This window comes from Gordionus sp. m RMFG-2023, chromosome 1 (assembly GCF_954871325.1).
Source record: "Gordionus sp. m RMFG-2023 chromosome 1, tfGorSpeb1-WG-v2, whole genome shotgun sequence".
In the NCBI taxonomy this organism is placed as follows: Eukaryota; Metazoa; Nematomorpha; class Gordioida; order Chordodea; family Parachordodidae; genus Gordionus; species Gordionus sp. m RMFG-2023.
The window spans coordinates 91,038,348-91,177,659 of NC_088775.1; the positions used below are offsets into that span (position 1 = coordinate 91,038,348).

The following is a 139,312-nucleotide window of genomic DNA, read 5'->3' on the forward strand; positions in this document are numbered from 1 at the left end:
TTAATCTAATCTAATAATTAAATAGTATTCATTTAAGTAATTATTGACTTAAAATTATAAATTTAAATTAAAATTATAAATAAAATTATTCAGTGGGCAATCAATTTATTTTTATTTCAAGAGGATATTAAAGAGCCATCATAAAAACATTTTTTGCTTTAGGGGGTTATTTAAAATTTTTAGGGGGCTCGAGCCCCCGCGTCCTCCCCCCCTAGCGAGCCACTGTATAAAATAATTTAAATAATAAAAATCAATTACTCTTCAACTGTTAGTGCTAAAGTAATATTTAGACATTATGAGGGATATTGATATTTCATTTTTAACACAGAATTTGAATGCAAGCTAACATAGTGAAAATATAACATATATGTATTAATCTAATCTAATAAATTAAATACCACTCATTTTAAAAATCTTGAATGCCTAATGTTATATTATAGGAATTAATAAATTAAAATATTATATATTTTGGTTATTGAATAGTAATATGTTTTAATTCATGTAACGCACATTCATTTAATTCTGTTTATTCAAATTATATTTTCATTTTAGTTTTACCTTTTATTTTTATATGTTAACCTTTTTAATATTATATTCTAATTTTAGTTTATAAATATATATAAATGTTATGATCGTTTTGAAAAAGGAGAGATATATTAAATAAAATAAATTATTTATTTTAGGCTCCTCATAGGCCCGCCACATTCTCTTCACCTAATTAATTTTTAAATAATAAAATCAAATCTATATATATAATACTTAGTAAAATTATAAAAGAAATAGTTCAGGGGGTAACAAAAAATTTATAGTTAGTTCAGCGGATATTAGGAAGCCAAAAAAATTTTTTCTCTTTAGGGGTCTATTCAAATTTTTCAAGGGGCTATAAACCCTTCGCCCCCCCCTCCTTCTTTAGTGTCGCTGCTGCACTATTCTTTGTTTCTGGTAAAAGCGTACATTTTGTATTTATGTCTTCGATGTAATGCGATGTCCTAGATTCTTTAAAAAGGCTAAGGCGTGAGTGCCAAAATAAGTTAATGTTGTATCAATTATTAGTAAGAATAATGGTGAAAAATAAAACAGGGGAATATTTGGCAGCTTTATTTTATTCCTGCATCATGAACATCAGCATCCTGGTTTAGATTGGAGGATATGAGTGGGTCTACCTACACAGATAAGATCCCAGGTTAAAAACTTATCATTTTTCGATAGGATCTTCGATAAACCATCAGAATGTTTACCCTGCGTGACAAAGTCCAGTTGATTCAAGAGTTAAAGGAATTCCAGGAGATTTCAAGAATTTTAGAACGCTCCAAAGTAAAGATGACTATTTTTTCAATCAATATTTTGATCTCTTGTAGATAATGGCAAATAAGTGATAATCGTAGGTGTAAATAAATGTTCAGAATTGTAAGGTAATCCTTGGAGGAAAAGTGGTAAAATTTTGCATAATTTTAATTAGAATTACTAACATAATATTAATTAACTGTTTAAAAACTTTTAAAAAAATAGAACAAAGTATGATAATTAAGAAAAACCTGATCGAATCTTAAAATAGGGTAGGAATGCTAGATAAAGGGTGATCTTTGGATACGGGGGAATATTTATTCAAGCTTTTATAGTTGCGCAACCCTTGGCAAAGTTTTCTAGTCACACCAGTGTGTCAACAATTAATATTTATCTTTATTAATACATTCGAATTTTATTTAAAATTTTATTAACCTACGGACTATATTGTTTCTTTAACTTAATATAATATTAATCTAATAGTTACATTGATTTTATTTACTTTTGAAAAGTATATATATATATATTTTCTTGGGTTAATAGTCAGTTAGTTATATTTTATTATAAATAAATTTAAAATAAAGTAATTTCACACCATATTAGCATAATGGCAGCGGGGATCCGACACTACTTATATTTAGGAACCAAATAATAAATACAAAGATAGATGTAAAATATTAAATCTAAATTTACTTCGTAAAAAAATTTTAAATCCAATAAATCAGTCTGAATATCCTATCTAAAAAATATATAAAACATATATTTATAATGTCATGGCTATCGGGATATCTTTTTTTAATCGTCATAGGTCATGTTAAAAAAAAGAGAATAATATATAATACAGATATATAAAAATAAAATATATTTCGCATGTATTAACATTCCCCCTTCTGTTCTTTCTTCAATCTTTCTGTGTTCTCGCAATCTTCGTGGAACCTGCTTCCAATCATTTGTAGTTTTTTGATGTTCTCCTGTCTTTTATGTCATCTTCTTCAATCTTTCTGTGTTCTCACAATCTTCATGGAACTTGCTTCCAATCATTTGTAGTTTTTTGATGTTCTCCTGTTTCTTTTATTCTCTTTCTCAATCTTTTTGTGTTCTTACAGTCTTCGTGGAACTTGCTTCCAATCATTTGTAGTTTTATGATGTTCTCCTGTCTCTTTTATTCTCTTTCTTCAATCTTTCTGTGTTCTTGCAGTCTTCGTGGAACTTTCCAATCATTTGTAGTTTTTTGATGTTCTCCTGTCTCTTTTATCCTCTTCTTCAATCTTTCTGTGCACAGTCTTTGTGGAACTTGCTTCCAATCATTTGTAGTTTTTTGATGTTCTCCTATCTCTTTTATCCTCTTCTTCAATCTTTCTGTGTTTTCACAATCTTATCTTCGTGGAACTTTCTACCAATCATTTGTAGTTTTTTGATGTTCTCCTGTCTCTTTTATTCTCTTTCTTCAATCTTTCTGTGTTCTTGCAGTCTTCGTGGAACTTGCTTTTAATCATTTGTAGTTTTTTGATGTTCTCCTGTCTCTTTTATACTCTTCTTCAATCTTTCTGTGCACAGTCTTCGTGGAACTTGCTTCCAATCATTTGTAGTTTTTTGATGTTCTCCTGTCTCTTTTATTCTCTTTCTTCAATCTTTCTGTGTTTTTACATTCTTCGTAGAACTTGCTTCCAATCATTTGTAGTTTTTTGATGTTCTCCTGTCTCTTTTATCCTCTTCTTTAATCTTTCTGTGCACAGTCTTCGTTGAACTTGCTTCCAATCATTTGTAGTTTTTTGATGTTCTCCTATCTCTTTTATCCTCTTCTTCAATCTTTCTGTGTTCTCACAATCTTCGTGGAACTTGCTTTCAATCATTTGTAGTTTTTTGATGTTCTCCTGTCTCTTTTATTCTCTTTCTTCAATCTTTCTGTGTTCTTGCAGTCTTCGTGGAACTTGCTTCCAATCATTTGTAGTTTTTTGATGTCCTGTCTCTTTTATCCTCATCTTTGTGTTTTCACAATCTTCGTGGTACTTGCTTCCAATCATTTGTAGTTATTTGATATTCTCCTGTCTCTTTTATTCTCTTTCTTCAATCTTTCTGTGTTTTTGCAGTCTTCGTGGAACTTGCTTCGAATCATTTGTAGTTTTTTTATGTTCTCCTATCACTTTTATCCTCTTCTTCAATCTTTCTGTGTTCTCACAATCTTCGTGGAACTTGCTTCCAATCATTTGTAGTTTTTTGATGTTCTCCTGTCTCTTTATATCTCTTTCTTCAATCATTCTGTGTTCTTGCTGTCGTGGAACTTGCTTCCAATCATTTGTAGTTTTTTGATGTTCTCCTGTCTCTTTTATCCTCTTCTTTGTGTTCTCAATCTTCATGGAACTTGTTTCCAATCATTTGTAGTTATTTGATATTCTCCTGTCTCTTTTATCCTCTTCTTCAAACTTTCTATGTTCTCGCAGTCTTCGTGGATCTTGCTTCCAATCATTTGTAGTTTTTTGATGTTCTCCTGTCTCTTTTATACTCTTCTTCAATCTTTCTGTGCACAGTCTTCGTGAACTTGCTTCCAATCATTTGTAGTTTTTCGATGTTCTCTACTCTCTCTTTTATTCTCTTTCTTCAATCTTTCTGTGTTCTCGCAGTCTTCATGGAACTCTTGCTTCCAATCATTTGTAGTTTTTTGATGTTCTCCTTCCAGGGCGCATATTTTCTATTATCTCTTGGATAATAAGAGTGTTTTCCATTATATGCCTATGATGTATATCTTTCACTTATGGAAGAATCTTTTTTTCTTACTTCCTTTTATTATGAATAATGTATTCCTTAGGAGGATCTCCATTTATTTCCGGGAATGTGTCGTGTCTTAATTTATCGCTTTGATTTTTCATTTGTTGTTTTGTATTTATTTTTATATTCCAATATTTGTGTATTCTTTTTGGTCTTTGAATTCTCGACCGAGATTATTGAAAAAATTAGTATTGTTTATTGGATAATAAAGATTCTATATTACAATGTTGTGATGATTTAATGAAACATATTGAGGATTAAATTGAAACCCATCCATATAACTCTTTGCAAAAAATAATTAAAATATAAACAAAGCATTATTGAAAATTCTTTTATTACAGTGTTGTGATGATTTAATGAAACATATTGGAAAATTTAATTGGATTAATCGTTAATATGTTTCATTAAATCATCACAACACTGTATATTTTAACATGACGATTAATCCAATTAATTGCTTGTCCGAATTTAATTATAATATGTATTAAATTAAAATAATAACTTATTTTGTTTCCCCCCCCCTCACCCACCAATTATTGTATATTTAATAATGACACTAGTTTTCACTGTATTTAACATGATTATATTATTATTAACTTTTTTTCACCTTTAAATCGAAAATGTCAAAGGAGTGAAGTCACTAGTATTTATAAAATTATTTGAATTTGGTATATGGTGTACCAAAAAAAAATGTTATAACGAATTGAAATAAATTACGAATGAAACTTGGAAAATTATTTTATAAGAAATCAGCTGTGCCCTCGACTTAGTTTTGATACGCTGAGGTTAAACAACTTTTGAACTAAGGTTACCCTATTTAAGGTTTATTTTAAAGTATTTGGTGGCATTTTTTGTTTTTATTGCTTTTTTTTGTTTTTGCTTTTTTGAGGTATGTTTCGAACCAAGGATACATTCTAAATGCTAAACCTAACCTAACCTAACCCTAACTTAAAAAAATTTGTCTAAAGGAAGAAATACAAATACTTTGAGGTAATATCACCACTAGAGAAGGGGTAGCAGGGGCTAGAGTCATCAGAAAATTTGAAGAGTCCACTGAAACTTTTATATATTTTAGAAAATACTTTATAAAAAGAGGTAATACTGTAAAAAAACAAATTTTTTTTTAAAGTTCAGTTTTAGGAGATTAAATTTTAAATTAATAAAATTATTTTTTAACAACAAAAAAAAATTGCTTATACCAAACTTATCAAAATTATAATTAATTTATTAATTAAATTTTTTTCTTTTAACAGAAATGCTTTCTAACCAGCTTATCAAAATTTTAATTAATTAATTTTCAAGGGAATACTAAGATTTTAAATTCGTTTTAACTATGATACCTAGTTTCAAAAATAATTATAACCTTATTTTTTCACTTTTTTTGTTAAATAAATTATATTTTTTGGGGGGAAAATATTTATCTTTTTGAAAAATATGAATAATTATATTTTAGCGGTTTTATCATCCACGATTATATGTTTCTATAGTATTAAAAGTAATTTTTTTTTAAATATAACAGATATATTTTTTTTGTAAAACATTTTACCAAAAAATCTATTATTTTAATTTATTATACCAGTTGTTAAATCTTCAAGTATTTACTACCTATTATTATATTATCTTCCCCTAAAAAGAGTTACTACAATTTAAAAAAAATACTTAGCCTCAATATCCTCCAAAGTTTCTAAGTCTTGACTTTGGCTGTATTTTGTATCTGATAGAACAAGTAATGTTGTTAAACTACATAGCTTTAGTCAAAACTACATAACCTTGTTTTTAACCAAATATATTCCAAATCATTCTTCAAGTTGAGACTCAACTTAGAGACTTAATTCAATTTTTTAGGCTAAAAGCTTGAGTAAGCCATAATTGAGATGGTCGAAATTAGGTAATTAAACAACACTAAGAATAAGTATAATGATAAAATAAGACATTTCGATTAGAATTTTTGCTTATTATTTCTTAGGGATTTGACATATAAACGTATCAGTAAACCCACAAATATGCAAAATAAATTGCATTTTAATATTTTTTATAACTGGAATTTGCAGTCAGAGAGATGTTGATCGAGAAAAAGTTTGATATAAAATAAAAGCTATCTAAGATTTAATCATTTGTAGTTATGGAGTCGTGAAATAAATATGGACTTTTATTGTAGATCTTTCAAAAGAATTTTCTCAAATAATAAGAAATAATTTTGTGATCCTTTGGCTTAACTTTTCAATCAACATGTTTTCTAAATAATCATAAAAAACATTGTTTAGACAACTGGATCATTTGCAGGCCTGTTCCGAGTAAAGCTAATATTTGTTAAAATAGACAAAATAAAATTAATTATTTAAAAGTTAATATAACTTGCGTAAAAGAAAGTAAAAAAATATTTTTCTATTAAATATAATTTTTCTATTAAATATAATTTTTCTATTAAACATAATTTTTCATTGCTATCTATAATATTTTCTTTCATAGATGGTAGTATTGTTTATACGATAACGGGTTGCATTTTGATTTTTATATATAAAAAAATTAGCTTAATTTTAAATAAAATTTTTTTTTATAATATTGACAGAATATGTGGAATATGTTATTAACGGTAAGCTCTTTACCTATATATTATATATATTAGTTTACCTATTATAAAAAATCTGTCGTTAGGCTACATAAATGACCCAAACTATTACATCGAATCTATAGGTATATACTATATGCAAATTATTCCCCACTTCCCTTATTCATCCATTCCTATTGAATTAAATTTCTATGTTCGATAAATATATAACATGAAGATTCAAATCTGTGGATGGGTCTAAGTAAATTAATACACATTTTTATCAATATTGTCGTATAGGGGGTTAAATCAAATATAAACCTTTAGCAAATCTATAAAACTAAGATCATTTATAACACGGGTTTCTAGGATAATATGTTGTAAATATCTGTCAATATTATTATAAATTTTATGAAAAGATAATCAAATTTATTAATTTAGAATAGAATAGAATAGAATAGAATAGAATAGAATAGAATAGAATAGAATAGAATAGAATAGAATAGAATAGAATAGAATAGAGAGGTCTGTAATTGGCGTGTTTTTCGCGACCCGCTCACGCCAACCCATACATCTTGCCGGATGGTGGATTTTTAAATATTTTTAATATTGCACGGGTAGCGGTCGGGTTAAAAAAATTTTAAAACGAGGCTTTCTGGCTAAAACCCGTCTATTGCAGACCTCTTCTCTATACGTGATGAAATACAATTCTGGGAAAACGCTAGCTTATAGGTGATTTAAATTCATAACATTTGCTAAAAACGGAACTATAGCCATAGTCTCAAATTATCTGAATTCTTTATAACATATACTATATTATACTATACAAATAACAAATGATGCTAATATAATGTATATAATTTGAATGGTAAAAGATTTGACATCTGAAAGCCTCACAGTTAAGCTAGGTAACATGAATATCTTAGGGAGTTTATAAAAACAATTTAATATACAATAAATAGTACAAAGAAATAGACCACAGGGTAAAAAAAATATATATAGTCAATTTTTTATTTTCATATATTATTTATTATTATCATTAAAATGAATTATATATAATTATTACAATATATTATTGTTAAATCTTAGTCATGTTATAAAAAGTTCAAAACCATTATTAATTTTAAAGAAAATGTGTATATAATCTAAAGAATAGAATAGAATAGAATAGAATAGAATAGAATAGAATAGAATAGAATAGAATAGAATAGAATAGAATAGAATAGAATAGAATAGAATAGAATAGAATAGAATAGAATAGAATAGAATAGAATAGAATAGAATAGAATAGAATAGAATAGAATAGAATAGAATAGAATAGAATAGAATAGAATAGAATAGAATAGAATAGAATAGAATAGAATAGAATAGAATAGAATAGAATAGAAGATTAATAATTTATATTCATTTGAAAAGGATTTTTCTTCCTTATTTATTTTTATTGTTTTAATTTTTATATAGGATATAATCCATTTTTTGAGAATCAAACCTAATTATTTTTAAAGAGGGATGTTTTTTTTATTTTGAATTGGAAAACCATGTACATTGTTAATGATTTGACATTTCATAAACATATCGCGTAATAATATTATGCCTTAATTTTATTTTAAAAAAACATAAAAAAACAGTTTCTATTAGTTTAGCAAGCTTGGATATAGGTAAATATTAAAATTTTTAAAAAGTATATTAAATTAAATTTATAAATGCGTCATAAAAGACAGAAGATCACAAGGTATAAGAATTTTTTTTAACGAAAAATTATTCTTTTAATAAAGAAAGAAAGAAAAAGAAAAAGAAAAAGAAAAAGAAAAAGAAAAAGAAAAAGAAAAAGAAAAAGAAAAAGAAAAAGAAAAAGAAAAAGAAAAAGAAAAAGAAAAAGAAAAAGAAAAAGAAAAAGAAAAAGAAAAAGAAAAAGAAAAAGAAAAAGAAAAAGAAAAAGAAAAAGAAAAAGAAAAAGAAAAAGAAAAAGAAAAAGAAAAAGAAAAAGAAAAAGAAAAAAAGAAAGAAAGAAAGAAAGAAAAAGAAAAGAAAAAGAAAAAGAAAAGAAAAAGAAAAGAAAAGAAAAGAAAAAGAAAAAGAAAGAAAGAAAGAAAGAAAGAAAAGAAAAAGAAAAAGAAAGAAAGAAAGAAAAAGAAAAGAAAGAGAAAAAGAAAAAGAAAAAGAAAGAAAGAAAGAAAGAAAGAAAGAAAGAAAGAAAGAAAGAAAGAAAGAAAGAAAGAAAGAAAGAAAGAAAGAAAGAAAGAAAGAAAGAAAGAAAGAAAGAAAGAAAACTGTAATTTAAAAATTAGATATTTTATGCATTCAACTAAAACTTTATATTTTTATCTTTGTTAAATGACATGAGAACTAATTATACATGGAAGGCCGTTTTTCTGGATGTATAGTGGATATTTAATAATATTCAGTGAAATAAATTATTCATAATTCACAATATATCATTTAAACCCGAAGCAGCATCTGAGTCATAAATCACCTTTAAAAAATTAATGTAAATTTATTTTTTTTCCGGAAAATTTTGAAACTAATTGTCATCGTTATAATTGTACGAATTGCACATTAACATCATTTAATCGACGCGTATAAACCGCAAAATGGCTTTAACAGGCTTACTCCTAACATTCGATTATTTTTTTATAATTATGTATAACAATTTAGTAATTATAAATAATGATTAACTTATAAATTTCAGTATTAAATGACCAAAAAAAATGGGGTATATAAGTGATTTAAATTAAATAAATAAACTGCCATTCAATATAAATTAGGAATTATCCAATGACATATATAATATCTAGACTGACGATTCATTGATTAAAAGTGTACATCAGTGCAAAATCAGCTGGAGACGCCATCTTGGTTACAATAATCATCATTAAAATTTTAAACGGAAGCTTAATTTGATCCTATATCTGATGCAAACTTTATTAAAGAATTACCGGATCATCGAGATAATAAGGAAGCAAGTTATCAATTTAATAGTAGTTTTTAACATGAGAATAATTACTATATGTGTTGCCAAAATGGCGGGTCCAGCTGATTTGCTTTTAACGACGCTTAAAATTGCATTTTAATGAATGAATCGTCAGTCTAGGTATTATATATCTCATTAAAACTATCAAATATATTAAGATTTCACCCCACACCCCATGTTCATTATTCCGGTTATTCGATGTTGAACTTATCATTGTTTTTAGAGATAATGGATTATAGAAGCAAACCTCTAGGGACTAATATTTGCTTCCTTTTCCCCAGAGTACCCAATAATATCTACGAATCAGGCCAGTGAAAGTAGGGTTATCAAAGACCGCTTACCTATTATTATAAGTTTGCTGAAACATGACTTCCGTCTCAAGTTAGACATTCAATAAATAGTGTTATGAAAATTTAATGAAACATATTTGACGATTAAATTAAAACCCAAGCATAGTTATTTTAATTATTTTTTCACAACAAAAATACTTTTATGTGGATGGGTTTTTAATTTAATCGTCAATATGCTTCATAAAATCATCGCAACACTGTATTTATACGAGCCTTTAAAAAAAAGTCTTTTCTTCACTCTCTAATATATACTTATCATCATATAAAATTATCATAATAAATAATATTTGATTATTATTTTTTAAAAAAAAATTGTTATTTGAAAATTTTTAGTACAACAAAGACTAAGTAACATTAAAATTATATAATCTAATTTAACATTAAACCAGTTTTGGATTGTTATTTTGTTTTATATATGTTTTGCTATAGTCTCAATAGAGGATTTTTTTACGAGTTTAATATTAAATTTAGCAAAAAAAAATATTTGTATTTAGAAATAATAAAATATTAATCTAACCATAAACTATCTAATAATATAGATTATTACTCAAATCAAAAATATTTATTAAATCACTTAAAAATTAAAAAATATATATAAATAATAGGTTGAAATTTAAAAAGAATTATGTTATCAATCTATGGTTCAATTTAGTTTTGTTATTATGTAAAACTGTAGATTATGCCAGTGACGAAGCGTCCATAGAAGCAAGGCCTCCCTTGAAATTTTTCTTACAAAATTTTTAAATAAACTTAATATAATCTTTGTACTATGCTAAATAAACTAAACTGACAAAGATTAATATAATTTTTATAACGTTAAAAAGATTAATATAATTTTTATAACGTTAAAAAGATTAATATTATTTTTATAACGTTAAAAAGATTAATATTATTTTTATAACGTTAAAAAGATTAATATAATTTTTATAACGTTAAAAAATTAATATTTTTTTACTAGATTAAGAAATACTATTATTTTTACTACGTTAAAAAAAAATATCATGAGTGAGCAAATTTAATATTGCTTATTTTTTTTAATAAATAAAGAGAAAATCCTGACTTGGTATTGTGTAATTTTACCAAAAAAATAAACATAGGGGACGCAAATAAAAAAATGGTTTTTTTTTAATAAATAAAAGAGAAAGAAATTTTTTTATATAATATATTTTTTCCTTACTTTTTTAAAATAAAAATTTTTTCGTTTTTTAAAATCCTTAATTAATGTTTAATTGTAATTGTCTTATTGAAAATTTATTAACATTATCATTTAGCTTAAGAAATTTTGATGCGAAAAAATTTATTATTGAAAAAGTAAGTCCAAAATCAATTTTACAAAACTTATAAAAGGAAATCAAAACTTGCATTTGTAATTTTTCTATCGATAAATATGAAAAATATGAATGGCTCACTGGATGTGAATTTTCTAATTCTCTATATTGTTGGTCATGCCTATTATTTCCAGAGGAAAATATGTTTGGAATGATAAAGGATTTTTGGATATGAATAATTTTTCAAAGGCAGTTAAACGGCAAAGAATCGACCGCTCGTTTGCAGATGATTCAATTAAAAACATTTGTCCAAAATCTTATTGAAAATATGATAGATTCGATGGGCAAAATATCAATCGAACAGCATAATTCTAAAGTCAAATCAAATAGAAAAATATTGATCAACTCTATATGTTTACTTCGAATTCAGGAGCTCATATTCAGTGATGATGATGATTCTTCTAATTCAATAAATAGAGGAAATTATATTGAATTAATTTATTTGCTCGCGGAAGAAAATTTACTATTGAAAAATCATTAAGAAATAGTGCTTTTTCAAGCAATATTCAAAATGATTTGATTAATTCTATTTCATAAGTCTTACACCAAAAAATATTAAATTCGTCGAATTGTTAGATATTAGTAAATGCCAAATAATCAAAATTTCATAAAATATTTATTAGATAATTTAAACGACATTTATTCTCTATTTTTCGACTTGCACAAGCTGGAAACCGAATTAAAGGTAATATTTCGGGGAATTTAGAAAGAAAAAGAATGTTAATAAAATACTTGAATATTTAATATGTACCTATTTGATAAAAAGTTTTAAAGAGTTTTTTAAATTATGCAAATTCATCTTAACTTTGGCTTCAACAACAGCAAGTGCACGAAATTTTTCCATCCTTAAAAAGAATCAAATCTTATTGCAGAAACAGGATGAGCTAAAATCGATTATCGAATCTATCTTTGATTTCGATTGAAAAAAATTTATTTAAAAATTTAAAATCTAGCGATAACTTTTATTATGCAGTACTTGATCATTTACTCAAAAACAAAGATAAACCATTTATTTATAAATCTTAATGTTTTTATAGTTTGATTTGACTAAAATAAAAATAAAAAATTTTTTTCATTGCTTCCCTAGTAGTAAACTTGACGCTTCGTCACTGGATTATGCGCATATATAATATAACTCTTAAGACTTATATATTACGTTTATTAACACTAAGTTAAATCATCCATTGGTATTCTAACTTTTGTGACATCTATTGTCATATAGATATTATAATTAAATTATATATTTTTGTGTTATAAATCGATATATAATAGTGGGCGTAAATGGTACCTTAATAATATCTATAGGTAATATTATTAATGTTCAAAAAATTATTTATGAACATTTATTTTATAAATTATATTCAAATTTATAGGTTAGAATAATCAAATAAATATCTTAAATTAACATAAGCTCTTCATATTATCATATTATAATATAAATTTTTGATAATATATTAGAAGATTTAGAGTAAACTTCACATCCACGTTTTCAGATATGTTGTATTTCCCTATTTAATTTTTTTTATAAATCATGTAAGTTAAATTTCAACTGGTACATAATCTGGAGAAAGAAACATTTACCTCCTGACTTCAATACTCGTTAAGTATTTATTTCTCATTCACGCCTACACTAGCTGAAATGATGTGATATATACCTTACCATATCTTTCAATTTTTCGTCATTCTTTGCTAGTCTTTATATTACCTCTATTTACCAATCCTTTACCATTTTTCCCAATATAGCTATTCAATATATACTCTAGTTTGTTTTTGCTTGCAACCTTATTAAATTTGAGAAGATTATATATGAAGGACATATTAAATGTCTCATAGCTTATATAATAAATTTTCTTTTATTCTTAGCAAGTAGAACATGGAGTATACCAGGTTTTCTTAAAATATTCTTTTAATCAATTAGTTTTATAAAAATATTTTTAGTCTTCGAGGAGGTCACGATTACATCTTATAGAAGTTTATTAAAATATCATTCTATTTCGTTTTTATTTTATTATAACATCGTTAAACTTAGATGGACGACCATACACCCTACAATACAATGGTATATATTACAATACAGACAATGATTTCATTTTTTATATTAAATTAAAAACAATAATATATATATATAATAACGCTTTTTAAGAGAGATAAAAATTAAAATTTCCAGGAGATATAGATGTGGTTTTAAGTAGTGTTGTTAACGGCAACTCAATATTAGTCATAAAAATATTGCTTAAGTTTCCAGATTTTGAATGTCCAGACCTTTGTTCCTTCTATGAGTAAAATCTTTAGACTTGCGTTATATTTTTTCTGGATAAAATATTGAGTTGTTAGCTCTTTTTAAAATATCGGCTCAAAACTAGCCGTTTAACAACACTAGTTTTGATAAAATTTAATTAAAATATCTTATACCATGTTATTTTACTATATTTTTTATATATGTATTAAAATGTTGTAAAATGACAGATTCAAGAATATTTTATAGTTGGGACATAAGTGGGAATTACAAAATACTTTTTCAATAGCCTTTTTGGATGTGAAATTGATATTTTGATATAAAAACAATAATTTTTTTATATTATTATAAAATTATAAACTTTGGGTTATTTCATTTTCTATTTTTGATCATATTTTTTTTATTATCAATAGATGATATTTTCGCTATTAAATAAATTTCACATTTAATATTTTATTTGTTTTTGCGTTCATTTTTTTTAATCACATATTTATTATATTTTATCAATAAAGGATATTTTATTCCAAATTACAATTCTTATATGGTCATTTAAGATTTTATGTATCTGCCAACTGCAATTTTCTTTCTTTCTTTCTTTCTTTCTTTCTTTCTTTCTTTCTTTCTTTCTTTCTTTCTTTCTTTCTTTCTTTCTTTCTTTCTTTCTTTCTATAACGTAAAAAAGTAATAAAATTTCTTCTAAACAACCTTTTAATTTGTTTTTTTTTATTAATTCATCAAAATCACATAAGAATGTAATAGTGTTGTTAAACCTCTCACTTTTAGCGGATTAATAAAAATGGGTAACTCCATATTTTATTCACAGCAGGAGAAGTAATAATCTTAAATTGCATAGTCTCACAAAAATAATAGATGCTGGTAAATTTTCACTCATAGCCATGGCATTCATCATGATGTAGACCGATATCAGTATTTATTATGCTAGATAAATTTATAAAATAAAATACTAAAAATATTTAGAAGAAATAATTATGCAAATATATTGAATCCATAAGTTATTTATATACGGTAAGGATGCCATGTTAGAAATATATTTGGTAACTAGAAAAGCAATTAAGATTTTTATACATTATTGTCGCACCACCTCTAGTTGGTATATTATAGCCTAAAATAATGGTAGTTTGTAATAATATCAAAAATATACCAGTATTAAAAATTTAATTTAAAGCTGTATTTCGAAGGAGAATTAAAAAAGCTAATGCGTAAAATAAAGAGAAGGAAAAAAAAGAAAATAAGATTACATCCATTGTGGTGGGGTAAATATTAGGATGTTTAATTTTTAATATATAGATGACGTTAAAGAATTGAATGCAAATTGTTACTTATTTTATTTATTATCGAATGCATTTATTAGTAAAGATTATTAAAATATTTATTGTAATATATTCTATAACTGTCTAATATGAATGTAAAAGTGACATTTTACCTAATATTTTATAACTAATTTTATATAATAGAGGTCAACAAAAATCATATATTTATTTAGACTTTAAATATATTTTTAATAAGATCAATAATTAAGTTGATCAGTAATTTTGAACTCGGCTAATTACAATATTAAATTTGTTAATTTTCAAATAATAAATGATTATATTTATTTAATTAGGGTTACAAAATAATTTTAATAATAAAAATCAATTAAGCTTCAACTGTTAATGCTAAAGTAATATTTAGACATTATGAGGGATATTGATATTTTATTTTTAACACAGAATTTGAATGCAAGCTAACATAGTGAATATATAATTTATATATATTAATCTAATCTAATTAAATACCACTCATCTCATTTATTAAAAATCTTGAATGCCTAATGTTATATTATAGGAATTAATAAATTAAAATATTATATATTTTGGTTATTGAATAGTAATATGTTTTAATTTATGTAACGCACATTCATTTAATTCTGTTTATTTAAATTATATTTTCATTTTAGTTTTACCTTTTATTTTTATATGTTAACCTTTTTAATATTATATTCTAATTTTAGTTTGTAAAAATATATATAAATGTTATGATCGTTTTGAAAAAGGAGAGATATATTAAATAAAGTAAATTATTTATTTTAGGCTCCTCATAGGCTCGCCACATTTTCTTCACCTAATTAATTTTTAAATAATAAAATCAAATCTATATGTATAATACTTAGTAAAATTATAAAAGAAATAGTTCAGGGGGTAACAAAAAATTTATAGTTAGTTCAGCGGATATTAGGAAGCCAGAAAAAATTTTTTTTTCTCTTTAGGGGCCTATTCAAATTTTTCAAGGGGCTATAAACCCTTCGCCCCCCCTTCCTTCTTTAGTGTCGCTGCTGCACTATTCTTTGTTTCTGGTAAAAGCGCACATTTTGTATTTATGTCTTCGATGTAATGCGATGTCCTAGATTCTTTAAAAAGGCTAAGGCGTGAGTGCCAAAAGAAGTTAGTGTTGTATCAATTATTAGTAAGAATAATGGTGGAAAATAAAGAATATTTGGCAGCTTTATTTCATTCCTGCATCATGAACATCAGCATCCTGGTTTAGGTTGGAGGATATGAGTGGGTCTACCTACACAGATAAGATCCCAGGTTAAGAACTTATCATTCTTCTATAGGATCTTCGATAAACCATCAGAATGTTTACTTTGCGTGACAAAGTCCAGTTGATTCAAGAGTTAAAGGAATTCCAGGAGATTTCAAGAGTTTTAAAACGCTCCAAACTAAAGATGACTATTTTTTCAATCAATATTTTGATCTCTTGTAGATAATGGCAAATATGTGATAATCGTAGGTGTAAAAAAATGTTCAAAATTGTAAGGTAATCCTTGGAGGAAAAGTGGTTAAAATTTTGCATAATTTTAATTAGAATTACTAACATAATATTGATTAACTGTTTAAAAACTATTAAAAAAATAGAACAAAGTATGATAATTAAGAAAATCCTGATCGAATCTTAAAATAGGGTAGGAATGCTAGATAAAGGGTAATCTTTGGATACGGGGGAATATTTACTCAGGCTTTTATAGTTGTGCCACCCTTGGCAAAGTTTCCTAGTCACACCAATGTGTCAAAAATTAATATTTATCTAATACATTCGAATTTTATTTAAAATTATATTAACCTAAGGACTTGTTATATTGTTTATTTCACTTAATATTATATTAATCTAATAGTTACATTGATTGTTATTTACTTTTGAAAAGTATATATATATATATTTTCTTGGGTTAATAGTCAGTTAGTTATATTTGATAATAAATAAAAGGATAAAAAATTTATAAAATAAAAGATTTAGATAAAACTAATGAGATAATAAAAACTGTATGATGTGAGGCAGAAGACATGATACTAATATTACTTTTGATAAAGTTATTACGAAACTAGATACTTAAGATTTGGAAGATAAACTAAAAGATGAGTTAGAGATAAAAAAAAAATGTATTATAATACATTAATATAAAAAAAAAGAACAAAATAACTTATAAAGATCAAAATTAGAACTGTATGATCCAATAATTTTCGATCTAAAACTCATTTATAGTTACAAAATTATCATAATAAAACTCATAAATCTTGCAATAAAATTAGTGAGACAAATAAGTTAGACGATTAAAAACATAGTAATACCACATTTATTTGAGTCTGATTTTGATTCAGATTATCATCAAAATTGAAAAGACGTTAATAGGTCTTAACAGGAAAAAATTTTTTTTGTAAAATTAAAAATAAAAATATAAGGGACATATTTCGTACTAAAATATTTAAAAAAGTGTAACTAAAAATTTTAATGTAATTTCTTTACATTATATGAAGAATTGTATAAAGTCTTATAAAATTACAATGTAAAAAATACTAATATAATAAAAAATGGGTGATTCAATTAATATACAAAATGATTAAAAAAATTTGTGAAGAATAAAAATAATAAAAGGAGAATAGAAAATAACAAGACTATAATTATTTAAATTACAAAAAAAAACCATGTATAGAGATCATTTACTAAATATTTAAGATTAGAATTATTTTCAAGAAAAATTTTTATATTAAGACGCATTTTTAAATTAAAAAAACAAAAGGTGTTTAATTTAAACTTTAAAATAAAAAAGAGAGGGAAGTGTGCAAAATTAAAAATTAACTATAAATTATTATGCGCGAAAATTTTTAAAATTAATACACTAGATTTATTATTCATTTAAAAAAGTGAAGATCCAAAATTATTTTTATCTTACCATATGTTTTAACGATATGATTTTTTAACAAATTATAGATCAAATGAAATAGTTGCTAATTATTTTATTTTTCAATTTTTTATAATTTCTAAATATAAAAAATTTTTCAAAAATACATTTGCACATTTTAACCCTCGTGGAAATCATTTATTAATATATATATATATATATATAAATCGTTATACGGTACGTAAAAATTATATAAAAAACGCAAAATATAAAAAAATAAAATTAAACGCCAAACTAAAATGCGAATCACATATCAAATATTCTTTTGAATTTTATTTTCTATTTTTCCAATTTTTATCATTCTTATTCAATAATTCCTATTCAATTTAATATTCTACTAAATGCATTTTCCAATTCCATTATTCATATTTGACATTCGACAAATTATTCTATACTATACGATGAATTAATGATAAAGATTTGAACAAAACGGGAACGATGATAAAAGAGATAGGAGAACGTACAAAAAACAACAAAGGATTGGAAGCGTGTTCCGCGAGTTCCACGACGACTGCGAGGAACACAGAAAGATTGAAGAAAGAACAGAAGGGGGAATGATATATTTGAATTATATTAACTTAAATTTTACCTTACGGACTTGTTACATTATTTCTATCACTTAACATAATATTAATTTGATACTTACATTTATTGTTATTTACTTTTGAAAAGAATATATATAAAATTTATTAGGTTAATAGTCAGTTGTTTATATTTTATAATAAATGAATTCAAAATAAAGTAATTTTGTATCAACATCATTTTAATTTAACACCATATTAAAATTAGTTGAACAAATATTCAAATTTCAAAAAAAAATAGCGGGTTGATAGCAATTTGACCTTTTTGAAATATAAATATAAGTTTTTAATTATTTTTAGAGAGTAGTAGTTTGCAGTTTAAACAATATTAATAATAGTTCCCTTTATGGATACAATTCTATTTGAGAATCAAAAAAAAATTCAAAACATTTGATATTATCTTACATAGAGGTCTGCAAATGACAGAATTTTAAGGCCCAGTCCTGGGAATTTAGCTTGTGCCCGGCCCGACTCAGTTTCATTTTTTTTTACTAAGGTTTTCTAATGAGAAATTTATGTTGTTGAACACCCAAAATAACAATTATTTATAATATTTGGAAGTGGCTAAATTAAAAAATATTATACTTTACGGATTCAATGAAATATCAGAATCATCAAATATTTATGAAAAATATTTTATCCCCCAGTCCAACTGGCCTAAATAATTTTCAGGGGCTGGGATTAGGCACATAACTTTACAGACCTTTATAGCACCACAATTTTAATCTCATTTAAGGTATATAAAAAAAATTATTCAAATAAATAATTAAATTATAGATAAATTTTACATAAATTATAAAAAAAAACTAACATATACTATGAAATAAAATTCATATCTCTTTATAATTATTTATTTACCAAAAAAAATGATATTTTTAACCTTGACAACTGTAGATAAATTTATTATTGAAAAAGATTGAAATGTAAAAAATTTAAATTAAATTTAAAATTAATTCAAATTTTTTAAACAAAAAATTACTAAAGTTAGATAAAATTGTATTCAATCCGTTTTACCAATTATTAAAGCTAGTGTATAAAATATAGTTAAAACTTCCTTGAATCGCTTAGAATATTAAATCCATAACTAACTTAAATTGCTGAAAAGAAGATTGTCTTATATGAATACATTTTCTTTGCCATTTTTGTCAGCTTTGATGATAGCATTTGGTTGTAATATAGAAAGTAATTTTTTTTTTGTTTAAAACAACATTTTTATATATATATTTTTTTTAATTAATAATTATAAAATCTACTCCTATTATTATGTTAATAAGTTGTGGAATCTTCAAGTAAATTACCAATATTATATATTATACTTTAAATACTATAATTATAATCATCGCTGGATATTTGGGTGAATTACATAAATTTTATTTTGCATATTTTTTTTTGTCATTGAAGTTCGTGAAAAAATACAACACAAACTATATTTTAAAAAACAATTTAAATTATATTTAGCCAATTGAAAAATAAACATCTATCTCATATTACCACCCCAAAATATGCCAAACTTTAAAAATTGTTCATCTTCATAAAATTTACCCAAATATTATAAATTTCGCCCCTTTGGCTTACAAATGACAGAATAAAACTTTTTATTTATTGATAAATTTATTTTTTAAATATAAAATCAATAACTTAACAGGTAAAAAAAAAAAAAAATTAATCAATATGTTCCTTCTAATAATAATAAAAACCTTGTTTAGACAATTGGATCATTTGCAGGCCATTCCCGAGTAAGCTAGCTTTAAAGAATAGACAAAATAAAAAATTATTTTAAATTTAAAAGCTAATATGACTTGCGTAAAAGAAAGTAATTTTTTTTTTAAATATAACTTTTCATTGCTATCTATAACATTCTTTCATAGATGGTGCTATTGTTTATACGATAACGGGTTAGGTTTTGTTTAATTTTTTTAAAGAAAAATAATAGCTTTATTTTTTGATTAAAATGATGATAAATAATATATAATAATGGCAGAATATGTGGAAGATGTTATTAGAGGTAGGCTTTCTATATGCCTATATATATTATATATTATGAGTTTACCTATTCAAAAAAAAAATAATCTTTATATAATTACTTATCTTTCATTAGGCTACGTAAATGACATAAACTTTTACATCGAATCTATAGGTAGTAGATACTATAAGTAAATTATTCCCCACTTCCTTTATTTACCCATTCCTATTGGAATTTAATTTCGCATAATATTCGTTTATGTTGGATAAATATTATATATAACCTTCAAGATTCAAATTTTTGGATGGGTCTAAGTAAATCATTACACATTTTTATCGATATTATCCGTAAAAGGGTTAAAAGCAAATCTAAGATTGTTAGCAAATCTTTAAAACTAAAATCATTTATAGCTTCGGTTTATAGGATCGTATGTAGAATACCTTGTGTAAATATCAGTCAATATTAATATAAATTTTGAGAAAGATAATTAAATATATTTATAAAACGAAATTGTCCTAAATTCACGAAGGTACTCGAGATCCGCAATGGGTGAGTTTTTAGCCGCCGGCTCTTGCATTGGACTGGGTTTTCTAAAATATTTTTGACACTGGACGGGTAGCGGGCAGGTTATAAAAATTTAATTTTTTGGAGTAGATGGGCCGGTTAAATTTTTGGTATTTTTTTTTTAGGGCGAAGTGACCATAACAGAACTTCGATTTATTTTAAAATGATTATTTTTTTATTTCAGAATTATTGCGTATTACATATGTTTAATTAAAAATATACATTGAAGTAAAAATAAATAAATAATTTTTAAAACATTAGCGGGCTTTTTGGCTAAAACCTGCCCATTGCAGACCTCCACTCTATACGCGATGAAATACAATTTGGGGGAAAACGCGTGCTTATACCCGATTTAGATTTATAAAAATTTGCTTGAAAAGAAACGGGCCCTAGAGCCATAGATTTTTGCTGAAAAAACTCAATTGTATATGAGATGAGTATGTATATATTCCCTATAAAGGGCCGGGTTAAATCGAGGCTGATAAACACTAAATATTTCCAAAAACTAATTGCTAACATTATACTTTAATGCAAAAGAATTGATATCTGAAAGACTTACAATCAACTTGGGTATATAGTAATTTCAACACAACAATTTAAAATAATAATAATTATAATAATTACTGTAAAATTTTTGTTTTAAAATTATAATAAAGTATAAAATGTGAGACCAACTGGTAAAAAAAATGTATATACATTATTTTATATAAGGCCACGTACAAAGTTCATTTTACTATTATATAAACCTGAAAATTTGTTTTAATTATCATATCAAGATATCTTATATATGCATCTAACTTTCATTAATGTAAAATAGTATCTTTTAGTTGGTTCAATATGGATTTAAGTATGAATTAATTTTTTTAAAAAACTATATAGATACTAATTTATTCTAAACAATTTTTTTTTTTTATCCTTGGCGTTAAGGAAGACGATTAAAATGTACGAATGCGATTTTCAAAAACAAATTTAAATATATATTAAATAGTTTAATTTGTATTTATTTTAAATGATAAAAATATAGGTATTTATATATTTTTAAAAAAATTGAAACATTCAATTATTTTTATACGATGTACACATACCATTTCATAATTATAAATAATGTAATGATTAACTAATAAATTTCGTAGTTAAATGACAACTAGGGGCTAAATAAATGACTTAAAAAAATATTTAAAAAAAAATGAACTTCCCTTCAATTCAATCATGTATATAACAAAATATTTACTTTAAGCATCAAATTATAATAATATATATATAACTTTTATACAAAGAGAGGAGTTGATTTTTCGACCCATCACTTTCATCTCTAACCATAGTGATTGACAATCTCTTATTGTCTTACACGCATATCATATAATATTGTCATAAGATATTGTGTATAATTAACTATATAATCTACTAATCTACATTATTTGATTGAAATTGGACATTATATAATGTTATATATATATACAATGTAAAAATACACAATTACAATATAATATTGTCATAAAATATTATGTATAATTAACTATATAATCTACTAATCCACATTATTCGATTGAAATTGGATATTATATAATGTTATATATATATAATGTAAAAATACACAATTAAAAACACTTTCAAATAACTAAAAATTAAAAATAAATTTCCATTCTCCTTGGCATTTCCAGTGATGACCAGGAATGTAGGCCAGCGACTATCATTATAAATATATGGACCATGACTTCCGTCTCAAGTAGACAAACAATGATATTATCCAAGCCTTTAAAAAAAAAGTCTTTTTCTCCACTCTCTAATCAATAGTAGATTCGAGATTATTAGCTTTAAATGACCAAACATCTTGAATAGTCTGATCTATAGGATTGCCTAACCCTGAGACTCCCTATATTTCGATAACATCGTCAATAAAATATTTTCCTTTAGAGCAAAGGATCTAGATCCCATTTCCTCCTTATAATTCTTTCATTTTTAAATTTATTTAGATGTTTTTTTTAAAAAATTATTCATTTAGCCTTTGGTTAGTATTATTTTTTACTCATAAACCTTTTACATATAAGATTGCTTTTTATAATTAAAATACATCGTTATAATTTTATTGCTATTCAAATACCTATATTATATAAAATTATCATTATAATAAAATAATATTTGATTATATAAAAAAAAATTTGTTATTTGAAAAATTTTTAGTACAAAAAAGACTTAGTAAATAATTAAAAAAATATATCAATTTAATTTAACATTAACAACACTAGTTAAATCATATTCTCGTTCCAAACCCATTGGTATTCCAACTTATGGGTTTCTACTGTCTTATAAATATAATAATTATTAATATTTATTGTTGTTATAATCGCTATATATAGTGGATGTAAATGGTACCTTAATAATATCTATAGGTTTAATATTAATGCTTTATATATCATTATAAACATTTATTTTATAAATATATAATCGTAATAAATCAGTTAGATAATCAAATAAATATCTTAAATTAATATAAGCTCTTCATATTACAATCCTACTTATCAGAAGATTTCGAATAAACGTCTTTTTTTAAAACCAAAGACACACACATTATTTCAGATAATTTGTATTTTCCCTACTTAATTTTTTATAAATCAATGAATGTAAATATTTAACTAATACATAATCAGGAGAAGGATTATTTTTCCACCTGATTCCATATTCAATAAGTATCTATTTTTTTTCCTCATGCCACGCCTAGTCTGGCCTAAATAATGTGATATATTCTCTTCTTTTTTTACCACACCACATCTTTCAATATTTCATCATTCTCGCTCTTCCTCATTCTTACCTCTTTTACCAATTCTTTATCATTTTAAGCAATATAGCTATTTCTATCTACTCTAATTTCAGTTTCAATTTATTAATTCTGACCACCTAAAATCCATACATCTGCGATTCATAAATTTAACAGATTCTATCCTTCCTAATTTGCAACTTCTTAGATATTGGAGCAAATGTTGTAGCATTATTCTCATTTGTCACCCCCTTTCACCATTTTTTTAGTGCTTCTTAATAGCTTAACCATTTGATTAATAATGCATGTATGTCTTAAATAATTATTTTTATTCTCCATTTATAGTCTTTAATCAAACAAAAATAAACCTCCCTCTATTTATGACCTCGATATTCATTCTTAATCATCATTTATCCCTTCCTCGTTTTTAAAACCATTATTTTCTATTATAATTTCGCTTTCTTATAGATTCAATATTACCATCTTTTGATTCTTTGATTTTTTTTATTTATTTTGACTTAGATTATTTTCGCCAAAGAATATATTATCCAATTACAATTTTAACTATATTTATCATAACTCCAAATCTCATAAAACAACATGTAATGATTGCACCTTCCAACTTTTCTTTCCTGCACCAATGATAATATCTGAAAACAAAGTTTTTCTCAGATGTCAGCCATAAAAATAGTAATAAACTTAGTCTGTATATCTCTTATAATTCATATCTTTTGCGATTTTTTCACAAGATACATAGCAAAGTTAGAAGATTATTTTTATGATGCTGTAGCAAATGTCATAGCAAATATAATATATTTTTCTTAGGAAGCAGAATATGGAATATACCAGGTTTCATGAAATATTCTTAATTAATTAATTTTTAAAAATAATAATACTTTTAGTCATAGAGGAGGTCACGATTACATCGTATAGAGGTTTTAAATATCATTCTTTTTAGTTTTATTTTATTTAAACATCGTAAACTTAGGTGAAGAACCATTCACCCTACAATACAATGGTATATATAACTACAATACAAATTGATTTCATTTTTTATATTTGTATAATATAATATATAATAACGCTTTTAAGAGAGGTGAGATATAGATTCTTAAGAGATTTAGATGATGTTATTAATCCCTAAAAACTGATTGGTTATTTAATGATATATTGTAAATGATAAAAGGTTCAAGAATATTTTCTTCCTGGTTGATAAATGGAGATTACGAGATTCACTTTCAATAGTTATTTTTGTATAATTGGTTATAAACGAAAAAGAAAGAAAAAAATTTTGTGAAATTGAAATTTTGGTATAACAAAACATAATTTTTTTCTTGACGATAATTTCTTATTATAAATTTTACATTTAACTTTGGGTTATTTTGCATTCATTTTTTAATCATATTTTCTTAATCATCAATGGAAAATAAGTTATTATAACTTTTACATTAATAATGGGGTTGTTTCTCATTTTCAATAATATTTTGTTTTTTAATCAATAAAGAATATTTTAGGTTATTTCAAAATTTACAATTCTTATAGCGTCATTTGAGATTTTTATATGTGGCCACCACTGCAATCGTAAAAAAGAAATGAAAAATTTTCCTAAACTACCTTTTACTTCCTTCACATTTTAATTAGATATCATAAATATATTTTTTATGTCCGATTTAAATTTTTTCTTAAAAAAATCGCTTTAAATATAATTTGTTTTATTCAAACCGTTTTAACAGTTTGTAGCCGTTTAAATGAAGTGGCTAAACTCAGTTTTTAGTCAAATACTATTACCTTAGTCTCATTTATTTAAAAAAATTTATAGCATAACTTTTGAAAATAGCTTAAATACCTCAATGCTAAGTGGAATTTATTTGGCATGTGTAGATTGGGCTCTATTATAAGCCGAATTTAACAAATTGGTAATTATTAATTCTTATATTACAATCAAAAAATAATTCAATTACCTTTTATTGGGGATTTAATAATAAATCAAAAGCCTTTTTAAAAACTGGTTCCAAAATTTATTATACTGTGAATTCAACGAATGTTTATGGATTTTTTAGCGCAATATTATAATCAGCTCGGTGATGTATAATTAGCATCCCAATGACGGAAGGAGGAAGGTTTATAAATATATTAGATGGTGGGAAGAAGAAAAAGGAAAGAAAAACTTATACTATTTAGAAAATTGGTAATATTTATAAGTGCGCAGAAATTAGATCTGTTAGAGCCGCGTCCCCAAGACCCGATCATGTAAAAAGATACAAAATTATTTTTTTTCCGGCTAGACTAAAAAACACTGACTAAAATTTCCACCAGCCGGCTCAGGCCAATCACTAATGCGAATAGAATAGAATAGAATGGGTATTGATTGGGCCTGCGCCTATAATTTATTTCAAAAAACTTCATTTCTTATCATTTCAAACGGTAAGATATTTATAAAACTATATAATATCACATTTGAATAATAATAATTAATGCTCGATGTATATTAACGTGTTATCAAAATTCAATATTGATCTCCTTCAATTTTATAGGTAAATACATGGCCATTAAAAAGTTGTCCTTTATGCTGGCTAAATTTTCGATTTCCGCCTTTTTGCCTAGATTTTTCAGATATTCGACCTAAGAGGGTAAAACGTGTATGATAAAAAAAAAATTATTTTCGATATGCATATAATTTGATTGCTAGTGAAGAACCTCATAAAGATAATCCTTATTTGCTTCCTGTGCCATATATGGACGCTTTAGAAGCTCGGCGCATTTCGAGGTATCATATCTGTTGAAAGGTATCAACGTCGAGGGTAAATTAAATCTGAAAAAACAAAATTTTCTATATAGTATTCTTAAAACGAATCGGTGATTATAGACAAAGTAATATAATGTAAGCTTCTAGATTTTTCTGCCACCTACGAACAATCTCCAGGCTTTAATGTTATTTTGTCCCTTTTAAGATCAAAACTTGAGGATTTTAATTGTTCCAAATGATCCTTAAATAAAAACAGGGAACGTGTTTGGCATATACCATAGACATTTATATTGCCAACTCTAAATCAGAGGCATGGTTTGGTCGTGTCCAGGGCCATAAATAGGATTAAAAACTGAGCTACAAGCCGGGCCGGGCTTCATTTTAAATTTTTGCATGCTTATTCTTTCTTTCTTTCTTTCTTTCTTTCTTTCTTTGTAGGTTAGTAACAATTTAATTAATCTGGGATAAAAAGAATTAATTTTTTTCAGAAACCCCAAACTAAAATTCTTTAACCTTTCTATATCGGTTGGCAGGAGTCCTAACCAGTGGACCTTTGAACATACTAAGTTTTGAGATTCACGAAATAGTTCCTTAAATTTATATAATATTGTTAAGTAGTTGTAATTTATAATTTTCCTTTTAAACTACTTGTTTTGTTTTGGTAACGACATACAAAATTTAAACTGATTTTCTCTTTTTTTGTTTGAACTACACTAATCCTAATTGTGAATGACATTATAATTAGTTAGAAATTTTATTTACAAATAGATGAAATTTTGATTTTATATTTTTTAGTATAAAAATTAAATTAGATTCGTAATATTTCCAATTTTTCGGAAATACCAATTTTCAGAAGTCAACAATTATAAAAAATAATAATAAGTTCGTGTGAATCATTTTAAACATTTTCCCAACCGCGTCGCCGCTATATTATAAATTGAGGTGGCAGGCCTGTTAACGCGGCTCAACCAAAGCGGTAGCCTTTTCACCGCAGAAAAAAATTGCAAGGAGGAAGGGAAGGGAGAGATAATGACTTAACATAAATTTGTTATAAATATTTAGATTTTTTCTAGTTTTTTTGATAAATTAAATTCAAGTATATTATATTTCACGCGAGATGGCGTGCTATAAAAACGTTTTTTTAAAATAAATTTAAGTATATACATCTTATCATTTTTTTCTTCCCATCTTTTGTAAAACTAAAAACTAATATGATGATCACGTGATTCAAAGTCTTGCCGGAAACTTCTCGGGATGAATAAATAAAAAATTCCGTCGGAATCGGGCGGGGCTCGGAATGATATTTTGGGAAAAATTTCGGGCCGGGTTCAAACTATTATGTCCGATGACGTCACTCCTCCCATTCATTGTGATTAAAAAAATGATCTAATTATAAAATGGATGCCACCCCCCCCCATCATTCTACCTCCTTCACCCCCCCCCTCCACCCATAAAGTACTCCTTTCCTCTAAGATTTTAACAACGCCAATTAAGGGCTCTGTTAAAGATTGGATCAAATCTCGATCTTCTCTAAGTTCGTTTGTTATGGTAACCTAAAAAAATTACTTAATAAAAATAGCGTCATTACCTTGGATCCAAACTTGTATATCGTCATTATATCGAATCCTTTTTTTTTTTAAAACAGATGAAATATATATAGAAAAATATTTTAATATTTTAGGAAAAGAAAAAAAAATCGTGTCAAAGAAAACAAACTGTTTTAATGCAAAAATGTAAGGTTATGTCTTAGCATAAGATTTGCTCTACGACAAGTTAAGTTTATTATAAAATATTATACGAATATTTCGAAATGTATTGTAGTGTTGTTTAATTGGCTCGATTTTTTAAAACCGGCTAACCGAATATTTTAGCCAAAAAAAATGTCATATGCAAGCCTCGAGATTTCTTAAATAGAGATGCCCAAAACCTTTCCGCCATCTGTGAGCAAAGATTTCCAAGCCTTTATAATATTTTATAGCTAAAAATAATTGGGTTATAGCCGCTTTTAGAAATCCAAGAAACGCTTTCTAAATGTAAGGTTTTTGTCGTTCACGCGACTTAGCAATACGGTGTTAAAACGCGCGGCAAAAAAAGGAGGAATCTTTCGCTAACGACATAACCTCAAAAAGAATTATTTAAATATACTATATACCATGAGGATCAGAATCCGTCAAAACTAATATAGGAATGTTTCGATAAAGGTTACTAAACGAAACCAATAAGCTTCTAGTGTTAATGTCGGGATAACCTTTACCCTTTATATACATGTTTATTATAATTTAGATCGGCTTTTTAGGAGTATAAACTTTTTAGGTTCTCACTGTTAAAGAGTATATTTCTTAATCTCAAGACTCCTCCCCAAATATAAGTAAATATATATATAAGTACAAAAAAAATAGATGTTTTACTGTCATGAGAATGATAGGATAAAATTTGGCCAACAATCCATCGTCTAACAAATTCTGGAAACAGGAATCCTTCTCTACGACCAATATAAATTTTGGCGGATTTTTATCTTCTTTGATAACTTCGAGTGCAAAATAAGTGACAAAAAAAATATTAAATGATGATCTCCAAGCAGCAAAAATAGCTGATCCCTATGGCGCTAGCAGAGTTGTTAAACGCTATTTTTAAAAGTAGCGCGCTACCGCTATAGCTATTTTTCAAAAAAAGTAGCTTTAGCTACTTTTGAAACAAATTTTTTTATTTTTGCTTATAATGTAAATGTATAATAAATAATAATATAAAAATCAACATTTATAAATATAAAAATATAGTTAGTTTAGATTATAAAAAATTAAGCAATATAAATAAATATTTATTTTAATTTGTTGCATTTTAATAATAATATCATTTCAATATTATTATCCCCAAGTCTAGAGCGACGATCAGAAAGTATAAGCTTTGCTTTGCTAAATAATCTCTCGACACTAGCACTTGAGGGCAAGGAAGCTCTAAAAATATTTAATCAGATCAATTTATAAATATAAATAAGTTTTTACCTTCTGTGTCCAACTATCTGCCGGTGTACATACATAAGATATATCTGATAACTCTACTATTAGAACATCTTTAATCACTTTGAAGTTGTCGGCTATTTTATTCATAAGTGTCTGGCGACATAAAACTGTTGTGCCAGGGGATAAAGTTTTAATCATCATAGTAAATGATGGATTATCAACCAACAATGGCTGAAATGTGTCAATAATAAAATCAACAATTACTTTATCAGCCAATTTTTGTGAAATATTGGCATGTTTATTATCAGTTAATTTGGTTTGGATAGTATTTGTCTTTTTGAATGAAGATTCTCTTATACCAAAATTTTTTATATGTTTTTCTATTTCCTTTTAGCAATTGGCGTGAACAGTCTAATAAAATAAATAATATTATAATGTAAAAATAACAATTTACCTTTAGGTATTTCTTCAGGTTATAGCTAGGGATGTAAGACAGGGGAAATTTCCCATATTTCCCCTATAGTTTCCCCAATTTTTATAATAGGTTTTTTTTGCCTAAATCAACATGATTTTTATAATATTAACAGTTTCCCAATTTTGAAAATGATCTTATGATAATATAAATACGATTTTTATTAGATTTTATAAAATCATTTTTTCCTCGTGGTTCATATCATAAATTATAATTGTGTTTTGTTTTTGAATTATGTCAATTTCCCTATTTACATTTGAAAAATTTTATAAGATACTTGTTAAAATTAAATAGCTAGTCTGAAAAGTATAATTATATTATAAATAAATACCAATGAAATTTATAAATAATATATGAAATTTTAAGTTATGTTAATAGAGAATATTTATAGTAATTTATTTCACAGTTTTTAAATTTAGTTGAAAATTTTTAGTATTAATTAATGTATTTACAGTCATCTTGACAGTGAGTTTAAGAGGATTGAACATATAATCAATGAAAAATTAAGCAAAGGTAAAAATTTGACTCTAATTAGTGATGGATGGACAAATATAAGAGGGGAATCCATTATCAACTTTATTCTAGCAACCCCCTGTCCCATTTTTTATAAATCGATTCACACAGGATCTAACATGCACACCGGTGAATATATATCAAACAAATTTATTAAAGTAATTGAAGAAGTAGGAATTTTAAAAATCAACACCATAATAACTGACAATGCAAGTAATATGAAAAAAGCATGGGCCCTTGTAAAACTGAAATACCCAACTATTGAATGCATTGGATGTGCCGCTCATGGATTAAATCTACTTGGAAAGGACATAGCAAATAAGATATTATCCATTCAAATTTTAGTCACTAAAGCTAAAAATATTTAAAATCTAACAATATTCTTTTATCAACGTTAAAAGAAAAACAACTCCTAAGAAATAATAATAAAATTGTTTCCCTAAAGTCAACTCGTTGGGCAGGTATAGTTTTGATGATAAATAGCTTGTTAAAAAATAAAGATATTTTACAGGAAATGGCTATTCTTGATATATTTACTGATCGAGATAAGAGACTTACTCTTCTTGATAACGATGGGTTTTTAAATGATCTAATGCAACTATATAATTTTATTAAAGTCATATTTAAGCAAATAGAGATAGTGGAAGGAGATAAAGCCAATTTATCTGAAGTCCCTCAAGCGTTTATTCATATTAGGGAGACATTTAACGCTTATAAAACAATATCAAATATATTGTCGCAGAGCGAGATTTTAGAAATAGAGCAGTTTATCAAAAGCCGAAAAATTTTTTGTTGTCGGGACATTCATTATGTTGCTCATATATTTGACCCAAGGTTTTGTGGATTTAATTTAAGAGACAATGAAATTGCAAAGGGGTTGGATATTATTAACCGATTTTCTGGATATCTAGATTTAGATATTGCAAGAGTAATAGTAACCTATACAAATATCGTGCAAGGGAAGATTTTTTTAATATAGCAAGTCTTTGGCAAGGCGCATCATTTACAGATCCAGTGAGTTGGTGGAAAGGTTAAATACTTTTATATTTCTGTAAACAATAACTTAACTCTTTTTCTAATCTTAAAATTGTGTTATTCAATATTTTATTAGGTCTATGTTGCAATCAATACATATCGACCCTAGCCATACAAATTTTATCAATACCATCAACAAGTGCAGCATCTGAAAGAATATGGTCCTCCTTTGGAAATATTCATTCTAAATCTAGAAATGGATTAAAAAATGACAAAGTTCGCAAATTAGTTTATATAAGAGCCAGTCTACATTTTATGGAAAAGGAAATTTCAGAAAATGACAAATTGCTGGACAGAAATTCAAGCTCTGATCTGGAATCATTTTCATAAACGAAGATAATTAACTATTCAAAATTAATTGTTTAAATATTAATTAGTCTATATATAATATTTCAAATAAAACATGTAAAGTAATTGCAAATTAGTTGAAAATAATTTATATTTGTTTAAATATAATGTTTATAATCTATATATTTTCAATAAAACATAAAAAAAAATCAATATTGACCTGTAAAGTATTATAAAAAAGATAGTTTCCCATTTTTTCCCGTTATTTCCCTATTTTCTCATTATTTCCCGTTTTTTCCCCAAATTTCCCGGGAAATTTCCCCGAAATATAGTTTCCCGGGAAATTTACATCCCTAGTTATAGCTACTCGATTGATTTTATGATATATTTTTTTTAAATTTTAAGCACAGGAATTTGCAGATTTTGTTTTAATATTTATTTAAAAAATTTTTCAAATCTAGGGAATGGGAAATCGTTATTAGAGCTATTAAGTACATTTTCTTCCATTGAATCTTCCATGTCTGAATCACTTTCAAGGATTTGGATATCCATGGGCGATGCCATTTTAGATTATTAACACAGATTGAAAATATAAATTAAAAATTGAAAATATATTTAAATTTCAAAATTAAATAATAAATTATAAAAATTATAATTAATTATGATATTATATTTAAATTTTCATGTTTATACTTACATTCATTATATTTTTTAAAAGTAGCGAAGTAGCGCGCTACTTAGCTACTTTTAAAAAAAGTAGCGCGCTAAAAAATTAAATAATTTTAAAAAAAGTAGCGGCTATTAGCTATAGCTACCAAAAAAGATAGCGCGCTACTTTAACAACTCTGGGCGCTAGATAATTTTTTTCCCCTTCTAAGCTTAACTTATGAACAAAGAACGGATAGTTTAAAAATCTGCTCAATACACCCATTCCCTCCCCCATCCCCCTGAAGACTAAAATATAGATCCAATTACAAAATGGATGCTGACTATGTAAGTTGACTAAGGGATTATCCTTGTTGTACCACCCCCCCCCCTCCTTACCTGATTTCAATGAAACATTAAATTATATCCCCTCTGCTTCCTTCCCCCGTTAGAAGTCCCCTCAATAAATGCCAGTCAAAAAGAGAGATCTCACTAAATCCTTTCTAATTTAAATACGATTACGCAAATAAAATGGTGGTAAGAAAATGGACATTATAAAATATCGTAAACGAATATGTTTTTTAAAAATTATGCGAGAATTGTTGTCGTAGCCTTGCAATAATTTTCAATAGATAAAATTATATGGCAACCGTCAATCAAAAATACTGGATATCGTTGATTGGCAGGAATTAAATTAATAATAAAATGATGCTTACTACTAGTGTTGTTAAAGGGCTCGTTTTGAGCCGATTTTTAAAAACGGCTAACTCGATACTTCGTCCAGAAAAATATTACCCAAGCTCTGAAGATTTTGCTCATAGAAGGAACAAAGGTCTAGACATATATTATAGAAATCTCTAGACTTAGGCACTATTATTCTGGCTAAAATATTGAGTTAGCCGTTTTAAAAAATAGGCTCAAGATGAGCCGTTTAACTACACTACTTACTACCAAGGGCAATATCGAGCAAATCGTGATTTAACTTGATACATACCGCCAAATACCAGAATTTATCAAAATGTGATAAGACCTTATTTAACATCATCATATTATGGAATCACTTAGTGTTATATACAGGTATACAGAAGTAAAATAAATTGTAATATGAAATGTTAGTAAAACCCATAGTCGTCGAATAGATTAAACCTAAAGTAAAATTTTTTTTTTTTTAAAAAAACCACCCAGCCTTGCCAGTGTAGTGTTGTTAAAAAGCCCGATTCGAGTTAACTAAAATAACGTTATGTATAAAGCCTAAATATTTTGCTCATATAGCTTGGCCAGAAATGCTTAAGAACATTTGCCCAAAATCTTTCGATGCTGGATAAAAACGGCTAGATTATGATTATAAGAATAAGTCCTAAATATTTTGCTCATATAGCTTGGCCAGAAATGCTTAAGAACATTTGCCCAAAATCTTTCGATGCTGGATAAAAACGGCTAGATTATGATTATAAGAATAAGTCCTAAAGATTTTGCTCATATAGCTTGGCAGAAATGCTTAGGAACATTTGCCCAAAATCTTTCGATGCTGGATAAAAACGGCTAGATTATGATTATAAGAATAAGTCCTAAAGATTTTGCTCATATAGCTTGGCAGAAATGCTTAGGAATATCTACTTGCCAAATATCCGATGCTCGAGGCTAGATTAAGATTATAACCAAAATAACATTATGTATAGGCCTTAAGACTCTGCTCATATAGCTTGGCTAGAAGTGCTTTGGAACATCTATTTGCCAAATCTGAAATTTGCAGAGTTCTTAAAGTATCTAGATATAAAAATGTGGTATCTTATCTGTATCTAGATAGATTTTTGATTAAAATATCTGTATCTAGATATTATTTTAGACGATGTATCTGTATCTAGATCCATTTAAAAAGTATCTTTTAACAACTCTGGAAATTTGTATCCTTAATCGCATAAGGCGTATTTTGCCGTTCATCTTCTAAGAAATTTATAATTTTTTTAAAAAAAAAAAAGTAAACGAGATTATCAAATAGTATCGAGAAAAAGGGGGAAAAAAAATCTAGTTTGGCAAAAAATAAAAATTATTCTACCATTAGTGCATGCGATACAGGGTTGATCTGGCAGTTTTGAAAAATCGACCCAAATTGAGGCTTTTTAAACAACACTACTTGCCAATTATAACTTCATTATAGCCCTAACTTAATTTTTAGATTAAAACGATAATAAAATAGGACAAGCTTACCAAAAATGGAATTCAAGAATAAAATAGTATCACCCTAACCCTAACCTAACCCTAAACTGAAGGTAGGGTTAAAAAAAAATTAAAAAAATTAGCCGCTGCTCTTTACTTTTGAAGCGTTCGTTGCTTTCGGGTATCGCGATCGCCTAATCATATTAACAAAAAAAATTAATAATTAAGTGTTGCGTCAAAAATGCTGAGGAAAAAAAAATGATAAATACATTTAAGAACGAGTTAAGACTTAAGAATGCACCCAAAACCACGATTTTTTTTATTTGAGGAATTCGCGATTCTCGAGTAAAATTAAATGCGGGAAGGGGTGTCACGTGTTAATCGCATTTTAATAAACATATGGTTTACTCTAAAATGTGTTACGAGGGCTTAAAATTTTATTTCCTGGTTATGGGCTGCAAAAATCAATTAGTCAATCTTATTGATTAAAAATTTGAATTCTCATGAGCATTTTTTTTTCTTTCTTCCATTTAAATATGGATTAAAATCTGAAGATATTTTGCGATTTCTTTGGGAGGTAATTTTTGCCAAAATTAATTAATTTTTTTTTTTTGATAAAATTAATAAGTGATTTAGTTCTATACAATAAACTCTTGAACTATTACTTACTTCTGCACCTTGAGCGCAACTAATGTATATCCCTGACTTGTTGACATAACTAAATTGACCGGCTATCAATCCTTTAGAAGTTGTCACCTTAAATATAAATAGTGTATATTTGGGGAGAGTTATAACTGGAGTCTTTAAAATTTAAAATTCTATTTCCTGAATTTTAAGAATTTCTTAATTTTAAATCATTTATTGGGAGATATTTTTTTTTAAAAAAAAATCTGACTTTTACCGGAAATGCATTTTTAGAATGTGTAGAAGTGCTCTCCTTCTCTCTCTGACTACTCCTTGTGTATATTTTTTTTCATCTACAAAAGTTTATGGCGAATTCCTAAGGTAGGTAACTCGAAAGTAATATGATTTTTTTTTTAAATCGAATATTCCGGTAAAACCAATGACGTGTATAATACCTAGACTGACGATTCGTTCATTAAAAAGTGTAACATCAATGCAAATCAGCTGGAAACGCCATCTTGGTTACAATCATTATTAAAATGATTAAAACGAGGAGCCTAATTTATTCCTATATCTGATGCCAAACTTTATTACAGAATTACCGGATCATCGAGACGATAAGGAATCAAGTTATCAATTTAATAGTAGTTTTTAACATGAGAATAATTACTATATGTGTTACCAAAATGGCGGGTCCAGCTGATTTGCTAGACGCTTAAAAAAAATGCATTTTAATGAAATGTCATTGGTTAAAACATACGATATTATATTTAGAAAAATGATTGACAACGTTTCGCGAAGACGCATTTACCCATTTATAGGCCAAGCCGTGATTTTAAATATTTTTGTCATTTTAGGACATGTTCAGCTGATTAATAGGCTGAATTTTTTTTAAATTGTTTAATTGGATATAATTTAAATGGTCCGGTTAGCCCCAGCCTCTTAAATAAATTTTTTTTAATTTTTGTATATGTTAGAGTCAATGAGCACTTTTTTTGAAAATTATTAATATCTGATTTTACCGGAAATGTATTTCTTCATAAGTTTAGATACCTAAACCATGAATTTCAGACAAATTTGCTAGGAATCTTTGAAACTTAATATAAATTTAAATTAATTTTTCCATAGAATTTTTTGTATAAATTTAAAATGACTCAGAAGGTTAAAGGGAAAAAAATTGTCTAGAATTTATAAAGTAGGAATTCTAAACATGTCAAAATATATTTCCGGTATAAAATCTGATTTTTTTAAATTTAAAATAACGCTCTTAAAAAATGATTTAAAGTTAAAAAAAATCACACGTTTCCTGGAAAAAAATACATCGGGCCCGGCCCGGATTTTCTTCAAATATTTTCTACGGCCCGGCCCGGGTTTCATATTTTTATGACCCGGCGAATGCTAAGTAATTTGTTAAAAAATTAAAAAAACTAAATTTTTTCAAAAAAAAGTATCTACAATGTTAATTGAGTTTCTTGGGATCTTCAGGCTTTTGATGATATCGTTAACGGTCCTGTTCAATGTATCTTGAGATTTGTACAAGTTTTTGAAACGGTAATATATTTCTCTGCGAAAGAATACGAAGAATATGAAAATTTAATTAATAGCGCGGACAAAATTGAGCGTTCGCGTTTTTTTTTGCAAATGCCCGCCCTTATGCCGGGTAAGCAGTGTTGCTGAACGGCCCGATTTTAGCAGATTTTTAAAAACCGGCAAACTCAATATTTTTAACCGGAAGAATATTGTCCAAGCCTCGAGATTTCGTTTGATAGATGTTCAAACTTTTGTGCCATCTGTGAGCAAAATTGTAAGGCTTGCATAATATTTTTTTTCCTTATGGAGCATGCGTATTTGATTCCATGGTAAGGCGATAGTTTGATTGGTATTTGTTTTATTTTATTTTTTTTGTTATTTTTTTGCATTTTAATTCATTATTTGAAACCCTTGCAATCCAAAAGGTATATAATACCTACCCTTTAAATTTATGACAGATTTATAATGAACTTTTGAAGAAATTTTAATAAATTGTATCTGTATCAAGATAACTTTTTAGAAGCTGTATCTGTATCTAGATAAATTTTTAAAGGTCGGTATTCTAACATATATTGGAATGCATTCCCTTCTAAATAAGATCTTTAAATTTAAATGAAGCGCGTTCAATTAATGATTTCAAAATATTAAAAAAAACCTACTGCGCATGTGCCTGGAAAACCTATCAAACTATCGCATAACCTATTATCTTTTTTCTAAATGTATAGTTATTTTTGTTATTTTAAGAATACTTCACAAAATTAGTAGCATTTTATTTTATTTTTTTACTTTTATTTGCGTTTCATTTAAATTATTGTATTTCAAATGGATGGTGCAAATATGGTTCATAGATAATTTCCTTCTTAAATTTATATAATGTTTCTGACAATTATTATTCATATCAGTTAAAGTGGAAGAAATTTTAAAATCGCGGGAGATTTTTCAATTGCGTGCTGAGAAAAATATTGCGGAAGTCTCCCGCTGATGTGCAGAGACCTGGCAACCCTGTTTCTAAGGGCCCAAAGAAATTATTTTTACCAATTTGCACTATATCAATTGAAGAAGAGAATGATAAGTTTAAGATGAAAATCCTATGAGGTTAAGAAATAGGGATTTTAGGGGTTTCTGCAGTATTTGTCGAGGGGGACAGTTTGCAAAGACAGTTTGAAACGCTCAATTTGTTAAGCGCTATAATTTAGATATTTAAAATGAATAGAAATTACCTTTTAGTGTATACGGATTGAGTTAAAATCATTTTGTGAATCAGGGCAAATAGATTAAGAAATCTGGCTATTTTTAAAAAAAATATATAATGCGGGGTAAAGAAATATGAAAATGAGTTTTAAAAGGCATCCATTTTGTTTTATTTTTACTGAATTTGTAAATCGAACGACAAGATCCTAAGGTAATCGTACTCAGAGAATTATCACCATCTTCTTTCGTGCTAATTGTTTTCCGAAATATTTTTAAAAATTACATATATATTTTTTAAAAAACAACTATTCACCTGTCAATTAGTGGAATCAATAAATATGGCGCTCTTCCGCTAATAATTTGGGTTAGAATATTGTAAATTTCTTTTTCGATAGCGTTTATAGTTAAGCTTTAACATTTGAATCTATACAAAACAATAAAATTGTTACTTTATTACTTGATATCGGATAAATTGCTCATATTAAAAAATTCGTCTGCTATTTTTTTAAAAAAAAAATAAAATATATCTATATATCCACGAGATAAAATTATAACCTAAACTTATTAATGGATTATAAGTTAATATATTTTTCGATGTTGTAATCTTTCAGGTGTTTCTTTTGTTTCCCGCTGGACCTAAAAGTGACAATTAAAGGGCTGCTTAACAGATAAATATTTAAAAAATGGCATTTCTAATTAGTATCAGATAAATAAATAATCGTATTTGTTTAGAATTTCATAAATTTCAATGATTTTCGTATTCACTTTTTGAGTGATAGTAATCTGGTAATAGTTAAGAGTTTAATTTCATTTAAAAATTAATCTTATTTTCATGTGGTAGATGTTTGTTTAGAAACATCGCCGGGGTTGCCAAGTGGGTTAGTGATGTGTGCTTGAATCAGAAGGTCCCAGGTTCAATCCTGGTAAGGAACGTAAAATTTTCAGGTTTTTCTTCGATGATTGATGTGTAAAGCAATATGATAGGATAATTTTCTGAGGTGAAAAATGGCACCCCAGTCACCGACAGGCTTGGACAGCCGGGTGCTAAGGATACTTATCCAATAAACCATGAATGAAAGATGGTCAGCTGACCTCATGGGCCATTCAAGGATGATAGGGTGGGATACCTATCTGATACTTCGGCATGAGGAATACTCCGGTAAGATATCTGTCGATAAGATACATTGGCCTCGATAGCGATACTCTTGTGGGAGATCCAAATGAAATCGATATTCCGGTGGAAAAAAATATAAATTTGATAAAATGAGATAGTATGAATAATAAAGTGGAAAGAGATTTGAAGGAACTTACCGCCCGAAAAGGTGAAAGCTAAAAAGAAAAAAGAAAGAAAAGATGTTGTGTTCAGAAACACGTAATTTAGTAGGCTATAGATCTCCTGAACCAGGATTCTCATTTAATGTCTTTCTTTAATTTTTATCTCTCAGTATGCCAATATAAATTTACTTCTTTTTAAGCAATATTTTAACATTTTTATATGGGTCGAACTAAAGTTCTGCCAAAGCGGGTGGGGAGGGGGGAAATCATCTACTCCATTGTTTTATTTTGATATGACACTTTATCAAGGATGCGCTGAAACCATATACCGAAATCACCCCAGGCAGCCATTTTATCAAAATTGTTGACAAGCGGGGATGCTATAGCTTGACCTGTACGTTAGAATTTATAGGAATTAGACTGAATTATAGTATTAATAATTAAATGTAAATATAAGATTTTAAAACGATTCTTAATCATAAAAAAATTTAACTGGTGATAAATATTACACCTTTTTTTTTATATACAAGGTAAATCCATTATCTAAAAACATGTAAAAATCACGTTTATCCAATTTACAACATATAATATATTATTATACAATATAATAATATATCGTTACTAAAAAAAAACGATCGCCTAAAACCTTCTATAATAAAAAAAAGTATATTAAAATATAAAGTTACAAACATGTAACAAAAATAATTTTTTATAATTTGCCATATAAAAAAAAAATGACTTTCAATTTTAAATGGCGCTTGCACTTGTAATTTATTTTCTTGTATCTGAATTCCTCGTGATAGTTACTTCTCAAATAAACCTTTTGATAGAAAAGATAAAATACTTGACCATAAGGTTTCCAAATACCAAACTTCCAGTAAACTTATTTTATATTTTTATTAATAAAATAATTTTTTTAAAACATCCGATATCAGCGATACCAGTTTATCCGAGATTTCAAAGATCTTAAAAATTGTATCGAAAATTAGAATTCTACATCGTAGCGAATTTTTGATTTTGGACAATTTAGAACAGAGCATGGTAGAAATGCGCAGGGGAAGATTCAAGTTGAAGATAATGGGCAAACATCCAGTTATTATATAGTAGCTAAAATATAACTCGTTAACCTTTCCAAGCAATGATTATAACAACATTAGCCATATATAGCAAGAATGACATATTTTGCTCAATCAGCATATACCAGAAGAGGGTGCACTTACTTTTTGGGGAAAAAAGCGACTGGAATTTCCTAGGCTTGCTAATTTAGCTAAGAAGATTCTTTGTATACCTGCAACCTACACCCAGATGAAGAATTTTTTTTCTATCTCTGGATTAATATACTCAATGCAAAAAAGACTTTGTTATGTCCCACGAATCTTAATAAAATACTATTTATTTATGACAATTTGAATTTTACTAAATCTGGTTTCTAATTTACTATATTCCTTATATTTTGCTCGCATTCCAAATTGGTATTTTAATTTTGTTTTAATAATATATAAAAAATCAATAGATTTATTACTTCATTAATAACTAATAAATATAAACAACATAACATTATAAATGAGAATACGATTATTTTAGAAAGAGCCTAGGAAAGCTTAACTTTGAAGCTGATGTAAATACGCTATAAGGATAGCTATAACCAACTTATCACTAAAATGTGTTGTTTATGAGTGATTCTGATCTGAGTTTAAAATGCAATTCCTTAGTTCTGTTTCTGAGAAAGTAAAATACATAAATCTAAAATAGGAGTGAGACAGAAAATAATTTAAGGCATGAATCAAACACTTTTTTTTAAAAAATATTCTTACACCTTTCTCATTTTAATAACCCACGCCATTTTAACATACAATTTTTCAAAATAAAAATATACATATTTTGATTAGTGTTGTTAAAAAGCCAAGATTATTAATCAAAATAACATTTAATGTAAGCCTAAAGATTTTGCACATAACTAGCAGAAATTCTCGGACATCTATTCGCCAAATCGCTTACACAATATAATTTTAGTTACGCCCGGCTTGTACCCGAACGGGTTTCGGGCCGGGCCTATTTTTTTAAAAAACCGGTTTCGCTGGGTCTGGGCTAATACTTTTTAAAAAATTCGGGCCGGGCCGGGTCGGGCTTTTAAATCGGGCCGTTTTGAAAAATCGACCCAAATCGAACTTTTTTTAACAACAGATAATTTTTAATTATTTTTTTTTAAAAAAAAAGAAGAAATTTATTAAAAATAATTTTTATTCGAATAAACAAAAGATATAATTAAAAGATATAAAAAAAATTAAATTTTTAAAAAAATACTGTCCTAAAAAAAATGGCTTATAGATTTGATGATCACATGCAATATACAAGTAATGCATTAAATGTCTTTAAAAAAAAGTAATACGAATTATTTTTAAATGCGTTGGTTTATCTCAATTCGCGACATTTTAATGTATAAAAATAAATAAATACTTTGGGGGCGTGACATTCATTACACGAAAGAATATTAGGAATTTAATATATTAATTCATTTTTTAAAAAATAAATAAGATAAGCTTAAAAATAAAATAAGAGAAATAACATGCACGTTTAAATTTTGAGAGTAACTTTGAAAAAAAAAAATATGGTAATGCAGGATTTTTTGGAATAGGAATTGGATCGATAGCCAATTCCTAGAAAGTATCGCCCCGATTTCTTAGTCGTTTAATGGACAGTTGCGCGCATCAATATGAGAGGGCCAATCAAAAAGTATAGTTGATAAAGGGGCAATAATTTAAGTTTTTTTTAAAAGTTGTCTGTGATGTGGCATAAATAATAGGTTATCGATGAGAAATATCATATCAAATTCTGAAATCGGGGCGCATCCCTAATTTTTCCCGTGGTTCGCGAACAGCTAAGCATCTTTAAGGCAGTTATTTTTAAGTAAAAGCGCGAAAAAAAATAGATTAATATATTATTAATGAGGTTTAAATCTTCGTTTTGTTTTCTTCTTCATAATTTGTACGATTTATAAATATTTTTGCTAGCGTTTCGTATGAGAGCGTAAGGAAAACAGGCGTCTAGTAAGTCGTGCGACAAGTCGGGACATTCGAAAACGATCTAAAAATTTATCAAAAAAGCATTTTAATTTTAAAAAAAAAATGATTTCGTGAAGAAGATGGCGAATGCGCTAGTTAACCAATCAAAAAGCGGGAACAATAAATCCTATGATCGGCATTATTGTAAGTTGAGTGTGTGTTGTATTCCCCAACCCCAAATCCTACCTTCGCCCTAATCGCGGTGGATGGTGAGCGAGTAGCAACGTTTTTGGCGGCTAATGGAGGTAAAAGGTTCCCTGTGGTTGGTCTGGGTCTAAAATAGGGTGACCGTCTCCTCGACGGGATGTAAAAACCACTTAAATGGGGGTTGATGTCAGGAAGGGCACCCGAACGTTAAAAACCTTCCTAACAAAATTTCCTGATGATGAAAAAAGGCCGTTTAGTTAATGAAGGGTTCATATTGGGCCCCAATATATCTTTAATTTTTGGAAGGTAATTACGCCAGGCCCTAAAGGAGGTGGATGCCAGAAAGGGACATACTGGAAATCGCCATTGAACGGAGAAGAAGAGGCGGCGTGTGTTGTATTTAGAAAAATAAAAATGTGATATAGATTTAAAACCTTTTCCAAGAGGAGGCACATGGAATCCCGGTACATATGAATATTTTCCTTTTCGGTTTCTTGGCAGGCTTTCAACAAGCAATAAGATGTCAACTATTTATTTTTTTTTTAAAAAAACAAAAGGATAATGGTGTATCTGTCAATTTGTAATTGACATTTATGGACGTTCTCTCAATATTTTTTTTCTAGAAGATGATTATCGATTTTAATTTTCATCGTTTTTAACTTTTAAATCACGCGATATAGGGTATATTAAGAGAATAAGGTAATATTGGGTAATGATACACACACACATATATATATGTCGTATGGGGATTCGGAATCTCTTGATTTTAAATCCTTTAAAACTCCCATTTACCCGGAAATGCATTCTAGCACGTGTAGAGTATTTACCCTATAAATCTCAGCCAATTTCAGCCAAAGACATTATAGTGTTTTTTTTTTAAATTTATATTAAAAATCCATAATATAAAAATTAACATAAATTAGAAGTAGTTCTAAAGTCCACGGCAAGATTGGCTGAAATTTACAGGGTATATACTCTACACGTGCTAAAATACATTTCCAATTCGGTTTTTAAAACTGTTTAAATGGGCTTCGGTAAAGGATTTAAAATCAAGAGATTCCGATAGATATATACGTGAAAATTACGAGGAAATTGAGGTTAAAATGGATTTTTTTCTGTAAAAATAAAATAAGAAATAATATTTTTTTTTAAAAATTTATTATATTTTTACCGCCAAAAACTCTTTCATCCTGTCTTTGTTATCATTTTTCGCGTGAATATGGAAGAGCGTTGAAAAGAGCGTATTAAGTCCCTTGGCTATGGTGTGCGAATTATTCGCCATGCCTATTATCAATTCATGTCATTGAATTTTAATATCGTATATAGTTTAATCTTTCTTTCTTTCATACTGTAATTTTAAGTGGTAATAGTATAATAGTGAATTTATATTAATTAGATTTTTTTTAAATCGATTGGTCTTAATTCATCATAATAGTATAAATTTAACAATTTTTTTTGTTTTAAAACCGTCAGAAAATGGTCTAAACATATTGGCGGAGGTGGCTTGGCTTTCGCCGCCTGACCCGGTTTGTCCTGGAGGGTGGTTAAAACTGGTGACACCGGACGAGTTGGTCGTCAGGTGAGAAATGTCCAGGCTATTCAGCTGATCGCATTTAGAGAGCAGTTTGGGGATGCACAAGGAAAGCAGGACCATGAGTAAACAAGAATTTTCGTATTCTTCGTCAGATTTGTAATCTTTTAAATATTTTTTTTAAAAAAAGCTTAATTTTTAAATTAAAAATTCATTAAATATTTCTTTTTAATTAGAAATTATTTAATATCTCTCAGAGAAATTTGGCCATTTTATATAAATTTTTAGCCGTGTTTAATAAACTCTTTAAATAAGGAAACGGAAAACCCCTAATTTTTGTAGGGACCTGCCTCTCCCCGCTAAAGGTTATTCATGTGTCGCAGTCATATTTTCTAAGACTTTTTGTCGCTGAATCGGCACACATTGAATGAATTTTTTTTTCTATTTTTACCAAGTTAATCTTGTCATAAAGCCATTCTACAAGTGGATACCTAACCGTTAAAACCAAGTTATTTTATGGATGAGAGGAATTTCTATCAATATAAGATTTACAATATGGCGTGTATTTTTTTTTAAAAAGTATTAATCATGGCGAACTCCATGTTTCAAGACATCTGATCTCTTTCTTTCTTTTTAAATAAATCATAATTACAGAGACGAGTGTACGTATGGAAAAAAAATTTGAATTCGAAATTAAACCAAAAAGGTGATTTGGTGTAAAAGAAATGAAGGTGTCCAATCAAATGGATGCTGGGTAAATCTAAGAAGCGGGCAGGCAAGGAGTGAAGTTATAAGGAAAACTTTAATGATTCACTCCAATTCAGGCTAAGATGAAGGGAACAAGCAAGTAAAGGTTATGTTGATTTAATTATTTAAGAAAGAAGATGGAGACCGGATATATTGGAAAAAAAGAATAGAATTAGAAGTTGGAAGGCAAACCTAGAAGGATGTGATTGGTCAAAAAATTTACGGATTTTAGATCTTACGGAGGCGTGCAGGGACTGGAATTAAGGGGTACCGGAAAGAAATCTAACCGTTTCAATAACGAATGTTATTATTATAAATATTCAACAAAAAAAAAGAAATCACTACCCAAATTCTGTTTGAAGGCGAACATCAGGTAAGGATTGACAGAATGTTGAATGCCGGCTACGATTGACATCTCATTAACGACCTTAAAAAAAGTATTTAAAAAAATGAAATTTTAAACAAAGTTAATCCTGGCAAAAAAAAATGGGATCGTTTCTTAACCCGAATCCACGCTTAACGCGATTCGCGGCCAAGTTTACAAATAATTAACAGTATTCATTTGCGTATTTCGCCGCGTTTACTCGTTTAACCATGATCGCGGGGTTTTTAAACGTCAGTCAATTTCGAGTTTAGAAGAAAAATAAATAATAATACTGTTCGGCATATGGCATATAATAATTCAACAAAAATAAAATTTATATATTTAATTGTTGTAGCATATAAGTTAGGGTCCGAATTTGAGTTGATGATATTTTGGAAATCGGAATGATAAACATAGGATGGAAAATCCTACGATTGGGAAATAGGGATTTCAGGATTTCTATCTGCCAGTATTTGTCGAGGGAAGACATCCTGAGATCCTCGACAAATACTGGCAGATAGAAAAACCCCTATGAGGTTAGGAAATAGGGAACCGTGATCGCAGAGTTTTTAGCGCCAGTCAATTTAGAATACTTCTTAGCATAGTGTTCAAAAAAAATTATAAATTTAATTGTTGCCCTATATTACGTTAGAGTCGGCGTTTGAGTTGATGATATTCTGGAAATCGGATATGGAGGATAAGAGGAAGGGGGTTCTTTTACGTAGAACCTGTTGTTAAAAAAAAACAAAATATTTAAAAAAAAAACAAATAAAACAGTTCAAAAAAACAATCTAAGAAAAATATAAAATTTAAAAAATAAATAACGAAAGAGGGAGGGGGGAGTTATGGTTCGTAATACGCGTGCGTTACGTGCGAGATAACGTTAATGTTTAAAAAAAAAATTTAAAACGGTTGCGCTATCGTTTTGGCGATGAATTATAAACATCGCTTGAGTGACAGTTCGCTGTCACTATTTATATGCTAATTAATGGTAATTTTAAGGCCATATTAATCTTGTTAAATTCGGGTTCATTTGTTATAAGAATGCCTGCCGCTAACATGCCCCTATTCAACCGAACTTGGACAAACATTTTCTAGGATAGGGGGGCATCCCAGAATCCTGACCCGTAGGGGTGAAAAGATTTTTTGGGCGGACCTGTGGATCGCTAAATATTTTTTTTTAAAAAGCTTAAGAATCAAGAAAACTTGTATCATTCAAACAAACAAAAAAATTATCAAAAGACCGGGGCCAAAAAACCCAAAATAAATTTTGAATCTCCTCGCTAAAAGTTTTCAAAATGTTTCGACCTAAGCCAAAAAAAATTCTGACATTCAGACGGTGGGATCAGCTGTTTAAAATTTGGTCCAAATGAATCGTTTGACATCACCATATCATAAAAAATTATTCGAAGAGTTCTCTTTTCAAATCATCTTTTTTTCCCCAAATAATGTCAATATATCGTCGGCCTAGAATTGGACTGCTCTACTTGCGCAAATGTTTTAAAAATGAGAAAATCAACATTACCATTTTAAAAAATCAAAATATAGGAATAACTTATCGATCAATTTTGACAGAGCTATTATAATTTTGGCAAAAAAAATCGATATTTTTTTTTTAAAATCTAGTTTTTATTTTTATTATTATAATAGTGATTGGGAATATAGAAGTTTATTTGTCCACCTTCAACTCAAAATTTTTGAAAAAATGTTGAGTGGAGCCAGTGGCGTAGCTACCGGGGGTAGTTTTCGGGTTTGGACCCCTCCCAGAGCAAAAATTTATTTTTAGATAAATATCGCCAGGATATTTCGCCAGGATAAAGAAAGAAATTACAGACATAAAAATATTGTTTAAACAAAAAAATATGGGAATCATGTTTTGCGTAGTGATATAAAAAATATATATATAATTTTGCCCAGGATATTTTGTTAAGGGGGGGGGGGCGTGTTGTAGTAATTATGTATATTTAAATTATTATTACAATAATGTCAAGGATATATTGTATTTTTATATGGAAAAGAAATGATGTGAAGGTTGTAATTTATTTTTATTTGAAAAAGAAACAAATGTTTTTAGTTAATTTTTTTTTTGCGTAAAAAAAGAGGAATTTATATATAAATAAATTTTTATTATAAAGTACATATTATAAAAATAACATTATCAGTAGTGTATCGTTTAGTTAACAGAATCGACAAAAAGTACCAAGAGTTAAAGTTAGGAGAACCACAAAAAGTGGTGCCGTGACCATGGTGACAGGAGTGGGATGAGTATCTATGAAATATTCGTCGGATGAGTTCACCATACATCTCTAATCTTTGGTATTTGTCAAGGCTGGGAGTCTTTAGCTCTTCTAAGTAGCAATATCTTTCGTGTAAATTTACCCAGTCTTAGTCAACATCAGCCAAGTTCTCGTTCATTGAATCATAGAACATCGAATTCAACCCACATATGTACACGTACGAGGCGTCACAGAACTCAATATTAGCTTTTATTGTTTTTCGGTTGAACTCTCGCTCTAAGACTCTACTTGTGAATTTCGCATAAACTGCAACATCCAATAAACATATGATAGCATGAGCAGTTTGATTGCTATAAGTTGGTGTTTCAAAAACTCTAGCCATAGCAGGTGTAAATAATTAATTATTATATTTTCTTTGATAATAACTTTTCTATTTTCACGTGTTAACGAAGTTCAGGAGGAGGTGCACAGGTTCTTCATAAAACAATACTGAGAGGATTATCAAGATCTGATTGAGTGTATGAAGTGATAAAGAAGAAATACAGACATAAAAATATTGTTATAGTAACGGTTGGGTTAGGGGCCTGTAATATAGGCGACAATGTGCTCAGTAAGGACTCTCCAATCTTCACTACGCATGGCTTACAGAATAAAACTCTTCGCAATGCCCACGCAGTTGCTGAGGCTTGGGAAAAGATGAGGGTATCAGAACCATGGTCAGCTGATGCAATCACTCGGGAATTGTTAACAGAATACGATTTCAGTCTAATACCGATAGCACGATTATATGAGAGAGTAACCTCAAGAAGATCTGCAAATGATCACCAGGATATTCGACAGGATAAATAAGTATACAGTAGGTGACAGTTATGGTGTGATTTGTTCATAGACACATCTGGCTGGAGCCCTAGTGCACCGAGGCACCATTGGGCAAAGCACCATGATTACAATCTCAAGCTCACCAGCAGGGGAAAATGGTTAGGCCTGGAACTCATCTTGAAAGACATTCAAGCATGCAATGCAAAAAGGGGCGTTCTGGCACATGCACTCCTCAAAGATGGCTTGTTCCAAGGTTGGACTGGCACAGCTGATTCTATTTTTAATGTCCATATTAGCACATACTGTGTCAGGGTAGGTAAACAAGCTGGTTATCTTCCTGGTCACGCGAGAGCAGACACAGCTGGGTTAATAGACGATGCCGTACAAGGAATAAAGTTCCCCCTCGGAACATCTAAAGAATACGCACAACGAGCAGCCAATGTGCATTACGTAACTACTAAACGTGTGTGGGGAGAGCTAGGTGCAGAACTGAATGAGGCAAAGACAATATATTCCTCTATAAAGTTCATATATCTCAACAGGTTCTTTAGCTAAGACAGTGAAGTACTATCTGACATGAAGACCTTCTCAAAAATTGATGGCACCTACACTAGACTGTTATCAACTCTCACACAGCAGATAGACACGGTATTTGGGGCTGCGAGAGCATCGTCCGAGCGAGGAAGCTATTATTATGCCACCTTTCGATCTGTTGACTTAATCACTCAGACGTCTGCTTGGGGTCGAGACCTGGGTTATCTTGAATTAGTGGCTCTGTACTTTGCCCCACGCAGCCTCTGCGGCTATGGCTTTCCCCACTTTGAAGTTGGATACCATCACCATGTACTTAGGGATCATTCACAAGACGAAGAACCTGTGCACCTCCTCCTGAACTTCGTTAAAACGTGAAAATAGAAAAGTTATTATCAAAGAAAATATAATAATTAATTATTTATACCTGCTATGGCTATTTTAAAACACCAACTTATAGCAATCAAACTGCTCGTGCTATCATATGTTTAATGGATGTTGCAGTTTATGCGAAATTCACAAGTAGAGACTTAGAGCGAGAGTTCAACCGAAAAAGAATAAAAGCTAATATTGAGTTCTGTGACGCCTCGTAAGTGTACATATGTGGGTTGAATTCGATGTTCTATGATTCAATGGACGAGAACTTGGCTGATGTTGACGAAAACTGGGTAGATTTACACGAAAGATATTGTTACTTAGAAGGGCTAAAGACTGGCAGCTTTGACAAATACAAAATATTAGGGATGTATGGTGAACTCATCCGACGAATATTTCATAGGTACTCATCCCACTCCTGACACCATGGTCACGGCACCACACTTTAACTCTTGGTACTTGGTTAATTAAACGATACACTACTGATAATTTTACTTCTATAATATATTCTTTATAACAAAAATTATTTTATATATAAAAATTCAACTTTTTTACGCAAAAAAAAAGGAAAATTCTTAGCTACGCCACTGAGTGGAGCACTCCAATTCTATACTGACGATTATATATATATATATAATGACCAATTTAAGGATTTAAAGAAGAGAGTAGATTTTAAATAAAGAAGAGGAAAAAAAGAAAGGAAAACAAACGGATAATGAATCAACTATGGAATCAATCATTTACGGTATATATGTCGTATGGGGATTCGGAATCTCTAGATTTTAGATCCTTCACCGTGGATGATTTAAAAAAAAATTTAAAATCCCATTTAATCGGAAATGTATTCTTCTAGCATATGTGGACTATTTGCCATATAGATTTCAGCCAATTTTCACATTTTTACACGAAATTTAGAAAACTAATTTTGATTTATATTAATTTTTTATACCGATTTTTCATATAGCTGAAATTCCCTAAAGTAAAATACTGGTGTTGTTAAACGGCTCGTTTTCGATTTTTTAAAAACGGCTAACTCGATATTTTAGCCAGAGAAATATTGCCCAAGTCTTAAGATTTCGCTAATAGATGCCCAAACCTTTGTTCCTGTCTACAAACAAAATCTTCAGGCTTGCTTATTAATATTCTAGATGAAATATTGAGTTAGCCATTTTTAAAAATCGGCTCAAAACGAGCCGTTTAAATACTCTACAGATGCTAGAATACATTTTCGGTCAAATCGGATTTTAAAATTTTTTTTAAATCGCCCTCGGTAACGAATTTTAAAATTTTTTAAATCACCCTCGGTGAGGGATTTAAAATCAAGAGATTCAGAATCTCTACGGATTCCGAATCCCCATACGACTCGTATATCATAATGGATTTCGAAAAAAAAAAAATATTTAAAGAAAACTTTTAAAAAGGTTTATATGAAGAAGAAAAAAATATATAATAACATTTTTTGTTTTCTTTCCTGAAAAATTAAATTATTTATACGTCGTTTAGGGCTTCCATGCACAACCCGTTGAAATTTACCAAACAACCAATCACGATGAGTCTTTGCAACACATGATCAAACGCTTTAAAACATATGTTGTTGTTTTTTTTTAAAAAAAAAAATAAATAAATATAAAATTATAAATAGTCGGCGGAACAAGGTTTTAATAAAAGGAGTGAGTAATCTTATGATTTAGTCTATTCCTAAAAACAACAAAGAATTTGTGATTTCAAATCACATAAGTTACGCATAAAAATCACAAAACATTTATATATATATATATATAAATAGACAAAAGATTTATATATATATATAAATAGATTTTTTTACGCATAAAAATCACAAAAGATTTATATATATATATATAAATAGATTTTTTTACGCATAAAAATCACAAAAGATTTATATATATATATATATAAATAGATTTTTTTACGCATAAAAATCACAAAAGATTTATATATATATATATAAATAGATTTTTTTACGCATAAAAATCACAAAAGATTTATATATATATATAAATAGATTTTTTTACGCATAAAAATCACAAAAGATTTCTATATATATATATAAATAGATTTTTTTACGCATAAAAATCACAAAAGATTTATATATATATATATAAATAGATTTTTTTACGCATAAAAATCACAAAAGATTTATATATATATATATATATATATATAAATAGATTTTTTTACGCATAAAAATCACAAAAGATTTATATATATATATATATATAAATAGATTTTTTTACGCATAAAAATCACAAAAGATTTATATATATATAAATGGATTTTTTTTGTGAATAAAAATAATAAAATATTTTTTTATGCATAATAATCACAAAAGATTTATATATATAAATCGATTGATTTATGAATAAAAATCGCAAAAGAAGCATAAAAATCACAAAAGATTTATATATATATTAAAAGATTTTTTCCCCTCAAAAATATTTGAATTTTAGGCAAAAAAATTTGAACATTACGAAAAAAAATTTTTTTTTTTTTGTATTTTGGAGAAAATTTTGGCTTATTTTGAGCCGATTCTTTAAAAACGGCTAACTCAGCATTTTTATCCTTAGAAATATTGCGCAAGTCCTGAAGAATTTGCTCACAGATGGTATAAAAGTCTAGACATTTATCAGCGAAATCTGGAGGGCTAAGTAATCTGTTTCTGGCTTAAATATAGAATAATATTTTCGCCGGAAAATTTTGCTAATAGATATCAAAACCTTTGTTCCTTCAAGAAACAAAATCTTCAGGCTTCCTGTAATATTATTCTGGATGAAATATTGAGTGAGCCTCTTTTTATAAAAGCGGTTCAAAACGAGCCGTTTAACAACACTGCAATTATTTAAGCTTCTCGTTCAAAAATGTTGCGCGATTTCATTTTTTGGGGAAAAGTATATTAAATGGCCGTCAAAGTCCGATTTGGGTCTAATAACTGCCCGATTAAGATTCTAGTCCAAAATGATTTTAGCGTAGAAATTACTATCTTTGGGAGGGGGTACTATAAAATTTTATTTTGATCATTTTTTTTGTACAAAAAAAGGTAATAGTAAATTCGGGTGATATTTAATTTTTATAAATGTTTAGTTATAAAATACCGGAGTTGTTAAAGTATCTAGATACAAAAATGTGGTATCTGTATCTAGATATTATTTTAGACGATGTATCTGTATCTAGATCCATTTGAAAAGTATCTTTTAACAACTCCGTAAAAATACCTATCGTAAATTATTTTTTTTTACTACATTTTTTTTACCGGTATTAATTATAAATTTTTATCTTCTTATAACTTTTTTTATTTATTTTTTTAAAAAAAAACACAAAATTTTGTAGCAAAAGGGAGAAGAGAAGAGAAGAGAAGAGAAGAGAAGAGAAGAGAAGAGAAGAGAAGAGAAGAGAAGAGAAGAGAAGAGAAGAGAAGAGAAGAGAAGAGAAGAGAAGAGAAGAGAAGAGAAGAGAAGAGAAAGCAAATTTCTTTTGAGGCAACTCAGAGATAATCATGAAGTCCTATTGGTGATAGTGTTGTTAAACGACTCAAAATATTACGCAAGTCCGAAGATTTTGCTCATAGAAGGAACAAAGGTCTAGACATTATACTGACAAAATGTCGAGTCTTAGACAATGTTTTTCTGGCTAAAATATTGAGTTAGCCGTTTCAAAAAATGGACTCAAAAACGAGCCTAACAATTCTAATTGGTTGATTCGATTTTAAATCATTTGTTTTGTTATAACGGGATTATTATTAATTTAAATATCTATTTCAAAAACATTACAATACGGAATAAGTCAGTTTTACTATCCATTTGATTATATATATAAAAAATATATATAATGCATGTTTAAGTGTGGCGAATATCGCCAAAGAATATTATAGGTGGCGGGGGGGGGGGGGGGGGTGTTGATATGGATACTAGGTTCGGATAACCGAACCTTAAAACAAATCATATAAATAAACTTAACTGCTATTCATCTTTTTGTTGAAATCTTTAAGTTTGGCCTTGTCATCGAAATTGGTCCTGAGAGTCACCAACCTGTCCTTATTGGCCAACACGATTTTCTAAAATTATTTATGGGTAGGAAAATATTTTTATTTTCTTTCTTTCTTTTCTTCTCATCTATTTTTTATTTCTTTTTTCCCCCCCTTTTTTTAGTGTTTCTAAATGATAGAAGAAATAACTTAAATAATCGAATACCCTGAGTTCCATGGTTTGATTAGCCACGTGTCTCATCAGCTGTTCGCTCAAATGTTTCATACCGTAAGGGGTCAGGAGTTCGGCTAAACATCTCAGTTCTTTCGCGATGATATATTTGATTATCAAATTATTTTATTTATTTTTTTAAAAAAAAGAAGGGATATTATAAGATTGGTTCTCTTTATTTCTTCCTGTCATCAAACCAATCAATCAACAATCAATTTATAATCAATAGATATTTATCGAAAAATAACCTCTAATATCGATGTATTCGTCGGTGGAAAAATGGATATTTTCGTTGCATTTCTTGGAACTCTTATTGGCAAGAGTGCATTTGTAAAAATCGGAATAAAAGAAAGGAGCAACTGTCATTTTCTTGAGAAATACTTCCAAATACCTGTCACATATCATTATTTTTTAAAAAAGAGAAATAAAAAATAATAAAATAACGATTATAGAATGGTGATTTAAATATTAAAAACCAAATAATTTATGGATCAAATGGGGAGGGAAGACATTAAGCTCTAAAAAAGATATATAATATAAGACGTCACTAGATGGCGTTAAACGGTTGCGAGTTGAATTTCTAGTAAAAAAATTGACTCCGGCTTTAGGCGGCTTAATAAGCCGTACAAGCCGAACCTCCTTAGTAGATTTTCGTATACAAAATTTATATTTAGTAGAATTAGATAGAAAAATTAATGTCCATCATTCTCATCTAACAGTAATCATCAGAGTTGTTAAAAGATACTTTTTAAATGGATCTAGATACAGATACATCGTCTAAAATAATATCTAGATACCGATATCTTAATCAAAAATCTATCTAGATACAGATACCATATTTTTATATCTAGATACAGGATCTAGATACTTTAACAACTCTGGTAATCATAGTGGAATATTCATCCCAACAATATTATTAATACCGATATTTTATGCCACATTTTTGTGAAAAGGTGAAAGCGCTACAATACCCGGAAGTTGAAATCTAACTCGCGAACTAAATACGTTAACTGAACATTCGCCCGACTGAACGCGATCTCTTCACCCCCCCCCGTCACTGCCATCCTCCCCTTAAACTACGAGTGTATTATCATCAAAACAAAAGTAGTTATTATATTTTTACAAATAATAATTTTATGATAAAATGTTGCATTTGAAATAGTATATTTGTAAACGATAAATTTTTGGACCTTCGAAAATTTTATTATCTCTTCAATTTTGCTGGACAATTTAAATTAAAGATTTTTTTTTCCTACCTGGACGGCCGAAATTTTTTAGGCATGGGCCTGATATTCAAAAAAATTAAACTTAAATATTTTTTTTAATTTTCGTTAAAATTGATTTTAATATATTTTTCAAGGAGTAAAAAGGTTCTGACATCTATAGGCGAAATGTCATAGTTTAGGCAATACCTTTCTGGCTATATTGAGTTAGCCGTTTTCAACACTACTCCAATCCTATGCCGACATATATATTCCCACATATTATCACAAATAGTTAACAAGTTTGACGTCCCACGATTTAAATATAGCCTCTTCATTGCAGAGTCGCCGACGATATCCTATTTCTTTTTATTCCACAGCTCTTGGAAAAAATACTCGCCCGTTGGCCACCGATGTCGTTTGTTGTGACAGACATAAAATCCTTAGGCCAGGTCAGAGAGCCTTTGGAAAACGGTCAGCAAAGCGAGACCACCCATCCCAAAACATTTTTTGGGTGGTCTACGCCAACTGAGTCTCAACGAATAATCCTCTAATTTACCCTATAACAGGATTTATGCATTCGTGGACATTGGTAAAAACAAATATATGATTTGTATATCAAGTTTATGTAATAATATACCTTCGCAATTCGTTTTGATATATTTATTGATATCAGGGGTTGTGATTCATTTTTATTCATTGATAAATATTGATACAATTCCGAATTATCATCCCTATATTCGAGATGTAAAAATTTTTTGAACCTTTCAATAATACTTTCGAAACGTATTTCAAATACACGGTAAATATGTTTTGCCTGATCCGAGTATCAAGTTATGCCGCGTACGTAATTCGAAAAAAAAGAGGCCATGTTAATAATTTAACTATGACACACTTTTTCTAGCATTTTTTTTTGCTCCACTATACAAATATTTGTATTAAAACCGACAGAGTCTAAGTTTGTCTGTATTTTGTTCACGTATAACATAGCCGTACGTACTAAAATTACCATGGTTCTCATTGTGGATACAATGAAGGGAGAAAAAAAATAACAGGAAATAGGATGTCGTCGTCGACTCTAAAACGGGCGAAATTTGTTTGGGGGTGTTAAACCTTTCCGCGCCCGGAATATTTCCCATGAACAAAAAAAATACTTGTACTTTTGGTATAATAAAATAATGATTTTGACGGGTTAACGATAAAATACGAAATAATAAATATTGTTTTTATAAATTAATATCTCTAAGTACCAACCATTAGTTTCTTTAACTGATTAAAAATATTTTGATGACAAATGATCTCGTTGGGCGCGAAAGGGTTTTAATCTATTAACAACTATTTTGTGATAATATGTGGGGAATAAATATATATGTATTATACACCTTTTTACGTGTTAATAATCATTATTTTTTACATTATTTTATATAAATCGAAAAATATGTTTATATTAATAGATTTTATTGCGTCAATCGATGCATCATACAATTCAGTAATCTTGCAGGATTTGTGGAAGGTACAATCCGAGATAACAGGAATTATTTTATAAAAAAATTTAAAATATTATTTTCCCCAAAAAAACATGAACTAATTTGAAATTTGATATAAGGGAAATAATAATAACATGATTTGAGTAAAATTAAAAATATCGTTTTGATTAGAATATCTCGAAACGATATTATCTTCGAGAGACATGGCGGGGTAAATTGGACAAGGGGGGAAACTTGACTCTCCCTATCCGCTTATATTTTTTTAAAAAAAATTTTTTGGCATTACCACATAGTATAAATGGAAGTAATCGTTTTATCTCCCTGATTGTCCACCGGTTGGGTTTGCTGCAAAAGAATAATTTTCACTAATTTGGCCATATCCATATTCACTAAATAAAAGGAAATAAATAATTTTAAATATTATGTGGTAAGCAAAAGCCTATTTCATCTCTTAGAACGCGACATGTGACGCTAAGGATGCTATCCTTAAAGACAAGATGTGCCCCTGAGTGATGCTTATATCACGGGGTGGGATGCGTTCCAGATTTGAAATTCTTTCGGTCGCTCAGCTGATTTTCCTACCCATCCATCAATTTTATTTTAGTGGGCAAACAAACATAGTGATATTTGATAAGAAAAAGATTTTTAATAAAAAATGTGTAATATCGAACCAAAATTTTCTATGGTATGGAATAAAAGGGAAATGCAGGTTCTAACTCTAACCAAGACTTCGCTCGGTCTTGCGACATCGGTGTTGGATTCCACGTTGTACATTGCCATGGCTACGATGGACCTATAATTAATATAAGTTATGGATGAGGAGTGGGGGAAGCATTAACCCATAGTTTTGACTGCAAATTTTATTATGGTGGATAGAACACCCACCCTATCTCGCCTCAATTTCATTTTGATCATAAAAGAAATAGCGGTGTACCTATGTCATTTTAATTTCTCTAAATGTATGGCCACTTAAGTAGCGTTGGAGTTGCGGCGAAATATATAATACGTCTATCCCTATATGGCAAAGCGTAATTTTTCTTTCTTATTTACATAATCGCATACTTGAAATAACGTTATTACTAATCTCTTATTATTTTTAATCATCCACAAAAAAAAATACTTGTTAAAATACAACTCCAGCTGTTGCGTAACGTATTCCCTGGGAGTAAACGCGTGATTGCATATCTTAAGGGTACCGTAATGGTTGATGGTGGTGCACAGTTCCGTAAGGGCAGTGTATTGTATGTCCAACCTTTACGATTAATAATAAATATATTTTAATTCTTAAGCAAATAATGATTGATTCGTGATGAAATGATTACCGAAAAAAAATCTAAATATTGAAAAAAAATTTATCGGTAATCCATTTCCCGTTACTTTAAAGATACAAATCTTTCTTTATTCTATAATTTATATTACACGTTCAACTCCTCCCTATATCTCCGATAACTTTCGAAGCCCGGCATATTTAAGCCATTGTTGGCTTCGCCCAAAACGTTGGCGTTTACGTTGTTAGCGCCATCTATCGCGCCTTCGTTCGTCGATTTCGTGCTCTTACTTTTGTTCTTGCGGCCATGGGTAGACGAATTGACAGACGGGTTTCCTCTTTTGACGTTTAGGGCAGAGTTGTAAAGGTGTATGGCGTGTTTGGGAAGCGTCTACATTTTGTTATTTTATATTTATTTAAAAAAAAAAATTGAAGACAACGTTTAGAAAATATTTGAAATCATCTATCCATTAATTTAATTTTTTCAACGAAAATAAAAAAATTAAATCTCAAATGCAAAAATAATCAAAATTAACAAAATGTTTTGTTGTATTAAAATAATAAGAAAAATGAGAAAATCAAAATCAAATCAAATTATTTTTAAAAAAAAAAGAAACGAAAATAAAATAGAATAGAATAACGAAAAAAAAGAATGTAAAATGAAAAGATAAAGAATAAAAAAAATTATACATATAATGTTTAAGAAAAAAACTTGATCGTTCATTAGGCAGTAATCTTCGCAAACGTAGGCCACTATGGTCCTAATTTCCTTGGCTATGTCCTCCAAAAAGCTATTGGCCATCATTAGACTTCGATCGCCTATCAAGGGTTTCTGCAAATTAAATAATGCGTTATTCATCATTATTTCCTTCCTTCCTTCCTTCCTTCCTTCCTTCCTTCTAATAAAAGAAAAAAAATTAATATCTTTTTTAAACCTATTTATATATCCTTATCTATTAAAAAATAATTTAAATCTGCACAAACACTGTATTTAATATAGTACACATTAATTTGATAGCTAGCGCTTATAAAGATACCGCCAATGATATCAGATCTCCTCTAAATATGAATCATAATAAATAAAAAATTTAATAAATAAATAAACTAGCATAGATAGAACTATTTAGGATATCGGTAAAGTATAAGATAGTAGGGAATAAACCGACTCCAATATGGGAGTAACTAACAGGAGGAAATTCATAATTTTATATTATACCTCTTCAGGGCACATGTCGTGGCAAGCGTAAATGAAGTGCGAGCATATGCGAGGGAAAGCGATTATGAACCTCATTTGGGGCGGAAATTCTAACCCCGATTTGAAGTAGTCTTCCAAGACTCCTGGATAAAAACTTTTTATTTTAAATATATATACATATATTTATTGATAATTTAGATATAAGAAATGTTTCTTTCTTTCAAAAGAAACAAAAGGTAAGAAAAGAAAGTCAGGGGGAAATTTTTTACCCTTCGTTACTTACCCCATTAGGGAACTTTCGGGGAAGAAACGATTCCATAATTTAAAAATTTTTTAGGTAAGAAGAAGCTAAAACAAACAATCACCGGAGATCCAAAAAGAAAATTTACACTTTTAGACAAGTAATATCTTTCGATAAAATATCTCCATCTTCAGCTCTATGGCCGACAATATATCTTTATAAACCCCCCACCCCTCTCACCCATTGTTTTTTTAATATTTTAGTTTATATAATTTTTAATATATATTTTGTTTCTTCCTATATTATAGGTTTTATTTTAACCTACCCACCACCATCACCACCCCCATTCCTTTTCCTGTGTTTTTAATATTTTAATTTATATATATTTTTATTTTTACTTTCTATAATATAATTTTTAAATATATTTCCTTAAAATATTTGAAATTTTAAAAAAAAAATTAAGATAAAAATATTACTCTTATAAATGATTATTTTTTTACAAATAATTGGAGTAGTGATTCCTTTTCCTGTGTTTTTAATATTTTAATTTATATATATTTTTATTTTTACTTTCTATAATATAATTTTTAAATATATTTCCTTAAAATATTTGAAATTTTAAAAAAAAAATTAAGATAAAAATATTACTCTTATAATGATTATTTTTTTACAAATAATTGGAGTAGTGATTCCTTTTCCTGTGTTTTTAATATTTTAATTTATATATATTTTTATTTTTACTTTCTATAATATAATTTTTAAATATATTTCCTTAAAATATTTGAAATTTTAAAAAAAAAATTAAGATAAAAATATTACTCTTATAAATGATTATTTTTTTACAAATAATTGGAGTAGTGATTCCTTTTCCTGTGTTTTTAATATTTTAATTTATATATATTTTTTATTTTTACTTTCTATAATATAATTTTTAAATATATTTCCTTAAAATATTTGAAAATTTTAAAAAAAAATTAAGATAAAAATATTACTCTTTATAATGATTATTTTTTTTACAAATAATTGGAGTAGTGTTGTTAAACGGCTCAATTTGAGTCGATTTTTTAAAAACAGCTGACTCGACATTATAGCCAGGAAAATATTGATTAAGCATCAAGATTTCGCCAACAGATGTTCAAGCCTATGTGTCATTTATGAGCAAAATCCGTAGGCTTGCATAATATTTTTTTTCTGGATAAGATATTGAGTTAGCCGTTTTTAAAAATCGGCTAAAATTGAGCCGAGTTTTTAGAAACAGCTGACTCGACATTATAGCCAGGAAAATATTGATTAAGCATCAAGATTTCGCCAACAGATGTTCAAGCCTATGTGTCATTTATGAGCAAAATCCGTAGGCTTGCATAATATTTTTTTTTCTGGATAAAATATTGAGTTAGCCGTTTTTAAAAATCGGCTAAAATTGAGCCGATTTTTTAAAAACAGCTGACTCGACATTATAGCCAGGAAAATATTGATTAAGCATCAAGATTTCGCCAACAGATGTTCAAGCCTATGTGTCATTTATGAGCAAAATCCGTAGGCTTGCATAATATTTTTTTTTCTGGATAAAATATTGAGTTAGCCGTTTTTAAAAATCGGCTAAAATTGAGCCGTTTAACAACACTAAATTGGAGAATTAATGATTACTATAACGAATCAATTTCGTGAATTTATTTTTTTAAACTTGAACATTAGAAATAGAAAATAAAATAAAGATGAACGAAAAAAAAAATGATTGAAATAAAAGAAAGAAATGAAAATATAAAAAAAATTATGACCCACCAAAACAACGACATTTCAGAGCATTGCAACAGTAAAGGCATCTCAAAATTCTTAAAGTTGCTGGGGCGGCCATTACTACCGCCAGATGGTCCGTTGACCGTGTTGTTTGAGCTATTGGAAGCCGCTTTCGAAGGACAAGTGTTGGAATGGTAGAAGGCGTGAAAATCGAACAAATCGTCTACCAGCTTGGAATGAAACGTTATGGTGTTTAGGTGCTTGGCGAGTGACGGGTGATCCGCGAGGGTGAAGGAGGAGACCTTGTTTACCATTCCGCCGTACGCCTAAATAAATAATAAAAAAACTTTGGTAAAGTGAGGCAAGCTAAAGATTGACTTTTTAAAATGCTATGTGGGTTAGCCCCCTTGGCATTTAAAATAATAATGAGGGATATTAAATAATAAGACTTGCAGTCTCATCCAATCCAATCTGAGTGCCCTGAGCTGAGGGTAGCACCCATCCGTGATTCCCGCTTTGTCCAAAAGTTCCGCGCCACTCTGTTGAGACCCGGTTTGCGTGAGGTCTTCGCTATCCGGCGAGGCAGATTGAAGGGTTTGGTCGGCGTTTAAATTGAGCAGCGTGTCGTGAAAACTGGTCAATATGAGCGACTCCTCTTCTTGACAGAAGGAGAGGTTCTTACATAATTTTATAAAATAATTCATTTAACCGGTTAAAAGATGAATTAGATTCATTAATAGAATATCGACTTGCTATAGAGCAAATGAGAATTGTGCCGAACCTGGGTTAGGTGCTTGAATTCGATGGCGTCGTAGCCCGACAAGTACTGGATGTAATACCTTCGCAGAACTAACCGATATTTGATGACGAGTCCTGTAAGTTTTTTTTTTAAATTTAAAATATACCCGCCAATTTTAAAAAATCGAATCGAATAGTGACAGATAACGAATAGGGCCGTTATTTTCGAATAACTCGATCCGATCCGGTCTAAAATTCAAAAAAAAAACTCAGCTCAAACAAATTGTCGTTTGCATTGTCCGGTAAATAACGATCAACTTAGAAAGACATTTTTTGTTTAATTGCAAAAATAGTGAGATATATTTTTGCGAAACTCCTGTTTTCAAAACACTATTGTTGCAAAAACAAAGGCGTTAAATGAATATCTGTCGATTTGCAATTGACATTTATGGACATTTTTAGATATATTTTGTTCTAAAAGAAAAGGAAAAACTTTTAATTTTTGTATCATTTTGTAACATGTGATACAGGTTATATAAAGAAAAAAGATAGAAAATATATATGTTGTAATATTGGTGCTTCGTAAGAAGTTTATTTTTTTTGACGAACGTTGAACGTAAACGCGTTTCATTTTCTTTTTAAATTCGTTCAATTTTAAAAAAAAATCTTAGATAAACGTATTTTAAATGAAATTTTTTAATTGGCCGTTTTATTTTAATCACGTGTGTAATATTATGTTTTAACTGGCCAATATTTATCGTTCTATAGAATAGTTTGTTAATTGCGAATAATATTATTTTACAGATTAGCATAAGTGTTAGAAAATTTTTTCTGGCCAAAAAACCTTTCAATTCTTCCATATAAAATAGCAGTTCCGGCACTGTCCTATCCTCGAATTCTTCCTTGCAGAGCCTTTTGTTGAGGTTATTGAGAGAGGAATTGGTCGAATTGGAGTTGCCGCTGCAACCGTGGTGAACGTTGGAAGAGCAAAAGAGGGCGATATTGGAGCAGTGGCCCACGTTATAACTTTGAGAGGAGTTGAAGAATTTCCCCGCGAAGTCTTGGTGCCTCACCAAATAACGCAGCTCGTCCCTGGTGAACGACAGAGCCATGTAAACGTACAGAGCCTCATTTTATATATATAGTAATAAAAAGTGACAGGTATCGCTCAATTTTCGCTCCACGATCATAAAGCATATGTACCTAGTCAATATTCATGACAAATTTAAACGATTTTTAATTTGCGAATGATTATGAGATTGTTATATATTTTATGATATTTTAAAAGGTTAAATAATATTCATATACGTTATTTGAATAATTATATTTGTCATGCAATAATATAAACGTATCTACAAAAGGCAATGACATACATAATACCTAGACTGACGATTCGTTCGTTCATTTAAAATGCATTTTTTTAAGCGTCGTTAAAAGCAAATCAGCTGGACCCGCCATTTTGGTAACACGTGTAAGTAATTATTCTCGTGTTAAAAACTACTATTAAATTGATAACTTCCCTTATTATCTCGATGATCCGGTAATTCTTTGATAGTTTGCATTCAGATATAAGAATAAATTGGCCCCTCAAATAATGATATGGGTAATAAAAATGGCGTCTCCAGCTGATTCGCATCGATGTACACTTGTAATGAATGAATCGTCAGTCTAGGTATTATATATGTCATTGATAAAAGGGTCAGTTAAATTGAATACTTATAGAAGCTGAATTGAATAATTATAGAATAGTGTGTATATATGTTAGCGTCTAATTTTTTCGGCAATATGATGTAGTTGTAGGCAGGATGAATGTGAGATTTCGGCAATGTATACATTGCCTGGTTAAATTAGGCAATGCATTCTATTTTACAAATTAATACATTTATTATTTATTTGAGATTAATTTTTTTTTAAATATATTTTTTGATATAATATTTTAATTTGTTATATTATTTTTTTAAATATATTTTTTGATTGATATTTTTTTTAATATAATGATTTTTAATGAATTTATTTTTCACGTAAATTTTTTCTTGATATATTTTTTGATAGCTAAATTTATTTTTATTTTTTGTGTTATATTATTTTTTTAAATATATTTTTTGATTGATATTTTTTTAAATATTTTTTAGATTGTATTTTAATTTGTTATATTGTTTTATGAAATATATTTTTTGATTGATATTTTTTTTTAATATAATGATTTTTATGTATTTATTTTTCACGTAAATTTTTTCTTGATATATGTTTTGATAGTTAAATTTTTTTTTATTTGTGTTATTATTATTTATTTAAATATATTTTTTGATTGATATTTTTTGATTGATATTTTTTTTTAGAGATAATATATTTTAATTTGTCATAATTTTTTTAAATATATTTTTTGATTGATATTTTTTTAAAATGATTTTTATATAATTTATTTTTAACGTAATTTTTTCTATTTTATATCTTTTTAGGTAAAAGTGACAAATGGTATAATCGTAGTTTTTGAACTTTTTTAAGTTTTTAAGTAAATTTAAGTGAAGATGTACTATAGAAAAGTTACAATTGTCATAATCGTTATTTTTTTTTGAGTTTTTTTAAAGTAACAAAGTAAATATATGTTTAGTAAACGTGTTAAATTAATATTTCAGTGAAGATGTACTATGGAAAAGTGACAATTGTCATAATCGTTATTTTTGAACTTTTTCAAAGTAAATAGATAAAAATATGTTTAGTAAACGTGTAAATTAATATTTCAATGAAGATGTACTATGGAAAAGTGACAATTGTCATAATCGTTAATATTGAACTTTTTTAAAGTAAATAGTTAAAAATATGTTTAGTAAACGTGTAAAATTAAAATTTCAGTTTAGATATGTTTTATATTTTTTAGGCACTAACAGGAATATTAACAATAAAATTCTTAAATTCGCTATTATTTATATATTGAAAATTAAAGATGAATTATTTTCCTGTAAATCGTCAATGCCTTGATATGATTAATCTCGAGATTTTAGCATGAATACATTAATGACCTCAAATGATAAATAATTTTACTATTATGATTACACCTTAATCTTCATAGCAGCCGGAAATGTTTTTTAACATAATTTATAATAGTAGACCGATGTATAAATAAAATATTTTTAGGATTAATCTATTTTTTTGTAATATATTAACTGTGAAATATTTAAATATAGAATCCTGCATCGGTTATTTGTATATCAACTAACTATAATATCTTTGACTTATTTATTTCAATTCTGTGAGTAAATATATTTTAAATATTTATTCACTTAAGTGAACTATCTAAAATTACAAGTTAGAGCTATTGAAATGTATATCTATCACTAAATACATTTTCATGTATATATTTATAAACAAAATAAATTTTAGCATTTAACTATGTTGCAATATAGCGTACATTAAATACTATTAGCCCTTATATTTATTACTAAGATTATGCGTCAAACATTATAAGTTCATCTAAGATTTTTTCGAGAAATAAAGGCCTTTGAGTAACTTCTTTTAAACTACATTTTATTGATAAATGCTAGGCTCTCTGTTTGAAGGCCTTTGGCCAGTTATTGTTTTAAATTTTCTTTAGGTTTATACTCTTTTTTTTAAAAAAAATTTTTCACAAATTTTATAAGGTCGTTATTTTTAATATTTTTGTGACATAGTGGTATATTCTTAATTATTTTTAAATAATATTTACCAAATCAGACATATCTGGTAAAATGGGTGGGAATTTTTTTACTTCCCCCTGCCCCCAACTTTATACGCAACTTAATATTATGTTAAAATACATTTTTACGCCATATTATTAATGGATATATGGTAGCAAGCCAGAAAAGATTTTATATCTTCATAATAGAAAAAACAATATTTACAATACACATTTTTTATTACTATATAATTCTATATAAATATAAATGAATCATTTATTTTGGCATAAATTATTTTTTGTATGACAATGTGAATTGCAGGACACATTAGATGCCTTGCATTTGCATCTATTGGTCCTACAATTTTGTTTGCAATGGCAACGTTTAAAACCTTGCCCAGAGCCTATTGAAGACATGCCAACCATTGTGCTAAAGGTATGACAACTTGGTGGCACATCTCCAACGTTAATAAAGTTTTTTTTTGCTAGCTCAAATTGTGACCTAGCATAATGACCAGATAAATGACCACGACTTGTTCCTAATTTATAAAATCCATCCGTGGATTTATCCGTAATTACTCCCAATAGCATTTTATGATCCAGTCTCCCCTGATCGACTGGTGGAATTGGCAATAATACGGAATCACCAATTTCTCCAGGTTTGAGTTTTTTGTCGCTACCTCTTTTCATCTTTGTAGCTTGTACTAATAAACCCTCTTTCGATATTTTCCTAATTTTCTTGATCGTATTAATATAGTTACGAATGGTATCGTCTTCGGTACCTATAAAAAATATTTGAATAATTTTACAAGATAAAAACATCACTTTATACCGGGTATAAAAATATGATTATGTAAATAATTAGATGGCTAAAATTGAATCGTAATGTAGGATTTTAAAGAAATATATTTTTTTTCAAAGAGAAAATATTTAAATATTTTATAATCACTTAAAATAATTTGTCATTAAGATTTATATTATAATTTAAAAAAATATTTCTTATAAAAATATATATCAAGATCAGGGAGAGGGGCAATATTCTTGCTGAGAGTTCGGATTATTTTCAAATTCCGCTGTAAAGTGTTATAAGATAAAAGAGGCGACAAAAAACTCAAACCTGGAGAAATTGGTGATTCCGTATTATTGCCAATTCCACCAGTCGATCAGGGGAGACTGGATCATAAAATGATATTGGGAGTAATTACGGATAAATCCACGGATGGATTTTATAAATTAGGAACAAGTCGTGGCCATTTATCTGGTCATTATGCTAGGTCACAATTTGACCTAGCAAAAAAAACTTTATTAACGTTGGAGATGTGCCACCAAGTTGTCATACCTTTAGCACAATGGTTGGCATGTCTTCAATAGGCTCTGGGCAAGGTTTTAAACGTTGCCATTGCAAACAAAATTGTAGGACCAATAGATGCAAATGCAAGGCATCTAATGTGTCCTGCAATTCACATTGTCATACAAAAAATAATTTATGCCAAAATAAATGATTCATTTATATTTATATAGAATTATATAGTAATAAAAAATGTGTATTGTAAATATTGTTTTTTCTATTATGAAGATATAAAATCTTTTCTTATAGGGAAGGCTTGCTACCATATATCCATTAATAATATGGAGTAAAAATGTATTTTAACATAATATTAAGTTGCGTATAAAGTTGGGGGAGGGGGGAAGTAAAAAATTCCCACCCATGATACCAAATGTGTCTGATTTGGTAAATATTATTTAAAAATAATAAAGAATATACCACTATTAAAAAACTAAAAGTGACTATATGATGTTACAAAAATATTAAAAATAACGACCTTATAAAATTTGTGAGAAATTTTTTTTAAAAAAAAGAGTATAAACCTAAAGAAAATTTAAAACATAAACTGGCCAAAGGCCTTCAAACAGAGAGCCTAGCATTTTTTAATCAATAAGATATAGTTATTATAATGTTTGACGCATAATCTTAGTAATAAATATAAGGGCTAATAGTATTTAATGTACGCTATATTGCAACATAGTAAAATGCTAAAATTTATTTCGTTTATAAATATATTCATGAAAATGTATTTAGTGATAGATATACATTTCAATAGCCCTAACTTCTAATTTTAGATAGTTCACTAAAGTGAATAAATATTTAAAATATATTTACTCACAGAATTGAAATAAATAAGTCAAAGATATTATAGTTAGTTGATATACAAATAACCGATGCAGGATTCTATATTTAAATATTTCACAGTTAATATTTTAGAAAAAAATAAATTAATCTTAAAAATTTTTATTTATACAACGGTCTACTATTATAAATTATGTTAAAAAACATTTCCGGCGGCTATGAAGATTAAGGTTTAATCATAATAGTGGAATTTTTTATCATTTGAGGTCATTAATGTATTCATGATAAAATCTCGAGATTAATCAAATCAAGGCATTGACGATTTACAGGAAAATAATTCATCTTTAATTTTCAATATATAAATAATAGTGAATTTAGGAATTTTATTGTTAATATTCCTGTTAGTGTCTATAAAATATAAAATATATCTAAACTAAAATTTTAATTTAACACGTTTACTAAACATATTTTTACCTATTTACTTTAAAAAAACTAAAAAATGTTCAAAAATAACATCATGACAATTGTCACTTTTCCATAGTACATCTTCACTGAAATATTAATTTAACACGTCTAAACATATATTTACTTTGTTACTTTAAAAAAACTCAAAAAAGAATAACGATTATGACAATTGTAACTTTTCTATAGTACATCTTCACTTAAATTTACTTAAAAAACTTAAAAAAGTTCAAAAATTACGATTATACCATTTGTCACTTTTACCTAAAAAATTAGCAATCAAAAGATATAAAATAGATAAAATTACGTTAAAAATAAATTATATAAAAATCATTTTAAAAAAATATCAATCAAAAAATATATTTAAAAAAATTATGACAAATTAAAATATATTATGTCAAAAAAAAATATCAATCAAAAAATATATTTAAATAAATAATATAACACAAATAAAAAAAAATTTAGCTATCAAAATATATATCAAGAAAAAATTTACGTGAAAAATAAATACATAAAAAATAAATACATAAAAATCATTATATTAAAAAAAAATATCAATCAAAAATTATATTTCATAAAACAATATAACAAATTAAAATACAATCTAAAAAATATTTAAAAAAAATATCAATCAAAAAATATATTTAAAAAAATAATATAACACAAAAAATAAAAATAAATTTAGCTATCAAAAAATATATCAAGAAAAAATTTACGTGAAAAATAAATTCATAAAAAATTATTATATTAAAAAAAATATCAATCAAAAAATATATTTCATAAAATAATATAACAAATTAAAATATAATCTAAAAAATATTTAAAAAAATATTTAAAAAAATATTTAAAAAAATATCAATCAAAAAATATATTTAAAAAATAATATAACAAAAATTATATCAAGAAAAAATTTACGTGAAAAATAAATATAAAAATCATTATATTAAAAAAAAATATCAATCAAAAAATATATTTCATAAAATAATATAACAAATTAAAATATAATCTAAAAATATTTTTAAAAAAAATATCGATCAAAATATATTTAAAAAAATAATTAAAATATATTACCTCTAAAATTTATTTAAAAATTTATATAACACAAAAAATAAAAAAAAATTTAGCTATCAAATGATATATCAAGAAAAAATCTGCGTAAAAAATAAATATATAAAAAATTATCATATTAAAAAAAATATCAATCAAAAAATATATAAAAAAATTAATATAACAAATTTTAATATATTTAAATATATTATTTCAATATATTTAAAAAAAAATATCAATCAAAAATTATATTTAAAAAAATAAAGAAAAATTAAAATATCAGAAAAAAAATACATAAAAAATAAATATACAAAAAATGATCCTATAAAAATATTATATTTTAAAAATATTATATTTTAAAAATATTATATTTTAAAAATATTATATTAAAAAAAACATATTATATCTAAAAAATAATGTTGTAAATTATAAAGAAAAATATTAATCTTAAAAAATTTTAATAATAAAGACAAAATTATTAATAATATAATATTACAAAAATAACACATTGCCTAATTTAACCAGGCAATGTTCACATTGCCGAAATCTCAAATTCATCCTGCCTACAACTACATCATATTGCCGAAAAAATTACGGCAATGTATACATTGCCGGAAAATTCACATTGACGCTAAGATATATATATATATATATCAGAGACCTGCAGGCCCGGCCCTAAGCCCGGCCCGTATTTTAAAATTTTTAAATATACCCAGGCCGGGCCTAAAAAAATTTTTTTTAATATATCTGGGCCGGGCCTAAAAATTTTTTTTTAAAATATATCCGGGCCAGGCCTAAGATTGTTAAACCCGGGCCGGGCCTTAATATTTTTTATAAAAATTTTTACATTATGAGTTAATGGTCATAAGGTTATATTACATTATAGTTATGATTAATATAATATTGGGTGATGGTTAACACACCACCCACAGATCGATCTAATTATTAATTTCCTGCATATACAAAGTATTAAAATATTTTTTTATAATTCATATCTAAATTTTTACAACATATTTTACCAAAACAATCAAATAAAGGAATATCTTAAATAAGCCCCAATATTCAAGTATTAATAATATATATTTTTTATAATTCATATCTAAATTTTTTGAATATTTACCAAAACAATCAAATAAAGGAATATCATGGCACAAAATACTAATGATATAATTAATAAAATTAAAAATAATATTTATTCTTTTAGAAATACAAATAATAATTTAAAATCTGAAATATGGGCTAAATTTAACATCATCATAGATGAAAATAAAAAAAACATTGGCTACGTACAATGTAAGAATTGTTCAAGTATATTATCTTATAATTATAAACATGGTACATCACATCTAAAAAGACATAAATGTGATGGTAAATCCATGAAAATTAATAAATTTTTTTACACCTGAAAAACCAACCTATAAATGTAATATAAAATATTTAAAAATTATAAAATATATTATATTAATATTGTGCAATTAGATTATATTTTCAAAATACTATTTATTATACATGCATTTAATAGCGATTTATTTTATTTTATAAATTAAATAGTAAATTAAATAGTAAATTAAATAGTAAATTAAATAGTAAATTAAATACAATATATTATATTCTCAAAATATTTTCCATTTTTATAAATTAATTATTAGTTTTATTTTTTTTAAATGCAAAATAAAATATAGTATATGCTCAAAATATTATTACCATTTTTATGAATATTAGTTTTATTTTTATAAATGCAATATAAAATATAGTATATGCTCAAAATATCCATTTTTATAAATAACAGTTTTATAATTTTTATAAATTCAATATAATATTCTCAAAATATTAGTTTTTTTCATGTATTTTTTAAATAATAAGCGATAATATTCGCTGAAAAATATGGTAAAATACCTCATGGGTGAATTTTTGTATATACCAGGTCGAATATAATTTTAAGAAATTCTGAGCTGGGCCTGAATTTTTTTTTAAATATCCGGGCCGGGCCTTAAATCTTTAAATCCGGGCCGGGCCGTGCAAATGGTGCCTCTGCAGGTCTCTGATATATATATAAAAGAATTGGAAATATAGAACTAATCGACCACATATTTTATTAGTGTTGTTATAAACGGCTTATTTTAACTCAATATTTTAGCCAGAATAATAGTGCCTAAGTCTAGAGATTTCTGTAATATATGTCTAGAACCTTTGTTCCTTCTACGAGCGAAATCTTCAGGGCTGGCGTAATATTTATCTGGATGAAATATTGAGTTGGCCACAACACTACTTGAAACCTATTCTCAAATAATACGTCTTCAATAAGAGACATGGTCGATATTTATCCTGAAATAATTATTTCAACCCTGAAGGGTAACAAAATCCTGTGCTGAGAAACATCCTAATTTTTGGCGAGATTTCTATAATATATGTCTAGAACCTTTGTTCCTTCTACGAGCGAAATCTTCAGGGCTGGCGTAATATTTTTCGGATGAAATATTGAGTTAGCCGTTTTTAAAAAATCGGCTCAAAACGAGCCGTTTAACAACACTATATTTTATGAAGTTTTCTTTAAAGATATAAAATGAAATAATATTCAAAATAAAATATTTTAAATTATTTATGTTCAGGAGTGTGAGTTTGAGGGAACAATAAAATTACCTTATAAATTATTTCTTATAAAAATTTTTAAACGAATACTTTAGGTCCTAACAGGCCATGCTGATCGTTGAATACCGATATGAGTTCCTTCAATGCGACCCTAAGATATTTCCTCCGTTCTCTCCTAATTTTGACGCTTGAAAATAAATATACATATTAAATAAATGCACTTAATTCTTCTATTTCCTTTCTTTCCTTTCCATTCTTTCTTTCTTTTCCTTCTTTCCTTTATATTTTGGCAAAATAAAATCAAAAAAATAAAGTAAATTTACGTTTCTTGTATGGTTACTATGTAGCATTCCTTAATTTCCGCTATCCGTTTAGCGTATCTGTTAAAAATAAATACAAATAAACAAAAAAAAATAATGATAATTACCCTTTAATGGTCTCGAAGTAATTCAAAACCGCGGCGTATATATTGATCGATTCGTCCCTGAAGATGGTCACGACGACGTTATTTCTGAGGGCCGCCTTCCACACCTCCCAAGCGTCGTTGAAGCTAGGGTTCGAATTGGTTTCGCCTTCCTTCCCCGCCAACAACGATGCCATCCCGTTCGCGTTGCTACCGACGCTGGAATCGGCACCGGTTTCCCCGGAGAAATTAGAAAAAGTTACGAGAGTAGGGTGGCACACCAATCCTATAAGCACTATCCACCGTTCCATCTTTTCGAGGGATAGGTATTCGCAGTGCATCTTAAAATGTTGTATGCGTGCGTGTTTTTTTTAAACAAATTTTTATATCGCTCGTCATAGTGGCCTGCGTTTCCGCACACGTAAACGATCACGTAAAATAAAAAATAATAATAATGTTGTCGGAGAAATGGGGGATTAATATTGGAAATAACTCGGTTGGTTTATAAGTTAATTGCTTTCTCTTTATTTCTTTTCTTCTCTTTTAATTTATTATAAAAGGAAAAAGTTTGTTATTTTATTTATCGGAATATTTATTTTCATTTAATTTATTATAAAGGAAAAATAGTATGTTATTTTGTTTATCGGAATATTTATTTTAATTTATTATTTATTATGGAAAATGATATGGCGTAATTTTAATATATAAATATAATTTTTATTGTAAATTATATGTTTTTTTTTTGTTTTTCTTTTTCAAATTTTTTGGAAATTATTCTTGGCTAAAATCAATAAAATAAAAGAAAGGAAAAGAAAGTAAAAATAATATAGAAATTTGTTTCAGTAGTAACAATAGGGTTCAGTGATAATAATAAGCCATTTATTAAAGTGAGCCATTTGTTAAAATGTTATTCGATATGATGCATTTATAGTGAATTCAGACGTTTTTGATTCCGATTCTTTAAGGTCCTAGCGTATTTTTCGCTGCGTATACAAATGGCAGCCAAAAAATCCGAATGTAAATTTTTTAGAGATCAGCTGATAAAGAATCAATTATCAAATATGTAAGTTCCCTTGAATGCCCTTAAAAGTCATGTGAGTTATGAAAAGAACTTATGAGGAAAAGATAAAATATGGGGGGAGAAATAGGAAATCAGCTTAATATATAAAAGGGATCATTTTGTACGTGAACATTATAAAGGTATGCGACAAATAAGAGCGGCCCAGCTGCTAAGCCGACATGAATGCGTCCTTATTATGTCTCAATACTATTTTTAACAGATAGTGTTTAAATCAAGAGAGCAATGGTCCACACTAGATGAGTCTAACGCCCCAAATTCTAGGAATACAAATATGGGTAGAAGATATTATCTTAAATGAGAAAATGGAATACTATAAATAAAAAATATAACTCCTTAAGATATGGCCCATCAGTGACGAATATTCTCGTATTTAAAACAAATAAATTTTAGATAATCTTATATTTCGAAGATGATTAAAATTTAAAATTATTAGATTTTTAAGACCTTTATATTTAAAAAAAAAATATATAACATTAAATACAATATAAATGTACAATTTTGTATTTAATTTAAAAAAAAAAAATATCTATCGAATATCTTATTAGTGTTTGGATGGGGATATATATGACCCCGTTGTTAATTTAGAAAAGAAAGATAAACACAAACATGTGATATAAGAAGAGAAGAAGAAAAAAAGGATTTTTATACATGTATACATATTTACCGTGTCAGTCTGGGCCGGGGCATAACTGGTGCCCATATTAGTGACTCCCAACATACCCGCGTTACGCCATTCGTTAGCCGTTAGGTTACGGCGAGTAAAGAGTTCCGCTAGACCGCTGCCTTTTTTTAAAAAATATATATATTCATTGACTTCTTTTCAATCATTCACTTAATTGTTTCGGAAATTATCAAGTTATGAAATAATGATTGAATGGATGTATAGTTATATAATTTACGAAAACAAGCGGAAAGCAATCGCCTCGCGTGAGGTCTCAATTGATCGCGAAGGGCGGGAAGCGGAGCTGAAGCGGATTCCGAAGATCCACCTATGGTTAATATTTTTTTAAAATATTTAAAGTGTTACATTGAAAAAGTTTAAAAATCGAGTCCTTTTTTTATGGCGGGAATAATCGTGTAAAAATATTTAAAATGCGCATGCGCGCATATTATTTGGAAATTATACTTCCTTGAGTGGCGCTTCCCCCTTCCGTTAGTCTTTGCAAGGCGTGACCGAGCCTGTGAAAGGTTGGGTCCAGCGGGGCCGAACGGGCCGAGTGATATAGTCCAACTATTCGGTGCCTGTCGGGTATCGAGAAAAGGAGATAGGTCAGTGAAATGTACAAGGTCGTAAGATCGAGGTACGCCACGGTTAAATCGTAACAAGTTGTCTGAATAAGGAGTTATATCATACGTTTAATTTTAAAATTGTAGCATGTACAACAAATCAGCTGCGTGATACGCCATTTTTTGGTTTACCTAAAAGGGCCTCATTTAATAGTAAACGCGTAATGTTCGGGCGTCGCGTTATTTAAAATATAAATACGAAACATTACGAATGATAAACGCTATGACAAAATTTGAAGGAAAAAAAACGTATACGTTGCGACGCGTCGATAAAGAAATTCGCGATCCGCGATTATAAAAAAAAAATAATGGCGAATTCGATTTTTAAAAAAAAAAGGAGTGGGATTTTTCTAAAAAAATATGGCGCCAAATGATTTTGATCAATGAACATATGAATATTAGGCATCGGCAAAAGATCGGGTTCGAGCCCGGTCGAGTCTAATATTTGTTTTTTTTCAAAAAATCGGGCCGGGCCGGGTCGGGTTTCGAAATCTTTTTTAAATTATATCTTAAATTTGTATATTTAAATTTTTGCTCCTTATTCGCAATATAGTATCCGAAAAATCCTTTGCCCATTCCAAACATAAATTTCCTATCGGAAAATAGTATCCAATTTGTATTGCGCAGAGTTGTTAAAGGATCTAGATACAAGTATTGATAAAAATATCTGTATCTAGATATTATTTTAGACGATGTATCTGTATCTAGATCCATTTAAAAAGTATCTTTTAACATCTCTGGTATTATGTAATGGTTAAAAGAAGAAGAATACACAAAAAGTCACGTGTTATTTATTTTCGCGCAGTTAAACATAAACTAAAGAGGGGCAATCAAACCAAACAATGAAAATAAGAAAAATAACCATAAGAAGCAAAAATGCGATTAAATATAAAACGCTATTTAACACCACCCCCCCCCCTTACCTAAATAGGCAACGGGGGTGGGTGGGATGGTATAGACCTCGATCGATTTTACATATATTCTAGGTAAAGATTCTTGTATATACTGATTGGGAAAAAAACAAAGTTTCAAGGACTGGATACATAATTTTATCGCAGAGTTCAGATCACTATATTAGCAAAATCTTGAACTGCGCTGCAGAATTTCAAGGGACACTTTGAGATCCCTAAATCTCCGGCTCCGGTAGAGTTAAGGGGCTATCATATTTCGGATTCGTCAATTACAACGTCTTCATTAACTCGTATATACCAAATTTTAGCAAAATCTGAGATGGTCGGGTTGTAGGGTGATTTTGATTTGATGCGGAATGACCCTTTGGCTACTAAAATCTTAATTTTATATTTCACTGATTCGCACCGATTATACGCTTATTTCCACATTTAATATAATTATATTAAGCACCCAATATCCAAAAAAAAAATGCTAATTCCTAATAAATAGTAATAATATAAAAAAATATCATGGATATCGAATTCAATTTTATAAACTGCTGTTACAACATAAAACGCCATCTAACGGAAATTTATTTATTTATTTTTATAAAACGATAACAAACTTTGTAGTTGGATATATAAGTTGAGAAATATTTATATCTTCCTAAATATTTTTTGAAAAAAAATGAAAATTAAAAGTTGACTTAAATATTAAATGATGGTTTTTAATAGTTTGTCCCTGGTATATATTTGATATATTAGCTATTAAATCCGTTATAAAAAAAACTATATTATAGAAATATTTCAAATAAAAAAAATCAATTATATAAAAAATTAACCTATTCCCACATGTGAAAAATTTGAATCTTTTCACTAATTTTTATTAACCCAATTTTTTTTTAACCAATCGTTATCTCTTCCCTTATAGGACATATGTCAAGCGGAAGGAACCTTAAAAAATTTTTTTTTTAATATAGGCGGCAAAATAAGACCCCATGATGTTGAAAATTTGAATGATGAACTTCTTCTCCGTTTAATGGCGATTTCCAGGGGTTTACCCAGGTTGGCCAGTTTTTCCTCCTATTTAAATCATCGGGAAATTTTGTAACAAGGTTTTATACGATCGGATAGTGTTGTTAAACGGCTCGTTTTGAGCCGATTTTTAAAAACGGCTAACTCAATACTTCATCCAGAAAAATATTACGCAAGCCTGAAGATTTTGCTCATAGAAGGAACAAAGGTCTGGACATATATTAACAAAATCTCAAGGCTTAGGCAATATTTTTCTGGCTAAAATATTGTGTTAGCCGTTTTTTAAAATCGGCTCAAAACGGGCCGTTTTACAACACTACAATCAGATGCCCTTCCCTGACATGAACCCCTTTTAGGTCGTTCATACAACCTCCGTCGAGGAGACGGTGATCCTATTCTAGAACCCAGACCACGGGGAAACCTTTTAGACCTCCATTAGCCGCCAAAAGACGTTGCCACTCCCCCGCCATGATGAGGCTGAAGGTATGGGGATTGAACGATAACTAAAATATATGTATAAAAAAATGTTTTAAAAGTATTTTGGGCTCTGTTTAATAAGAGTTTCTTGAGCAAAAAATGAGAGCTAACCCTGTAAATTTAAAAAATTTGTGCTAAACTTCATATTAATTAGAACACCATTATAAAAAGATATTTGAGGCTTATCCATGTAAATTTAATTTCTCGGGTCAAAACATGGATCGTTATTTCCCCGTTCGAGCTACCAATTATTCCCTTTTTAACAATGGCCTTTGATTGGGCATCGTTTCAAAGTGGTACCACTTCTTGGAGGCCGGTCCGATCTCCTATATTGCCGATATTAACTTGATATCAGCCGATTATATTTCGTATTCTGTAAGCTCCACTAATCGTTTAAATATTTTAATGCGTTCCATCTAGTGTCGCAAAAATCGTTCCATCGGAGTCGATTTTTTCTAAAAAAAACGGGCAACTTCACTGTTTTATCTAGTAAAATATATGAGATTTTGGTCATAGATGGCGCAAAGTGTTTGGACATCTATTAACTGAATCTCGAGGCTTTGGTATCACTACATAATAAACCTACTCCATCTATATACTTTTTAAGGCCGCATTCCTAGTGGGATGTGATCCGACACGATTTAAACAGCTGATTGATTTTTTTTTAAATCTGTTTATGAGATCAATTTTATTTTAAATAATAAAATATTGGTTTTAATAAAGAAAAATTGATTCTCGTAAACCGATTTAAAAAACCGATCAGCTGTTAAATAGTGTTGGATCGGATCCCACTATGAATGCGGTCTAATAGTATAACCATCTATAATTTAACTATACCACGTTAAAGTAAGTTATTTAAATATATTAAAATGATCAGAAATCACTTTATTTGTATGATAACATTTAAATCTATTTACATATTATCTGTAATATAACAAATAAATATATCATCAATTCCAAATATATATTTTTTTTTAATTAAGACGCCATTTTATCGGATCGGAAAATTTAATAATATTGGCCGATAATCGATATTTTAAAATATATGGAATATCGCTCGATCCGATAAAAAGATATCGGTTCATCACTACTTAAAATATTTTTAAAAAATAATAAATCACCTTTAAAAATAACAAAAAAGGGGTTAGCTAATATTTACAATAACAATATCATCATATTAGATCTATTAATCCTTAGTTAGAGCGGAAATTATAAAAAATTAATAAATAGATTAGCATTCCTAATTATTACTCTAACCCCCCATTGTTTCTGGCACAATCGGTGCTTTTGGACCCAGAGCAAAGGATTATTTTTCAAGGCACTTGGTCAAAAAATTGCACTTAATTTTGGGTAATCCTCGGGAAGGTTTTTATACTTCAATGAATTTCAATGAAAATTTGTAGGTTTCATAGTATACGTGTTAATTTTTTTTAATATATTACATTATTTTATTACCTTAATTTTCTTTTTATATATCCCAATATCTTATATTGTAAATTGTAATCATTTTTAAATTAAAATAATAAATATATATAAATAGAATAAATTGTACTAATAAGGTGATAAGGGAATAATAAAATTAAAATGAGACAAAACTTAGTACCAAACTTGATAATGATCTCTTGTCAGATTCCTTGTCAAAAGATAAACATGTACAGTAATTATGCAAGGGGGGGCTTTGCATAATTTACATATTCTTAAAATGAATAAATAACTATTAGGTTTTGAAGCATTAAAATTAGATAGGATTGTGTCTGATTTAGAAAAAAAAATGTTTCAATAACTTAGTTTATTATTATTTATTCTAATAACTTATTATACCTGTTTATAAGAGGAAAATCAAAAAAAAACCTTTTTAAAAGAGGCAATTATATTGATAATAATATAGATCTAATAATTTTTAATGTTTCAATAATAAATAATTAATAATCTATGAGATAACCATCATATAAAATAAATTTTAATATATTTACTATGGTTGTTAAAAAGCCAGATTATGGGTCAATTTTTTAAAATAACCCAATTATTTAACAAAATAAGATTATGTAGCCCTCAAAATTTGGCCAATAGAGGCTCGAGTCTTTCTACCACCATCTAAAAGGAAAATTTCAATGCTTACATAATATTATTATGGTATAAATCTTAAAATCAACCTGTAACTGGTTTTTAACAACCCTAGCATTCAATATATCATTTAAATCTTATTTCTAATTTTTTTTTAAATTAATAAAACATATTTAAGATAAAATTTATATAAATAAATAATTTTAATTTATATATATATGCAATATTACTATGTCAAAATTTATTTGAAGCGCATCAATATTAGTTAGGAGTTCTGTCACATGGTCCTTGAATTCTAAATAATCAACAAATGTGTAATAATATTGGTCAAGATTCCTGAGAACCTCATTCTTTACAGCAATCAAGGGGGCAAAAGTATTCTGTTTATAATAAATATTTTTATTTATACAATTATAATGATGTATAATATTCAAATAATGTGTGGCATAATAGAAAATATCTAACTACCATATTTCCTTTAACATCTATAGCTGGAAACTTTTTAGATATAAGTTTGAGACATGGCTCCAATGATTTATCAGTCAAATAGGGAGGCTTACTTTTTGGATCATTACATGTCTAAGATAAAATATTTATTATAATAAATAACATAAGACTATAAATTGCACCTTCTTAATATTGTACAATCGTGTTAATAGCCCATTTCCTCTATTATTTAGAATAATTAATTTTTCGGCGATCTTTTGTTGCCCAGGTTGAATTGCTCGAGCCATGCACTTTAGATTTATTAACTTAATGAGGAAAATATGTACTAATAATGCTTATTTCTTAATTTAGGATTTTGGTTCATCAAGTGCTAAAATTTTGAAGTGATAGTACTGTATTGTATTGGTTGAATCATTAATAAAAAATAATACTATATCTACTGATCAGCCAAAAAATTTTTATTTAATCATATTTATTTATAGATTCTTCTATGAACATTAAATCTCAATATTGATAGTAATCATCAAAACTTACACTCGAGAATTTAAACTTAAAATTAGCCATCACCCACCTTTAAAGTAATTAAATTATACTGTAGTTCTCGGGTATAGGCTATTTTTTGCCCCACTCCTTTTTAATAAGCCTATAGAGGTTTAAGCAACATTTTTCGAAATGTTGTGCCTACAGGTACGTGCAGCTTGCCCACAAACGTGTAAAGGGCTCCTCATTTTCTCCCCCTAATTAACTATCCAGTTTGATGTATTTGAGGAAAACCTAGCGTATCTCTGTAGTACCCACAACCAAAGGGCGAAAACGCTTTTATCACGTATCACCAGGGTTGGGCAAATTTTCAGAAAATTGTATTCGGATACAGATACAGATACTTTATAAAATTTTGTATTTAAGATACAAGATAATTTAGAAAAATTTCAATAAGAGACAAGATACTTGTATTTTTTTTAAAAAAAGTATCTAAGATACAAGATACTTTTTTTAAAAACTTTAAATAGTCAAAATCAAAATGTATAAAGCTTTATTTTCTTATCTATAATATAAATTTATAAAAAAATATTTAAAATAAATTGTAGAAAATAACAAATTTATTTTATAATGCAATATTCCATTTAATAATTATATAATTAGTAAATAATAATAAATCAGCATCATAAATCAGCATTATTTTTTAATATTATTAATTTTTCAAATGATTTATCTTTCAATCTTTGACGATTTGGTCTATTAACATATTAGCAAAGCTAAATAATCTTTCAACGGGGGCTGAGGAGGGTAATATTGTGTTATATTTAATAAATATTTCTTTTATATATTTATAACTATTTAACATATTTATACTCCGCCTGTCATCTTTCATATAATTTAGGACCTCTATTTCATAATCATTTGTTGAATTATTAGAATTGGGTGTGGTACTTTTAAGGCAAAAGTAATCATCATCTTCATCAATTGAAGATTTTGTTGAAGTATTAATTTCAATATTATTTTTAAAAACAATTAAAACTTCATGTAATAACAAATCCTGAAGGTATTTTTTTTTCTTTTTCACCATCAAATCAACGTTTTTAAAATAGGGATGAGAAATAGTTTCCAAAAATGCATTTTTTAAATTGTTTGCAAAATCATATATATTTTTAAATCTTTTATTTAAATAATTTTCTATGGCAATAGCTAATGGTTTGCAAAATTGTAGAATGGTTTGAATTAAATTTGTAATTTTTTTTTAACGACATTTAAAATTGGAGCTGATTCTCCATAATAGCAGTTGATTTCAATCTGTATTTTGTCAATCGCTATAGTCAATGGGGCCATTATATTGCAATATTCTTCTAAATATTGAATTTCAATATCTCTTAATTTAGGAAATTCTAATTTTTGACATAATTTAGGAAGTTCGCCTTTAAATTTTAATACTATAAAGACTATCATACAAACTATTCCATCTAGTGCAACAAGGTGTAACTAATTGTTTTCCTAAAACTGCTTTGATAAGTTCTGCAGTTTTAAGCCTATTATTTGCATTCCATAGCTTAGTACATTTATTGCAGGATGATGAATTTTAAAAATGTTAGGAGAATCCTTAATAGCTCTCTCGACATCTGTTGTGGCAATTATACTTATATGACACAAACAACGAATGTGTTGAGGCAATGTTATTGAGGCTTCTTTAGACCCTTAAATAAACAAATAAATGATAAACTCTGAACTAAGAGATTTCGCTATAAAAATATTGTTTACATGTCTAAAATTGTATATAAATATCATTTATATACAAAATTTGGAGTAATTTTTTTTCAAATTTTCAAAATAAAAGAAAACTTAACATTTATACATGCAGGAAAATGGGAAATGATAGATTTACACTAAATGGCCTATTATCAAGAAATAAGAGCTATATTTTTCATATTTATACACATTTTTCAAGTCGATAAAAATTTACAAAGTTAACCCAGTTAAATGATTTCACACTCTATATTTGAACATTTGTTTTCCATTATAATTTACTTGAATAAAATCAACATTCAACTAATCCTGGTACATATATTGCTATATTAATTTTATTCAATTTTATTTTAACAATATAAATTTATATAAAATAACCTGAAATATATTGCTATATCAAAAAATTTCTGGGAGATAAATTATTAATTGTGTATTTAGAATCTTATTGCAAGGCTTACATTTATACAATATATCTTCATATTTTAGATTGTAGAGATTAAATTAATTTAATAATATAGATAAATATAAACTACAATGTAATTATGATAGTAATAATATATTCACAGACTTAATCAAATATCATGATCATTAATATTAATGTTTTGTCAATTAGATGCACTTAACCATATCTTGTATATTAAGTTATTATTTTTTTAAATTATAATTATTTAAATCAGATTCTAAGGTATAGTGATATCTATTGTCAGCTTTTTAATTGAATGTTATATATCGTTTTTTAAATTTTGATCACTCCAAATATAAATAGTTGTTAATTTTTTAAATATAATTTTTTATATATAAAATTTAGAATGATTGAGAAAGAATAAATATAAAGAAATACATTTTAAATTATAATGTTCCTAATTTTAAATGTTACTTGCATACTTTAAAGCTTTTACCTTGTGATAACCTATTCTATAAAATTGAAACACACAGCAACCCCTAGCAACATTTACAAACATTTGCTCATTTTTTATACAAATTTTTTTTATCGAATTAATTATGTTAAAATTTATAATAATTTGATATAATTTTTTAATTAAATAGTTTAAAAAAATAAATTACTCTTAATGAGGCCAGGCCAAAGCTTAAGTACTTTTATCCCCATAATGCTCTTAATTAATTTACCAAAATTAATATAATTTTGAAAACTTATTAACCATCTGGAAAATATTTATACCAATTTCTAACAGAAATCTTGAGATTTTCCATAGTTCTCATTCTATTGCCTGTAGGATTGGCTACATTTCTTGATAAAAAACTGTGTCACTAATATTTTGTTAAATTACTTCAACTGGTCAAATACATGTATTTTGGCGAAATATTTGTCTTAAAAATTAATTACGAATCTTAACTTTTTATTAAATCTTATTTGGTGACATTTAAAACAATGATATTCATGTTATATACTTAATTTTTATTATTGTTTTTTAAAAATATTAAGCATAAATATATTAGAACTAATAACTATTTATAATACACAATTTTAAATCAATGTGAATTATAAAAAAATTATATGTATAAACCCTCATATAAAACTATAAAATGGTTGTGAATTAAATATATTAAACGGATAAAACTAGTGGTAAAGAAAAACTATAAAATAAATGTTAATTATAAAATATAAATGAATATAACCACTATAAATGAATCACTTAAATGACCCAAAATATAAATTTGATTTTTTTGAGCCTTTAAAATTTATATACATAAAAAATTTAAATGTTGGAAATATAAATTAATACACAAAAAGTTTTTTAGGAATAATTGTATTTTGTATGTTATATATTTATATGTAAAATCAAATTTTCGTAAGGATTGAGCTAATTTTTCAATTACATTATCTGTCGTCAAATGCTTATTAATATTCAAAAGATCCAAACTCTTCAATCCACTTTTAGAAATTGTACTACTTAATATGTTTTCAGAGACCAGCAGGCTTTTATATCTCTGGGCCGGGCCATAAATTTTTGAAATTTTTTTAAAAAATATCCGGGCCGGGCAGCGTTTACATGACAGAATTTTCACTGGATGCAAACCCCCTTCAAAAACATTTGCCGATCCTCCTAAAAAAATTTGTCACCTACCAACTATCAATATTTTGTAAATATAAAGGATTTATTTTGTAAATATAGAGAATTTATTTTGTAAATATAAAGGATTTATTTTGTAAATATAAAGGATTTATTTTGTAAATATAAAGGATTTATTTTGTAATTATAATGGATTTATTTTGTAAATATAAAGGATTTGTTTTGTAAATATAAAGGATTTATTTTGTAAATATAAAGGATTTAATTTGTAAATATAAAGCATTTATTTTTTAGATAAATTCAATTAAAACCTCGAATATTTACAATGAATTCATTATTATAGCATTATGAGCTTGCTGAAATATTTAAACCTTTTAAAATTACATTTATAAGGATAGCAGTATTTGGAAAACAATGTATATTATTGTTTGCAATGTATAGATTTGGTCGATGAATTGTATTATAATAGTTCTATGATAAAAGTATTAAATTATACTGCAATAAATTTGTCCTATTTAATCTCAAATTTAATAGATAACCCCAAAAATTTTTTATCCTACCCCCATTTTAGCCGCCTACCCCTTGCCCTCCTTAAAAAATAGGAAAACTGTTCCTACCCCTCCCGCTCATGTAGACGCTGCGGCCGGGTTGTATATTTTAAAACAGCCTATATGTGAAATCGTTATTATTAGCTATAAAAATCAAAAAGAAATATAATTTATTTTTTAAAAATCCAGGGCGGGCTTGAAAATTTTATTTTAAAAAAAGCCATAGGGGTCCTAAAAATTTACCCGAGCCGGCCTGTAAACAAATGATACATCTGCAGGGCTCTGTTATTCTTTTTAAAAAAGAGAATGTTCTTTCATTAGTTTACTAATGGGAAGAGTTGCTAATATATATAAACCCTTTTAATACATTGGGAATATAATTTAAATGTGTTTGAAATGCAAAGCATACATATCATTTTTTGAGGTTATATCAACCATAGTTAATTTTATAAACATACTTATTCAGCTAATAAGGCATCATAAGATACTTTAACATCTTTATGATAAAAATCTAAAAAATATTTTTTATATCACCATCTGAAAACTTTTGTGGAAGTAATATCTGCAGATTGGTAAGTGCGGCATGATGAATTAAAAACATTAATTTATTTTGGTTATAAATGTATCTAAGAGAGGGGACATTTGTTTTATAATAATCTTCTACTGATCCTATATTAATGTTTTGACGATGAGCTTGCCTGCTGCAAGTCGAGGGGGACAAATATTAAACACGTATAGCTCTGCTTTTGACTCAACAATAACTTATAAAATATAAAATTCTTCTTCTACATTAGCCCTAATTTCCTTGAGTTATAATAAAATGACCTCCGATATTCTCATCTTCTTAATCAAGTAAATGTCATATTTTTGAAAAGTATTACATATAGTTGTATAATTAAATAATACATTCTAATGAGAAAAAAAAATTTGGAATAAGCATTGAATCAAATAATTTTCCTGCTTCTGAGGAAATATTTTTTTAGCACATTGTGATATTTCAGTAATAGCAAATAATCGGCTCTTCTAAATCCATAAAAGGGGTTGGCGATGACATTATTTCTCTTTGGACAAGCTTGCAATTTCTTTCTCCCTGTTGGACAAGGAGTTTCAGAAATAATTATTATTTGACTAGAAATTTGAAATTGGTAGATAAATATTATGCCACTAAAAATTTGAAAATAATAAGTAAATATCACCCCGGAAAACTTGAAATCGAAATTAATTGATAAAATAACTAAGTAGATGAATGTGATAAATAAATGTAATAGGAACAAATATTAACAAATATAAATTAATATAAACAATAATATTTTTGAAAAATATATCAGGCATCTGCATTTTTTGGCTTTGGAGGGAGATTTGTCCCCCCTGTCCCTCACCTGCTGCGTACGCGCCTGTTCTTATTATTTATTTCTTATAATGCATCTAAATTAAAGCCTTTTGAATTTTTCTAATAATACAGTAAAATTTGTGTTTTTTTGTTTTTTAATATTTAGAAACATGCAAAAAGTTGGGATTTTTAATATTATTAATTTTAATTGTATTTATTTGCTTATTGATAATTTTTTAATAAAGAAATGACTATATATTTGGTATAATTCAGATTCAATAAAAAAATTATATTATAGTAAAGGTCTATTCCAGTAATAAAATTCTAGTTTTTAGCGTAATTATTGAAGTATAATTTCAAATTTTGACATTTCTAAACATAAGAATATAGTGATATAGCTTCACACAACGAGGCTGAGCTGAAAAATCTACCTTGACGCGCAAACAAAAAAATTGGCTTAACCTAAAAGCGCGCACACTAAACTCGGCTCAACTTTAAATCTCAAGTCGATATTCGCTCAACTTGGAATGCGAGCCGAAGAAATTGGTTCAGCCTTGGAGTTTAAACAATAAAATAGACTCAACCTTTTAACACGAGCCTAAAAAATTTAACCAGCCTTGGAGTGTAAGCAATTAAAATGACTAGTTAATACATTTCATTTTTATTTTAAAAATTAATATTATGGCAAAAGAAATATTTGATAATAAATTCTGTAATAGAGAATTTTAGTGTATATGTTATTGTAATATTTGGTAATTTAAAGAAAAATAAATATAGTTAAGGAATTAGATTTTAAAAATATTAATCTATAAATATATAACTCATTTTATGAAGTTAAACTTTTACAACTTTTTTAATGTAAATTGGTAATTATATGATTAATTATGTTTAGTAATGATATGAGCTAAGCGCACTTATTAACTTATCTATAGGAATATTAGTTTTTAGTAAACTTTTATTTTTTTTTCCTTATTTTAGTTATGGAACGGCCATGGTCTAGCATATTAAAAATATAAAATTATCATCTTTCATCTTTCCATACACAAAATGTGTAAAAATGATAAAATATTTTCAACTTTCACAATATAGGAATTTTCTTAAAAATTCTAAAAGTATGTGAAAAATAATTATATTTTGTTATCTCCTTAAGCGTTTTATATTATTTACATGTTTACGTTTTCATATCTAGATAATTTAAGATATTATGGTTTAAATTAAAAAGATTAGAAGGTTTAATATTTACAAAAGAAAATGTTATGACCATATTCTCTTATTTTATGATAATTTTACAAAATACCTAATTTATCATGGCCATGATAATAATAGTATTATTTTGCTATAAATTATATATTCATATAAATCATGTTAATTTGTATTAGAAAAGATTAAAATAGTTTAAACACTGAATTTATTATCACTATAATCAGTAGGGCTATGCATATTCAAATTACCTGGTTATTAAATTCAAATAAATTATCAAAAATATCGAGGTTCAGTATTGTAGACTATGTTTTGGATAATTTTACAATTTTATCCCTATCTAATCCTGAACAAATTTTTAATCCAACAATCCTAGCCTCCTTATAATGATTTGTTTTATAGGAAGCTTTGATATTTTAAGATGTTTATGTGGGAAAAATTAGTTGCCAATTCCAAGATATACACCTTGGAAATCATTAAAACCCATCAGCCAGTCCTGAAAAATTTTGGGATTGGCTGGTTAAATCATATTTTTCTGTAAAATTTAGATAAATATAAAATTTTAATATATTTGTTTGAATTTTAAATAAATATTTTGTTTTATAGAGATCATTTAAAATAAATTACAATTTGTTGATTTTTTATATTTTAAGAGGTGTCAAAATATAGTACTAAATCAAATCTATATATATTATAGTAATTTCATAAAAATGAACAATTTATTTGTATAATCCTATTAAAAAAATATAGATATCACACACATTTGATTTATAAAACAATTATGGAAAGATAGATAGTGAAGAGAAATATGAGCTTTAATTGACATTGGGGAAAAATTAGTTGTATATGTGTTTATGAAAATGAATACAAAAAAATTAACATCATGCTGTGATAAACTTTTCATGAAATATTAATGTGCACAATTTAAAAAATAAATATAAATGGTCAAGTTGGGCCAAAATTTAATAAGCTGAGCAACTTTTCATAATCTAAACTTGTCATGTTTTGCATATCTTTAATGCCCATCACACCATTTTAATATTGGCACCACATCTGAATATATATGATGATAAAAGCTTGTTCAAAATCTATACTGAAAAGAAATCTATATTATTTAATATATTTTTTTTTCAACTATTAATGTCATTTATTTTAAAATTAAAAATATATATAGAAATAAAATTAATATTAAAATTAACATATCAAATATAAAATAAAACAATATTATATTATATAAAAACGAAGGTGGGACTACAAATTCCCAAAAAACATGAGTAATTATATTTTAAAATAGTGATTTGAAGGTTTTGTTTTAAAAAATAGAATTCTTTTGGTTTTGATGTAAGGGCTCTTGTCTTATCCCCTGTATTTTTTAAGAACTTTAAAGTTCCGCTTGGCACAAATGATCGGTAAAAATATAATTTGTGAATTTGGAATTCACTGTTCTTCTTGGCTATATCAACTGGATTATAATTTAAATTTTTTGGGAAAGAAGATACGCATGTGAAGTCCAAAATTAAGGATTTCCATAAAGACCAAGGCACGGAAGTTAAGCCATCTGGTCTTAAGCCATCATCTAATGATAAATTTATAGGCTCGAGGATGTTTGGTATTCGGGCCCTGGTAAGAGAACGGTTAATAGCTAAATTAATTGCTGCATGTCTTGCATGCCTGCCTTGAATATATATACAATTTAGACCATGTCTCCCTTTGGAGTCAACTAATATTTTACATTTGATGCATGTATGTGGTTGAACAATGTTACATCCTAGTCGATGGCCTATGACAACTCTTAATTGTTCATCTGATAAGAGGTTACCTAGGTTATGACTTGGTAATGCTTCCAACCATTCATAACCACTAGTACAGTCAGCATTCTGTAATAGTTGAATATACTCCAAAGGGGGGTTTGATGAGATTATTTAAAATTTTTTTTAATTAAAGGTTCATAAATAGATTTGTGTATTAAGATTATGGGTAAGACAGCTTCAGGTGGAACTAAAGATACCCAGACTGTCATGACTGAGTTTAAAAGGTTATCTTTAGGAGAGATAAAAGAAGATATGGCATTATTCATCAAACGCGATGCCAAAAATGAGGAAAGAGATATAAGATTTAAAGGATATAAATATAAACCACCCATTTCCGAGGGTAATTGTGAGAAACTCCAATTAAAATCTTCCAATTTAATATTTAAAATATTTTCTAATAAATATCTAAAAAATTCATGAACACTATTAATAATTTCATTATTTAAAAAAAAGGAAGAGGATCTAAAAATATGTAAAATCTTTGGTAAAAATAAATATTTTTTTTAAAAGAAAAAAGCTCTGATGTGAAGGAAATTCGTTTAAAATAGTTTCAAGTCCTAATAAGCCTCCGAAAAATTTTTCCATGAACACCTCTCAGTTGGAAAAACTGCTTAAAGGTGAACCTAGAAGATTAATTTCACTTTTTTTAATGATTTTAAACCCTTGGACTTTGAGAGTATTTGAATTTAAAAGGCATATTTCAGATTTAGCTTTATTTAGAGTAAGGCCTATGTTTAGAGAATTCTTCTCTATATATTCTATCGCTATCATCATCTAGATACCATATGTTTAAAATTAAAAAAGGATTTTAGACAATGAACTAGGTTAAGTATACCTAAACTAAAGATCAGAGGGCCCAAAGGGTCTCCTTGTTGAATACCTTCGTCAGAAGGAATTGTATATTCCCCGAATTTGAGAGGAGTTCTACAGCCATATTCGTGTTTGCATTTTCTAAAGATTCTCTTTGAAATTCAATATATCCAAAAAAAAGCATTGTATAAAAAGTATTTTTTTTTTATTTTCAGATAAGAAAAAATTTGTTTTAAATGAATATGCCACTTATTAAATTAATTAACAAAATTAAACCCTTTTTTTAATTTTAAAAATTGCAGTTTTATAAATCATATAACTACATATTTGTAATCCTATTGATTTAAAAATATGAAATAGTGTTTGCAATGGTCCGGCCCCATCTGGTCCAGTCCTTTTATTCTAAAACTGGACTGATAGACCGTTAAGTCAAGTGAGGCCAGACCATGGAACCGTCTGTTTGGTCCAGTTGGTCCTGTTTCGTCTAAAAAAAATTTTTTTTGTTAAGCCATATTTATTCTGCATGAAATTTATTAAAAATATAAAACATGTTAAATTACCAATATTTTAATTATATCATCAAATCATTTTTATCATATTGATTAAACCAAATACAAGTTTATTGAATATAATTTAAATCAATTTGATTAGCATATTTAATTAAATTTTTGTTTTTGAATGTGATAGATATTTGGTTATAAAATAAAACTGATTTATAAATATAATATTCTAATTATTTTTCTAAAAAAAATCAAAAATAATTCCATTTTTTTACCCATTCAATACCAATACAATATTTCGTTAATCTCTGGATTTTTATAGTTTCCAACCCTAAATCATAACTATAAGCAGGTTTATTATTTGATGAAGTTTTTATTCATTTATTTTAAAATTTTGAGCTCTTAATATGATATATATGCGTAATTTACTTGTGCTTGGAATCGGAAATATCTGGAGACATATTTTACATGTTTTCTCAGAATTATCCTTTCAAAAAATTTATATAATTCTTTAACATATTTTCAAATTTGAATTTGATCGATTTTTTTTATTTGCACTACTAATACTCTTTTCTAAATCAATAGCTATTCCTTGGCTGAGGGTGGTAATTTTCTTTCTTTCTTTCTTTCTTTCTTTCTTTCTTTCTTTCTTTCTTTCTTTCTTTCTTTCTTTCTTTCTTTCTTTCTTTCTTTCTTTCTTTCTTTCTTTCTTTCTTTCTTTCTTTCTTTCTTTCTTTCTTTCTTTCTTTCTTTCTTTCTTTCTTTCTTTCTTTCTTTCTTTCTTTCTTTCTTTCTTTCTTTCTTTCTTTCTTTCTTTCTTTCTTTCTTTCTTTCTTTCTTTCTTTCTTTCTTTCTTTCTTTCTTTCTTTCTTTCTTTCTTTCTTTCTTTCTTTCTTTCTTTCTTTCTTTCTTTCTTTCTTTCTTTCTTTCAATCAATCACGCCTGAAGATTTTGCTCATAGAAGGAACAAAGGTCGAGTCATATATTATAGAAATATCGAGGTTTAGGCATTATCTGGCTAAAGAATTGAGTTCCTTTTAAAAAAACGCCTGTTAAACGAGCCGTTTAACAACACTAAGTGTGGGGGTAGATTTTGGAGGGGAGGGGCTTGTCTGGAACAAAGTTGCTGACAGATAGACATTGACTGTTGGGCCTAACTTAAAAAAATCCCAAATTTTCCCAGACACCTTCCCATGTCGAAAATCTTATAACAAGAATTTAGGGCATTCGCAACTTAATTTTTTTTTAAAAATTCTCATAGATTCTTCTCGAACGCTTTTTTCAATTCATCACCATCACCCAAATCACCCATCTACCATCCTTCGCAAATATTATCCTCCTCTAGGTAGTACCCACATTCGTGTCCTACACATGAAACGCAAGTTGTACCAGGACATGTGGAAGGCATGGCCCCTGTATTACAGGCTCCCCATTAGTATCATAATAGTATACACACTTTATAAGCAGTGCGATAACGCCATCTACAAATATCGAAAGACACGAAAAGAAAAATCTTCCTCCAGGAACGCCACTGGCTTTAGAAACGAGAGCGACGTTGACGAGGATGAGATAAGAACTTTGGAAGACGAAGTTAAGCTAGCTTACCGTTGGCAAGTAATATATAATATAGAATTAGATATATATTTTAATTCAACTGTCACTCTTAAAGTTAACCCGAGTCCTGGAATAACTAAATTACCCCTAAGGAAACAAATTCATTACCTATTATACAAGTGTTATTATTTTATGCCCTACCACTTTTTAAAAACCGGCTCACATCTGTTCGATAATTTCGGGTAACATTTTTCTTTAAAAAATTCTTTTGACTATAATGCAATATTCTAATCTTCGGAATTCGTATATAACTTCAATTTATTGATTTAATGACGCGCACAAGTTGAGCGTTTAAACGCTGCGTCGCTTGCGCAAATAACGCATTTCAGATGGCCGCGTGTAAAATCGGTAAAATTACCGTTTGGCGTTAGCAACCATTTAATAAAACGCAAATAGGTTGGTTTGCTTTATTTGCATTCACTTTATAATATTAATATAAAAATGTAATAATAAATAACTTACTTATAATCCCTAAAAAAAAAAGGGAATATTTAGAAAATTAAAAGAAATAAGAATGCAGACGATAATATTAATTTTCAAACGACAAATTTTATCCTTGAACTTATTTAGAAACTTATTTGAATCGACGATATTAATAAAAGAGGGCAACCTCAAGTTTAAACAAGGTGACGCGTTACGTTTTTTATTTATTTAAAAATTACGGCAAAACGTAAACGCTCAATTTGTGTGCACTATAGGGCTTTCTAGTTATATTTATATTTTTAAGGATGCACCAATATTTTTTTAATCAGATCGGGTCTGGCCGATTTTTCGTCTTTCTTTTAAATATCGGTTTTAGGCCGATACGCTTAAATTTACCGATTAGATCCGATAAAATGGCGTCTTAATTAATAAATCTTTTTTTTAAAATTAATTAATATTTTAAGAAAATATTAATTTTTATATAAATTTGAAGAGCCGTAATATATTTTTTATTAAAAAAAAACTAACAATAAATTAAAAACGTTATAAATTAACATAACTAACTTTTAAAAAGAATATATATAATTTTAAAACCAATGACTAGACGAGATTCTCATTTTTACGAATCTAGGAAAATAATTCATCCGAAATAATAAATCCCCGTTTTTTTAAGATACTAAAAAATATAACAAAATTAATATAAATAACCATGGAATGAAAATCCCTACAATATAATCTCCATGGGAATAAAAATTTTGAGAATAATCATATTTCGGAAGAATTATTATTGGGGATGATTATTTCCGGGAATTATTGGGATATCTGTTTACACGGATAAAAACACTTTTCGCTAACAAAATAGAATTTACAACGATTTTACTATATAAATAAATGATTTATCAATTCTTACATACTTTAATATAACCTAATAAATAATCCTTTTTTAAATGACTTATGTTATGGTATAATTAAAGATAAAAATATATTAAATCATACACGAACAAAATCGGATTAGTTTGGTTATCGGATCGGGTCGGCCTTCGAATAGTCGGTATCGGATACAGCTCAATGGCATATAATCGTGCCTAGACTGACGATGCATTCATTAAAATTGTACGTCATATGAAAACAGCTGGGGACGCCATTTTGATTCCATATATCATTATTAAAAATTTTAAATGAGAGGCCAATTTATCCCTATATCTGACGCAACACTTTATGTAAAGTAATTGCCTGATTCATCGATGATAATAAGCAAGAGCAAGTTATCGATTTATTATAGTGCGCACGAATTGAATATTTTAACGTTGCGTTACAAAACGCAAATAAGGCATTTTAAGTGCATTCGTTTAAATTGGGTAAGTTTGCGTTTTATATTTTAAATTATTGATACGCGTCTTTAAACGCTGCGTTGAATACATTTTGTACGCACTATTAAGTAGTTTTTAACATGAGAATAATGATAATATGGGTTTCCAAAATGGCGGATCCAGCTGATTTGCATTCAACGACGCTTTCAAATGCATTTATGAATGCCTTATCAGTTTAGGTATTATCTATATGTCATTGGATCAGCCTCCAAAAAAGTGGTTTCGGAACACCCTCAATATTTTTTGATAGGATTTTATATGGGATGACTTTATACAGGTAAATGAATATCATGGTTCATAAGTTCTATTTTGTTTCATCCTATTTAGAAACATTAAGGGTTGTCCGATAAAATTTAAACTTGATTAAAATCGCGCAACGATTTTCTTTATTAAACTTGGTGAATATACCTTAAATATAGTAAAATACAAAGACTCTTTGGAATAAACTTGATACTATCTTTGCCTTAACTATCACAATGGAAAAAAAAATATAACATTTTAAAAAATATCTAACAGGGACAAAATTTTTTTACAAATTTTTAAAAATATGGAAAGGGCTTTTCTAGGATAGTGTGAGTCGGAAATCTTGCCGAATATATGCTGCCTTATGTGATACCAGAGACCTGCAGAGGTGCCATTTACACGGCCCGGCCTGGCCTGGATTTTTTTTCATCCCGGTCCTGCTTTTTAAAATTAAATTTCAGGCCGGTACGTGTTCCCGGGCCAAGCTTAGGGCGGGGCCTACCGGTCTCTGTGTGATACCCTTTGCTCATTTCCCTGTATATTTTAATTAAATTTCTAATTTGAAGAAACACAAAAAAATATCTTTGCCAAAAGTTGCTAGGGGTAAATGATAACTTGTAAATTGATTTTTTTTTTGCGGAATTATTGATGCGGTGAATATCTTAGATTTCGCCGGAGAATAAATTCTACGCGAAGGGACAGTTGGTTCATGGAATAAGTATGGTACCATCTTGACTTCTAACACGATTTGATGAGGAAGCAATTTTATCTGTTAAAAAAAAACTTTAAAATTATATTTACTAGGGCGTCGCCTTAGACCGACCTTCTGGAGACCGACCTTCTGGCAGGGGTGAGTGAAGCATGGGAATCACTGGCACTGAATCCGAGATAGCCACTAATCACAAGGCATGAGATATCAATTAAAAAATTTTTTAAAACAATATAGGTATGGGTTAGAGTAGGTAGATTTAAAAAAAATAATTAATGTATCGCCATTATAAATGAGTGTATAATATCAATGGCTCATTTATCGAGCAGGAACAATGATAAATAAAAATTATATGGAAATATTTACTAAAAAATATTATTCAAAATAGTAAGTATATTAGGGGATAAAGACAAAGGGGAACCAATTCTCTCTAGTTATTTTTCATAAGGGAGGATTAAAATAAGAAAAAAAAATAGTATTCCTTGTGGAAAGATATGGAATAAATATTTGAATAATATAAATATCATGCGTGCTATGGTATTGTTATTTTTGTGATAAATGTAAAAATCTTATTTAAATAACAAGAATAGAATACCCCCTATCATAAAAAAATTTAGCAGGAATAAAAAGGAGTTAAGAATAGAGATATATAATTTTAAATTAAATAAAAAAAAATATTGTAATATACATCGGGGTCATTCCATGTCAAATCAATCACTATCGGCCGACCCCTGTCGATTTCGATAAAAAATTGTAGGCTGGTTATATTTCCCATTAGATCATAAACAAAATTTTAGCGCATTAGCAACTATATTAGCGGAGATTAATATTTAAATTTTTAAAATAATGTATACTATATATATATATATTTTTTTTTGTGAGTTATACAAAATAATCGGCAGGAATATTCGAGTATTTTTCGGCCCAACCAAATGACAAGCTTTAATGAAAAAGTAGGATCCTTAAGAATAGATATATAAATTTATTTAAATATTAAGAATAAAGTCTTTGTATACTTTTCTGTGAGTTATACAAAATAATCATCAGGGATAATAGAGCATTATTCGGCCCGATAAAAGGGATAGTATTTAAAAATAAGTAGGATACTTAAGAATAGATATATATAAATTTATTTCCAATTATAAAATAATATCATACTAAGTTGTGTTCCTTTATATATAAACCGGGATTAATCACCTCACAATACACCTAATTGGTTTTAGTTCTCGTCTTATCATTGGTCATAATCTTTAGTTTATGAGAAGAACAAACCCGAGACATAGCCACATATAGATGCCCATGTGAAAAAACAGGATGAGGTAAATAGATGCCAACTTTGTTCAACGTTTGTCCCTGAACTTTACTTATTGCCATGACAAAAGCAGATCTCACGGGAAATTGTAAACTAGAATCAGTTGGAATTAAACTTATTATTAGGAATGAAAATTTTAGTGCTGAGAAAGCTACCAGAAACAAATTCCGCCTAATCTATATTTTGTAGCAAAGAGGTTTTAATCAATTTAGTCCCATTGCTCAAACCAGATGCAGAATTTAAATCACGCATTAAAATTATAGGTACCCAGAACTTTGAGTGAAAGTTTGAGAGGTGATAATCCTGATATACTTAATAAGTTTAAAAATTCAGTGGGATAAAACGTCGCTACTTCCTCGGTTATCGTTTCGTCAGCACTTGTATATATATAATCAAATCCCCAAGAATTTTGTTAATCAATTGAATATTTCTGCAATCGACATTTACGTTTTTAGCAGGATGGCATTTTGAGCAAATGATGCACGGTTAAAGGAGTTATTCTTTTTTTTCTATATCGTAAACAAATAATAAGATCCTTGATATCATTGAAAGGTATAAAACAATCTTCAGGAATTTTTACTTTATCCCTGGAGTAATCAAATGTCTCATAGCCTTTCACCAACTCTTAAAAGATAATTTGAATAAGTCTCATATTAATACCTAACCTTAATGGTAATATATGCCACCATAAATACGCCCTTTTTATGGTTGAGTTAATAATGTCGCATCTTCCATCAGGTTTATAAGATCTCCGCCAAGGATAATAATATTCCCACCAAACGGCTTATTCTATTTCATTATATCCTGGAATGACCTATCCACGACCTCGAATAGACGTATATGCGTCATTAATATTTCGTCCCATATTAAAATTGTCGATTGTCTTATCAATTCAGCTATTTGGTTTGGTAAGGGATATTACACGAGGAACTTTCATGAATATTTAGAGGGATGTTGAAACGTGAATGTGCAGTGCGGCTATTATGAAGAAGGGGTTGAAGCAATGCCAGAAGATGCAACAGCTATTGTAATTTTTGCCTTGAGCTCTTAAGTCATATAATATTGTAATTAATAGAAATGCTTTTCCAGTACCCCCAGGTCCATCTATAAAAAAAAATAAATTATGGGATGGAGAGTAGGGTTAGGACTAAATTTTGGTATAGATAATATTTTGATCACGATTAAATAAATTGTATGCATATCATCAGCATCGTAGGAAGTATCTTCCCGAATAAGGTGGCAATCAACTATAGCAGATGGAGATTGAGAGGATAATAAAGGGATAGACATTCTCAATAAACCCTTAAGAGATTTACCATTTTGGATCAAAATTTGATTGATGTGGCACAGCGCGAGATTTTCGCTGATAGAGCTCTCCGGCTCTGGGATTTTTTCTTAGCAAAATCTTCACAAAGGAAATATTTAAAAGAATGTCATAGAACAACAGGATCTCTAGGCTCACAATATAATAAAAATAACGCGCAATTGATATGGCATATTAAAGGAGAGACCTTCTACCACGTCGAATACATGCATCTTTAAAAATATTACTGACAATTCGATTAAAGGAGCGTAGATCATCAAAACATGTTGGCCAAGCTACATAATTAAGTAAGAGTCTTAAATAAAAAACCTCACCCTCTTTAAGAGAAACTGTGCGTATACCAATAACCTTATCACTACGCCTTTGACGTTTTATCCACTGTTTAGACAGAGAGGTTTCCACACATGATATCTTACAAAATCTGAATAAATATACTGTCTGGCACCTGTATCAAGAGCATTAATTTTAAACCATTCAGTTAATTTTGTACCAGGAATTTTAGTTAAGATATTATTTAAATCAGCATTTGGTTATAAACGGATCAAATTTTGATTAGGTAAATGAAGGTCTAAACGATAGACTGCAGGAGAATGATCCTGCATTTCAAAATCCAGAGTACGCCATAGCGATTCTATAGCGGATATATATCGAGCATCAATGAACTGGGTAGTTTCATCGACATTATTAATGGAAAGAGATGCAGTAGTTCTGTCATGGCCTTTGTAACAATACTTATATAGGTATTTTATGGACTGGACTGAAGAACAAATTTTTACGTTTATATGTGCATTATCTTTTTGTGATAAATGCTTATTATTGGGTATAATCAAACGGTTGTTAAATATAAATCCGTTAAATTTTTATTATAATGTAACGCCGTCATTTTTTCACCATATAAAGGATAACCGTACTTATCAATAGAAAAGGTATCCACGAATGATTTAGGATATTTTTTGAGCATTTTCCATCAATCATGCAGGACTATTAGGAAATGTTATACCACATGGTCCATATGTATTACAATTGCTGATAATCTGGAACAGCATGGGCTCGGTAATTTTGTTAGGAGTCTCAGCCCAAACTACCTCATCATAGCAAAAATTTGATCTTCGATCCAGTCCGTAAAATACCTATATAAGTATTGTTATAAAGGCCATGACAGAGCTACTGCATCTATTTCCATTAATAATGTCGATGAAACTACCCAATTCATTGATGCTCTATATATATCCGCCATAGAATCTCTATGACGTACTCTAGATTATAAAATGCAGGATAATTCTCCTGCAGTCTATCGATTAGACCTTCATATACCCAATTTGATTCTTTTTCAAACAAAAGCTGACTTAAACAATATCTTAACTAAAATTCCTGGTATAAAATTAACGGAATGGTTTAAAATTAATGCTTTTGCTAAGGTGCCAGTCAATATATTTATGCAGATATTGTACGATATTATGTGTGGGAACCTCTCTCTAAACAGTGGATAAAACGTCAAATGGATGGAGATTAGGTTATTGGTCATATACGTACAGTTTCTCCGAAAGTGGGTTAGGTTTTTTATTTAAGTCTCTTGCTTAATTATGTAATGCTTTGAATATATACGCTCCTTTAATGGGATTTTCAGTAATACTTTTAAAGATGCATTTAGTCGACGTAGTATGTTATCTGATGATGTCGAATGGAACCATTGTTTAGAGTAATCTTTAATATGCCATATCAATTGCGCCAGTTATTTTCTGTTATTTTATTACAGTGTGTGCCTAGAGATCCTGTTGTTCTATAGCATTCTTTTAAATATTTCCTTTGTGAAGATGTTGCCAAGAAAAGATGACCACAGCCGGATAGCCTTATCAGCCCAAATCTCACCATTCCTCATCAATCAATGATTCAAAATGGTAAATCTCTTGATTTTTTGGTCATGCCTATCCCTTTTCACTCAATCTCCATCTGCTACATTTGATATTATATGTCACCTTATTTAGGAGGAAACTTCTTACGATACTGATATGCATAAAAAATATTTGGCAAACTACAATTTATTTAATCGTGATCAATATATTATTTATACCAAAATTAAGCCCTTACACTCTACTCCATCCTATAATTTATTCTTTATAGATGGACCTGGGGGTACTGGAAAGGCATTTCTATTAAATACAATATTATATGACTTGAGAGTTCAAGGTAAAATTGCAATAGCTGTTGCATCTTCTGGCATTGCTTCATAATGGCCGCCCTGTACATTCACATTGCAACATCCCTCTAAATATTCATGAAAGTTCCTTATGTAATATCCCTTACCAAAGCAAAATAGCTGTATTGATAAGACAATCGGTAATTATAATATGGGACGAAATATCAATAACGCAGAGACATATATTCGAGGCTATGGTTACGTCATTCGAGGATATAATGAAATTGAATAAACCGTTTGGTGTTAAAATTTTTATTTTTAGCTGATATTTAGAAAATTTTATCTGTTATTAAACGTGCTGGAAGATGCGACATTGTTAATTCAATCTTAAAACTATCGTATTTATAGTCGCATATATTGCTAATAAGGTTAGGTATTAATATGAGACTGTTATAATCTCCCCTCTCAAATAAATCCTTAAATTTTCCTTTAAAAGTTGGTAAAGGCTACGAGACATTTGCTGGCTCCAGGGATAAAATAAAATTCTGAAGATTGTTTTAAAACTTCCAATGATATCGCGGATCTTATTGCTTTTGTTTACGATATAGACAAAGACAATACTTCCTTTAACCTTACATCATTTTCTCAAAATGCTATCCTGACTCTTAAAAACGCAAATGTCCCATTATTAAATTGATTAACAAAATTCCTGGGGATTTGATTTTATATATACAAATGCTGATAAAGCGATACTGATATAACGATAACCCAGAAAGAAGCTACGATTCCACTGAATTTTTTCTTGAAGTATATCAGGATTGCCACTTAACGAACTTTCACTCGGGGTACCTATAATTTTAATGCGTGATTTAAATTCTGCTTCTGGTTAGATCTTGACTAAATTGATTATATCCTCTTTGCGATATATAATTGAGGCGGAATTTGTTTCTGGTAGCTTTCTCAAAACTAAAGTTTTCATTCCTAGAATGAGTTTTATTCCAACTAATTTTGGTTTACCATTTTCTTTTAACCTCCGCCAATTTCCCCTGACACCTGCTTTTGTCATGATAATTAATAAAGTTCAGGGACAAACATTGAACAAAGTTGGCATCTATTTATCTTATCCTGTTTCTTTCACATATTCAGCTATATGGCTATGTCCCGAGTTTAAGATTGTGACCAATGATAAAACAAGAACTGCAACCAGTGGGGTGCATTGTGAGGTTTTATCCGATTAATCCCGGTTTATACAAATAACAATACTTATTATCATATTTGTTTTATAATTTAATAAATTTACATATCTATTTTAAGAAATCCTACTTATTTTAAAGCTGTCCATTTTGTCGGGCCAAACAATATGCCCTTTTATCTGATGAATATTTTATATAACTCAGAAAAATATAGTACATTAATTTTAATATTTAAATTAATTTATATATCTATTCTTAAGGATCTTACTTTTTTTTAATTCTTGCCATTTTGTCAAGCGATGGTCTATTATCCCTGCTGATTATTTTGTATAACTTACAAAAAAATACACATAATATACATTATTTTTATTATTTAAATAATAATTTTATATCTATTCAAAAAAGACTATATTACAATATATTTTTTTATTTAACTAAATTTACATATCTACTCTTAAGGATTATATCTTTTTTAACAATGTTTTATTCCTGCTAATTGTATATACCTCAAAGACGATACGGGATTTTTATTTTTATTATATAAAACTATTCCAAAAAAAACAATACATATTACGATATTTATATTAATTAAATATTGTTCTATATCTATTCAGAAGGATCCTATTTTATAGTATTTTATTTTATCCTACCTTATAAAAATAACTTGAGAATGGGTGCCCTGAACTAGCAATATATATTATTTTGAATAATCCATTTTTAGCATTCTCTCATATCACATTTTTCAAATCATCTGATTTGAGATTTTTAGGCAGAACAAGTTTACTCATCACATTCTTCGTAGACATTCCAACCCAAATGTTTTATAAATTTCGCGTTTTAAGCATAATTAATTATGAATTTCTTATATTTAGAATTGTAAGTTTTGTGTTTATCTTTTTTCATGTAATAACTTGTTTTAGAAAATGACTATAAAATTTTACTAAAATTTATTAATTATTTAAACAGGTATCAATATACAAATTATTGCCTCTTAGGGTAGTTTCACGTTTTTGGGGCTACATAAATAATATAGACTTACCATACTGGTTAAGACAACCATTGCTTCTCACTTATGTCTGGTGCTACAATATTAACCTAAATGAGGCACAAATTGAAGATTTAAATAAATATAAAAACTTGGGACAACTCTTTTGCAGGAAGCTGAAACCAAATGTTAGACCTATAGATGAAGACAGTGATTTAGTAAATTTCAATATATACTATATAATAAACTATAATCTTATAAATAAAATTGTATAAATGATATCTATTTTAGATATCTATATATTTATTTTAAGAATTTAGTTATAATCAACATTCTTTTAATATTTTATAAAATGAAAATACCCAATATGATAACGTATAGCTAAACATAATATAAAAATATTTATCTATAGAATAGAGAAAGGTATGATAATATACCATATTTATATTTAAATTAAATTTTCTTGATCTAAATTTTATTTTTCACAATTTAACATAATTGCTACATTGTTATAATTTTTAGGAATAGCATATTGTATGATTAATTTTTTATTGTACATTTAGATTAACTATATATCTCATATGGTAAAATGACCATTTCATATAATTTCTAATCATTATACCCTAAATAATATAACTGATATTTTTTGATGAGATTTTTATTTTAAAACACAACAAACAATTTTCCTTAAGTATTATTAATTATAAAAAAAATATAAAATTTTACTTACTTTTGATAAAATTTATAATTTTTTTTTTTTATATAATAAAATTAAGATTTAAATTTTTTTTATAAAAAAATTGTTATTTGTTCCAGATTAGTATCTTTAAAAAGTATTAATTCACAAATGATCTAATTCACATTTTTTTTTCATTAATGGATCACCAATTCTTTTATTTTCACAAGTTTTTCCAATATTGATGTATTTTGTTAAAGGGTCTGATTTTGGTCAATTTTTAAAAAATGGCCCAACTAATATTTTAGTCAAAATTATTTTTTGCTCATAGATGGCAGAAATGTTTGGAACCTCTATTGGCCAAATCTTAGAAGTTTACATAATATTATATTGGCCAAAATCTTAATTGGGTCGTTTTTAAAAATTCACTACTTCTCTTCTTTCTATCTTATTTTTTGCACCAATGTCATGCAAAAAAGCGACAAGAAACACTTTTAAAATATTTTACTATTCTCTTTACCAAGGTAATATTTAGTGGATTATAATGAATGATGCTTGGTTGTATTCATTAGGATTTTGAAATGTTTTTTGACAATTGCATACTCTTCCTGACATCCACCCTTTTAGCTGACTTTTCACCCCATCAAGAAGATAATGATCATATTTTTAAACAAAGAGCACAGGGAACTTTTTAAACCTCCATTAGCCACCAGAAGAGGTTGTCACTACTCTACCACATCAAGGCCAAAAATGGGCTTACCCAATTAAACCTGGAAAGCAGCATACAAATAAGATAATGAACGATTAAATTAATCATCTCATAATAGATGGAAAAATGATTACATATAAATGTAACTCATAAAATATTTATTTAAATCCTTTCCATGTTGCAAATAAAATCAATCTGTAATAACAAAATATATCACATTTTTTTAGGCTACAATCTTTTCTTTTTCATAATTAGATTTTTTTATTTTTAAAGATTACTAATAAATTGTTTTTGTCAATTATATATATAATAAAATAAGATATTTTTTATAATATATTAATAAAATCATTAAAAAAACCAACCCAAAAAATAATGTTAATATCGAATCTTCGAGAACATTGGATTGGCCCCATATTTCTTTAAACCGTAAATAACTTAGCTTTTTTCTTTAAATAATGGAATAATATTTTATTAAAACTTACCTACTCACTAATTTCAAAAGAAAAAAAAATTATATTCATAAAAAATTGCTGTAATTGAAAATTTTTATTTTAATGATTTAAGTATTATAGTATAAAATACCCTGTATTTTTTTTAATTATTATTGGTTTCTTAAAATCAAATATATATTTTTTTAACAATAAAAAAAACAAGTGATTTAAAAAAAATAATTTTTTTTAAAATTTTGTTTTCACGAAATTTGCATTAAGATTTTGATAATTTTGGGGTAAAATTTGTCTTCTTCAAAATTTTTTTACTTGCTCCAATGACATATAGTTATACCTAGACCGACGATGCGTTCATAAATAATTTAAAAATTATACATCAATGAGACAGCTGGAGACGCCATTTAGATTACCCATGATTATTAAAAATTTTAAACGAGAGGCCATATTTCTATGTCTGGCGCTAACTTCATTAAAGAATCGCTTGATCATCGAGATGATAAGGAAGCAATTATCAATTTAATTAGTATAGTTTTTAACATGAGAAATAAATGCTATATGGATTACCAAAATGGCGGGTCCAGCTGATTTGCATTCTACGATGCTTTCAAATGCACTAATTATGAACGCATCGTCAGTCTAGGTATTATTATGATTATATGTCATTGGTAACATCATACTTAATTAATAGCAACCTTTTGTATTTGGTAGTTAAGTATCTGCTGTTGAAACGACCCGATTATTTTTTAAGCCAAAATAATATTTACGTAATCGCGAATTTTATAGCTAACGCGTTATGTTCAAGCGGCGCGTCATTTTAACGCGGGATTATTTACAAAATCAAGGACAATATGGAGCTTTATGATGATAACGCTTCGATAAAATTTGGAAAAGAATTGTTGCCATGATGCTATGATAAAAAAAATTATATGCCATACTGCTATAATAATAAAAGCAAAATTACTTTATAAGTTTTTAACGAAAAGCAGAAGATTATTTTTATTAACTTTTTTTTTTAAAAAAAAAGCAGAAGATTATTATTTTTTTAGAAAATGTTTGTTATATAGCAAGAAGATAGATATTATTAAATATTATCTCATTGAAGAATCAGCTTTGAAATAACGAACATAACGCATTTACTATAAATTCAGCGTATGACGCCTCCGAGATTCGGCAAATAGAGGTCCAAACATTTCTGTCATCTATGAGCAAAAAAATATCCAGACCCACGTAATATTATATCGACCGTTAATGGAATAATCGCTCAAAGTTTGACGGATGCTAAAATGGTATCTTTATTCAAACATTACCTTCTTGGTTGGCATTGAAGGAAAAAAAATTTATAACATTAAATCTTCCGATTTTTCGTCTGCTATTAGTATCGTTTGGAAACTTTTTCTTAAAATTTTTGTGATATTTTGAGGGTGAGATTTCAAAAAATTTGCCAACAAGCTTTGTCAATTGCCGTTTTCTCTTCATTAGAATCTCGTCTAGAAATTATATTCAAAGATCATTCTTATAATACCCAGTTCAACATCATTTCTCGAATTCTTCGTGCCAAATAAACTCGACTTGAATTGGAAGCAAATAAACTTTGTCAGGTATTTAATAAACTTATTACAAAAAAATATAGGATTTCTTCTTTATCGCGCTAATTCCAAAACTAGTCGGAGTCTTTATGAACAACCATATCCTTCCATATGGTCCGGCTTTGGGTTATGACAACGTCATTTTTTTTTATCCAACATATCCCTTTGAATTTTATAAGTTCAAGCTAGTGGCACATTTCCAGACGATCTCGCCATATTCCCCTTTATCTTTTCCGACAAAGGAGCTACGCCCATTTTCTTTCTTAGGCTATCCTTGTTCAAACTATCAAGCATGGTGTAGCCTAGAAATCGGGATTAGATAAATATTATTTGAAAAAAATGTATCTTGATACATATACATCTAAAAAAAATGTGTTTATTATAGCAACTGCAATAGAGGGCTTCAATTTGGCGAAATATAGAGTACTAAGTAATATTTATTTGGCCAAAATCTTCATTGATCTTATTTTTTTTTAAAAAAAATATGGAAGTTTTTACCGATACTACTTATAGCAGTTGACCTTTAAACCAGACCCAGGTCCATCTTTTTTAATCGAAAATATATGAATCGAATACAATTCAATGCTCAGGATATTTATCTATAGCCATTTTGTGTGGGGGGGGGCGGCATTGCCCCCGGTAGGCTTCCCGCTTCCCCCCAACGGGCAATACATTCCTGAGTGGAACCCAGATTTCGTTTCGATTGCCGCTAACTGCAATTCTTTCAGCCCAACGTCATATTTTTTCAAAATTTTAAAACCCGACCCGCGATTTGGGCCCACTCTATTTCCGGCGATCTTCATCTTTTAACCGGAATACGCAAATTTGAATTTTGATCGCATCTCTTTTTTTGTTTCGTTCTTTTTTTTTAAAAAAAATATTAAATTATTATAACCTTGAAACGAGAAGGAAAAAAAAATAACTATTTTATATAAATAAAAAATTAACTCCAAAAAAAAAATACACATTAAATTTCGTAACCTTCAAAAATGTAAAGGGAATAAAAAAAAATTAATATTTAGTAGGAAAAAATACTTGATTTTTTGTTGGTGTCAAATAAAACAAAACAAATAGAGCCGATTTACGCCACCGCCACCGCTCACACTAAAATGGTGGGGAAGTAGTTTATTTAGAAGTGAGAAGTCCCGTTGACGTATAATAATACCTAGACCGACGATGCCTTCATGATAACGCTTTTGAAAACGTCGTTGAATGCAAATCAGCTGGACCCGCCATTTTGGTAACACATGTAACAAAAAATAACTACTATTAAATTGATAACTCGCTTCCTTATATTATCTCGATGATCGGCCAATTCCTTCATAAAGTTTGCGTCAGACATAGTAACAAATTGGCCCATCGTTTAAAATTTTTTTAATAATGACATGGGTAACCAGGCGTACCCAGCTGTTTTTCATTGTCGCGCGCTTTTAATGAATGCATCGTCAAGTCTAGCCATCATTATATGTCATTGTCCGAAATACGGAAATACGCCATTTTAATTTCCCGCGTAAGAATCTTTACCTATTTACTCGGGTAAACCCGTAAATTGTGTATCGCCAGCTGATTTGTATCGGATATAAATTTTAAATGAAGGATTCATCAGTCCAGTACAATATTAATCCACCGGATAACACGTGGAGGGGGGGGGGTGCTGAATCGCTAAATTTTTCATCCAAGAAAAGGAAACGCGCGTTTAACTACTAAAGGTTCGGCCCGGTCCCAACTGCCCCGTGTAAATTTTTTACCGGATTTTTTTTGGCTCGGCACTATTTTTAACGGACTTGGCGAGCATAAATATTTTAAACTGGGGCCGGGCAGTTCCGATCAAAAAAAGGAATATCTAGAATGAATATATCAGACCATCGACCATAGACCTGACGATTCATTTATTAAAAGGTGCCCGCAACAACTTTGAAAGTTTAATTGTTGACAGTGCAATTGGACTGTAAATGTAGACGCCATTGATATTTCCTCCTAAATACCCTTCAATGACGGACTTCGATTTATGTACCCCCCCCTCCCCTTTTAATGACAAAATATCAAATTTTTTCTTGTATAAATTATATATTAGATTTCGTCATTTATTTTTTTTTAAAGTATTATTGCTAAAAAAATATATAAAAAAATATAACAATTGGTTTTTTATTACAAAAAAAATATTATTATTTTTCCCATGTAATATTTTTTAGAAGAAATTTTATACACACAAATTTTTTTTTTGTTTTTGTCTCTGCTAGCAATATTTTTTAAAAGACAACGTAGACAGTATACATTTCCACTAATTTTAAATATATATAATCTATTTCCACGAGATATGTATAAATTGGTAATGGCTATATTATGTGGCGACGACTCAATTTTGAATGAGATGCAAAAGCTCAAAATTATTTTTTATACAAGTTTAAAATCACGACATAATGGAATGGATGGCTTAATAATTTAGTCCACGCGCATGTGCCAAAATTTTAAGCCCGGCTCAGCCCCAGAGAGTACATTTTTCGAGCCCCCCAAGGAATACGTAGTTTTATTATTTTTAAATAATTTTTGGACATATCGTAATTTTTTGTATAAATTGTTTCATAGGGAATCGATAAAATGCGGAGCAGTAACTTTACGATTTTACGACTGATTAATATGAAAAACCCGACCCATCTCGGATTACAAATACATTTGATGGATAAATTTTACAATTTTTTTTTTAAAAATTATAAATTCATCGCTTCGAAAACCTTGGCCGCCATTTTATAATTTAACCCCACCTCCCCCCCCCCCCCCCCAGATTTTTAATTTTTTGACAGGGGTACCGTTTTCTATATTTATTCCGGCTTCTATCTGATCCAACAGTTTTTACTATCTGTACACACGTATTAAAATTAATATTTTTCTAACTTTTCCTACTACCCTCTCCGCCCTCTTCTCGTCCACGCAGATCAGTCCCGTCGACGGTAAGGTACTTCATTGCGGCCTGGTGCGGCACGACGACCTTATAGAGCAAGTCAAGGGGGTTAAATATTCGCTCTCCCAATTTTTGGGGCCCGGGTGCGAACGCATACTGGACCTGCACCTCAGGATAAAACGCTTACCGCCTCCTATCCGCAACGCCTCTTCGCCAGACCTGTTGCTCAATACTCCTAAGAGCGATGCCTCCTACGATATAGGTATATTATTTCCTTCCCTTTAGTTTGTATTCTAAAAAAAAACCCGCCAAAATTGATTTTTTTTTTTGAAAATATTATTTGTCCGAAATAGTTTTTGATAAACAGCTCGTTTCGAGCCGATTTATGAAACCGGTCAACTCAATATTTTGGCCAAAAAAATGCCCAAACTTTTGTGCCATTTCTTGTCAAAATCTTCAGGATTGGTTAATATTTTTATTGGGCCAAATATTGAGTTAGCCATTTTTTTAAAATCTGCTCCAAATTGAACCGTTTAACACCGCTAATCCGAAACATTAAAAGTTTGATTGGAGAGAACCTTTAAATCCAATATCACGTGATAAACTTTTTTTTTTTACAATTAAAAAATGTCACCTTTTTAAAATTTTTAGAATTTTTAAAATTTTTTTTCTAAAGTTTTGAAACAAATTTTTCGTTTTCAAAACATCTTCAAATCCCCTTTCCGATAAATAAAAATAAATCTCGAGAAGATGGTTATCTGGATGCCACTTACCACCTGATGTCTGTATTACAGAAACTATTCTTAAAATTATTTATATTTGGGTGGGTTAAATAAAATACATTCGAATTAGGGCCCCAAGAATTTGTATCGACATGGACAATTCTAGGAAGCCCAAGAATTTGTATCGACATGGACAATTCTAGGAAGCCCAAGAATTCGTATCGACATGGACAATTCTAGGCGTTTGTTCGAGTTTGCTTTTCGAAACTCTTTAATAGTTAACGCTTCGAAACACAGCGTTTCAAAACGCAAATAATACATTTTAAAAGACGCGTTCGCTTAAATCGGAGACCATTTTGTTTTTTTTCGTTGTTGTTTTAAATTCGGACGTTTCAAATATTAAAAAAAAAATACGACGCCCGGTACGGATTATTTTTAAAAAATATAATTTATAATAGATAATAATGGCGATTTTAAATTTACGGGCTTGACCCGAGTATTTTTTAGGGTTGGTCCGGGCTGGGTTAATTGAAATAAGGCCCCGCCCGTTTACCCCAGTTTAGGGCTGGGTCTGCCGGTCTCTGATATATTGTATACAAAAAGTAATGTGGCCTGGACTGGGCATTGTGGATCTCTAGTAGTAAGTAGAATGTGTTACCACGACGAGGGGCAATATTGTGTAATATCCAATGACATACATAATGCCTAGACTGACGATTCATTCATTAAAAGGGAACATCGATGCAAATCAACTGGAGACGCCATCTTGGTTACCCGTATCATTATTAACATTTTACAACGAGGAGCCCAATTTATTCCCATATCTGATGCAAACTTTATTAAAGAATTACCGGATCATCGAGATAATAAAGAATCAAGTTATCAATTTAATAGTAGTTTTTAACATGAGAATTATTACTATATGGGTTACCAAAATGTCGGGTCCAGCTGATTTGCTTTTAACGACGCTTAAAAATGCATTTTAATGAATGAATCGTCAGTCTAGGTCTTATATATGTCATTGGTAATATCTCATAAAATATCCTGAAGCTTTTACGGGTCAGGTATTTTTTTTGCAGGCGCTGGATAGCATTTCCGGCCAAATTAGATTTTTCAAATTAAAAAAAACGCGCTTATAATTTGGAAAAAAATAACGGAAATAATTTTGTCCCTCGCGGTATGGTTATTTAACTTTCGAGTTATTTTTAAATTTACATACTAAAATGTGAGAGATTGTTTGAAAATATTGATTAGCCAATCATGTTACATTTAAATAATTATTTGCTACTTAGCTGTTTTACTCATCTATTGTGAGTCAATATATCGGACATGTATAAAACCAGCATGTTAAATCACGTGTCAAGGCGGAACCTACCTTCACTTGTTTTTTTAAAAAAAAAATTACTTTTATGCTATTTTAGACAAGGATACCGATGCCATTTGTGCCTACAACTCACTCACCGTTTCCGACAGCTATAACCCCTTATTGGCTGCCCTAAATATGGATTTCCCCAATTCCAATTCGACGCTCGCGGTCAAACAAGGAAGAGGGAGTTGGGCGTCCATACAGGATTCCGATTTTTACAAGGCTCCCCCAAGCATTTTCAAAGATGACGACGATCATTTTTCCTTCCCTTCCACTCGTTCCATCAGTGCCGAATCTAGGTTTTGCTAAATACTTTTAATTTAAATAACCTATAACACTGGCCAATTACTGAATCGCGTACATTTGTGCGCTGTCCGCATAACGAAACGCTCCTTTATTCACTGATACAAATATAAATATGACGATTAACGAATCTAAGCCCAAATATTTTATTTTGAAAAAATTAATACATTCTTAAATCAATTTATACTTACAAAATGGAATCATGATTTTTTTTTCCTGCGGATTCTAATAAGAAAAAAAAATAGGCACAGGTTCTGCTTCAGGCACCATCGGTATGAATTTAGTTAATGAACAGTTTCTTTCTTTCTTTCTTTTCTTTCTTTCTTTCTTTCTTTCTTTCTTTCTTTCTTTCTTTCTTTCTTTCTTTCTTTCTTTCTTTCTTTCTTTCTTTCTTTCTTTCTTTCTTTCTTTCTTTCTTTCTTTCTTTCTTTCTTTCTTTCTTTCTTTCTTTCTTTCTTTCTTTCTTTCTTTCTTTCTTTCTTTCTTTCTTTCTTTCTTTCTTTCTTTCTTTCTTTCTTTCTTTCCTACTTCCTTCCTTCCTTCCTTCCTTCCTTCCTTCCTTCCTTCCTTCCTTCCTTCCTTCCTTCCTTCCTTCCTTCCTTCCTTCCTTCCTTCCTTCCTTCCTTCCTTCCTTCCTTCCTTCCTTCCTTCCTTCCGAGATTTCGATAATAGATGTTCAAACCTTTGTGCCACCTATGAGTTAAATCTCAAGAACTTGCGTATTTTTTTTTCCGAATAAAATATTGAGTTAGCCGTTTAACAACACTAGCCAAGTAATAATAATTTAAAAACCATTTGTAATGTTGGCGAAGTTTGTCGACAATTATACTCTAATAGAATTATCAACACCATGAAATATCAGAGATTCATCAAATATACATATACTATATGCTTACAATAAAGAATTTACTCGGCCCGGCCCAAAAAACCGGCCCGGCCAAAACCGGCCCGGCCCAAAAACCGGCCCGGCCCAAAAACCGGGCCGGTCATTGCGGATCCCTGATTTTTAATTCTTTATTCGATTTAATAACTTGTCTTATATAAACAAAGTTTGTTTTGTTTTTTTTTAAAAAATCTTGTAAAGTTTTTGTAAATTATTAAAACATTCAAAAATGCTTGATTTAAAATCCCAATAATCTTTATTTTTTTTGTAATCTTGAATAAATCTTGGAAATGATATTTTATATAAATTATCTGCACTTTTGTTAGGGATCGGCGCATCTAAATTTTAGAAAAGGAATTAGAGATCTGCAAAGATAGGCCAGAGTCCGGCCCGGCCCGAACGGGTTTTGAGCCGGGCTAGGGCCTAATTCTATTTAAAATATTCGGGCCAGGTCCGGTCGGATCTTGGAATTTTTTTTTAAATATATCTAAATTTATCAATTTTATATTGAATTTTTTATGTAAAATAAAAATATTTGATTTTATTCATCGAAACTAAACGACATATAACACATGTGTCATTTATTTTGAGTAATTGTAAAGATTAATTTTTATATTTAAATAAATTCTGGCCGGGCTGGGTCGGTAAATTTTTTTCAAAAAAATTTATGTTTTTTAGCTCTCGTGGTAGCATATCTAAATACGATCTCGCCATTCCTCAACAAGAGCTGATTCGCCACTACGACAAAATCTCGAAAAATTCGAGCGCGGAACCGACGACAGATATAACGACCGACATGGAAGATTTGGCGTCTAAGACGGTCGAGCAAATATTGTTGACGACTCAGACCGGCGAAGAGATCGTCAAGAAAACGCGGGACATGCTCTGCCTGTCGCCAGCCAACGAACTCTACTACTGTATAGTTTATCTGGCCCCGGGCGACTACCACGGTTTTCATTCCCCTGTAGATTGGATCGTAATCCATAGGAGGCATTTCCCGGGTTTTTCAATTTTTAAAAATTATTATATTTATTAATTTCTTTTTTGTCATGTGATCGATTGATTTAATTAGAACGAAAGATGGACAAATAAAAAAGAGTTTATTTATTGACTTAGTGGGGGCTAAATCGCTAAACTCCGTCAAACAAATTTATAAAACTCAGCGGTTCATAACCCCGCTTTTTTACAGTTAGTGCGTATTCGCGGTGAAGTATACAAAGCTATTTCTTTTCTATTCCATTCATTTATATATTTGTTAGCGCCAATGTGTTATTTTTTCAACTTCAAATCGATTTATGAGCGACTTTTTTTTTAAAAAAAATATAATGATCTGATTTTACCGGAAATATATGCCGCCAAGTTTGGAATACATACCCTGTGAATTTTAGACTAATTTATCATGAACCTTTAGAACTCTTGATAAATTTATATTTAAATTTCCTATATATTTTTTTATATAACTTATACTCTTCTCTTCTCTTCTCTTCTCTTCTCTTCTCTTCTCTTCTCTTCTCTTCTCTTCTCTTCTCTTCTTCTCTCTCTTCTCTTCTCTTCTCTTCTCTTCTCTTCTCTTCTCTTCTCTTCTCTTCTCTTCTCTTCTCTTCTCTTCTCTTCTCTTCTCTTCTCTTCTCTTCTCTTCTCTTCTCTTCTCTTCTCTTCTCTTCTCTTCTCTTCTCTTCTCTTCTCTTCTCTTCTCTTCTCTTCTCTTCTCTTCTCTTAAGTTGTAAAAAAATGACACATTGCCGGAAAAACACAATAAGTGCTAGTATATATACTTAGACGTGAATTCGCGCTAACTATGAACCCAGTGTAAAGCTGCTTGTACTAGAGTTACGTGGCACCATACCGGTGGCAACATAATCTGTAGAGATCTTAACTTCCTTCCCCCCATTTTTTTATGTCAAATTTAATTTCAACAATTAAAATTACAAATTTTTTAAATATAAAATCAGAATGGAAAAAAAGTATATCAAAAAAAAATTTGATTTATTTTTATGAATAAAAATCACGAATGATTTTATTTACAAACAAAAAAATCGAAATAAATCAAAGTAGAATTTTGATATTTAAGATTTCTTCCCTTTTTTTTTAAAATAAATTTAAATAAATTTGGACCATAAATAGTCCTATTATAGATCTAAAAAAGAATGATTTGCAGTCTCTAGTTAAAAAACCTCATAAATATAGTAGATATAAGAGGACCCGTGTCTCTAAGTAAAAACTCATAAATGGTTAGACAGATAGAATCTTTTCAAAAAGAAGATACGAGAAGGCCTGCGTCTTAGTTAAAACTTCAAAAGAGCAGATATAAAGAGGGCCCCCGCATTTAATTTTCTTTTTATTTCCCCTTTATTTTATATAATGTAATTTTATGACTCAAAATTAAATGCAGGAGAATTGTTCAGCGTATGCCCTAGCATAGTTAGATGGATCCAGGGACTCTTCAATTTCAACGAGAGGGTAGTTTTCACTGGAACATGGAAGTACGGATTTTTCTCTATGGCGGCCGTTGGAGCTACCAACGTCGGTTCCATCAAAATCGGTATCGATAAGGTAACGCTATGCCAACCAAAATTCTCTTATTAAAAAAAAAGAATTAGGTGGACCATTCAATTTCATCCATCATGTATATAGTTGGGTTAATCATGGTACTCCATTTTTATCCGATTCCAAAAAAAATTAGCGTAATCGCATTTTTAACCACGCCTTACCCTCCGGAGTTTCCATCGCAAAAAAATAGCCCACTCCCCTTGAGGCTTAAGAGATTTTGGGGAGCAAGCCTCCCCCCCCCCCTTATCCGTACTTTATATCATATCGGTACATACCTTATTGGTATCGGTATCAGCTGATAGTTTATTGGTACGGGTGGTAACAGTAATGGCTCGATACATTGATATCCAATCCGTTTTGTTTAACTCGACTTTTAATTTTTTTTAATGGTAAAGGATCTCAAGACCAATCTAAAGCGTTGGAAGCCGGGTACCTTTTTCGACAAAATTTTCGAGAAAGAAATAATGCCCCAAAAAGAAAACGTCGACATTTCGACCGACAAGAGTGACAGTCCCGATTTGATCCAAAATTCTGCATCAACGAACAAGGCAAATAATGCTTCTGCTCGAAATGGCGAAAATTACGACGCCAAGTCGCTCATTTATCCCGACGCCGATTCCAGTACCGAAAATTTTTTCGTCCAACGGAAGTTGCTCTCCCAAAATTCTTCCGGCATCTCATCCGAAGATTCTTCCATCAACGCTAGCGAGGACGACAACGGGGGAGGTATCTTCATCAAGAGGGGCCAATATTTTGGCGAGTTCAACCTTGGTTCCACCATCGTGCTGATATTCGAAGCTCCGGCCCATTTTAAGTTTAACCTAGATTTCGATCAAACCTTGAAGATGGGTCAATCTTTGGGAGGTCCAGTCAGACTCTCATGAAGATTTTAAATCATGTTCTTTCTTTCTTTTTTGTGCGGACCTGTGTGGCCTCCCAATGCAATATATTTTCTTTTTTAGAGAACCTCGAATTTCCGTAACCCAACTCGGGTTATTTTTGAATCAGCTGAGAACAATCCCATTTTGTCGATTATCACGTGACTTCTAATATCTACGAATACACTTTTTAACCGCCTTATCAAAAATTTACCCCGCGAAAATATTAATAAACATTTATTTTTTTAAAATAAAAAAAATTATATTAGAATAAAATTCTCTCATCATTCACTACTTTTCTTCCTGTGAAATATTTGCAATAATATTAAAATTTTTTTATTTGTTTCTTAGAATATTTATTTTATTTCTTCATAATATTTATTATTTATTTTTTTTTTTTAGATAATTAAAACATATATTTTTTTTTTGGTTTTAAAACAAGTTATTTTGTTTTTGCCATTTGTCAATCACTGTCAAACTTTAAAAAAAATTTAGTCTATCATTTTATATTAACCCTGTTTATTCCTATAAACGTTAACTATCAATACCCTATTATTTTTAACAATTACCTCCATTTATAAATTACGTCGATTTTATTTTTTTTTAAAATATAAATTCAATTAAAAGTTAGCATAATTTTTATTCACATTTGCTTCTTTTTGTTTAACAACTTTTTCAATGTTGAAAATCATATTTCTAATGATATTTATTTTATTCTTTTCTTTTTTTTCACAAAATTATGAAATATTTTATATGTAATTAAATGTTATTTCCCTCTTAAAACTCGTCCAAAAAGATATAACTATACACTAATCTTAATAGGCACTCTAGAGGAACATGTTGGGATCTAATATAGAAATGGTGAGAGGTTTTGGATCGATTTTCCTTGGGAATACGCTAACAAATGTGAAAAGTTTTTTAAAAACCTTTAATTCATATTTTTAAACTCCCTATTTATATTTTTGCTCACATCTAAAAATGTGATACTTTTGCGTATTCCTCATTCTCTCCTGATCCTTTATAAAAATTTAATTTTTCACGATTACCTTTTCATAGCAATCTTTACTTTTTGTAACTATATAGTTAATGGTAATGGCGGAAAAAAAATATTATATTTGATTTTTGTCAATCAAACTTTAAATATTTATCGAATTTTAATACTAATATGTATTTATTTTATTAATTTTTTAATAGTTTTTTAAAAAAAAATGATATTTTTTTTTTGTAATTTATATTAGTAAAATATTTTTTTGTTTTGTAAAATTTAAAAAGATTTATATTATTAATGCTAATTTTTTTATCATTATTATTATATATTATTATTATTATATAAGAAAGTAAATTTTTTTCATATTATTAAAGAAAAATTTAATTATTTTATTTGAATAAAAGCACACACACAAACACATTCACTTTTTTTCAAACTCAAATTCCTCTATTTCTTCCAAACATCCTTATTATAAATATTATAATTTTATTTTTTTATATAAATAAAACAAGAAGTGTTAAAATTGATCTCGTCTAGTTTCAATTTTTTTTAAAAAACTTTATTGTCTCCCTATATATCGTCGGCTTAGAATTGGAGTGTTCCATTTGCAGTTTAAAAATCAAATGTAGGTGTTATAGTAATTAGAATATTATTATTTGTATTTGTATTAAGTAGTTGGTTTATATAAAATTTGAATAGTTACGGAAAATAGTTTCTCTTTTATATAAAGTTAAATATTAAAATTTGAATAAATTGTTAGTAGTATAAATATAGCGGATAAAAAGATGTAATATTAAGAAGAAAGAAATTGTTGTAAAATTTTAATTTTGCCTTTTTATTTTTATTTTTTGTTATGATTTATTTAATTACAGTTAATATTATTTAATAAAGTATTAATAGATAATTTATTTATTTTTATTCGCTAAATTCTCAACTATAACAGTAAGACAGAGCTATAACTTTGTGCAAAAAATTCAATATTTTTTTTAATGTAGTTTTTATATTTATTTATATATATGTCGTATGGGGTTTCGGAATCCGTGGGGATTCGGAATCTCTCAATTTTAAATCATTTACTAAGGGCGATTTTTGGATTTTAAAAATCTGATTTTACAGGAATTGTATTCCAGCATGTGTAGAGTATTTATCCTATAAATTTCAGCCAATTTTAGCGATAGACATTTTAGTATTTTTTAATTTATATGAAAAATTCATATAAAAATTAATATAAATTAGAAGTAGTTCTAAAGTTCATGGCAAAATTGTTTGAAATTTACAGTTTGGGTACTCTACCCATGCTAGAATACATTTCCGGTTAAATCGAACTTTAAAAATTTTTTAATCGCTCTCGGTAAAGGATTTAAAATCAAGAGATTCCGAATCCCAATACGACATATATATTTGGAATAAATAAGTTACTTATCCACTTCTAACTCAAAAATTTTGAAAATGTCGAGCGGACTACTCCAATTCTAGACCGACGATATGTCAGCGTCAACGTATTATTTTTACGACTTTTGAAATCATTTTTTTGAGCGCGTTATTTTTTTTTTAAATTAAAGTTAAAAATCTGATTTTAAACGGAAATATAATTCCATCGTATTTGGAATAAACTTTCTTATGAATTGTAGACAATTTTGCTGTTCCTTTGAGTCATTTAAATAATATATATATATATATATATATGAAATATGTGGAAAAATTTAATATAAATTTATATTAAGTTTATAAATTCTTGGGAAAATTGTCTTAATTCCACAGGGTTGGTATTCCAAACATTACGGCATACATTTCCGGTAATATCAGATTTCGAAATTTTAAAAAACGCGCTCGAAAAATGATTCAAAGTTGAAAAATATAACACTTTGCCGGAAAAACAGACTCTAACATATATATTGTTTCAAATCGTTGTATTAAAGCCGTCTTGAATTGAGCTGGAATCAAAAACGGCATGACCCGATTTCACGCCGGAAAACCATCACGTAAGCCTAGTTCAATCCTTGAGGTATTTTAAATAATTAATTCGTACCTAGGCTTTATGGTCGATTTTTTTTTATAGCAAAAGATTGATTGTATTATCTCTCATTTCTCAACACTAATGTAATGCTGATATAAGGAGGTCCGTGAAGTTGGCAGAACGATTTGAGGTGAAATTAACAAAAGTTATGCCATTATTTAAAGTCTTAATTGTACCTATTTGCACTTCTATCCGGACATCTACAGAATGAACCGCTCGTGAGTTATGAGTAAAATAAGAAAGTTTTGGCACTTTGCCAAAACCGAAAAAAAAGAAAGAACATGTGTTCTGAAACTTGGCAATAAAGTAGTATTCAATTCGCGCTCTAATATTCTCAAAACCGGATATCCGTATCACTAACCGTAACCGAGTTATACCTCTTTAAAAAGCGTGAAGTTGGCAAGATACAACACAAGGAGAAAAATAATCCCCCTGAGAATTACATTGTTAATACGTATCTTCTTCCGAGAAAACCTACGAATAAACTACTGTCGAGGCAATATAACTTATATCTTTCGTTACATCCTATATAATGTAAAACAAAATTTATTTAGCGCTTAAAATTTGAATTAATCTTTTTTTTAATCTTAAATCTAGAAACAATATTAAAATGATATCTAAGGTAGTGATCTGCATCGGGCCTAAATGTTTCAAGCCCGGCCCGGCCCGAATTTATTTAAATATAGAAATCAATTCTTATAATTTACTCAAAATAAACGATACATGTTATTTGGCGTGTGCTTTCTATAAATAAAATCGCATATTTTTATTTCACATAAAAAATTATACAACATAAAAATTGATAAATTTAAGATATATTTTAAAACCCGGCCCGAATTTTCTTAAAAAATATTTGGTCCTACCCGACCGGAAGCCCGTTCGGGCCGGATATGGGCCGGGCCCATTTTTGCAGATCTCTAATCTAAGGGAGTTTATTATATATGATAGCGTCAATGTGCCATTATTTTTTTTTTTAAACTTTAAAATAATTTTTTGAGCGTATTTTTTTTTAAAAAAAAATTTAAAAATCTGATTTTACCGGAAGTGTATTCCCATCATGTTTGGACTACCTACCCTACATATAAATTTCAGACAATTTTTCCATGAAACTTAATTGTAATTTGTATTAAATTTTCCATGTATATATTTTATTTCTGTAAATTATAAACTACTCAATGACATATACAATACCTAGACTGACGATTCATTCATTATAAAGTGTAACATCAATGCGAATCAGCTGGAGACGCCATCTTGGTTACACTAATCATTTTTTAAAATTTTGAACGAGAGCTTAATTATTTCCTATATCTGACGCAAACTTTATAAAAGAATTACCGGATCATCGAGATGAAAAGGAAGCAAGTTATCAATTTAATAGTAGTTTTTAAACATGAGAATAATTTACCATAGTGTGGTACCAAAATGGCAGGTCCAGCTAATTTGCTTGTAACGACACTTAAAAATGCATTTAAATGAATGAATGAATCGTCCGTCTAGGTATTATATTTAGCATTGAAATGACTCATGGGTTTAACAGCAAAATTGTCTACGATTCAATCCGATATTTAAATTTTTTAAAAAACGCGCCAAAAAATGATTTAAAAGTGGTAAAAATAATAATACATTGCCGGAAAAAAAACAAATGTATAAAAATAAAAAAAATTAGTTACGCGAATGTATGAAATTTGAATTATAATACTATTTAATGACCAAATATATGATTAAAAAAATATTTTGTTATATAACACATAACAATAATCGTTTCTTGATTTTAAAATATTAACACGGAAAAAATAGACGTTAACGCTAACGTATTATAAAAAAAAGCATAATTAGGATTAACTAGAGGTATATGAAATTATTCTTTAAATTAACAATCAATCAAAAACTTCACTCATGCAAAATAATACAGTAAAAGAAAATAAGATTATAATTACATGTTTTTTTTAAAAAAAAAAATTATTTATTTAAAAATCAAAAAAAAAAGGTTTGATTTAAATCATCAAAAGAAAGAAGCTATTATAAATTGATAACTTGCTTGCTTCCTTATTATCTCGATGATCCGGTAATTCTTTAATAAAGTTGCATCAGATATATGAATAAATTAGGCTCTAGGTTTAAAATTTTAATAATGATTAGTGTAACCAAGATGGCGTCTCCTGCTGATTGATGTACACTTTTTAATGAATGAATCGTTAGTCTTGGTATTATATATGTCATTGATAAATATACTTAAAAATTAGACCATATGTTGTATTACTTCGTCCCCAATGAGTGCTAACTGTCAATGCAGGATTAATACAAAATTACTGTCAATATATATAAAAAAAATGGCTTCTTTAAATTTCGTTAATCCCCATTTTTTTAGAAGAATTTAAATTTTCGATGCGTCTATTCGAAATAATGTTTTTTTTATTCGATATTCATGGCGGGATCGGATCCGACACTATTTAACAGCTGATCGATTTTTTATTTAAAAAAAAATCTATATGAGTGATCAATCGATCTCACTATAAGATTTTAAAAAAATCGTTCACCTGTTTAATCGTGTTGGATTGGATCACGCTAATCCAGTCCTAAGTGTCTATCAATCATGTGAGTTTTATTTGGTTACAGATGGTGAGTTAACCATTTTTTTGTCTAAAAAAAGTGTATTTTTAAAATAGAAATCTACACACTACGCCTTGAAATGATTGAACTTATTTATTTTCCTAAAATATATTCTTTATTTTATGTAACAATGCGCGTACATACTGATTATATTTTGCTAGAATTCTTTGGTCCGTAATCAGCGTTACGCAAAAAATGAACGATATGTATATACTATCTAGAATTTCCAAGTATTCTTCAACACGATACAAGGAATCTAAAGCCTCTTCGGGATTAAGGTACATAGAAGAACCACAGTTGTTCCTGTCATAGGGTAATGAGCTCGTGTTGGAACCAATCGTCGCACTACTATTTGACAGAATATGATTGGCATAATAGATGCCGCATTCGTAATAACTCCGATTTCCCCTCATTTTCTTCGTATCAACTGGATTCATGATTATTTTATTGTTGGCAAAATCATTCCTATAGGTTTGTTGGATGACGTCAATATTTCTAAAAACCAGGTAATGCCTTAAAAACGTGGTTATGCTTGTCGGCATGTAACATACAAAGAACAAAACGAAAAAAATGGAAGAAATATTCATCGTAGGTTTACCCCCTTCATTATTGGAATAGCCGGAAGGAGTCATTCTCTTAGAGTTTGATATTTTATGGATATTTACGTGTATGTGAGAGTTAGTATTAAGGTCAATCGAATTGAATTTACTTTTCGATAAAATGCTAAGTCTAGATAAGCTATACGTGTCCTTTATTTTTTCCCTTTCGTCATTACCACATCCGGGTCTTGGAAACACTGCCCGCTTCCTCTTTAAAAACCGCGCGAGAGAAAGCGTTATACGGATGGCCAAGTATAACATTATCGACGCTGGCATGACGGAAAATAAAATCTCGTTTAGGATATCTACTATAACCCGCCTCGTATTTCGAGAAAGCGGCGAAGGCACGTCTCTATAGAAAACGCTACGATTTATGGATGGTTCGTGACATTCGGTGATAGAGTACCAGAAATCGCCTCCGAAGGAAAACAGCGATGACGAGATTAGGAATACGTAGGGCAAAATCTTCAGCAAGCGTTTTTTACCTTGGTAAGACCTATACTTCATTGGCCAATGAATAGATATGTACCTATCCAATAGCAGCATGCACAGGGTTAGTCCAGAAGCTTGAGTGAAAGTCCAGAATAAGGCCCAATTATAACGGTTAATATAAATGGCCCAATCTTTCGAAATGGAAAATGCGCGTTTGAATACGTACCGGAAATTTTCCGCGGTTTTCAAGAGGTCGAAGACGCACGCCAACGCGTTGAATATCAACAAATGGCGGAGATAATGATCGTGCAACGATCTGCTGTTGATGCCCCCCATGATATATATGACGATCGAATTTCCCGCCAGACCAAATAACAAAATTAGCGCGTTCGCTACGTAACTAGCGATTAATACGATAGAGGGCGTTTTGTGAGATCCTTTGGAACAATTTTCTATAGCCCTCATTTAAAAAAAAATGAACGCACTTTCGAGAATTATATTATATATATTTTACTAACAATAATTTATAAACAGATATTTAATTATTCCTAAATCCCCAAATTTTGTAAAAAAATATAAATAAATTAAATTATTATATATTATAAGCCTTTTTTGTAAGGATTCTCGTTTGAAAAAATCTAATTATGGAAAATTAATTATAAATTTTATTTATATAAATATTTCGATTATTCATTATTAACGTATTTATATACCAAAAAAAAACATTTAAATGATTTTTAATTATTATACATTTACAAATTTTTATTTCAATTTTGAAAGCCCAAATTTATATATATATATATAAAGATAAATAAGTTACTTTTAATTTTGGAATAGGTTTATAAATATTTAATACAAATAAAACCGATTTCTACCCCTTAACCCTCGAATGTGCTCAATAATTTTTAGTTTTAGGAATATCTCAGCAGGTGCTAGAAAGTATCGAACAAATTTTTAATTTTAAATTTAATCTTATCTAGCCCCTTAAATGCTTTTAAGAAACTTTTCAGCTCCTTTCCTGGGCTAACATCCCAAGTTTTATTATTTTTTTTCTCATAAGATCCACTGATATCTTCAAATTTACCGATTAAACAAAATAAATAAGATGATTAAGCGTTCCAATGGCCTCTCATAGCTTCAAGCTGCACTATCCACATCCAACGAAGATCGTAATTTGGTCCCTGATCCCATTATCAGTTTGCTATCTTATCTAAGCTGGAGAAGGCTACTCATCTCCAGAACCATTTGCCAGATTTTCCTTTTATGGTTCAACACAAATGCATTTGGCACTTCCTTTTCCCACATTAACCAAACTGGAAGACGTGCGATTGTCCATGATTGCAGATATCTATAATTACCTTCATACACTTCTTCAATCTGTCGACCATTCTTCCTGAACAATACGACAACAAACAAGCATATTGGGGTCGACATTGCCATCCAATCCATCCGAAGTATCGGACAAGCTCCCCAGAAACACATTCTATGTAACTCTCTTAGAAAGCGTGATTTAAAGTCCTGACGGAATACCATTTACAATGAAACTCATAGGAACTAAGAGTATCCCTAATCCTAAAGGGTGGGAGATATATCCTCACAAGAATTTTTACCCATGAAGATTCTTATATTTTTATGAAACGACAGTTTTTATTGTTAATTCATTCATATACAAGTAAAGTTTTTTTAAAGATTATCATACGTTATCGTGGTAGAATTTGTATCTATTTACAGATACATTTATGAAATTGTATTGGTTATAGATACATTTTAAACGATGCGTCTATAAAAGCATAGCTCTGAAGCAGCGAAGAATTATTATCCAAAACATTTAAGATTTACCTTAAAAAAAATTATTTTAGGTTTTTGAAGACCTTACGGTTTAAACTTAAAAAGGTTCGTTTAAACGGAAATACTAAAATATTATCCCAGTAATGTTGCGCTACTTTAATGACAGGTTTTTAAAAATTCTAACCTTTTATTATCAAATGAAAACAGTATTTTGTGCCCTTAACGCTGGTACGAATTTCGGAAAAAGGATAAGTGCAATGAATCGGATCATTCATTTTTTTTTAAATAAATAAATAAGCCCTATTGGTTGCCTGTTGTAATACGATTCACGGCGCATGACGAAAGAGGCACTCTACATTTGCTATATAAAATAGTATGAGACGTAACCCCGAATTTGGCAGACTTAAAGGAAAATTTGTGGATTCTCAAGATGGCGACTTTGATCCAACAAGATGGCGATCATCGCTCTCGAAAGACTTTAATAAAAATAAATTTTTTTAAGGTAAAGAGTTTATTTATTCAATTATTGGTTATTTGATGATATTTAATATTTTATTGGTTATTTGATGATTTATTTAATATTTTATTGGTTATTTGATGATTTATTTAATATTTTATTGGTTATTTGATGATTTTTTAAATATTTTATTGGTTATTTGATGATTTATTTAATATTTTATTGGTTGCGTTTGGAAACAAAAAAATGACAACCGTTGTATTAAATTTTTAATTAAAATAAAGCCATATCCGATATTAATCAGTTTCTATGAAAATTTTTTTTTTAGGTAACATCCATAATTTTTCATTTCCGAAAATTTTTTTTAAAATAAATAATCGGTTAATAATTGGAAATGCTATTTGCGATAGTCGTTTACAAAAAATAACTTTTTACAAGTTCGGTCCTGCAAAATATAAAATGCATTATTTAAAACTAAAATATTATTATTAAAGATAATACCAGTGTGAAAAATGTAAGTATAAAATTTAAAAATGATAATACTAATATGCAAGAAATATATCTCTAGCTCTATTTGCGATTCAGTTCAATGCTAGGTATCCAAAAAATTGATTTTTTTGGTCGACTTGTCTTGAAAATTTTAACTCAAAGGGCATGGCATTGTTGTCAGAACTCAGGTCTTATACCATAACCGAAAGATATGGAGTTAGGATCTCAAAATTAATTAGATGTGCATAGGATCGGCTTCGGTTTCTTTCTAGGTTTTTTTTTGTGACATCAAAAAATTTAGGCAATGCAGTGAACAAGCAGGAAAGTGCATCAAAGTTTGCTAAAACAGCTGTCTATTTTGTTGTCGATTAGATAAATATATTTTTGGATTTTCGCTTTTTTTCCCGCTATACCCTAATGGATCATAATTAGTAATCTGCATCGGACCTAATTTTTCAAGCCTGGCCCGAACCCGAAATTTTACCAGCCCGGCCAGACTCGAATTTATTTAACTAGGAAAATTAATATTTTTATAATTACTTAAAATAAATGACATGTGTTATATAGCGTGTTAGTTTCAATAAATTAAATCAAAATTTTCTATTTTACATAAAAAATTCAATGTAAAAATTGATAAATTTAAGATATATTTAATAAAATTTCCAAGGTCCGACCGGACCCGGCCCGCTATTTTTTAAAAAATATTAGGCCCGGCCCGAACCCGTAAATAGAATTAGGCTTCGGGGCCTAACTTTGCAGATCTCTAATCGTAATTATTACTTTATGAAGTGAAAATGTCTAATGTCTATTACATGCGAAGTCCCAATACACGTGTTTCCCCATGTTCCAGGAAATTAAATGCCAATCAGGCCCGCCAGTTATTAATAAACAGAAGTATCACGTGGTTCGAGATGTGAAGGAACATCTGCTTCGAACGATGAATCTTGCACATTATTTTTTAATAATTCTTTCGTGCTTAACAATATTTGTATCAGTTCCAGTGACGATGGAGTGGATGTTTATCTTTAGAAATCAAACATTACACTCCATCTTTAACAGTTGCAGGGAAGAGATATGCCCAAGCCAAGCCTGATAGCCAAAGAGTATCTAAATTCCTTATTTATCAAAGGACGTAAATTTTCAATTTCCAACCGCCATATTTGTTTTTTTTATTAATCAACAAGGTTCTTTTATAATATACAAATTAACACGTATTCCTCGGTCACGTGACAGGATTTAAAAAAAATAAATTTATTCGTTCCTTAGAAAGAGTGTCATTGATTTCATTTATTAAAAGAAGATAAGCTTATACCTAACATTACCATTTTTGTAACTTCGTATAATATGTATATACAGTATATATATTAATGTTTTTAAAAGTATCTTTTAAAGAAAACGATACATTTTTATTACTCAAAAATGTTAAAATGGTTACTCTAACAAAATCAATTTGTAAAGTATGCTACGCTTGAAAAATGTAACTTGTTACATTCATTTATTAAAGGAAGTTAAGCTTATATCGAACATTACCATTTTGTAACTTCGTATAATATGTATATACAGTATATATATTAGTGTTATTAAAAGTATCTTTTAAGGAAAGTAAGAAGATACATTTCTTATTACTTAAAAATGTTAAAATAGTTACTCTATCAAAATTAATTTGTAACTGGTTAAGTATGCTACGCTTGAAAAATGTAACTTGTTACATTCATTTATTAAAGGAAGTTAAGCATATATCGAATACTACCATTTTGTAACTTCTTAAAATATGGATTTACAAAATATGTATATATTAGTGTTGTTAAAAGTATCTTTTAAAGAAGGTAAAACGATACATTTTTATTACTCAAAAATGTTAAAATAGTTACTCTAACAAGATCAATTTGTAACTAGTTTAGTATGCTACGCTTGAAAAATGAAACTTGTTACATTGGAAGTCAATTTATAAATATATATATGTCTATGGGGATTCAGAAATCCGTGGGAATTCGGAATCTCTCAATTTTAATTCATTTACCAAGAGCGATTTGTTAAATCTTAAAGATTTAACCGGAAATGTATTATAGCACGTGTAGAGTATTTACCCTACAAAATTCAGCCAATTTCGCCGTGAAATTTAGAACTACTCCTAATTTATATTAATTTTGTATATGGATTTTTCATACAAATTTTTTTAAAAAAATACCAAAATGTCTATGGCGGAAATTGGCTGGAATTTATGGGGCAAATACTCTACACATGCTAGAAGAATGCATTTCCGGTTAGATCGGATTTTAAATTTTTTTTTAAAAAGCGCCCTCTGAAATTGATTTTAAAAAATTGAGAGATTCCGAATCCCCATACGACACACATATATATAATTCTCTTATTTAACGGCCTTATTTTCTAATATTACAAAAAAATAAAGAAAATACAATGATAATAATTAGAGTGAAAGAAAGAAAGAAAGAAAGAAAGAAAGAAAGAAAGAAAGAAAGAAACGATTCGATTTACCGGATTTTAAATATAAAGTCAAAAAAAATACAATATGTAAAAAAGCTTAGAAATTTTGTTATTAGATGCCCGAACCGGTGGGCTATCTATGAGTAAAATCTTCAGGCGTACGCAATGCTTTCAGGCTTAAAAAGTGGGTTTTAGTGATCTGCATCGGGCCCAATTTTTCAAACCCGGCCCGAAACCCGAAATTTTTTTTCCGGCCCGACCCGACCCGTATTTATTTTAAATATAGAAATTAATTTTTATAATTTACTCAAAATATCGGATATATGTTGTATGGCATCTACCTTTCTATTAAATAAAATCGCATATTTTTTTATTTTACATTAAAAAAAATTCAACACATAAAATCGATAAATTTAAGATACATTTTAAATAAATTTCTAAGGCCCGAACCGATCCGGCATGGCCGGGTTTGGGCCGGGTCTACTTTCGCAGATCTCTAGTGGGTTTTGTCTTTTTTTTAAAAAATATATCCAGGCATTTTTAAACAAACGCTAATAATGTTTTGCAACTGAAGAGTAAAAAAATGTGACAATTTAATATTTTTTTTTTTAATCAAAATTGATGCCCTAAAAAAGTCGTGTTGAATTAATCTTCAATTTAAATATACAAGCTTCCATATGACTCTTATAAAAAGGGTCATGTGATATTAGTAAGACATTATATTTAAAACACTAAGTAACTCGAATGTAACTGTTCTATCGATGATGATGAAAACACTAGCATATACAAATAAAATTATTTTTGGGCAAACATGGTTCCAAAGTAGCGTTGTTAAACGGGCTCGTTTCGAGCCGATTTTTAAAAACGGCGAACTCAATATTTAATCCAGAAAAATATTAGGGCAAGCCTGAAGATTTTGCTAAGATTTTGCTCATAGATGGTACAAAGGTCTAGACATGAGTTAGCGAAATCTCAAGACTTAGGCAATATTTTTCTGGTTATACTTTGAGTTAGAGCCCGTTTAACAACACTATTCCCAAAGATAAACTTGTGCAGAGGGTCTAAGGTCTAGAGCTAATCATTAGGGGAAAATATTTAGGCTGATATCGGAGGACAACTTTCTTCAGTTCAAAATCAAAATTATTCACAAAATGGCGGGGTGGGGGTAGAGAAAGTGGCTTCGCGTCTAATATCAAATCTGTCAATCTGTTCAAGCTAAAAAAAACTGACATGTTGCCGGATCTCGTAACTTACAAAAATATTTTATTATCCTCTATATACAAAATTGTCACATTTAATTTTAAATTTTGAAAAAAATGATAAAAAAGTGACAAAATAAACAGAAATAATCAATTTTTTTTTCTTCTTCTTCCTCTTAAAAAATATTCTTCATCGCGCGTAATAACGCACGCAAGTCCCGTTTGAATTTCTTTAGGATTCTCTTGTCCGTGATTAAGGCCACGCAAAAAACAAGCGATATGTACAAACTATCCAGATTTTCCAAATGTACCTCGAACCGATATAAGGACTCTAAGGCTGCTTTTCCAGTATTAAGGTATTTCGATTCGCAGTTGTACTTATCATTGAGCGATGAAGTGCTATTGACGATGGAAAGATTAGAGTCCATGCCATTTAGCGTGATAAAAGTGGCGTAGGGATTGTTGCATTCTACGTTCACTTCTGTCGTGTACTTAGTGGAATTTAAGAATAATCTACTTCCCGTGCAAGCGTTCTTATGTCTTTGCGCGATAATTTTATCTCTGAAGATCAAGTAATGCCTCAAAAAGACAGTGATACTCGACGGCATATAACATATAAAGAACAGGGCGAAAAATATCAAAGATGAAATATTGATATTGGGTATTCTTCCGTAGTTGGAATGAGTAAAAGATGTTAATTTATTGGAGCTCGGTCTTTTGTCGAGATTAATTTTTGAAATTCCAGGTTCATCAATATTCGGACCAATTGAATTGAATTTAATTTTTGATCGAAGAGCCAATGGAAATAATCGATATAGACGCTTTATTCTTTTTTGTTCCGTTACCGGAATCGCGGCGAGATTTCCAAGCACTAGGCGTTTCCTTTTTAAAAATCGCCTCAGGGAGAGCGTAATACGTGAGGCTAGGTATAACATTATCAATGCTGGCACGATTGACAATAAAATCTCGTTTAAGATATCGATTACGATCCGCGTTTTATATCGCGAAAAAGTTGGAGGCACGCCTCTATAGTAAACGGTGCGATTTAAGGATTGTTCGTGACATTCGATGACAGAGTACCAAAAGTCTCCCCCGAAGCAAAAGATGGATACCGAGATCAAAAATATGTACGGCAAAATCTTCAGTAAACGTTTTTTGTTTTGGTAAGACTTGTACTTCAGCGGAAATAGAATCGATACGTACCTATCCAATAGCAGCATGCACAGAGTCAGACCGGAAGTTTGGGTAAACGTCCAGAATAATGCCCTATTATACCGACTAATATAAATGACCCAGTTCCTTGAAAGGCAAAATTTGTGTTTAAATATATTTCTGAACCTTTCCAAACTATTCAGCAGGTCGAAGAAGCATGCCAAAGCGGTGAACGTTAGCATATAACGGAGATAGAAATCGTGCATTGTTTTACTGTTGAGGCCTCTGATGATGTACGCAACGAAGGAATTTCCTATCATACCTAACAGTAGTAGTAGCGCGCTCACAATATTTGAAAGGATTGTAATGTAGGACGACAAATTGGGACTCTTATTAGCAAATGGTAATACTACCTCCTCTGAACAATTATCGATAGCCATTATATAGAAAAAAAAATTGATAACCAACGAAATAATTTAACACTATTTATAAATTAATGATAATATATTGACAAATAAATTATTAAAATATGTTATATATTCAATTTCTCAGTTTAATTTATCGGCAATTTTACAAATTAATTATAAACTATTAAATTCGATTCATTTATTCATTAAAACTCATTTTGAAATTGAATAAAAGTTTAAAAATATATAACTCTCTTTGGTGTTTAAAAAAAAAATAGTGTATTTTTTTTACAAATATATTAATAATTGATCTAACATTTTGTTTAAAAAAATTAAATAAGTGCTATTTAATTTTAAAAAAGAATATTAACAAAAAAATTATATACAATAGGATTCAGGGGCATGGTTACCAGGTCTCCCGCCATTAGCAGAAGACTCCCGCCATAGAATTCCGCAGTTTACACGCTGACATCTACCTTCGCGAAAATCCCATATTTGGAAATTTTCCATAAAAAAATCTCCCACACTTTTTAAAAATAAATTATTAGATATTTTAAGGTCAAGTTGATTTTCTTTTTTAAAAAATAGATTTTTAATTTTTTTTTTTTTTACAAAAACATGTCTAGTTTGTCAATCTCTTTTCTTCCTTAGTATGCTGTTATCCGATAATTAACGTCACATCATAATAACCATGTGTTCGCCTTTATTTAATTTTAGGAATTAGGATAGAAACGTTTTATCTGGGACTGAACTATATTTTCCTCGAGGTTGAATTTTTTTTTCTCTAAATTAAATTATCATTATATTCATTTAACATAGTTATATTATAAATATTTATTCTAATAAATATGGAACACAAATCATAATCTTTTTTATAAAGATAATCATTATAAATTAGCGTAAGATTAATTTAATTGAAAATTTATATAATATTAATAATTTAATTGAGCTAAAATTCTTTAATTCTTCATCTAAAAAGAAGGATTGGCTTTGATTTGGTGGCCACTGATCTTCTCGACTTCTGTGCATCTATAACTTACTTTTTTGTTTTTTTGTCATTAATTTTTGCTCTTCCATCACTTGAGATGCAAGTTCCTTTTTTTTGGCGCCAACGTTATAATTGGGAGCTAGTGTAAGCGTATCCTAAGCACAGAATGAGGGGGTTTGGTCAATGAAAGTATAAAATTGGGATGATTGCCCTTTATTATGTTTAGGAGCAACCCATTGGGTTCCTAGGTCCTAGCAGAGATCCGCAAGAACCTAAGATACGAACGATGTTAAAATCGTGGCGATTAATGGTAGGAATATTTAGGTGGTGGGTACCGATGGCGAATATTTGGCCAGTTTATTCGCCTCGGTGTCCAGTTTAGCCCCCCTATTTATATTGGAAGGGGCAAGAGGATCGATGCACGAGAAATCCCAGGGTAGGAATTCTCCCATCTTCCAAGGGATTATGCTAGAAAACTCAGGTGATTTGTTATCGAATTGCAAAGGTCAGTGGGCGAGGGTTAACGGAATGCCCGCAGATTTTATGGCCCTGGAAACAGTATCGTCGCATTATGAATGTCTAATGAGTCTGCCTTTGAATGTCTAATGAGTCTTCCTTCACGATCCTTGCAGTGCAAAGAGTAACGGCTTTTGGAGTTTACCGATGTTTGATAGAGAATTCAATGATAGGGTATCACCATATCGCATTTGAATCTAAGACCAATGGCGCTACATAGCTCAAAAGCCTAGAGATAACTATTTGTCATTTTGAAATTGGAATCACTTGGCACCGATTAACCGCCAAGCTATAGTAAGCAGAATATTATTCACGATATCCAGTCACCTGTGCCCGAATAAAATAGGGTTCATAGTAAAAGGTGGGTGTAAATTATCTCTTCACATGGCCTCGATGTATTTACAAATCGACTCCAATGATGATATCCTAGTTAAAATAGACTTTTCATACACCTTTAACTTTCTAAAGCGCAGCTCGATTAAAATCCTATTCTCACTCTCTATCCAGAAAATTCACAATTTAACTTTAATTGCTTATGCTAGTAGATTGCACCTCTAATTAGGAGATAGGTTAATTCCTTTTAACGATGAATATCCTTACAGGATCCAAGTCCCCTTGGGATCATTGACCATAAACACGATCTTATGTTTAATAATTATAAATTATATCGAACTTATTTCTAAAGTCCAGAAGCTTAGGTAAACGTCCAGAGTAATTCCCTATTATACAGACCAACATTCACTCAGCTTCTAGAAATGGGTAAGTTGTGTTTAAATATGTATTCGAATATTTTGAAAGTATTCAAGACTCTAACGGAGATAGAAATTGTGTACTGTTTTATTGAGAACTCTGATGATGTATACAAATTTTCCATCATAACCCTAATAAGCAAAATTTAACACGCCCACAATATATTTGAGTAATCAAAATATAGGAATCGATTCTATCTTCTATGACCATACTAAGTCCTTCCAACAATTCTCGATAAGCCTTCATTAAAAAAAAAAATGATATTTATGAGCGCTTTTAAATGGATCTAGATACAGACATAGTCTAAAATTTATCTAGATACAGATACAGCTTCTAAAAAGTTATCTAGATACAGATACAATTTAAAATGTATCTAGGTACAGATACATTTTTTATTCTACTCTTAGATAAGGTTTGAATAAACCTAAATTAGGATTTCTATTGTGAAAATTCATGAAATGATCTAAAAAATTTATTGACTCGATATCACATTTATCAAAATATAACTAAAATGATGATTTTTAGATATTAATATAATATATGATTAATATAAATAATTATCAAAAATCATTAATAAAATAATATAATATACGATTAAATGATTATAATTAATTTTTAGATTTCAGTAATAAATTTTTTTTTAAAATTTTGGTTTAAGACATCCTCGTTTAAGACCACTCCAGCAATATATTTGAGTAATCAAAATATAGGAATCGATTCTATCTTCTATTAGATTAGTTAATGACAATACAAAGCCCTTCCAACAATTCTCGATAATCCTTCATTAAAAAAAAATGATGGAAAAATTTATGAGATCCAACAAGATAATTTACCACTATTTATAAATTTTAGAAAAAAAAATATATACTTTTATGATATAATATGTTATATTTCATTAGGAATTTTTAAGACTATTATCTCTCTCTATTCGTAAGTCTAAAAATATATCTATATTACTATAATCAATTTTTTTTTTCCAGGGAATTTAAATATATTATATTATAAATTATTAACTCTCTTTCTATTATCACTTATCTTATTTTTATATTGAATAAAAAATCGTAAAATTATTTATACCACAATACATTAAATTTCATTTCAATTTTGCTTTTCTTATTAAATTATTACAAAAATTAATTACAAACTATTAACTCTTTTCATATATTGACTATAAAAGTGCAAAAAAATATCTTTAAAAATAAAATCTCTTATAAAAAAGGATATTTCAAATTGAGGAAATTTTCGTCAAAAAAATAAAGAATAATCTTTAATTTTGGAAGAAAAAGGTTGACATAATCTTCAAAAGAATCTTCATTCAGATCCTCACATCACCTTTTATATTGTAATTTTACTAATAATTATCATATTTTAGATGATTAATATTGTTTTTTGAATTTATAATTAATTATTTTATCATTCATTATCCTTACATTTCAATTATAAGTCTCTGTATTTATTTTACTCTGTGTATTTTTAGTTCGGGCACATCCATCCCATAGAAAATAAGTTAAGAAGTTAAGCACTGTCATCTCCGGTATCCGTTTAGTGAGTTCGTTACCCTGGCAGCATTTTCGTTCGGGTAATAAGTTGATAATAAGATAAGATCTACACTTTATTTCCTGTCATATGACAAGATTTTTTAAAAAAATACATAACCAATTTATGTTTTAGTAGATTAATCGTCAAAAAGAAAATTAACTTATGTTTAAACATTACCTTAAAATAACGATTGATGTTTTAGTTTTCATAAATAAAGGCTATTTTTTGTTAGGTTAATTTTCCCAAAATAAAACTATTAAGAAGTTATAAGTTATATCATTTTAGCTTTAGAAGACCTGACTGGTTTAATCTATGTTTGAAAATGTATAACTTGTAACATTGAAAGTTGAACCTTTAATAAATTAATTATTACCTATAATACTACCCTTTTCAATATATATCTTAGTTTTATTAGAGCATAAAATGTAAATTCTATAATAATAATAATATATTTGTATGCTGAAAAAATTTTTTTTAATGACAAATTAGATATATTTATTTTTTGTTAGAACTTTATATTTAACAAACAATAAAACTATTTTTAAAATTGTAATATGTCTAAATAAAAAATCTTTCTCAATTTTCCTCCAAAAAAAAAAGTAAGTTCCCATTTGGGAAATCATGATATTAAGAGGAGTGGATGATACTTGGGAGTTCCACAATCCAGAGAAAAACACGACACAATCCATTATTCAATTTTCGAGAGCCATACAAAATAAATTGTTGTTAATGGTGGAAAAAAACAGTTGTAAGAAATCTTATCTACCATATATGAGCAGATGAACTAAGGTTGAGGCCAGTAATTTGGCGGGAAATATTTGTAATATAAACGAATTAGATATTTAGAGTTAGAACTTTCTCAAGAAAAATTAATTTTATTTCACGTAAAGGGAGAGAGAAGAGTGGCTACCACATCTAATATCCAATCCTTTCAAGCAAAAAAAAAATTTATCATTTAAAAAATAAGGACTGATCTATAGGATGTCCTAATTTCCAAAAATAAAAATCAGATACATATAATGATATGGTTATTTTTACAAAAAAAAAACCGTTATATTTAATTTGAAAACACGAAAAAGTGACAAAAATAAACAGAAATAATTAATTTTTATTTTTCATCTTCCTCTAAAATGTATGTTCTTTATTGAGCGTAATAGTGCCCGTGAGCATTGTTTGAATTTCTTCAGGATTCTCTTGTCGGTAATTAGGGTTACGCAAAAGACAAGCGATATGTACAGACTGTCCAGATTTTCCAAATATGCTTCGGAACGGTACAAGGACACCAAAGCTTTCCTATTAACAAAGTATCCCGATACGTGGTCATCTTTATCGTTAAGCAATGAGCCAGTGTTATTATTGGTTAAAAGATCCGATTCGATGCCATTTGGCATGATAAAAGTGGCAAACGGATAGTCGTATCCCATATCTCCTTTCGTGTAAGTAGTTGAATTTACGATTACTATACCCTCGGCGCGATTGTTCATATGCCTTTGCACGATAATCTTATCCTTGAAAAGAAAGTAATGCCTTAAAAAGACGGTGATGCTAGTCGGCGTGTAGCATATGAAGAACAAAACGAAAAATATTATGGATGAAATGTTGACGTGCGGTCTCACCACGTTTTTGGACCAGCTGAAAAATGTTAATTGACTTGGTCTTTTGCCGAGATTGATGTTTGAAATTCGGGGTTCATCAATATTATGGTCACGTGAATTAACTTTGATTTTCGATCGAAGACAAAATGGGAAAAAGCGATACGAATTCTTTACTCCTCTTTGTTTCGTCACCGGAATCTCGTGATTTCTAAGCACGTGACGCTTCTTTTTCAAGAATCGCCTCAGGGAGAGCGTTATGCGTAGGGCTAGGTACAGCATTATCAATGTTGGCGCGATTGATAATAAAATCTCGTTTAAGATGTCCATTATCATTCGCCTTGTATTTCGGGAATAAAGTGGAGGTATGCCCCTATAGTAGACGGTGCGGTTTAAGGTTTGTTCGTGACATTCGACGACAGCGAACCAAAAGTCTCCGCCAAAGCAAAAGATGGACACCACCATCAAAAATACGTAAGGTAAAATCTTCAGTAAGCGTTTTTTATTTTGGTAAGACTTGTATTTGAGTGGGAATAGAATCGATATGTACCTATCCAACAGCAGCATGCATAGAGTCAGTCCAGAAGCTTGGGTGAACGTCCAGAATAATGCCCTATTGTATCGACTAACATAAATCATCCAGCTTTTAGAGAGGGAAAATTTGTGGTTGAATATGTTGCGGAACCTTTCCAAACTATTCAGGAAGTCGAAGAAGCACGCCAAAGCCGTGAATATCAGTAAATAGCGGAGATAGAAATCGTGCATTGATTTACTGTTGAGGCCTCTGATGATGTACGCGACGAAGGAATTTCCTATCATACCTAATAATAAAAGCAGCGCTCCCACTATATATACCAGGATTATTATGTAGGACGAGAAAATGGGTCTCTTATCGGTAAACGATAATATTATGTCCTTGGAACAATTACCTATTAGAGTCTTCATGAAAACAAAAAATATTTAGAAAATATATCGCCCAAGATAATTTTAAACTATTTACAAATTTAAAAAAAAGAAATTGATATGTAAACTTATAAGATGTAATATTTTAATCTGTTTTCCATCCAGTCGTTCGGGCAAATTAATTAAAAACTATTAACCCCTTTTTAATTTCATTAACACTCATTCTGATATCGAAATTAAAGGTCTAAAAAAAATATATAAAAATAAAATATGTATTTTTAAGATTATTTCTTATTTCTTATTTTTATTATTACAAATTATTATTTAAAATTATTCGATTTTATATTTTTAATTAATTAAGAATTTAATCCCATCCCCCCCCCCCCAATAAGTGGGTTTAAACCGGATAGGGGGAAGGGGGGTGGGGTTCAAAAATACATGGGGCACACATGGAACAAACAGGATGGAATTTTTGGACAATCTCCCCCCCAAAAACTCGAGAATTTTAAACTATTTTTGGGGAAAATCAAATCACCGCTTAACATTTCTTTTGGGGATATTTGGCATCAAAACAATTTCAAATTCAAATTCAAAATTGAATAATTGTTTCTTTTTTTTTTGTATCCGAATAGTTTTAACTATTTGGTATTCGTTACTATTTCGATCCTTTTTTTTCCAATAGGCCCACTATATTGAATAGGTTCCCCGACTAAAGGGGAGGTACTTTGAGGCACGGTCAATCCGCACCCCCTCCCTCCGTCACCCCCCAATTAATTGGAAATTTTTTCTCGCGCTTTCAAAGTGAACCGATAATTCCTTCATTTAAAATGTATTTTGAATCACCGGTCGATAATCGAATTCGCGAAGTGAGAAAACATTTTATTTTTGTTTACCCTTAAATTAGATTGAAACTCTGGAAAAATTAATTATTTGGAGGAAATAAAACAAACCAAAATGGCTTATCGCCGGCTCCCTTAAAGTACATCTCCTATCTACACGCGGAGGCGTTGAGGAGGCGAACTCTCCATAAGGTACAGAGTTTAGCCGGAAATAAAGTCGGTATAATTAATATTTTTTTTTTGTCATTTAAAAAAAAAATTCGAACAAGGAGAGCAAAAAAAAAACCTAGTAGTCCCGAATAAACCAAGAACAGCATTTCCTAGTGTAGATGTCCAAATTACGATTATTGGGACAAAATTCCTCCTAGTCAATTTTACCCCGGACCGAAATTCCCCGTTAGAAAATATAAGAAGTAAAGGACAAAGATACTTCGAAATATCACAGATTTCAAGCAATAACGAATATAGGTTCGGCTCATAATCACAAGGGTGAATTGTCTCCTAATCACAATGCCGATTTTGCTTTGAATGACAAGACTTAATGCTGATTTGACTCTTAGTGACAATGCTGGTATGGCTAATCACAATACTGCATTTGCTCAGGTTTAGATTAAAATGACGCTTCGGGTTTCAGTTCGGTTTCGTAAATAAAATATCGATATTGGTTAGGTTTGAATCTATATGAACCTCTCGCAAACAAGTGAATTAGAATTAGGTTTACATATTTTTTTAAATAAAATTTTATAACCATTCTCTAAAAAAGTGATATTGAGCCGTGTGCCCTAGTATTTTTATTCTTCGCTTCTGTCAAGTTATATCTGTAAGGAGTAATATTAAATTTTATGCCTAAGAACACTTAGATACGCAAACTTGGGTAGCTGGCAAAGTCAATGAGCAATGTACAAAAATATTCTGATAAAATAATTACCGATATTTATCGGTCAAAACGGATCATTGGTCAACAACTTTGTAAAAGGAGTTAAAATATCGAATGGTTCAAACCCGGTTAACCGGCATCTTTACAGGTCCGATTCGGTTTCCGGCGGTAAATTCTTGCTTTAGTCTTTTGGTAAATAATAACGGTTAACACTGGCCTGAGCTGCCCTTTTCAGGGTTCGGTTTGAAATCCTGCCAAAAATTAGGATGTTACTCAGGGCATGATTTTGTACCCTTCAGGGTATATCGACCATGTCTCATATAGAAGACGTCATATTTGAGAATGGGGCTTTGTCGTAGTTTTATAGATAAATTTATATTAATTTTTGTATAAATGCCAATCAACCAAAATAAATAAGGTTGATTGGATTATAATTATCATAATAGAACACGTGATATATTTTTTTTTTTATTGTGTTGGAAAATAATTGTTAAAAAAATGATTATTTAAAAAAAATTATGAGATTTTTATCATTTTATTTTTTTTTCATTAATAAAATATATGATTTGTGCTTTACTAATAAAGAATATATAATATATATATATTTATTTATTTATTTCATAAGCTCATATGAAATAAAATAAATTTTACAGTCAAATATTTTTATTTATAATAAAAAAAGGGGTATATAAAATGTATCTTAAAAAGTATCTAAAAACAGATACAGATACCTCTAAAAAAATATCTAGATACAGATACCTTTCTAAAAAATCTATCTAGATACAGATACTACATTTTTATATCTAGATACTTTATCAACTCTGCTAATAAAGAATATATTCTAGCTCCTAAAGGAACAGTTATATTGTTCAGTTAAGTTCTGGAAAGTTAGAGAGGATTTTTGTTTGTTTTTACACTTTTTTTTCTTCATGTTTCAATTAGTGTTGTTGGCTAACTCAATATTTCAACCAGAAAAATATTAGGCATGCCCTGAAGATTTTGCTTGTAGAAGGAACGAAGGTTCAGACATATATTATAGAAATCTCTAGACTTAGGCACTATTATTCTGGCTAAAATATTGAGTTAGCCCTTTAAAAAACACTAGCTTTCAATTCTCTCTTAAATTGTCAAAATTTAAATTAACATCAATTTTCAAAATCAAAAAAAAAATGATAAATTGGACTCAGGTGAGCCAAATTGGAATTGATAGGGTCTGATTTGGAGATACTCAAGCGAGCTAGGAATTAGTTCGTTCCAGGAATGGCATTTTAAAATTTTTTTTATTTTTTAAAGATAAAATTTAAAAAACCCATAAAATTAAAAATTAGGTTATATAATCTCCTTTTAAAGAAAGAAATAAAGAAAGAAAGAAAGAAAGAAAGAAAGAAAGAAAGAAAGAAAGAAAGAAAGAAAGAAAGAAAGAAACAAATAATATAATTTGTAATTATATTAAAATAGGAAGATCTTTATTAAATATTAAATGAGTGTTAATGAAAAAATGAATGTGCTTTAATAGTTTATAATTAAATTTGCTTTGCAGGAACAGAAAACGAATTGGAAATGAAATATAACATCTATTATTTCTTTTTAGATTAGTAAAATAGTATATTTTTTTTACAATTATCCTTGTATTGGCGAATATTTTTTTCTAAAAAAATTCCCATTTCTATGAAGACTATTTTAGGTAATTGTTCTAAGGACATAGTATTGTCGTTTGCTGAAAAGAGACTCAACTTATCATCCTACATTATGATTCTCGTATACATTGTGGGAGCGCTACTATTGTTTATAGGTGTGATAGGAAATTCTGTCATTGCGTGCATCATCAGAGGCCTCAACAGTAAAACGATGCACGACTTCTATCTCCGACACTTCCTTACATTCACCGCTTTGGCCTGCTCCTTCGATCTCGTGAACAGTTTGGAATGGTTCCGATATATATTTAAACACAAATATTCCCTTTCAAAAAGCTGGGTGATTTACATTAGTCGGTACAATAGATCATTATACTGGATATTTACCCAGGCTTCTGGATTAACTCTATGCATGCTGCTATTGGATAGGTACGTTGCGATTCTACTTCCGCTGAAATACAGGTCTTACCAAAATAAAAAACGTTTACTGAAGATTTTACCGTACATATTTTTGATCCTGGTGTCCATCTTTTGCTTTGGAGGAGACTTTTGGTACGATGTCATCGAGTGTTACGAAGAATCCTTAAATCGTACCGTTTACTATAGGGGTAAGCCTCGATCCTTTTCTCGGAATAAAAGTCGAATGATAATCGATATCCTAAACGAGATTCTGTTATCAATCGTGCCAACATTGATAATGCTGTACCTAGCTCTACGCATAACGCTGTCCCTGAGGCGATTTTTAAAGAGGAAGCGTCAAGTGCTCACGGATCACGAGATTTTGGTGACTACAAGACAAAATGGAGTAAAGAGTTTTTATCGCTTATCTCGATTTAGTCTTCGAGACGATATCAAAGTTAATTCACGTGACCATAATAATGTTGATGAACCCCGAATTTCAAACATTAATCTCGACAAAAGACACAGTAAATTAACATTTTTTAGTTTTTCTAACAACGCAGGAAAGCCGAATATTAACATTTCATCCATAATATTTTTCGTTTTATTCTTTATATGTTATACGCCGACCAGTGTAACTGTCTTTTTAAGGCATTACTTGGTTTTTAGAGATAAAATTACCTTACAAAGGTACGTGAACAATTGCGCCGAAAATAAAGCAATCATAAATTCGACTACCCATTCGAAAGAAGTGAAAACTAGTCATAGTTATCTAGACATGGAATACAACAATTTGCCTGCCACTTTTAACATGATAAATGGCAAATCTAATCTTTCCATTAATACTAGCTCCTTGCTCAATGATAAAGACACCTGTGTAACGAACCACTTTAATACTGGGAAAGCTTTAGAGTCCTTATATAGTTCTGAAATGTATTTGGAAAATCTAGATAATTTGTACATATCTCTCGTTTTTTGCGTAGCGTTAATTACCGACAAGAGAATCCTAAAGAAATTCAAACAAGGCTCACGTGCATTATTACGCTCAATAAAGAACATATATTTTAGAGGAAGATGAAAAATAAAAAATTAATCATTTCTCTATTTCAGTCACTTTTTTGCGTTTATAAAAATTTAAATTAAATATAACGTTTTTTTTGTAATGATGAAGATAATATTTTCTGTATCTGTTGCTAATGCTTACCAATAAATAGTTGCAATCTTGCTAAAATAAAATAGTGATTGTAATTAGTTTTTCTTTGGATTATGGCGATAAAATTATCTGGTAAACATCTCAATTGTTCCTCCTTAATATGATGATTTTTCCCAAATGGGAACTTATTTTTTTTTTGGGTAAAAATTGTGAAAGATTTTTACTCGATTGTTTGTTACTAAATTCGAACAAAATTTTTTTAT

The 139,312-nt window shown here is 28.7% G+C and overlaps 3 protein-coding genes and 1 long non-coding RNA gene across 5 annotated transcripts; 1 reads left to right on the top strand and 3 right to left on the bottom strand.

The window, feature by feature from the left end:
* Positions 1 to 26,082: 26,082 nt before the first annotated feature.
* Positions 26,083 to 29,487, bottom strand: LOC135930936 (meiotic recombination protein SPO11-like). The gene is made up of 7 exons (XM_065467739.1): positions 29,346 to 29,487; positions 28,738 to 28,856; positions 28,482 to 28,584; positions 27,918 to 27,955; positions 26,843 to 26,919; positions 26,281 to 26,395; positions 26,083 to 26,205 (listed from the first exon to the last, which is right to left on the bottom strand). Exons 1-7 carry the CDS (start codon positions 29,485 to 29,487, stop codon positions 26,083 to 26,085), a joined length of 717 nt encoding a protein of 238 aa, XP_065323811.1.
* Positions 29,488 to 36,530: 7,043 nt separating this feature from the next.
* Positions 36,531 to 37,941, bottom strand: LOC135931377 (uncharacterized). The gene is made up of 3 exons (XR_010573028.1): positions 37,924 to 37,941; positions 37,774 to 37,840; positions 36,531 to 36,587 (listed from the first exon to the last, which is right to left on the bottom strand). It is a non-coding gene; the product is annotated as an uncharacterized LOC135931377 (long non-coding RNA).
* A 3,403-nt stretch (positions 37,942 to 41,344) lies between these two features.
* On the bottom strand, positions 41,345 to 78,793 carry LOC135922652 (nck-associated protein 1-like). Its single transcript, XM_065457080.1, has 29 exons — positions 78,655 to 78,793; positions 78,494 to 78,604; positions 78,256 to 78,405; positions 73,399 to 73,603; positions 73,172 to 73,261; positions 72,937 to 73,055; positions 71,216 to 71,532; positions 71,112 to 71,168; positions 70,879 to 70,975; positions 61,755 to 62,037; positions 60,954 to 61,045; positions 60,622 to 60,849; positions 60,218 to 60,498; positions 58,216 to 58,348; positions 57,712 to 57,831; positions 57,152 to 57,390; positions 56,853 to 56,984; positions 56,404 to 56,525; positions 56,019 to 56,121; positions 53,292 to 53,434; positions 53,038 to 53,135; positions 52,805 to 52,901; positions 50,327 to 50,409; positions 45,518 to 45,598; positions 44,852 to 44,933; positions 43,696 to 43,923; positions 43,400 to 43,512; positions 42,663 to 42,755; positions 41,345 to 42,103 (listed from the first exon to the last, which is right to left on the bottom strand). Exons 1-29 carry the CDS (start codon positions 78,757 to 78,759, stop codon positions 41,996 to 41,998), a joined length of 4,110 nt encoding a protein of 1,369 aa, XP_065313152.1. The 5' UTR covers positions 78,760 to 78,793; the 3' UTR covers positions 41,345 to 41,995.
* Positions 78,794 to 85,603: 6,810 nt separating this feature from the next.
* On the top strand, positions 85,604 to 113,583 carry LOC135930968 (uncharacterized). Of its 2 annotated transcripts, XM_065467772.1 has the most exons (8): positions 85,604 to 85,733; positions 90,204 to 90,556; positions 100,234 to 100,470; positions 106,605 to 106,833; positions 108,715 to 108,958; positions 110,524 to 110,846; positions 112,238 to 112,398; positions 112,791 to 113,583. In XM_065467772.1, exons 1-8 carry the CDS (start codon positions 85,679 to 85,681, stop codon positions 113,277 to 113,279), a joined length of 2,091 nt encoding a protein of 696 aa, XP_065323844.1. In that variant the 5' UTR covers positions 85,604 to 85,678; the 3' UTR covers positions 113,280 to 113,583. The 2 variants fall into 2 exon arrangements, with proteins under 2 accessions (XP_065323844.1, XP_065323845.1); XM_065467773.1 differs by lacking the exon at positions 100,234 to 100,470.
* Positions 113,584 to 139,312: the final 25,729 nt, after the last annotated feature.

Excerpts from the sequence above, each read along its gene's own strand:
- LOC135930968 (XM_065467772.1), top strand. The coding sequence starts at position 85,679 with ATGATAAAATATTTTCAACTTTCACAATATAGGAATTTTCTTAAAAAT. Across the intron at positions 100,471-106,604 it reads TAGATGAAGACAGTGATTTA|ATCAGTCCCGTCGACGGTAA; the intron begins GTAAATTTCAAT and ends TCGTCCACGCAG. Across the intron at positions 110,847-112,237 it reads CCATAGGAGGCATTTCCCGG|GAGAATTGTTCAGCGTATGC; the intron begins GTTTTTCAATTT and ends AATTAAATGCAG.
- LOC135930936 (XM_065467739.1), bottom strand. The coding sequence starts at position 29,487 with ATGATTAAAACTTTATCCCCTGGCACAACAGTTTTATGTCGCCAGACA. Across the intron at positions 28,585-28,737 it reads ATCCTATCATTCTCATGACA|GGTAAAGGTTATCCCGACAT; the intron begins GTAAAACATCTA and ends ATGTATATAAAG. Across the intron at positions 26,920-27,917 it reads TATACAAGTTTGGATCCAAG|GAACTATTTCGTGAATCTCA; the intron begins GTAATGACGCTA and ends TATAAATTTAAG.
- LOC135922652 (XM_065457080.1), bottom strand. The coding sequence starts at position 78,759 with ATGGCTCGAGCAATTCAACCTGGGCAACAAAAGATCGCCGAAAAATTA. Across the intron at positions 57,391-57,711 it reads ACTGCCTAATGAACGATCAA|ACGCTTCCCAAACACGCCAT; the intron begins GTTTTTTTCTTA and ends AACAAAATGTAG. Across the intron at positions 53,435-56,018 it reads ACTTCCATTTATACTATGTG|GTATTTGGAAGTATTTCTCA; the intron begins GTAATGCCAAAA and ends GATATGTGACAG.